This window comes from Sarcophilus harrisii, chromosome 4 (assembly GCF_902635505.1).
Source record: "Sarcophilus harrisii chromosome 4, mSarHar1.11, whole genome shotgun sequence".
NCBI lineage: Eukaryota > Metazoa > Chordata > Mammalia > Dasyuromorphia > Dasyuridae > Sarcophilus > Sarcophilus harrisii.
In genome coordinates this window covers 332741204-332883452 of record NC_045429.1, presented here as the reverse complement: position 1 = coordinate 332883452, position 142249 = coordinate 332741204, and the positions used below count along the sequence as shown (strand labels likewise).

The following is a 142249-nucleotide window of genomic DNA, read 5'->3' as shown; positions in this document are numbered from 1 at the left end:
GAAGAGTCATCAGAATCAGTTTTAGGTGGGTTTGTGGTCCTGGCAGTGGATCCTTCTGATGTAAGATACCTTGAAGAAAAAGAAGGAAAGGAAATTTGAATCTGCAAAATAAGAATACATTCTTTCAGAATTCCCATCCCATCATCCAAATTTCAGACCTGCTTTCTATTTGAGCAGTTTTAGTCCTCTCTGCCCACAGTCTCACAATAGATTACTGGGAAAAAACAAACATGGAGCTGAGCCCCTTTACTACTTACTGATTCACACTTTTTCCAAAGTAGTACTTTTCTCTAAAGGCTTTAACAAAAGGATTGTGCTTAATTTTGAGTTGGGAGACCTAGAAAGAAGAGAAAAAGTCAGTGAGTAAGAACCATTTTCCCTTTTGGAAACTGAGCTATCTGCTGGAAAAGACAAGGACATAATCTTTATCTCAGCTCCAATTCACTAGGTGACCTTAGGGAGAACACACAGTCTTCATTTGTGAAATGAAGAGAGAACTCTGACCATTTGAAGTACTCAACATCGGCAAACCAGCTGGGTCCTCTTGCACTTAGCTCTAACTCTGCCCACCTTTGTGTCAGTGACTACCTAGATGAGAGTTTCTTTACCTAGATTTTAGAGGGCTTTTAGAGTTGGAAGGAAACAAAATTTCAACTTTATTTTCTATCTTCATGATGAAGTTGAGCCTCTCCTTATGTTAGGAATTTGGAAAGTCATTCCTCTGAGGAGATGTCACCTGTCTTCATAAATTGTTGATAACACAAACAGGTTAAGAGCACGTCATTTAGAAAGAAACACCCCCTAGCCAGCCCTTCTTTGTATATTGTGGCTTGCTCCTAGAGGAATGTAAACTTCTTGGAAGAGACAGGTGGATGAGTATTCTTTTATTTTTCTCTATGTATCCCTAGAGGCCTGTATGTGTTTGATGACTGATCACTTCTCAACAACACATGACTGTTGAGTGATCAATCATCTCCCCTCATGCTATCCCTCTACCCAGCCCAAATCAGATGTTCCACTAAGAATGATTCTCACCTTAATATTTTGATATGCAGTTACAGTAATGAACTCTGTTTCTGGAAATGTGAAGTTATGGGTGAAGGAAGGAGCTGATGTTTCATGTTCTCCATCATTCACTTCTTCAATACAAAGCCTCAGTTGATATTTGTGGAGAGAGATCATCTGTAAAGAAGTCAGAAGTATGAGGTGAGATAGGTTTCTCTTCTTTGTCTACCTACCTGGTCTCTATTAGTAATACCTGGGAAGGTGGAAACTGACCAAGTGTTATCTAAGATCTTCTCTTAGGATCCACAGAACCTATAGATCCTATAGAATAGGGAGGATGCTCTCCTAATTCCTGGAAGTATGAGCGATGGAAATCCCATGCTTCCTTGGTGACCTGCTCTAAGCTCTTACTCCTACCCTCCTGACACTGGAAAGGTCTTCTTTAAATCTACTTTCAGCATGCTTTTCTCCTTTTTGTGCCGAGGGACTTGGCAAGGCTGGAAAGGGGAGCACAATGGAGACCTTACCTTTTTCCCTTTATTGATAGTTTCTTTGCTGTTAGTCACTTTGAGGTAGTTAAAATTGATCTTTCTTCATCCAATGAGCCCCAGTGTTGGGGGAGTCTGGGTGGATATACAGATGATTTCCTGTGGAAACAGGAACTCTCTAAATATTTTTGTGCAATTAAAAAAGTTTTGCAATTTTGTTGACTTCTTTTGGGAATGATCCAAGCAGACACAGATATCCCAGGTCAAAGGGCTGCACAGGTCACATAATTTGTTATATATAATGTCAATACTTTACAAAATAATTGTACTCATTCACAACTTCACTAATAGTGATGTACGACAATGTAACTATTTTCTGAATCCTTTTTTTCTCATCTCTGCCTCTTTGATAACTGTGAGGTAGAATCCAGAATTGCTGAAATTTGCACTTCTATAATTCATAGTGAATCAGAGCAGTTTTCCCACATGCTTCTAGTTTTGCTGGAGAACTGCCTTATTCGTGTACTTAGAATATTTGTCAATATGCAGTGCATAAAAATGTTTATAGGAACTCTATGGGAACAAAAAGATTGAAAAGTGAAGAATTCATTGGACTATTTCAATGTGGTGGAATTTTGTAGTCAGAAGTGAGACAATGAATGATTTTTAAAATGCTGGAAACACTATACTACTTGTTACAATCAAACTAGCAGAAGCAGAGAACTGATTCACAAGTTAACTGTAAATTTTCTATTTTAAAAATCTTCAATTCTTTAGTAAATTGATGGAAAAGGAAATGTTCAGTAGCAGGAGAAAATTGATTCAATAACTACATTCAAAAAAGTCAAACAATATTAAAAGCATTCATCTATACCATGACTACCAATGATTCCAGAAGAAGGACCAAGCCCTCTGCTGACAAAGAGATAGTAGATATAGGGTGGAAAATGAGTCATGTAATTGAGTCTAGCCAATGAAAAGATTGGTTTTGCTTAGAATGTATGTTGGTTATGAGAAATTGTCTTTTTTTTTTTTTTTAACTCAGTGTGGTGGCAGTGGGAGGGAAAGAAAATACTTTTCTGCTCATTAAGAAAATGATGGAAAATGGAGAGGCAGCAGGCTAAAAAATGTGAAAAACTGAATGCATTTTCAGACAAGCTTACTGTATTGCTGTTAGTTTTGCTCCATTGTTTTCTTTTGTTACCTCTCATAGAATAGGGAGAAATAAAAAGGATTGTAATATCAAAAACAAAATAGACCAATAAATGTTTTTTAAAAGTATAAAAAAGGTAGATGTGGTTTTCTAGAGCTAGGACCTGAAGACTCCTGACACTGGACAAACTCATCAAGTGACTCAGGTGAGGAAGTGTAGCTGCTTTTGTGGGGCTTACAAAATGATAAGGAAAGAAGGAAACAAGCCTATCCTAGGCACTTTGTTAAAAGCTTTACAAAGGGACCTAATCTAATTTTCCCACACACCTGCTTGATAAATAGTATTGTTCTGAAATTAATTGACTTGTTTGATAATAAGAAAGTATGGATAAGTCTAGGAAGAGAAAATCCTGGGACTTGGGGGGAAAAACAGAAAGGAAGAAAAAAGTCAGGTGGTGTGGGAAGAAGGACCAATGTGGGAAGAAAGGACAATTTGATTTTCTTAGGGGACTCACAAAAGGGCACCTCGATATCAGAAAGACTGACTAACTCCATCCTCAGCACACTATACACAGGCCAGGAAATCTTTCCTTACCTAGCATGTTCTTCTCTGTTTTTTCACACTGAGACCACTTGCCATTCTGAAAACTCCAGTGGTGTGGATCAACCGGCAATATTTCCAGAAATACCCGGTAACGAGCAACGGGATTCATCCCATGAATTCTGTAAACCAGTAAAGGGAACATTCGCCTGCAAAGAAAAGGAGAAACAGTGAAAAAAAACTTAATTGCTTCTAGGGCAGAAAAAGCCAGGCAGTTCTCTGTGTTAGGTATAGACTTTTTATTTTTATTTAATATTTTATTTTAGGGGCAACTAGACGGCACACTGTTTAGAGCACTAAATGGAGCATTAACTCCTTAGATTCAGGAGGACCTGACCTCAAATCTGGTTTCAGACACTTAACAATTACTACTAGCTGTGTGACTCTGGGCAAAGTCACTTAATCCCAATTGCCTCTCAAAAGGGGAAAAAGAAAAAAAAAAAAAAGGAATGTTTTATTTGTTTTGGTTCCTGAAGTCGGAAACCTTAGAAGTGTGAACTCCGTGCCCCACCCTGCGTTCAAGCTTTTTTTTTTTTTTTTTTTCTGAGGCGATTGGGGTTAAGTGACTTGGTCCGGGTCACACAGCTAGGAACTGTTAAATGTCTGAGACTAGATTTGAACTCAGGTCCTCCGGACTTCAGGATTGGTGATCTACCACTGTGGCACCTAGCTGGCCCCGTTCAATCGTCTTTTTACTCTCTACCAAGCAAGAGTCTAGTAAATTCGAGTTTCCCAAAGGAAATGGCCCATAGAACTCCTGCACATATCGTCCTATAGCTTATGGCACCAAATTGTCAGAAACCATTGCTTGGAAAGCAATCATTGGTTGGTTTGGGGCAGCCATAGGTGCCAAAAGAAGGCAAGAGCTCCCAGCTTCTGGTGAATTTGAATGAAACTCAAGGAAAGGAGGCTCAGTCGCGGTTCTCCAGCTCCGGGGGACCCACGAGGCAAAGTGCACCCCCTCTCATAGAATAGGGAGAAATAAAAAGGATTGTAATATCAAAAACAAAATAGACCAATAAATGTTTTTTAAAAGTATAAAAAAGGTAGATGTGGTTTTCTAGAGCTAGGACCTGAAGACTCCTGACACTGGACAAACTTGTTAATAATCATTTCCGTCTGCTCTCGGTAAAACTGGAGCCACAGGGAATGGTTGTCGAGGACCACTCTCAGTGTTCCTGAGGTGCAAGTGTGGCTGGCGTCGTCGGAGGTATCTGGGGAGCTCTGAAGATGGTTGAGGTCCGCCGCCGTCGAGTCAGCACCCCCATAGTCCCAGGCTGCCTGCAGTCTGACGGGCACCATCGCGACCCTAGGGATGAACGGGTATTTCTGAGAGAAAGGTATTTCTCTCGGGGCCACTGGAACTGACTTTCACTCACTGACTTTCGAGCTCCAAGGCCTGCTTTTATATCAACCCCATAACTATTCGAGACCCCGCCTTTGAATTCACACCTCAGGACTTTCTTCTGAGATGGTGTTCTTTTGTTCTATTTCTTTTTCTGGCCTTCAGGCTATACCCAGCATAAACTGCTAATAAAAGACATATTGTCCTGAATTATTTATTTATCTGTTTATTGCTGAGGCAATTGGGGTTAAGTGACTTGCCCAGGGTCACACCTTTACGAGGTGTTAAGTGTCTGAGGCTACATTTGAACTGAGATCTTCTTGACTTCAGGGCTGGTGCTCTATCTACTGCTCCACCTAGTTGCCCTTTACCCTGATCTTAATGGAAAGAAATATAGTTTAAGTTTTCTTCAGGAAGAATAATATTTGCAGTAGTTTTTTTTTTTTTTAAACCTGCCTTCTATTGACACAACACATATCCTCAGTCCCTAAATCCAAAGAAATGTTTCTTCCATACTTTCCTAAACTTACACATCCTTTTTATTTTTATTTTTCACTTTACAGTGGTCCCCCCCTCCCCCATTACATGATAGTTTTCAACACTCATTTTTGTAAGATTTCGAGTTCCGAATTTTTTTCTTCCTCCTTCCCTTACCTGCTCCCTACCTAAGACAGTGGGCAATATGATGTAGGTTATACATGTACATTTATTTTAAGCATATTCCCATAGTAGTCATGCTGTGAAAGAAAAATCCGAACAAAGGGGGAAAATCAAGAGAAAGAAAAAACAACCAAAACAAAACCGTATGTTTCTATCTGCATTCAGTCTCCATAGTTCTTTCTCTGCAGATGGATGGTATTTTCCATTCCAAATCTATTGCAATTGTCTTGGATCTCTGAGAAGAGCCAAGTCTATCATAGTTGATAATCACACATTTTTGCTGTTCCTGTGTACAGTGTTCTCTTGGTTCCATTCACCTCACTCAACATCAGTTCACAGAAGTTCAGGTTTTTCTGAAACCAACCTGCTTATACTTTGTATAGCACAATAATATCCACTATATCTAATTACCACAACTTATTCAGCCATTGCCCAACTGATCACCTCCATTTCCAATTCCTTGAAACCACAAAAAAAAGAGCAGCTACAAACATTTTTGTACATGTGGGTCCTTTCACTTTTCTATGATCTCTGGGATACAGACTCAGTAGTGGCACTTCTGGATTCAAGGGCTCTATACAGTTTGGTAGCTCTTTGGGCATAGTTCCAAATTGCTCTTCAGAATGGTTACACGAGTTCACACCTCCACTAATAATGCATTAGTGTTCCAGTTTCCCCACATCCCCTCCAACATCTATCATAAACTTTTCCTGTCCTTTTAGTCAATATAAGTCAATATAAGCCTACCCTTCCCATGATATTTCTCTGTTATAGTTTGCAATATTTATTCTTGAGATTTTCAGCAGGTGGTGTCTCAATAGAACCATTGCCTTTGAACAAGACAGGATCTTAGGCATTATCAGTTACAAATCCTTCATTTCATTTTCTTTAGTTTTAATTTATATTCAGCTCACATTCTCTCCCTGACACTTATCCTCCCCCATTTCAAGAAAGCAAGAAACACAAAAGTCATTAACTCCTTATTTGCCACACACACACACACACACTGATGAACTCTCCATTAGTTCCCATTTCTTTGCCATCAGAAAAAGAACTGCTAGAAATATTTTCATTAATTTAATTAAATCTTGTTGATATATATATAGAGAGAGTAAGTAATGGTATGTTTGAGTTAAAGTTCATGCAGTGTTCCTGCATCTTTTCGATGTTGTCCTAATTTGTTTTCCTGAATACTTGGACTAGTTCAGAGATCTACTTAAAGCACTTGTTTTTCCACAGTGATTTTCCCTATTTTAAAATTTCAACAGATTGGAGACATACATTCCAGGTAGGGGTTTCTGAGTGAGTAAGAAATTATAGAAGCAGATCTTGTTGTTTAGTCTTTTCCACTGTGTTCGACTTTTGGTGAGCTCTTAGTCAAGATACTGGAGTAGTTTGTCATTTTTTTTATTTTTTTTAAAATTGAAATAATTATTCATAGAGCATTAGAACAAAGGACACAGCAACCTTCTGTACCACTGAGGAAACTGAAGCTCAAAAAAAGTAAAGATATTTGCATGCAATCAAAGAGTCACTGTGAACAGGTCCTCAACCATATGTTTTCTTTCTTTCTTTAATGTTGGAGGTGCTACATTTTTTTAATTATATCTTTTTATTTTCAAAATATATACATGGATAATTTTTCAACATTAACCCTTGCAAAACCCTGTGTTCTAATTTTTCTCTCCCTTCCTCCCCCCCACTCCACCAGTGAGCAAGTGATCCAATATATATTACATATGACAATTCCTCTATACACATTTCTTTTCTTTTTCATTAAAGCTTTTTATTTTTCAAAATATATGCAGGGGCAATTCTTCAACATTAGCCCTGGAAAAACCCTGTGTTCCAGTTTTCTGCCCTTTCCCCCATGCCCTCCCTTAGATGGCAATTAGTCCAATATATGTTAAACATGGTAGAAATATATGTTAAATCTAATATATGCATACATATTTATATAATTGTTGTGCTGCACAAGAAAAAAAGAGAAGCAAAATAACATGCAAGTAAACAACAACAAAAAGAGTGAAAATGCTATGTTGTGAACCTCACTCAATTCCCATAGTCCTCTCTCTGGGTATTTATACATATTTCCACAAATATACTGCACAAGAAAGATCAGATCAAAAAAGGGAGGAAAATGAGAAAGAAAACAACATGCAAGCAAAAAATAAAAAGAGTGAAAATACTATGTTGTAGTCCACATTCACTTCCCATGACATCTCTCTGGGTGCAGATGGATTTCTTCATCACAACTGGTCTGAATCACCTCATTGTTAACAAGAGCCATGTCAATCAGAATTGATCATCATATTATCTTGCTGTTGCATGTATAATGATCTCCTGATTCTGCTCACTTCACTCAGCATCAGTTCATGTAAGTCTCTCCAAGCCTCTCTGTATTCATCTTGCTGAAAATTTCTTATAGAACAATAATATTCCATAACATTCATATCCCATTACTTGTTCAGCCCTTCTCCAATTGATGGGCATCCACTCAGTTTCCGTTTCTTGCCGCTACAAAAAGGGCTGCCACAAACATTTTTGCACAAGTGAGTCCTTCCTTTATGATCTGTTTAGGTTACAAATCCGATAGAAACACAGCTGGATCCAAAAAGTTCTACGCACAGTTTGATAGCCCTTTGGGCATAGTTCCAAATTGCTCTCCAGAAGGTTGAATCAATTCGTTTGTCATTTTTTTTACTAGTTCATTTGACAGATGAGGGAACTGAAGCAGAGTCACACGATTAAAAAGAGTCAGAGGGTAAATTTGAATTTGGATCTTCCTGATTCCAGGCCGGAGCTCTCTCCACAGTTGCCCTGAGGAATGTATTAGAGAAGAAGAAATTTTAAAGAAAAGTAATCATTGAGACCCAAGACGTGGAATCCCAGTTAGTCTCAGCAGCGAAGATTTCGGCTTCGGGAAGCGACCTTTCTGATTTTGCCAACACTAAGGTAGAAGAACCCCGAATTCCCAGACGCCCCGAGTTGGGGCTCTATCCTTCAGGCAGCCCCGATGATTAAGCCACTGTCTCCGAGTTGGATCAGGAGAGATTGAGAGAAAGAGAGAGACAGACAGACAGACACAGACAGATAGAGACAGAAAGAGCACACACACACACACACACGCAGCCATTCTTCTCGTCTTAAAGACCAAAAGCAGAGTTATCTCCGCTACTACTGATCTACCATCTGAGCTACTGCCACGCAAGCAGGCCGGCGGCTCCTTGTCCGAGCAAAGGCGGAAAGCTTCCAGGGCTCGAGCTTTCTGCCTGCAGCTCAATAGCATCAGAAGACCCGCTCTGAAAGCAATACCAACGGACCTCTATCCTTCCGTGCTTGGTAACCAGGACCGCGTGGTTAAGGCGAGAGAGATTCAGGACCGCTCCTACTACCAATGCTAGCCTCGGACCTGGCTGCGCGGAGGAGTATTTGACAGCTACTGCGAAGCATTTGGGACCCAGTAAACGACTTCCATTCCAACTCCGAGAGCTGCAATGACGCTACGGGGCATCCAGTCAGCACCCAACCTGGACCGTTTCCACACTTCTTTACCTAGCCCTAGCTGCAGTCCAGGGAAGGAAGCAGAAAGCCCAGAGCCCGACGTACTCGCTCCGGGGCGGCTGTGCCTTCGGGAGAGCAGGGAGCAACTCGGGCTCTGCCAGAACAGTGGGTAGGAAGGATCCCTGGAACTCTCGGGTTGTTCCCCGCCTGGAGTCAAATATTGGAGAACATGCATTGTGAAAGTTTCCTCCAGAAAGCAGAAAATAGTCTTCTATAACCATTCCCCGGGTCTTAAATTTTATCGAGAACACACAGGAATGATCGTAAGCGATCAGGGCTGATAAAGGAGAGGTTGATCCTCCAAACACTGGAGATCTCCCGGAACTTCGTGACCGCTTTTCTTTTCCTTGTGTCGTTCAGGTTCCCTGGAAATTGGAGATGACGTGAATCGCTTGGCGGCTCTTTTAGGGCGCGTTGTTTTGGGCAGCTCTATGGGCTCTCAAGAATTTATTGATGATTAAAAAAAAACTAATCAACTGTTCGTGACAATTTTGTGCCTGAGTTTTTTGACCATTGCGAAAAATGATTGCTTGGCGCATTCCAGGAAACTGGAATTCCTTGGACAATTGACACACATGATTAAAATGAATCAGTGTTGGGTGGGGGTTAGTGTCCTCTCGTCTTAAATCCCAATTCTGCAGGGCGGGGGTGTCATAGGTCTAAGAAGGGCCGGAAACAATGTATTTTCACTTTCCCTGTAAAGAGAAGATGAAATGAGATGACTTCTCGGTTGCTCAGGTCCTGTCCTATAGGGATTCGAATTGAATTAATTTACGAAAATATCCAATTGGACTGGTCCCGCAGATTTTTTTTTTTTGGGGGGGGGGAGCCGGAGAAGGATCTCAATGGTAGCGTGAATTGAGGCTGCAACTTCAGCAGAGAGGATATGGGCAGAACAGGCACAGAAAATACACAGCTAAGCAGTAAAATAGGTGTAGAGAGACACATGGGATGAGAACAGGATTTGGGAAGGTGAAGGTAGGGAATAGGATGGGGAGGGGGAAAGGTATAGACAATCACTTTGTAACTATGGATTAGAATTGGGAGTACTTGAGCAGCGTGGATTGTAATGGGCTGAGGTTTGAGCTGATGCACTGAGGTCCCAAGTACGTGAGGCTAAATAGTAATTGGGCTATACTCTATTAATATACATGATTGGATAAAGAATGGTCCCTGCCCACTCTCCGTGCAAGTCCTGAGGTGTTGTATAGGAAATGACGATTTTAGGGGGTGGAGGCAGAGAGGGAGACAGGAAGAGAAGCTGGGGGAGATTGGGCCTGGGTTCGAGACTCCGAGCTGCTGGGTGTGTGGCTGCTGGTCGAGCTAGCTTCTTGACTCAGCTGCACACGTTACTCTCAAAGATCTCATATTCTAATGTGGGAGATAACATGCAACCATCTATGTACATTTAAACTATACATGGTGTTGCATTAAGCTTTTATTAGCTTAAAACTATTCAAGTGTTTGAAAGATAATGTATGAAAGGTAATCTGAGATGGGAGATGCTAGCATGGGGTGACTGTGAAGGATTCTTGCAGATGAGAGGATTTGAGCTAAATCTTGGGAAGCTAGAAGGCGGAGAGACCAGGAGAATGAGACTGCCAGGCATGGAGGACAGCTGGTAAAGAATCTTGAAGAAAGTGATATCTCCTAACCTGAATTCCTGTCTCCTGTCCATTTAAAAATACACGATCTTCACAGTGGACCAGATGGAGATGGATGGGTGCTGGGAGAGAAAATTTAAGATCTCATTTTAATACTTAGAGCGGGAGAATAGACTAAGTCTTACCTGTGTCACTTTAAGGTTAGCTTATTAACATGCCCAGATCATGTCAAAACTGTCCTCTCAAAGCTGTTTGTTAATCTGGTAGTCTGACTTCAGATATCTGGAAATTGTCTGAGGTTAGCCTACCTACCACAGGACCAAAAATGCTGACAGCAGAGTTTAGATGTTCTGTCTTGATTCTGAACATGTTACCAGGATGTAACTTTTTATTAGTGTGTGTGGGGGTGTTAATATATGATACAATGTGTAAATTATTCTACTTCAATCTTCAGGAGGTTTGTATGTAACTTCTAGATTCACCTTTGCAATCTTACTTTCTGCTATTGCAGTTTTATATAGGCTACTTATAAAGTTACTATCCTGACCAGAAAGGGGGTGGGGAGAGGGGGTCATTTGACCAGAACAAGATACAATTTTAACACAGGGGGTTAGTTTTCTCTGGAGAGTTAGGTGGTACAATGGATAGTGTGCTAGGGCTGCAATCAGGAAAACTCATTTTTGTGAGTACATATTTAGGATCTTAACTAGCTGTGTGACTGGGCAAATTGTATACCCTTGTTTGCCTCAGTTTCCTCTTTTGTAAAATGAGGTGAAGGAAATGGCAAACCACTCCAACCAAGAAAACTCCAAATGGGGTCACAAAGTCTGACATGATTCAACATAAAATTATTTTTTCTAGGTGAAGTATTTGTTAAATTAGATAAAGAGCGTTACTTAGTTGTTTGTGGGTAATTTTGTCTCCATGAAGGTCTGTAAGTGCATGTTTGTCTATTTGTATATGAGTTATTGATAAGTTTAAGGGAAAGAATAGAGATCTAAATTTGAACCCTACTTCTTTCTCATGATCTGTGTTACACTGGGAAACACTCATATCACAGATTCACTCTTCCTCTTCCCTTGCAAACTGAAGGGATTTACTTAAAGGATTTTGAAAGGCCTTTCAACTTTTCACATCCAACCCTCTTCTCACCACGCTAAGGAATTTACATAGAGAGAAGCCAGTGAATTGTGATTTCTGTGATTCTGAGGGAGGCAGAAATTAAAGAGAGTCCTTAACGCTCACTATTTTGAGAAGAAAAATTCTGTTTTGTGGAGAATGTTGGGATAGAATTCGGCACTGATAGCTCTAATCTGAAAAATAGTTACAATGAGCATAACTGAGGGGTAGCAATAGTAGAAACAATATGCTGAGGATGAGGGAGAAGACAGAGAGATTCTGTGTGTGTGTGTGTGTGTGAGAGAGAGAGAGAGAGAGAGAGAACTCAAAATTTAGTTCACACAATATGATAATCCTCGTTAACTCCCAATGCATTTACAGAAACTGAGCATATTCCATAGCCCCCTCCCTTGTATTTCCCCTGCAGCTCATTTTTAAATTTTTATTTATTTTTACTGAAGTTTTTTTATTTTCAACACATATGCAAGGATAATTTTTCAACACTGACCCTTGGAAAACCTTGTGTTCCAATTTCCCTTTCCCCCACCTCCTCCTCTAGATCCAATATATGTTAAACACGGTAAAATATATGTAAATCCATTATATACATCTTTATATAATTATCTTGTGCAGCTCATTGTTGTTCTTTATTAAAGCTTATTTTTCAAAACATATACATGGACAATTCTTCAATATTAGCCCTTGCAAAACTTTGTGTTCCAATTTCCCACCTCCTTCCCTTACCTCTTCCCTAGCTGGCAAGTAGTCCAATATATGTTGAAATATATGTTAAATCCAATATACGCATACATATTTATACAATTATCTTGCTGCACAACAAAAGTCAAATCAAACCAGAGGGAAAAAATGAGAAGCAAAATAAACTGCAATCAAACAACAACAAAAAGGGTGAAACTGCTATGTTGTTAACCACGCCCAGTTCCCACAATCCTCTCTCTGGGTGTAGATGGCTCTCTTCATCACTAAACAAATGGAACTGGTTTGAATCATCTCATTGTTGAAGAGAGCCATGTCCATCAGAATTGATCATCGTATAATCTAGTTGTTGCCATGTATGATGATCTCCTGGTTCTATTCATTTTACTTAGCATCAGTTCATGTAAATCAAGAGAACAATTTAAAAAATTAATTGAAACAATGAATAGCTTTATAAAGGTGTAGGATATAAAATAAACTAATATAAATTATTAAACATTGATATATATTAATAATAAAGCATAACAGCAGAAGATAGAGAAATTCCATTTAAATAACTGCAGACAATATAAAATTCTCTGGGTCTACCTACCAAATCACACACAGAAACTACACAAACACAACTACAAAACATTCTTTACACAAATAAAAGTAAACCTCAACAAATAGAAAAGTATTACTTGCTCATGGGTAGTCTGAACCAATATAGCAATAACACCTGAATTAATTTACTTTTTCAGGGCCATCCTAATTGAAATGCCAGAAAATTATTTTATAGAACTAGAAAACATAAGAAAATTCATCTGGAAGAACAAAATGTCAAGAATATCAAGGGAGTCAAAGAAAAGGTAAAGAAAGGTAGTTTATCAGTAACAGATATCAAACTACACTACAAAACAATAATTATCAAAACAGTCTGGTAGTTTCTTTTTCAAACTGTATTACAAAGCAGTAATCATAAAAGCAGCCTGGGGTTGGCTAAAATAGAGCATTGGATGAATGGAATAGCTTAGCTACACAATACACAGTAGAAAGTAGCCATGATAATCTGGTGTTTGGTATACTTAAAGTTTTAGAACAAGAACTCATTATTTGACAAACATTACTGGGGAAACTGGAAAGCAGTATGGCAGAAGCTAAGTACAGATCAACACTTCACATCATATATAAAGATAAGGTGCAAATAGATGCATGATTTAGACATAGAGTGTGCAATTAGGGAAAGATGGACATTTTTACCTATCAGATCTATAGAGAAGGGAAATTTTTATCACCAAATAGAATAGAGAGAGCATTACAGAATATAAAATGGGTAATTTGGATGATATTAATTATAAATGGTTTTGCACAAACAAAACCAAATGCAATCAAGTTTAGAAGGAAAGCTGAAAACTAAGAAGGGAAAATTTACAGTAAATTCCTCTAATAAAAGTTTCATTTCTCAGATATATAAAAAATTGAGTCAAATTTATAAGAGTAAAAGTCATTTCCCAATTGACACATGGTCAAAGGATAGGCGCAGCTTTCAAAAAAAATAAAAAAGGAAAGAAAGAAAGAAAAAGAAAAGAAAAAGGAAGAAAGAAATCAAAACTACCTATAGGCATGTTAAAAAAAAAATGCTCTTTGGGGAGCTAGATGGCACAATGGATAGAGCTTTAGCCCTGAATTCAGGAGGACCTCAGTTCAAATGTGATCTCAAACACTTAACACTTCCTAGCTGTGTGACCCTGGGCAAATCACTTAGCCTTTAACCATTAGCCTCAGCAAAAACAACAACAACAATAACAACTCTAAATCACTAATGATAAAGGAAATGCAAATTAAAGCAACACTAAGCTGTCACTTCACAACCATCAGATTGGCTAATAAAACAGAAAAGGAAAATGATAAATCCTGAAGGGGATTGCAAAAATAGGTGTACTAAAATGTACTCTTGGTGAAGCTGTAAATTGATTCAATTATGCTGGAGAATCATTTGGAATTAAACCCAAAGGGCTACAAAATTGTGACCCAATAATACATCTAGTAGACATGGACCTCCAAACAGATCAAAAAGGATACATAAGTATGAGAATATTTATAATAGTTCTTTTTGTGGTGGCAAGGAATGAGAAATTGAAGAAATGCCCATATATTAAGAAATGTCTGAACAAGTTGTGGTATATGATTGTGATGGGTTATTATTATTGTATAAAAAATGAGAAAAGGAGAGGTTTCAGAAAAACCTGGGAAGACTTGTACGAACTGTTGTAAAACAAAATACCCCAAACTAGGAAAAAGGTTCTACACGGTAAAAGCACTAGTGTTATGATAATAAACTGGGTAAGATTTAGCTTTGTTGAGCAACAAAATGATGCATAATAATTCCAAAGTACTTTTGGTGAAAAATTGTATCCACTTCCAAAGACAGAGCGAATTGATAAACTCTGAGTGAAAACCGAGCAATATTTTTCTTTATTTTTCTTACACTCCCCCAATATGGCTAATGTGAAAATCTTTTGCATGACTTGATCATCATAAATTCATACTGTATTTATAACTTGTATCCTGGGCCATTGCCAGTTATTTTGACTTTTGCCTTACCATTGGATTCAATAACTTTGAAGGAGAGTGTGAGCCTGATGACTTTGTGCAAATCTGCCTCACTTAAATCCAATTCACTTGAAAATCAAGATTTCAATGGCATGATGTCATTGGTCCTCTTTGAGAATGAAGGATGAACAACAGCATACTACTTTCTCAATGAGTGTGAGAGGTAATGGGTGGAGGGAAGATAATTAGGAACTGAAAATAAAAATTTTAAATTTAAAAAATTAATTGACATTTGTTAGCTTTGAGGGTTACAATAGCCAGTATTTTTCTGTGTTTCAACTGTACATGACACTCTGAAGTGGGATTTTTAAAAAAAAATTTATTTTTAAAAATTTATTATTTTTATTTATTATAATATTTTTTTTATTGACAGAACCCATGCCAGGGTAATTTTTTTTTTACAACATTATCCCTTGCACTCACTTCTGTTCCGATTTTTCCCCTCTCTCCCTCCACCCCCTCCCCTAGATGGCAAGCAGTCCTATATATGTTGAATATGTCCTAGTATACAATATATGTCCTAGTATGTCCTAGATACAATATATGTGTGCAGAACCAAACAGTTCTCTTGTTGCACAGGGAGAATTGGATTCAGAAGGTAAAAATAACCCGGGAAGAAAAACAAAAATGCAAACAGTTTATATTCATTTCCCAGTGTTCTTTCTTTGGGTGTAGCTGCTTCTGCCCATCATCGATCAACTGAAACTGAATTAGGTCTCTTTGTCAAAGAAATCCACTTTCATCAGAATACATCCTGATACAGTATCGTTGTTGAAGTATATAATGATCTCCCGGTTCTGCTCATTTCACTTAGCAGCAGTTCATGTAATTCTCTCCAAGCCTCTCTGTATTCATCCTGCTGGTCATTTCTTACAGAACAATAATATTCCATAACATTCATATACCACAATTTACCCAACCATTCTCCCATTGATGGGCATCCATTCATTTTCCAGGCTCTAGCCAATACAAACAGGGCTGCCACAAACATTTTGGCACAGACAGATCCCTTTCCCTTCTTTAGTATCTTTAGTAGTAGAATTAGTAAAATTCTTTAGTATACCCTTGGGGTATAAGCCCAGGAGTAACACTGCTGGGTCAAAGGGTATGCACAGTTTGATAACTTTTGGGGCATAATTCCAGATTGCTCTCCAGAATGGTTGGATTCGTTCACAGCTCCACCAACAATGCATCAGTGTCCCAGTTTTCCTGCATCCCCTCCAACATTCATCATTATTTTTTCCTGTCATCTTAGCCAATTTGACAGGTATGTAGTGGTATCTCAGAGTTGTCTTAATTTGCATTTCTCTGATCAATGGTGATTTGGAACACTCTTTCATATGAGTGGTAATAGTTTCAATTTCATCATTTGAAAATTGTTCATATCCTTTGACCATTTATCAATTGGAGAATGGCTTGGTTTCTTATAAATTAGAATCAATTCTCTATATATTTTGGAAATGAGGCCTTTATCAGAACCTTTAATTGTGAAGATGTTTTCCCAGTGAAATGGGATTTTAAAAAATTTCTAATGATTGATTTTTTATACCAGAATATATTTAAATTAGGAGAGGGGAAAGCAAAATGGTGACTGAATGCTTTTTAAATGTCTTTTATGTATTTAGTAAATACTAAAGGTAAATGTTTTTATTTATTATTATTTACTATTTAACTTATTTTTTTGTCAAAGCTTTTTATTTTCAAAACATATTCATGGATAATTTTTTAACATTGACTCCTACAAAATCTTGTGTTCCAAATTTCTCCCTCTTCCCCCTACCCACTCCCCTAAATAGGAAGTAATCCAATATATGTTAAACATGTCAAAATATATTTAACTTATTTCTACATGGAAAAAAAAAATTTGTATTTTGCTTTAAACTATAAGAAGCAGGGAAATTGCTATGTGGGAAAGAACTATGGTATGATTAGCCCTAAATCTGGAAATCAGGTATAGTTATTTTTTAGGTATAATGATTTGATTATTGTTAATGCAGTAATCCTCTGTTCATGAAAAATACCATGAGCTGTTCAAAGGGAGTCTGATCTGTAAAACACACTACAGAGGGATATGAATGACTAAAAGGTTGAGAAAAAACCTTATGTGATGGCAGGATCCTCTTTGCTTAGTTTTCTCACTGTGCTATTTTTTTTTCTAAACAGAAATGCTTCCTATGTATATGATTTAAACTTGTCTAAGAAGTGTAACTCTGTTATATGATTGGCTGTTCCAAAAGGTATCTATGACTTTTACCTAAAATCAAACAGAGACAAGGCAGATTTCATCTATTATACTTATCGTAGTTTTGATTGTGCCATTAAGGTTAGACCTGAGAGAAAAGACCTGATTTTTTTTTTTAACAAATGTCTTTCCTCATTTATGACAAATTTCTCTGACTGTGGCAAGAGAACTGCCAATATCTTATAATGAATTTTAAAATAAGCAATCAACTCTGATCTGTTATAATGCTTCTCTGAATTTGTGACCAGTAGTTGTCAATGTTTTAATTGGATGACTTGGGAAAATCAATTCTTAGACTTTCTATCTCCTTATTCCTTGGGTTAGTAATTATATATTCATGGATCAAATTAAGTCTGGACAGTATCACATCTTTCTGGACCACATAAAGATGATATATATCTCCTGGGGGACAAGGGATAGGTTATAAAGATGTAAATTTTTTCATTTTATTGATTAATAAACTTCATTTGGAGGAAAGCAGCCAAATTACAGCGCTTTCACCTGAGAAATAAAATATATGTAATGACTTTCATTTCATTGGGTCAAACTCGCAGGGGTCCTCAAACTACGGGCCGCAGGCCAGAGGGGCAGCTGAGGACGATTATCCCCTTCACCCAGGGGTATGAAGTTTTTTTATTTAAAGGTCCACAAAACAAAGTTTTTGCTTTTACTATAGTCCGGCCCTGCAACAGTCTGAGGGACAATGAACTGCCCCCCTATTTAAAAAGTTTGAGGACCCCTGGCAAAGGAATATACTTAAAAGGATTCATTACAACTGTAATCAGGATTGTAGGTTGGAGCTATGGAAGTGACACGTTATTTTGTATCCATAAATTTAAATATATGCAATCCAAAGACAGATTATCTTTATCAGAAAATTTACCTGGGAGAAAAAGCTTTATCTATCCCTTATGAAATTCAACGAATATTGAAGCTGACATTTATTGTCATTGGTTTAACTATTCTTTGTTTATTAGAGAAAGCTGGCATCCTGGATAAAGTCTAAATAAGTATTCACAGGGCTTAGCTGTTTTTCTTTATGTCTCCCACTTTTTATCCTCTGGGTTCTAAGAGCTCTGGTACTCATTTAGCTTCACCCAGATCTTACCTCTACCTGTTTTCCAGACTGTGGGCTCAGGCTGTAGGTAGAGAGAGTAGGTGAGGAGGAGTTGGGAAGTGTAAGAAAAGAAGCTTGCCTGAACATCTCAAGCTGATGGTAAGTGGATTATAATTTTGCAGACTGTGTTGCTTTTAATTACATCTATTTTTCCCCATCCTGCATCATCAAGGTGTCTTCTATCTGTAGAATCCAGACCTGCCACCAAAACCTTTCCAAAATAGATTGTGATGGCTATCCACTATGAACAGGAGTGATAACTGACCAAGGCAAGGATGGGATCATGATTCCTAGGTTGTTGACCCAACCCCTTTCCCTAGTCCAACCAAAATTTCTGTAAAAGACAAAAAGAAAGATTTAAAAAATTTTTAATAGTATTTTGTTTTCCAAATATATGTAAAGATAATTTTCAATATTTATTTTTGTAAGACTTTGTGTTCCAAATTTTTCTCTCTCGCTCATTTACTCTCCCTTTCCCAAGACAGCAAATAATCTGATATAGGTTAAATATATGCAATTCTTTTAAAAATGATATGGAAATATGAAAATATTTGTCATTTTGTGCAAGAAAAATCAGACCAAAGGGAAAAATTCTAAGAAAGAAAAAACAAACATAGTATTAGTCCCTCGGAGCCCATCCTGGTATTCCTCCTAGAGGAATCCTTTGTCTGGATTAAGGTTCTGAATGTCTCTCCCAAAAATCTCTCTTTCTACATCAGGGCATAGATGCTCTATTAGTTGTAAAACATGGCCTTGGTTCCAACTTCTGTGGTCATAGTCTCCACATTGTATATTAAAAAGGAAAGGAATGGGTAAAAAAGTTCAAGAACATGAACCCCAAGCATCCAGAATCAATTCTCGTTTCCACACTGCCACCTATTCAAATGTGACTTTTAAATTAAAATGTAACTGGGGAATATTTAAATAACATGTAATTATTTAACATGTAATATTTAATTAAAATGAGGGATATTTTACCAAATAAATAAAAATACAAATGAACATAAATAAATTAATATGTTGTTGTCTAAGTCAAATCATAGCCCACAAGGAGCCTTATGTAAGAATTAATGATGAACTTTCTATTAGAAGTTGACACCATTGCCATAGGATTTAGAAACACCAGTGGATATCGTGGTGCAGAGCCCAAGCTCAAATCTCTTTCTCATCCAAGAGGGTCCTCTGGTGTGGGCTCTGATATAAGCCAGATTATGAAGAAAGCATACATGTTTGTAAGAGCATTGATGGTTAATGCCACAGTGACCGATTTGATTGGCACCACATCATAATCTGATTTCTTTTATTTTTCAGGTTTTTTACTTTGTTTAAATTTTTCACAAGCCTCATCGTTTCTATTGGTTTATTCTACTTTTTAGACTTTGTTGCTTGAGCAAGGTTTTGTATATTTTATGTCAAACTATACAATCCTTTTCCATTTTTTCCTTCCATAACTCATTTCTTTTCCAATTTCCCCTTTAGTATTCTCATTTCACTTAAAAACCTATTTCAATGGTTTTAAAAAAACACATACACTTAATTTCTTCTCTTTTAGGAATTCTTGTTGAATTTTGGTCAAAGGTTTGTTTTTCATTGAGGCTTTATTTGTAGATGCTTTGGAATCAATCCCCAAGGTCCTCTACTTCATTAAGTGTCTATCATTTCCCCTTTTTTGATGATATTCATTAAAAGATGGCTATATTTTATGAGATGATATGGAGAACATATCATGTTTTATGATTATTAACATCCCTGTTGGCTTATCTCCTAAGAATATTCTTTTTGTGGAAATTTATGGTAATTCCAATCTTTTTTCCTTATTTCCTCTGATGAATATCTGTCTGAAAATTTTTCTATGCATGGAAACTAAAAGCTCGAGTCCTTGGTCTTAGTGGAGGAGTGAAAGAGACAGGACAGCCCACCACAAGGCTGGTCAAAGATGGAGTCTGGCTTCTGAAGTCTGGAGCCTGAAGTCTGAAGTCTTTTCTGTGTCTGTGGTTGAGAGCTGTGACTGAGAGGGTCTTCTGGGTCTGAGACTCCCTTAAATACCTCAGTATGATTACATCACTACCGCACACTGAACATAGGTATATATGTTTACATATATATGCATATATATGAAAAATAGAACTTTCCCATCTAACACAGTACTTTACATGTGGTTTAAATTCTAAAACCTGAATGAAACAATGAATGATATCAATTGAAGGGAAAAAATTGATAGTATAAATGTGCTGTAAAACAACAAAAAAAACCCTCATAAAATAAATTCTAGTTGAACATTCTATTATGAAATGAAAAAATCTTCCTACATACACTTTTATGCCTAAGGTATTTAATTTGTAATACTCTTCTGCATCTATTTTTAACATGTTGTCTTTAGCAAAAGATATGTTCTACCACAGTGTTTACTCAAACATATATAGATGAAAACATATCAAATAAATACACAGAATCATCATAATATTTGAATGCCAAGAGCATGAAAACTTGAAATGTCTGCAAAGATTACAGGAAAAAAACAGGACAACTTGTTCTGCCCCTCCCCCCTCCTAGAAGAATGAGATGCTGCTAAAGATCTAATAGCAACACCCTTGTAAGTAGGTGACTTCTATGCCTAAATTTAATGGACATACAGATGGAATCCTCTAAAAGATGCATATTTTAATAAAGGACTATGGTGGGGTTTCTGAATAGAGTAAGTAAATTTCACATTTTGTCAAATGAGTTATCTATAACTACAGTCAAATCGATTTCTTTTGACATAGTATAAGATATTTCATAAGTTATTCTCCTTTAAAATTAATCCTTTTCTTAAAAATAAAACTAAAAATGTTTTGGATATAATTACACATACATATTCTAGTCCCACAAACTCTTATCTCATTGTCTTATAACTTTATTTTGTTGTCTTATGATTTAAATATGAGTGGATTGAATAAACCAATAAAACAATATATATATATATATACCCTGGAGTTTATTTTGGAGTTTGTTTTAGGGAGTGACTAGTCAAAAAAAATTAGACATCTTTCAGTGTCTACTTTGTCTTCTGGTTCAAAGGGATCTCAGCAATTTTCTTTTATGATTTCTTAAAATGTGATGTCTAGGGTTTTTTTTTTTTTGTCATGGCTTTCATGTATTCCAATAATTCTTAAGTTAGGTTGCATGAGAAAATAAAAACCCACTATCTGTTGTTTATAAGAAATGCAATTGAAAACAGTCATACTCAAAATAAAAATGAGGAGCTGGGAAGGAAGTCACTGCGTGCTAGGTAAATTGTTTTTAAAAGCAGCAATTGTAATCATACTATCAAAGTGAAAATAAGCATTCAAACATAAAAAGAGGGGCAGCTAGATGATACAATGAATAGAGAACTAGCCCAGAAAGCAGGAGGGCCTAAGTTCAAATCCAGTCTTAGACACTTAACACTTCCTAGTTGTGTGAATCTTGGCAAGTCAAAACCAACAACAAACATAAAAAGAAATATAAAAAGAAACTAGGTTATGCTATAGGTAACAGACCAATCTCAGTATTACACTTACATGCTCTATGCCTTAGCATCTAAATTCATCAAAGAAAAATTAACTTTACTACAAGAAGATATATTCAGTAATACAGTATTGACATGAGACTATAATGCCTCTCTCTGGGTTTTAAGTAACTTTAACAGAAAGATAAACAAAAAGAAAAATAGAGAATTGGGCAATTGCTAGAGAAACTAGAGCTAAAACTAGAGCGAATCCTTATATATAATCTAGTTCTAGATTCATAATGATAATATATTTATACAGAACTAAGAGTTAAAATACCAGTAAGAATCATAGGCATTATGGGAGCTGGCACTGAAAAGAGGAAAACTTGGAATCTACTATTCCATAAGGCAATAGATAAAGGCTCACAACATGAACAACCTGTTATTTAATCCTATAAATAAAAAAAATTAATTAATATATAATGAAAGAGAGACTGAGGCTTTAGTCTTAGATCTGAAATACAGTGTCTTTGACTATCCCAAAGGGGTATTTCTCTATGGTGGCTAGAGTTCTAAAGGAGTGCCATTTAGCTTACTTTACTAAATTATTCTTCTTGCTATGAAGATGTACACACTGGATTTCTGTGTTAACAGGAGATAATTTGAGGATAGAAAATTTGTCAAGTCCTCCTAGTAGACTAAGCTACAGGCTGAATGACTGACTTGTGAGGGGACCTTAAGAGATAGGCAGATAATGTTTTTATCTGATTCCTGGACAGCAACTATGGACCTAGAAGACTGGTCTGTAACTTAAAATAAGAATAGGACAGGAACACCAAAGACTCTACCAGCAGGGACTGGTGAAGAAATTTTGCTGATTCTTCATTGTTTGCAAGGCTTAGAAGGGTATTATCAGAGATACCATATGTCCTCAACCAGACTAAATAATCATCTGTCTCTACAGAAAAGTTTAGAGAGTGGGTTCGTAGCTAATATGGACACCAAGGCCATAATGTCATGTTGCAGGGATCAAATGGTCCCACTAATAAAGGATGAGGCAGCTATTTCTACTCAGTCATACTTTTCATGCCTGGCATAATCCTATGTAATTTTCAACCTGCTTCTGCCTGATGAATTGATTACATTGTCATCTTTCTCTTCCTTTGGCTCCCAGTTCTTTTTTATTCTTTAATGTTTTTATAATATTCTATCAACACAACTTTTTGTCTGCACCTTCTGAATATGTACACTCCTTCTAACTGCCCTAATAGTAATACAGTTGTTGAGAGTTTCGAATATCATCTTCCCAGAGGGGATACAAACAGTTTAGCTTTATTGAATCCCTTATGATTTTTTTCTTTCCCAATTATCCTTTTATCTTTCTCTTGAGCCTTGTTTTTGAAAGCCACATTTTTTTATTCAGCTCTGATCTTTTCATCAGAATATGTTGAAAGTTCTCAATTTCACTAGAAAACCCAACCAAAAACTAATTTAAATAATTAAAAATTCAGCAAATTAATAAGTTACAAATCAATTTAAATCATCCTCATTCTTGAATTTCATCAGCAAAGGTCAGCCAAAAGAGCTAGAAAGAGAAATTCTATAACAACTAAATGTATAAGCTCCTTTGGAAGTTCACCTGCCAAGAGACAAGCAGATAACACTTGTATATGTAAAGATTATTTCACAGAATTGGAAAAATAATAACACAATTCAAATGGAAGAACAAGAGGTCAAAAATATCCAGTGTCATGATGAAAAAAAAACCTCATAATAAAGACTTACTAAATATAACAGATTTCAACATATTATGAAGTAGCAATTATGTTTAAAACTTTTAAAAAATTCCACCTATCAGTGGAATAGATTTTGATACGCAACACACAGAAGCAAAGGAACATAGTAATATAATGTTTTTCAATTCAGAGTTCCCAGTTCCTGGGATAAGGACTCCCTATTTGACAAATACTGCTGGCAAAAATTGGAAAGAAGTTTGGCAGAAATTAGGTATAGGTTAATATCTCACTATATATATTATAATAAACTAAAAAGGGATACATGACAAGTATAACAATTGATATCATAATCAAATTAGAAGAACCAAAAGAATTATCTTTCAGATCAATGGATGGGGGAAAATTCATGACTAAGCAAATGATAAAGATCACAGAAACAATATGAACAATTTTGATTAAATAAAATTGAAAAAAAAAGACAAGTGCACAAATTTATCTAATCAGTCAAAATAAGAAGTTAAATCAGGGACCCAGAGATTCTGAATCACAAGAGCAATAAGATGAAGGACTAAGCATTTTCTCTGATTCCCATGACCTTTCAAACCTCTTTAAAACAGTAATTATGTACCTAAGATAAAGCAACTTCACCTGCTTCCATGGTTTAGAGTATACAGAATCCAAAAGATTTTAAAAATAACCATGATATTTAATGTAAGGTCACTTTGTGCTATAAAACTGAATGGTCTTTAATGCAGCAATACCACTACTAGATATATATCCCAAAGAGATCAAAGAAAAAGGAAAAGTATCTATACATACAAAAATATTTATGGCAGTTCTTTTTCTGGTGGCAAAGAACTGGATGCCAATCGGCTGAAGAACAGCTGAATAAGTTGTGGTAAGTTATTGTTATAGAATAGATTGTTTAAGAACAACCTGAAAAATGAAGTGATGCAAAGTGAGGTGAGCAGAACCAGATCATAACACTAATATTGTAATGATGATCAATTGTTAAAGAGATTCTGATCAATACCATGATCTAAGATAATTCTGAAGGACTCATGTTGAAAAATCCTACCTCCAGAGCTCTAAGAGAACTGATGACCTCCAAATGCAAATTGAAGTATAATTTGCTCATTTTATTTTTCTTGCTTTAAAAATGGCTAATCTTCCTTTCTAAAGTATATAGAGAATTGATTCAAATTTATAAGAATTCAAGTCATCAAAGAATATGAACAGATAATTTTTGATGACAAAACTAAAACCATTTGTAGGCACATGAAAAGGTGCTCTAAATCACTGTAGATCAGAGAAATGCAAAACATATATCACAAGTGGGAAAAAGGAGGGGAGATGTATATTATAACACAATCATTTCCAGGACCTCAGTGGTTTCTCACAACAAGCCAACTAGTATAGAAAAATATAGGTACTCTCAAGTCCTTTGTGAAAGGTTCCTGAGTTGATTGTTTCAAGCCTTAGGAGTCTTTTCCTGGTAACCACAAGACCAGAGTTTTGTGACAGATCCTACAATCTTTGATTCATTTCATTTAACTTTGATAGGCACAGTACAAGCACAGGAAGGTCAGATTGATAATTGAGCAGTTCTAGAACTGTATTTCCATATAGGAACAAAGACTTAGAGAAAGGACACATCAGCTGAGTGAGTTAGTTGTACAAAACAAATTATTGATAGGGATGCTGAAATCACTCCCCAAAAGAAGTGGGTAAAATATAACTCATTGCAAGCACTGAGTGGCATGCTTAATGAGTCGATTAATATTAACTTCTCTTCTCCAAAGGAGGAGTTTTCTGCCATTTTTGAACATGGGTTATGAGAGAGGTAGAAGGGGAGGAACATGTCAAAGAGCAACATGCAATGGGAGGACCAAGAAGTCTGTTGACTTCCTCATCCCTAGCCAATTAAGGCAACAAGGGAGCGGCCTTGTATTTCTAGATAGGAAATAAAAGGCTCATTCACACATTTATAAGGAACTGCCCCTGAGTGGATCATCCTTTTCTTGTAAGGACCCTAAATAAACCAACTTAATACATTCCAGAGTATTTTTTATCTTTGTAGCTTATTTCTAACAATAATTTGAAGCTACATTGTGAGTTTCAGACTCCAAAGCCAGAATCTGCTGGTGAAATCATAGCTCTGTAAAAATCTAAATTATTAGTCTATTCTTTGCATATATCATATTGATTAATGTGAAAATCACAATTATCTTCACAATATGAACAGACTGGTTTGAAGGAAGAAATAAAAACTATATATAATCTTAACATCAAAATGCTTTAAAACATTAGAGAAATGCAAATTAAAAGAGCTTTGAGACATTATCTCACACCTATAGATTGGCTAAAATGATGGAAAGGGAAAATGCCAAATGGTGGAGGAGATGTGGAAAAAATGAGACACTAATTTTTTGGTGGAACTATGAACTGATCCAAGCATTTTGGAAAGCAATCTGGAATTATGCCCAAAGAGTTATAAATACTCACATATAAATTATAAATACTTAACTACAAAGAAACTATAAAGGAAGATGCTATATATCTCCAGAGAGAAAACTGATAAACAGAAGTATGTATGGCATAAATTTACATAGACACACATTTGTATCTAATGGTGGCCTTCCCTACTATGGAGTGATTAAGACAGAGAAAAAAAAAATTAAAAGTGTACAGGAGAGAACAAAAGAAAACCCAGGAGACCCAGAAAGCAGTGGTATTTATTATTACATCATTTCTCAAAACAAAAAGTAGACAATGTGAAATGGAAATTCATGGATTTATAGTGAATCTTCTATTTGTGTTGTGCTATATAAATGGAATTTTTATTGTCTTTTTAAATTTAACTTTAAAATATTTTTAAATAGCTAGTTATCTTATTGAATAAAGAATCTACTTACTTCCCTCCCCACAGAAAAAGAGAGATCAAAAAATGAGGGAAAAAATCATTGAAAAAGATCCAGCCAGGAGTCATTCTTTCTTCAATCACTGGGGTAGATTTCCCCACTTAGCAATTTCTTCAACTCATCTTGGGTCAAGAGATTGCAATGTAGAAAGATGGGCCAGTAGACACCTTTCACGATCCATCTCTTCTTGGGTCCCCATGAAAGGGGCCATGTCCATGGCTGGTATTGATTGTAGCCAGCTACCATAGTTCATGTTGGAGTTAGCTGAAGAGAAACTGAACCAGTGCACTGTAGGGTCCATAACATCCTGTCTGGAGTCAAAAGGTCTGGCTGGTGGACAATTGGAGGGATTCATGCCATCTGTAGCTAAGGGCTGGAGATTGTTGCTGCCATGAATGGCACCATAAGCAAAGTCCATGGGCTCTCTAGGGACTTGGGGAAGGACCCTAGAAGTCACAGGCATCTCATCTATAACTTGACAAGCACCTTCTCCTAGGCCTGCTATGGAAACACTAGATGCATTTTCAGTGGAGATCCCAGGAGTAGAGAATTCTAAAGATGTCAGACATCTGGAAGAAAGAGAAGAGGAGCAAGTCAGTGTAATTAGCAATAATACATTTTCCCAATATTCTATTTCTTATTTCCAGATCTGCTTCTTATCAGTTAAGTATACTCCTTTTACCCACAGCCTCAGGACACAAAGTCCTGGAGAAAACAGGAGAGAAACATCATCCAGAATACCAGAACCTGGTACACAAAGAATGGAAATCAGTCAAAAGGATCTCAGTTCCTTTAGTTCTTCTTTCAATAAACTTTCTCCAAGAAAAAGGAAAAAGGAATCCATGAGTGAATTTTTTTTGACATTTATAGCTATCTTCTGTGAGGATTAAAGATATGAACTCTGTCTTTGAGGTACTGAGTATTTTTTGGACAAGTCACCTCAGTTTGGGAACCATTTGGGAAATCTTGCCAAATCACTTCTCCCTACCTCACATCCACTATACTTCCTAGATTCTTCTGCACTAAAGACTCTATTAGCTTATGTCCTTAAATTTGGAGATATCCACCAGGGGAGCTGGGACAGATGTTTTAGCTTTCTCTAAGACTGAACTTCAAGTTCATTTGGCACTGGGATTAGAGGAAAAAATAGATAGACCCAGACAGAGAAATATCTAGGATTTGGGAGGGAAAAAAAGGCAGTGAGAAGGGAGTAGGAAAGATGGGAAATAGAGAGAGAAGGGGGGGAGGAAGGACAGGAAAGGAAAAGAGATAAAAGACTTTATGATTAAGGTAAAGAAAGTGGATGGTTGGACTAGGCACCCAAGAAAGGACACCCAAACCTCAACATCATTATGGCTTATGCCCTCAGCTTCCTTCCACATATTCTTACCCAGCATGTTGTTTTCTGCGTTTCCCTCTTGAGCACATTTCATCCTCTGAATCATCAGGAAAGAAACTTCTCTTATTTGAGCCTTCTTCACTTTGTCCAGAGTTATTAGAATATGAGGGCATGGCATGGACCCAGAATTCTTGTTCAAGTTGCTTCTCTTCTTCAGTCCTAGTGATAGTGTCCATGGGCCTTGTGGGTATAGAATGGAGCCAATTTCCACTGGTGCAGGTGGAATTAAATGAGGAAGATAGGGGCCAGTTTTCCTGAGGGACCACAAGGTCTTGTTGGAGGTTGTGTTGGATGGTGGGTAGAGAAGTGGAGGGTGGAAAGCCATTCTCCATGGCGTTCATGCCCAAAGGCATGACATAACTACTGCTGGGAGTGGAGTCATAAGCACAGCTTGGGAGTGGCTGAGCAGACTGAGCCAAAAACCGAGGATTCGGTGATGCCCTTTTGTTATCTTGAGAAGAACCCTCTCCTAGCTCTATTGAAGAGTCATCAGAATCAGTTTGAGGGGAGTTTGTGGATCCTTCTGATGCAAGATACCTTGAAGAAAAAGAAGGTGAAAGGAAAATTGAGTCCGCAAAATAAGAATACATTCTTTCAGAATTCCCATCCCATCATCCAAATTTCAGACCTACTTTCTATTTGAGCAGTTTTAGTCCTCTCTGCCCACAATCTCACAATAGAGTACTGGTAGAAATTAGAAGATAGGAGGGATTGATTGGGTCAGGCTAAATGTGCACTAAAAGCAATACTTGGAATCTAGGGGACAAAGAAGAGAAAAAACAAACATGGAGCTGAGCCCCTTTACTACTTACTGATTCACATTTTTTCCAAAATAGTCCTTTTCTCTAAAGCCCTTAGCAAAAGGATTGTGCTTAATTTTGAGTTGGGAGACCTAGAAAGAAGAAAAAAAGAAGTAAGAACCATTTTCCCCTTTGGAAATTGAGCTACCTACTGGAAAAGGCAAGGACTTGATGTTTATCTCAGCTCCAACTCAACAACAGGGAACTAGCTGGGTCCTCTTGCACTTAGCTCTAACTCTGTCCACCTTTGTGTCAGTGACTAGCTAGATGAGGGTTTCTTTTCCTGGATTTTAGAGGACTTTTAGAGTTGGAAGGAAACAAAATTTCAACTTTATTTTCTATCTTCATAATGAAGTTGAGCCTCTCCTTATGTTAGGAATTTGGAAATTCATTCCTCTGAGGAGATGTCACCTGTCTTCATAAGTGGTTGATAACACAAACAGGTTAAGAGCATGTCATTTAGAAAGAAACACCCCCTAGCCAGCCCTTCTTTGTATATTGTGGCTTGCTCTTAGAGGAATGTAAACTTCTTGGAAGAGACAGGTGGGTGAGTACTCTTTTATTTTTCTCTATGTATCCCTAGAGCCCTGCATGTGTTTGATGGCTGATCACCTCTCTCAACAACAAATGACTGTTGAGTGATCAATCATCTCCCCCCATGCTATCCCTCTACCCAGCCCAAATCAGATGTTCCACTAAGAATGATTCTCACCTTAATATTTTGATATGCAGTTACAGTGATGAACTCTGTTTCTGGAAACGTGAAGTTATGGGTGAAGGAAGGAGCTGATGTTTCATGTTCTCCATCATTCACTTCTTCAATACAAAGCCTCGGTTGATATTTGTGGAGGGAGTGCAATAAGATCATCTGTAAAGAAGTCAGAAGTATGGGGTGAGATGTTTCTCTTCTTTGTCTACCTACCTGGTCTCTATTAGTAATACCTGGGAAGGTGGAGACTGACCAAGTGTTATCTAAGATCTTCTCTTAGGATCCATAGAAACTATAGATCCTATAGAATAGGGAGGATGCTCTCCTAATTTCTGGAAGTATGAGCGATGGAAATCCCATGCTTCCTTGGTGACTTGCTCTAAGCTCTTACTCCTACCCTCCTGACACTGGAAAGGTCTTCTCTAAATCTAGTTTCAGCATGCTTTTCTCCTTTTTGTGCCGAGGGACTTGGCAAGGCTGGAAAGGGGAGCACAATGGAGACCTTACCTTTTTCCCTTTATTGATAGTTTCTTTGCTGTTAGTCACTTTGAGGTGGTTAAATTTGATCTCTTTCTTCATCCAATGAGCCCCAGTGTTGGGGGAGTCTGGGTGGATATACAGATGATTCCCTGTGGAAAGATGAACTCTCTAAATATTTTTGTGCAATTAAAAAAGTTTTGCAATTTTGTTGACTTCTTTTGGGAATGATCCAAGCAGACAGATATCCCAGGTCAAAGGGCTGCACAGGTCACATAATTTGTTATATATAATGTCAATACTTTACAAAATAATTGTACTCATTCACAACTTCACTAATAGTGATGTACGACAATGTAACTATTTTCTGAATCCTTTTTTTCTCATCTCTGCCTCTTTGATAACTGTGAGGTAGAATCCAGAATTGCTGAAATTTGCACTTCTATAATTCATAGTGAATCAGAGCAGTTTTCCCACATGCTTCTAGTTTTGCTGGAGAACTGCCTTATTCGTGTACTTAGAATATTTGTCAATATGCAGTGCATAAAAATGTTTATAGGAACTCTATGGGAACAAAAAGATTGAAAAGTGAAGAATTCATTGGACTATTTCAATGTGGTGGAATTTTGTAGTCAGAAGTGAGACAATGAATGATTTTTAAAATGCTGGAAACACTATACTACTTGTTACAATCAAACTAGCAGAAGCAGAGAATTGATTCACAAGTTAACTATAAATTTTCTATTTTAAAAATCTTCAATTCTTTAGTAAATTGATGGAAAAGGAAATGTTCAGTAGCAGGAGAAAATTGATTCAATAACTACATTCAAAAAAGTCAAACAATATTAAAAGCATTCATCTATACCATGACTACCAATGATTCCAGAAGAAGGACCAAGCCCTCTGCTGACAAAGAGATAGTAGATATAGGGTGGAAAATGAGTCATGTAATTGAGTCTAGCCAATGAAAAGATTGGTTTTGCTTAGAATGTATGTTGGTTATGAGAAATTGTCTTTTTTTTTTTTTAAACTCAGTGTGGTGGCAGTGGGAGGGAAAGAAAATACTTTTCTGCTCATTAAGAAAATGATGGAAAATGGAGAGGCAGCAGGCTAAAAAATGTGAAAAGCTGAATGCATTTTCAGACAAGCTTACTGTATTGCTGTTAGTTTTGCTCCATTGTTTTCTTTTGTTACCTCTCATAGAATAGGGAGAAATAAAAAGGATTTTAATATCAAAACCAAAATAGACCAATAAATGTTTTTTAAAAGTATAAAAAAGGTAGATGTGGTTTTCTAGAGCTAGGACCTGAAGACTCCTGACACTAGACAAACTCATCAAGTGACTCAGGTGAGGAAGTGTAGCTGGTTTCTGTGGGGCTTACAAAATGATGAGGAAAGAAGGAAACAAACCTATCCTAGGCACTTTGTTAAAAGCTTTACAAAGGGCACCTAATCTAATTTTCCCACACACCTGCTTGATAAATAGTATTGTTCTGAAATTAATTGACTTGTTTGATAATAAGAAAGTATGGATAAGTCTAGGAAGAGAAAATCCTGGGACTTGGGGGGAAAAACAGAAAGGAAGAAAAAAGTCAGGTGGTGTGGGAAGAAGGACCAATGTGGGAAGAAAGGACAATTTGATTTTCTTAGGGGACTCACAAAAGGGCACCTCGATATCAGAAAGACTGACTAACTCCATCCTCAGCACACTATACACAGGCCAGGAAATCTTTCCTTACCTAGCATGTTCTTCTCTGTTTTTTCACACTGAGACCACTTGCCATTCTGAAAACTCCAGTGGTGTGGATCAACCGGCAATATTTCCAGAAATACCCGGTAACGAGCAACGGGATTCATCCCATGAATTCTGTAAACCAGTAAAGGGAACATTCGCCTGCAAAGAAAAGAAGAAACAGTGAAAAAAAAACTTAATTGCTTCTAGGGCAGAAAAAGCCAGGCAGTTCTCTGTGTTAGGTATAGACTTTTTATTTTTATTTAATATTTTATTTTAGGGGCAACTAGACGGCACACTGTTTAGAGCACTAAATGGAGCATTAACTCCTTAGATTCAGGAGGACCTGACCTCACCTGGTTTCAGACACTTAACAATTACACTAGCTGTGTGACTTCTAGCAAAGTCACTTAATCCCAATTGCCTTCTCAAAGGGAAAAGAAAAAAAAAAAGGAATGTTTTATTTGTTTTGGTTCCTGAAGTCGGAAACTTAGAAGTGTGAACTCCTGCTACCCCACCCTGCTTCGTTTTTTTTTTTTTTTTTTCTGAGGCGATTGGGGTTAAGTGACTTGGTCCGGGTCACACAGCTAGGAACTGTTAAATGTCTGAGACTAGATTTGAACTCAGGTCCTCCGGACTTCAGGATTGGTGATCTACCACTGTGGCACCTAGCTGGCCCCGTTCAATCGTCTTTTTACTCTCTACCAAGCAAGAGTCTAGTAAATTCGAGTTTCCCAAAGGAAATGGCCCATAGAACTCCTGCACATATCGTCCTATAGCTTATGGCACCAAATTGTCAGAAACCATTGCTTGGAAAGCAATCATTGGTTGGTTTGGGGCAGCCATAGGTGCCAAAAGAAGGCAAGAGCTCCCAGCTTCTGGTGAATTTGAATGAAACTCAAGGAAAGGAGGCTCAGTCGCGGTTCTCCAGCTCCGGGGGACCCATGAGGCAAAGTGCACCCCCTCTCGCTTACCTGCCCGGCTTGTTAATAATCATTTCCGTCTGCTCTCGGTAAAACTGGAGCCACAGGGAATGGTTGTCGAGGACCACTCTCAGTGTTCCTGAGGTGCAAGTGTGGCTGGCGTCGTCGGAGGTATCTGGGGAGCTCTGAAGATGGTTGAGGTCCGCTCGCCGTCGAGTCAGCACCCCCATAGTCCCAGGCTGCCTGCAGTCTGACGGGCACCATCGCGACCCTAGGGATGAACGGGTATTTCTGAGAGAAAGGTATTTCTCTCGGGGCCACTGGAACTGACTTTCACTCACTGACTTTCGAGCTCCAAGGCCTGCTTTTATATCAACCCCATAACTATTCGAGACCCCGCCTTTGAATTCACACCTCAGGACTTTCTTCTGAGATGGTGTTCTTTTGTTCTATTTCTTTTTCTGGCCTTCAGGCTATACCCAGCATAAACTGCTAATAAAAGACATATTGTCCTGAATTATTTATTTATCTGTTTATTGCTGAGGCAATTGGGGTTAAGTGACTTGCCCAGAGTCACACCTTTAAGAGGTGTTAAGTATCTGAGGCTACATTTGAACTGAGATCTTCTTGACTTCAGGGCTGGTGCTCTATCTTTTTTTTTTTTTTTTTTTTTAATAGCCTTTTATTTACAGGATATATGCATGGGTAACTTTACAGCATTAACAATTGCCAAACCTCTTGTTCCAATTTTTCACCTCTTACCCCCCCCACCCCTCCCCTAGATGGCAGGATGACCAGTAGATGTTAAATACATTAAAATATAAATTAGATACACAATAAGTATACATGACCAAAACGTTATTTTGCTGTACAAAAAGAATCAGACTCTGAAATATTGTACAATTAGCTTGTGAAGGAAATCAAAAATGCAGGTGTGCATAAATATAGGGATTGGGAATTCAATGTAATGGTTTTTAGTCATCTCCCAGAGTTCTTTTTCTGGGCGTAGCTGGTTCAGTTCATTACTGCTCCATTGGAAATGATTTGGTTGATCTCGTTGCTGAGGATGGCCAGGTCCATCAGAACTGGTCATCATATAGTATTGTTGTTGAAGTATATAATGATCTCCTGGTCCTGCTCATTTCACTCAGCATCAGTTCGTGTAAGTCTCTCCAGGCCTTTCTGAAATCATCCTGTTGGTCATTTCTTACAGAACAGTAATATTCCATAATATTCATATACCACAATTTATTCAGCCATTCTCCAACTGATGCACATCCATTCAGTTTCCAGTTTTTAGCCACTACAAAAAGGGCTGCCACAAACATTCGTGCACATACAGGTCCCTTTCCCTTCTTTATAATCTCTTTGGGATATAATCCCAGTAGTAACACTGCTGGATCAAAGGGTATGCACAGTTTGATAACTTTTTGACCATAGTTCCAAACTACTCTCCAAAATGGTTGGATTCGTTCACAACTCCACGCTGGTGCTCTATCTACGGCTCCACCTAGTTACCCTTTACCCTGATCTTAATGAAAAGAAATATACTTTAAGTTTTCTTCAGGACGAATAATATTTGTAGTACTTTTTTTTTTAAAGTTGCCTTCTGTTGACACAACACATATCCTCAGTCCCTAAATCCAAAGAAATGTTTCTTCCATACTTTCCTAAACTCACACATCCTTTTTATTTTTATTTTTCACTTTACAGTGGTTCCCCTCCGCCCCCATTACATGATAGTTTTCAACACTCATTTTTGTAAGATTTCGAGTTCCGAATTTTTTTCTTCCTCCTTCCCTTACCTGCTCCCTACCTAAGACAGTGGGCAATATGATGTAGGTTATACATGTACATTTATTTTAAGCATATTCCCATAGTAGTCATGCTGTGAAAGAAAAATCCGAACAAAGGGGGAAAATCAAGAGAAAGAAAAAACAACCAAAACAAAACCGTATGTTTCTATCTGCATTCAGTCTCCATAGTTCTTTCTCTGCAGATGGATGGTATTTTCCATTCCAAATCTATTGCAATTGTCTTGGATCTCTGAGAAGAGCCAAGTCTATCATAGTTGATAATCACAATTTTGCTGTTCCTGTGTACGTGTTCTCTTTTCCATTCCTTAACATCAGTTCACAAAGTTCAGGTTTTCAAAACAACCTGCTTATCTTTTAAGCACAAAATATCCACTATTCAATTACCACAACTTATTCAGCCATTGCCCAAAGTCCCCCATTTCCAATTGAAACCACAAAAAGAGCAGCTAAAAATTTTTGTACATGTGTGTCCTTTTCACTTTTCTATGATCTGGGATACAGCCCAATAGTACTTCTGGATTCAAGGGTTCACAGTTTGGTGTTCTTTGGATAGTTCCAAATTCTCTTAGAATGGTTGCCGATTCACCCTCCACCAACAATGCATTGTGTTCCAATTTCCCCCATCCTCCAACCTATCTAAACTTTTCCTGTCCTTTTAGTCAATTAATTATAAGCCTACCCTTCCCAAATATTTTTTATGGTTTGCAATATTTATTCTTGAATTTTCCATGGGTTTCAAAGAACCATTGTTTGAACAAGACGGATCTGAACATTATCATTAAAATCCTTCATTTCATTTTCTCTAGTTTTTTATTCACTCATTCTCTCCCGACACTTATCCTCCCCATTTCAAAAAGCAAGAAATACAAAGTCATTAATCCTTATTTGCCACGCACATACCTGATAATTTATTAGTTCCCATTTCTTTCCCCAACTAACTGCTGAAATTTTTTCATTAATTTAATTAAATCGGATTTAATTATAAATATATATATATATATATATATATATACAGAGAGAGAGAGAGAGAGAGAGAGAGAGAGAGAGAGAGAGAGTGAGAGTGTAATGGTATGTTTGAGTTAAAGTTCATGCAGTGTTCCTGCATCTTTTCGATGTTGTCCTAATTTGTTTCCTGAATATGGATAGTTCGGTCTCTTAAAGCATTTTTTTCCACAGTGATTTTCCATTTAAAATTTCGGGAAATACATTCCAGGTGGGGTTTCTTGAGTAAGAAAGGAAGAGATCTTCTTGTTTAGTCTTTTCCACTGTGTTCGACTTTGGGTGAGTTCTTTTTTTTTTTTTTTTTTTTTTTTTTTTTGCCTTTTGTTAAGGTTATACTGGTAACTTTGATTAAAATTCCAAACCTCTTGTTCCAATTTTTTCACCTCTTACCCCCCACCCCCTCCCTAGATGGCGGATGACCAGATGTTAAATATTTTATAAATTAGATACACAATAAAGTATACATAAAAATTATTTTGCTGTACAAAAAAGAATCAGACTCTGAAATATTGTACAATTTTTGAAGGTCAAAAATGCAGGTGGCATAAATATGGGATTGGGAATTAATGTAATGGTTTTGTCATCTCCCAGGTTCTTTTTTCTGGGATGCTGGTTCGATTCTGCTCATTGAAAGTTTGGGATCCGTTGTGAGTGGCCAGGTCCATCAGAACTGGTCATCATCTATATTTTGTTGAAGTATTAATGATTCCGGTCTTCATTTACTCAGCATCAGTTCGTGTAAGTCTCTCAGGCCTTTCTGAAACATCCTGTTTCATTTCTTACGCAGTAAATTTCCATAATATTCATAACCAAAAAGGTTCCAACTGATGGACATCCATTAGTTTCAGTTTTAAATACAAACTCCAAACATTATACAGTTTTTCCTTCTTTTGATCTCTTTGGGAATTAATTATAGTAACACTGTGGCAAAAGCAAATTTGATAACTTTTTGAGCATAGTTCCAAACTACTCTTTTGGGTGAGTTCTTAACCAAGATACTGGAATAGTTTGTCATTTTCTTTCTTTTTTTTTTAAATTGAAATAATCATTCATAGAGCATTAGAACAAAGATCACAGCAACCTTCTGAGATAGACAAGGAAATCAATTTTTACCACTGAGGAAAATGAAACTCAAAAAAGTGAAGATATTTGCATGCAAAGAACCAGTGTGAACAGGTACTCAATCATATGTTTTCTTTCTTTCTTTTTTTTATGTTGGAGGTGCTACAATTTTTTTTAATTATAGCTTTTTATTTTCAAAATATATACATAGATAATTGTTCAATATTAACCCTTGCAAAACCTTGTTGAATTTTTCTCTCCTCCTATCCTTTCCTAGTCAAAAATGATCCAATATATTTTTTTTTTATTAAACTTTTTATTGACAGAAAATTTATCCTGTGTAATTTTTTTTTTAAACTTTATCCCTTGCATCACTTCCCCCTCCCCTCCTCCCTAAATTCAAGCAGTCTTTATTTAAATATAAGTATATCCTAGTACAAAATAGGTGGCAGTCTCTTATTGACAGGAGAATTGGATTCAAAAGGTAAAATAACCTGGGAAGAAAAGAAAAATGCAAAAGTTTACACTCATTTCCCAATTTCCTTCTGGGTGTACTCTTCTGTCCATCATTGGTCAAAATGTTTAAACATTGCAACCCTCTAAACCCTTCTTTTTCTTTCTTTTTTAATTTAAGTTTTTTTTTCTATATGTTGGACAATTCTTCAACATTGTTGAAAACCCTTCCAATTTCCCTCCCCTTCCTCCTTAGCAGCAAAAGGGTCCAAAATTTTAGAAATATATTTAAATCTAATATATAACATATTTAATAATTGTTTGCTGCACAAAAAAAAAAGAAACAAAAAACATGCAATAAACAACAACAAAAAGAGGAAAAAGCAGTTGAACTCAAATTCCCATATCCTTCTTGGGTATTTATATATTTCCACAAATATACTAAAAGATAGATCAAAAAGGGAGGAAAATGAGAAAGAAAACAACATGAAGCAAAAAAAAAAAGGGAAAAATACTATGTTGTAGTCCACATTCCTTCCCATGACATCTCTCTGGGTGCAGATGGATTTCTTCATCACAACTGGTCTGAATCACCTCATTGTTAACAAGAGCCATGTCAATCAGAATTGATCATCATATTATCTTGTTTGCGTATAATGATCTCCTGATTCCTTCACTTCACTCACTATTCGTAAGTCTCTCCAAATTCTGTACATCTTGCTGAAAATTTTTAAAACAATATTCCATAAATTCATTCCATTCTTTTCAGCCTTCTCCAATTATGGGCACCCCCAGTTTTCCTTTCCCCAAAAAGGGCTGCCACATTTTTGCACAAGTGAGTCCTTCCTTTATGATCTGTTTAGGTTACAAATCCGATAGAAACACAGCTGGATCCAAAAAGTTCTACGCACAGTTTGATAGCCCTTTGGGCATAGTTCCAAATTGCTCTCCAGAAGGTTGAATCAATTCGTTTGTCATTTTTTACTATTCATTTAGATGGGGAACTAAACAGGTCCCGATTAAAAAGAGTCAGAGGGTAATTTAATTTGGACTTCGATTCCAGGGGAGCCTTCCACAGTTGCCAGGAATGTATTAGAAAGAAGAAATTTTAAAAAAAGTAACTTGGACCCAAGACTGGAACCCTTAGCTCAGCAAAATTTCGGCTTGGGAAGCGACCTTTCGTTTCCATAGGTAGAAAACCCCGAATTCCCAGACCCCCGAGTTGGGGCTCTATCCTTCAGGCGCCGAGTTAAGCCACTGTCCCGAGTTGGACGGAGAATTGAGAGAAAGAGAGAGACAGACAGACAAACGACAGATAGAGACAAAAGGCAACACACACACACACGCAGCCATTCTTCTCGTCTTAAAGACCAAAAGCAGAGTTATCTCCGCTACTCTGATCTACCATCTGAGCTACTGCCACCAAGCAGGCCGGCCCTTTCCGAGCAAAGGCGGGCTTCAGGGCTCGGCTTTTGCCTGCACTCAATACTCAGAAGACCCGCTCTGGCAAATACCAAGGACCTCATCCTTCCGTGGGAACCGGGACCGCGTGGTTGGCAGGAGATTCAGGACCGTCCCCACCAATGCTGCCTCGGACCTTGCGCGGAGGGTTTGAAACTCTGCGAAGCATTTGGGACCCAAACGACTTTTTCCCAACTCCGAGGCGCAGCCCGGGGCTCATCCACCCAACCGGACCGTTTCCACACTTTTTACCTAGCCCTACTGCAGTCAGGGAAGAAAAAGCCCAACCCGACTCTCCCCCGGGCGGCTGGCCTTCGGGAGGCAGGGAAACTGGGCCTCCAGAAAGTGGGTAGGAAGGATCCCTGGAACTCTCGGGTTGTTCCCGGAGCAAATATTGGAGAACATCTTTGAAAGTTTCCCAGAAAGCAGAAAAATATCTTCTATAACCATTCCCGGTCAAATTTTATCGAGCAGGAATGATCAAAGGATCAGGGCTATAAAGGAGGTTGATCCTCCAAACACTGGAATCCCGGAACTTCGTGACCGCTTTTCTTTTCCTTGTGTCGTTCAGGTTCCTAAATTGGAGATGCGGAATCCGCCTTTTTAGGGCGCGTTGTTTTTGGGCGCTCTATGGGCTCCAAGAATTTATTGATGATTAAAAAACTAATCAACTGTTGTGAAATTTTGTGCCCGAGTTTTTGACCATTCGAAAAATGATTGCTTGGGCATTCCGGAAACTGTTCCTGGAAATTAAACATGATTAAAATGAATCAGTGTTGGGTGGGGTTAGTGTCCTCTTCAAATCCAATTCTGGGGCGGGGGTATAGGCTAAGGGGGAAACAATGTTTTTCCCCTGTAAAGAGAAATGAAATGAGATACTTTTGTTCTAGTCCTCCTTAGGGATTGAATTAATTAATTTGAAAATATCAAGGACTGGTCCGCAGATTTTTTTTTTTGGGGGGGGAAGGATCTCAATGGTGCGTGAATTGGGCTGCAACCAAGAAGGATATGGGCGAACAGGCACAGAAAATACAGCTAACATAAAATAGGTGTAGAAACAGGGATGAGAACAGGTTTGGGAAGGTGAAGGTGGAAAAGGATGGGGGGGGAAAGGTATAACAATCACTTTGAACTATGGATTGTTGGAGTACTTGAGCATGGACCAGATGGAGATGGATGGGTGCTGGGAGAAAAATTTAGATCTATTTTAATAGGCGGGAGAATACAAGTCTTACCTTTAAGGAGTTATTCTCCCAATCTTCAAAACTGTCCTCTCAAAGCTTTTGTTAATCTGGTATCACTTCAGATATCTGAAATTGTCTGAGGTTGCCTACCTACCACAGGAAAAATCTGAAGCAAGTTTGATTTCTGTCTTGATTCTGAAATGTTCCAGGATGTAACTTTTTATTGGGTTGGGGGTTTAAAATATACAATGTAAATTATTCTACTTCAATCTTGGGAGGTTTGTATTAACTTCTAGATTCACCTTTGCAATCTTCTTTCTGCTATTGCGTTTTATATGGCTACTTATAAAGTTACTATCCGACCAGAAAGGGGGGGGGAGGGGGTCATTTAAAAAAAGATAAATTTAACACAGGGGTTGTTTTCTCTGGAGAGTTAGGTGGTACAATGGATAGTGTCTGGGGCTGCAATCAAAAACTCATTTTGTAGTACATTTTGGATTAACTAGCGGTGATCAGGTGTATACCCTTTTTGCCTCAGTTTCCTCTTTTTAAAATGAGGTGAAGGAATTAAAACCACTCCAACCGAAAACCCAAATGGGGTCCAAAAGTCTAATGATTAACAAAAATTATTTTTCTAGGTGATATTTGTTAATTAATAAAGGCGTTATTATTGTTTGTGGGTAATTTTGTCTCCATGAAGGTCTGTAAGTGCATGTTTGTCTATTTGTATATGAGTTATTGATAAGTTTAAGGGAAAGAATAGAGATCTAAATTTGAACCCTACTTCTTTCTCATGATCTGTGTTACACTGGGAAACACTCATATCACAGATTCACTCTTCCTCTTCCCTTGCAAACTGAAGGGATTTAAAGGTTTGAAGTCCTTTCAACCTCTCAAACAACCCTTCTCTCCCCGTAAAGGTTTACAGAGAAGCGTAGTTGGATTCCTTGGATTTTGAGGGAAGCAGAAAAAAATTTTTTTTTATTTAATAGCCTTTTATTTACAGGTTATATTAAAGGGTAACTTTCACTTACAATAAAACCCCTTTTCCAATTTTCCCTCCCCCCAGGCCCTCCCCAATGGCAGGATGACCAGTAGTGTTAAAAATTAAAATATAAATTAATCCAATAAGACTCCAAACCATTTTTTTAAAAAAATCAGACTCTGAATATTTACAATTAGCCTGTGAGGAAATAAAAAAATGCAGGTGGGCAAAAAATAAGGTTAATTCAATGTAATTTTTATCATCTTCCAGAATTCTTTCATGGGCGTAGCTGGTTATTCATTTTATTGGAACTGATTTGGTTGATCTTATTGCGAGGATGGCCAGTCCATCAGTTATCTTGTTTGTTATTGAAGTATATTGATTCTTGGCCCTGCTATTTCCTCGCTCAGTTCGGTGTTCTCCAGGCCTTTCTGAAATCATCCTTTGGCCATTTTTAGAAAATAATATTCCAAATATTCATATAAAATTTTTAACATTTTCCAATTGATGGGCATCCCTAGTTTCCCTTTCTACCACCAAAGGGGCTGCCACAAACATTCTGCACAACAGGTCCCTTTTCCTCTTTAGATCTCTTTGGGATATAAGCCCAGTAAAACACTGCTGGATCAAAGGGTATCGTTTGATAACTTTTGATATTCCAAATTACTAAGAATGGTTGGATTATTCCGTTCCCCAACAATAATTAGTGTCCCTGTTTTCCCACATCCCCCAACATTCCAATTATCTTCCTTCATTCTAGCCAGTCTGACATTGAGTGGTTTCTCGAGTTGTCTTAATTTGCATTTTCTGATTAATAATGACTTGGAATCTTTTCTTTTTTTTTCTTTTAGTTTGTTTGTTTGTTTTTTTTTTTTGCCTTTTATTTCAGGAATATACATGGTAAACAGCATTAACAATTGCCAAACCTCTTGTTCCAATTTTCCCTCTTATCCCCCCCCCCCCTAAATGGCAGGATAATGATGTTAAATATATTAAATATAACTTAGATACAAATAAGTATACCCAAAAAATTTTATTTTGCTGTACAAAAGAATCAGACTTAATTTGTACAATTGCTTTAAGGAAATCAAAATGCGGTTTATAAATATAGGGATTGGGAATTCAATGTAATGGTTTTAGTCATCCCCAGGTTCTTTTCTGGGTATAGCTATTAGTTCATTACTGTCCATTAGAAAGTTTGGTTGATCCGTTGTGAGGATGGCCGTCCATCAAGAACTGGTCATCATATAGTTTGTTGAAGTATTAATGATTCCTGGTCCTCTCATTTCCCAGCATCAGTTCGTGAAGTCTCTCCAGGCCTTTTCTGGAAATTCCTGTTGGCCCAAACAGAACGTAATTTCCATAATTTTCTATCCACAATTTATTCAGCCATTCTCCAACGTGGACATTTCAGTTTCCAGTTTCTACCACTACAAAAGGGCTACAAACATTCTACATGGTCCCTTTCCTTCTTTATAATCTCTTTGGGATATAATCCCAGTAGTAAAAATTGGATCAAAGGGAGCGTTTATCTTTTTATAGTTCAAACTCCCAAAAATGGTTGGATTTTCCAAACCACCAAAATGCATCAATTCCCAGTTTTCCCATCCCCTCAAAATCATCATTATTTTTTCCTGTCATCTTACCAATCAATATGGTATTATCTTAGGTTGTCTTAATTTATTTTCTGATTAATAATGACGGAGCATCTTTTCATATGACTAGTAGTTTAATTTCTTCATCGAGAATTGTCTGTTCATATCCTTTGACCATTTTAATTGGAGAATGGGGATTTCTTATAAATTAAGCAATTCTATATATTTTGGAAATGAAGCCTTTATCAGAACCTTTGACTGTAAAAATATTTTCCCAGTTTATTGGGAAGCAAAAATTAAAGAGAGTCCTTAATTTCATATTTTGGAAAAAATTCTTTTGTGGAGAATTTGGGGTAAATTGCACTGTGCCTAATCTGAAAAATTTTAAATGAGATGGGAGGGTACGTAAAAACACAATATGCTGAGGATGAGGGAGAAGACAGAGAGATTGTGTGTGTGTGTGTGTGTGTGTGTGGGGGGGAGGGAGAGAGAGAGGGGGCCAAAACTTAGTTACAATATGGTAATCCATTAACTGACATTTACGAAACTAGGCATATATAGTCCCCTTCCCCATTTCTACTCATTTTTAAATTTTATTTATTTATTTATTTTTATTAAACTTTTTATTTTAAAATATTTAAAGATAATTTTTCAACAATCCTTCAAATCTTGTTAATTTCCCCCTTCCCTCCCCCTCCACTAGATGGCAAGTAATCCAATATATGTTAAACATGGCAAAATATATGTAAATCCAATATATACATTTTGATACAATTATCTTGTACAGTTCATTTTTTTCTTTATTAAATCTTATTTTTCAAAACATTGTGAACAAGTCTTTTCCAATATTCCTTCAAAAACCTTTTTAATTCCTCCCTTCCTTTACCCCTTTCTTAGATGGCATGTAGTTAATATATTTAAACATGGTAAATATATTTAAATCAATATATGCATACTATTTATCTTTCTTTGACAAAAAAGTCAAATCAAACCAGATGGAAAAATGAGCAAAAAATGAATCAAACATCAACAAAAAGTAAAATTGCTTTTTGAAACACACTCAGTTCCTTTTCCTCTCTGGTGCAGATAGCTCTTCATCCTTAACAAATGGAACTGGTAAATATCTCATTTTGAAAAAACCTTCCATCAGAACTGATCATTGTATAATCTTGTTGTTGCCATGTATGATGATCTCCTGGTTCTGCTCATTTCACTTAGCATCAGTTCATGTAAGTCAAGAGAACAATTTTAAAAAACCAATCGAAACAATGAACAACTTTATAAAGCTGTAGGATATAAAATAAACCAATATATAAATTATTAAACATTGATATATATTAAAAATAAAGCATAACAGAAGAAGATAGAAAGAGAAATTCCATTAAATAACTGCAGATGCTATAAAATTCTCTGGAGTCTACCTACCAAATCACACACAGAAACTACACAAACACTACTACAAACACCCTTTACACAAATAAAAGTAGACCTAAACAAATAGAAAAAGTATTTTTTCTGTAGTCTGAACCAATATGACAATAAACCTGAATTAATTTATTTTTCAGGGATCCTAATTAAATAACGAAAATTATTTTATAGAACTAGAAAACATAAGAAAATTCATCTGGAAGAACAAAATGTCAAGAATATCAAGGGAATCAAAGAAAAAAGTTAAGAAAGTTTATCAGTAACAGATATCAAACTACACTACAAAACAATAATTATCAAAATAGTCTGGTAGTGTCAAATTTCAAACTGTATTACCAAGCAGTAATCATAAAAGCAGCCTGGGGCTGGCTAAAACAGAGTAGTGGGTCAATGGAATAGCTTAGGACAATATACAGTAGAAAGTAGCCATGATAATCTGGTGTTTGGTAAATTTAAAGTTTTAGGACAAAAACTCATTATTTGACAAAAATTACTGGGGAAATTGGAAAGCAGTTTGGTAGAAACTAAGTATAGACCAACACTTCACATCATATATAAAGATAAGATCCAAACAGATACATGATTTAGACATAGAGGGTGCAATTAGGAGAAGATGAAAATTTTTACCTATCAAATCTATAGAGAAGGGAAAATTTGATCACCAAATAGGATAGAGAGAGCATTACAGAATATAAAATTGGTAATTTTGATTATATTAATTAAAATGGTTTTTCACAAACAAAACCAAATGCAGCCAAGTTTAGAAGGAAAACTGAAAATCAAGAAGAGAAAATTTACAGTAAATTTCTCTGATAAAAGTCTTACTTCTCAAATATGTAAAGAACTGAGTCAAATTTATAAAAGTCATTCTCCAGTTGATACATGTTCAAAAGATAGGCAGTTTAAAAAAAAAAAAAGAAATCACAGCTATCTATAGGCATGTAAAATATAAAAAAAAAAATCTCTAGGGGCAGCTGGATGGCACAGTAGATATCCTGAATTCAGGAGGATCTGAGTTCAAATCTTGTCTCAGACACTTAACAATGCCTAGCTGTGTGACCCTGGGCAAGTCACTTAACCCCACTTGTCTCAGGGGGGGAAAATCTAAATCACTAATAATAAAGGAAATGTAAATTAAAGTAACACTAAGCTGTCACCTCACAACCATCAGATTGGCTAACAAGACAGAAAAGGAAAATGACAAATCCTGAAGGGGATTGCAAAGATAGATGTACTAAAATGTACTATTGTTGAAGCTGTAAACTGATCCAATTATGCTAGAGAATCATTTGTAATTAAACCCAAATTGTGACCCAATAATACATCTAGTAGACATGGACCTCCAAACAGATCAAAAAGGATACATAAGTATGAGAATATTTATAATAGCTCTTTTTGTGGTGGCAAGGAATGAGAAATTGAAGAAATGCCCATATATTAAGAAATGTCTGAACAAGTTGTGGTATATGATTGTGATGGGTTATTATTGTTCTATAAGGAATAAGAAAAGGAAAAGTTTCAGAAAAACCTGGGAAGATTTGTATGAATTGTTGTAAACCAAAATAAGGCGAAGTAGGAAAAACGTTTTACACAGTAAAAGCAATAGTGTTATGATAATCAACTGGGTAAGACTTAGCTTTGTTGATCAACACAATGATCCATAATAATTCCAAAGTAGAATTCATCAACTCTTGAGTGAAAACCAATCAATTTTTTTTCTTTATTTTTCTTACTCTCCCCCAACATGGCTAATGTGAAAATCTTTTGCATGACTTGATCATCATAAATACATACCATATTTATGACTTGTATCCTGGGCCACTCCCAGTTATTTTGACTTTTGCCTTACCCTTGGACTTCAATAACTTTGAAAGAGTGTGAGCCTGATGACTTTGTGCAAATCTGCCTCACTTAAATCCAATTCACTTGAAAGTCAAGATTTCAACGGCGTGATGCCATTGGTCCTCTTTGAGAATGAAGGATGAACATCAGCATACTACTTTCTCAATGAGTGTGAGAGGTAGTGGGTTGAGGGAAGATAATTAGGAACTGAAAATAAAAATTTTAAATTTAAAAAATTGATTGACATTTGTTAGCTTTGAGGGTTACAATAGCAAGTATCTTTCTGTATTCCAACTGTATATGACACTCTGAAATGGGATTTTAAAAAATTTCTAATGATTGATTTTTATACCAGTATGTGTTTAAACTGGGGGTGTAGGAAGGAGGAGAAGAAGCAACATGGTGACTGAATACTTTTGAAATGTCTTTTATGTATTTAGTAAATACTGAAGGTTTATTTATTATTTACTATTTAAGTTATTTCTTTGTTATTAAAGTTTTTTTTATTTTCAAAACATATTTGTTGATAATTTTTCAACATCGACCCCTACAAAACCTTGTGTTTCAAATTTTCAAATTGGAAAATGGTACATCTTAGCAGAAAGTTTAAGGTAAAGTTAGAATTTTTGACAATGGTAAAAGAGCTCTCTCTGCACTTGCTATCCCCCACCCATCATTCACCCTCCTACTGATTCTTCCATGTGTAAACCCTGAGGAGGTAAATTTTCTGGGGTAGTAATATTTATCTGGCTTCCAATAAGCTTTGGCCATTTGATCCTAAGCCATCTCCATTTTGTTTTCCTATGGATTTCTTTCTCTGGCTCACCCTGGCTTCCATTTCTTCTAGGACGCAGACACTTGGATCAGAGCTCAGATCCTCTGACCTAGCACTTCAAATCTCCTTCACCCAGACAATAAGATCCTTCTTACTTGGGGAAAGATAATAGTAAAAAGTGTTTTGTCTGGAAGTAGCATCTTTGGCTCAAACTGTGTGAGTGAAGTGAAGGCAGAAATACTTAATAATTATTCATTTATTGATTGATCAGCATCCCATTCTAGAAAAGATTAATCAATTAACACATTTATCATATCCAATATGATCCTCTGCTAAATGCTGGAGAAACAAAAAATAATTTTAAATAGTTTATATCTAGGATAGAATCTATGTATTTGACCTGTGTCTCTCTTTTTTCTTTGTCTCTCTCCCTTGTTCCTGTGTCTCTCTCCCTTTTTCCTGTGTCTCTCTCCCTTTTTCCTGTGTCTTCTCCTTTCTTTACAATTTGAGGTTCCCATTTCTGGTTTACCAAATCCAAGGGATGGATCTTGTTGCTCATTACCACCTGTTTGTGGAAATGGTGCTGATTGATGAGTACGATTGGCTATACAAGAAAGACAAATGATTTCATCATAAGGAAGAGAACACTATTCCAGGTATGGATGAGTGGAGAGCTAGGGGAAGAGGAGGAGGGGCTGGGATTATACTTGGGTAGATCAGTTTCTCTGATGTTATGGTGCCCTCTGGTGGGGTCCCCAGTAAACCCAAACAACCCCTTTCCTTCACCTATGCAGTCCATCACTCCTCCATACTTGTCCCTTGCCTTTACTCCTCCTCTCTACTTTCCAACTTTCCCAGCCCACTGCTCTCATCCAGTCATGTTTTCCTTTCTCCCAGACTTTTCTTTTCTCAGCCTGTCCAGATTTTTCTTTTATCCCAATGCCAAATGATCTTATAGCAAGACCCATAGAAACCACACATACTCCTACTATCCCAAGGTTCTTTGAAAGACCTCTCCAGTGTCGGGAATCTCCAGGGTTCTCTCACTGAGAAAGATAGTCCCAACAGAGATACTCTTTCCACAGAGAACCAGTTGTATATCCATCAAGATTCACCCAACACTGGGGCCCACTGGATGAGGCAAGAGATATCTTTTAGAAAACTCAAGCTGACTAATAGTATGGGAACTTTCAAGACTGGGACCCAAGTAAAGTCTCCATTGTGTCCATCCCTCAAGTCCATCTGCACAACATAAGAGGAAAGAAAATTGAAACTAGAGTTAAAGAATTTTTTATTTGTTTAGTATTTTTCCCAGTTAAGTTTAAAAACTATTTCATCAGTGATTTTTAAAACTTTGAGTTTTAGATTCTCTACCTTCCTTTCTTCCCACTCTCCTCATTGAGAAGGCAAGCAATTTGATGTAGGTTACACATATATAGTCATGTAAAACATATTCCCATTTAGTCAAGAAAACATAGACCCCCCCAAAAACACTTCAAGAAAAATAAAAAACATTTTAAAAGCATGCTTCAATTCAGACACCCCCAGTTTTTTCTCTCAGGGTGGATAGTATTTTTCATCAGAAGTCCTTTGGAGTTCTCTTGGATTATTATAGCTGAGAATAGCTAAATCAATCATAGCTATTTATCTTATAATATTGCTGTTACTTTGGTCACAGTGCATTTCATGTTGTATCAGCTTATGGAAGTTAATGAAGAACTTTGCTTTAGTAGTAGACTAGAATAGGTGATCAAATAAGCATTGGAGTTTCCATTGCTTATACTTACAGGAATAGTAAAAGTAGAACATATTCTAAAAAAGGGGTCTTCTTATTTTCTATGAAGCCCCATATGATACAAGATCAGTTATATGACACAATAAATAGAACACTGGAGCTGGAATGAGGAAGACGAATTTAAATCCTACCAGCCACTTACTAGTTATTTAACCCTGAGCAAGTCACTTAATCTCTGCCTCAGTTTGGTCAATTGTAGAGATAAAAACAGGACCTACACTCCCCAGGGTTGTTGTAAGGATAAAATGAGATATGGGTAAGGTGTTTAGCACACAGCCTAGCAAATAGCAGGTGCTATATAATGTGCTTGATGCAGAATGTGGCACATAGTATGTGTTTTATAAATGTTAGCTATTAATTTTTCAGACCTCCTTAATATTCCCTGCCTCTAGGGAACTTCCTTCCCTCTGATTGGAGACATCAGAAAAACATCTGGGAATTCCTTTCTGATATTCCTTCATTTAAGGAAGCTACAAATGGAATTCTCCTCCTCATTGCCCATCTAATGAGTTTCCTGGATTTTATCATTTCCAAAAACTCATTCTACAAGATGAAATGGACTTATAAATTCAGATCCCCACTTCTGAACTGAACTGTACTGAACCAAATTCAGTTTCCCACACTTGGCTACATGATTTCATAATGACATCACACTAGGTTCCAATCTGTAGTGGAAAAGTCTATGGGCCCTGTCTGAGGTATCCTCCCTTCCTCACACTTTTAGTGTTTTTTTTTTTTCTTTGTTACATATGTTTTCTCCTGCTATAGAATGTGAGCTTTTTAAGGACAGGGATTTTATGTTTTCCTTTGTTTCCTCATCACTTAGGATAATGCCAGACACATAATAGGTGCTTAATAAATGTTTGAATCTGACTCTGCCTTCCCACTCACCACTAGTAGAGATCAGATAGGTGGAGAGAGAAGGGCTGCCTATATTACCTTATTCCTTATGGTTTCCTTTATAGATGATCCTTCTGAAGTCCTGCCATAAATACTAGCTAAAGTTTCATGTTGTAGAGGTGAAAAATGGAGAGCATGAGAACCTGGATCTCTCTTCTTCCCATATCTTCACCTTTCCAGAAACAAAGTTCATTGCTGTGACTGCACATCAGAACATGCATGTGAGTGGCAAATGATTGGAACATCAGGCTAAGCTTTGGGTAGGAGAGTAGATAGAGAGAGAAAATTAGTCAGCAGTCTTTTCTAAAGTACACACTGTGCCAGAGGTTAAAAAAAAGGGGGAAACTGCTGCTCCTGCCCCTTAAGAAGTTTATATTCTAATAGGGCAAGCATCAAATATTGAGGAAGAAGTATTGACCAGAGAATGTTTTATTCTAACTCAAGAGTTCTTGCCTATTATTTGTTATGGAAACTTTAGGAAAGCTAATGAAGTCTCTGGACCCTCTACAGAGCAATGATATTTTAAAATCAATAGTAGAAGGAAAGATTCTGTTAGATATTAGTGAAATTAGTGATTCATGTTAGAGATTAGTGAAAATAAAGTTGGAATCTTGTTTTCATCCAAATGTGTAGATCCTCTGAAATTCAGATTAAAAACATCTGATCTACGAAGTTAAAGCAGAGAAAAGGAATGAGGCAGAGATAGAATGAGGTAGAAGGGAGAGTCATACAGTAACCAAAGGCAAGATGTCCCAGCTGACTAGGTTCTGATAGATGACTTGGAATTGTTATTCCTCCCCTTATTTTATAGATAAATAATATGAGGTTATTTCCTTCGAGATCACTCAGTACATCAAGGCAAAATCTGAAATCAGATCTTTGCTCTTCTCAAATCATAACTCTAGGTTTCCAAGGAGAAGCCCTGCATTCACCAACTTCCATTTTCTCTCTCTAGGTCATAAAACTAAAAATCGACCACAATTGCTTTGCCAAGGGCTTTAGAAAGGGTAATTCAGAGGAAATACAAGAGAAATAAGTAATTATTTGTGGGGCTCAGCTCCTCTTTGTCTACCAATGTTCTAGATGATATCCACTCAACCTGACAGATAAGAAGCAGGCTCAGAACTTTGCTACTGGGAGTATGTTATGAGCCAGAACTTAAAACAAGTTGTTAACTCACTGGAATTGATAGAAACAATGCTTATCTTTACACCTTTGAGAGTTCACACATTAACTCACACATTAGAGTTCACAAGTCCGGGAAATTCCCAAGTTACACCTCCCACAATCCCACTCTCAGAGGAGGAGTCAACCTTTGGGTTCACACCATTAAGACATCATATATTAGAAGCTCTTAGAGCCTCAGTCAGGTGTAAGTCACTGGAGGAGAGAATTCAGGAGATTGGCAGAGCCAGAATTCAGTCGGGAGATTCAGAACTGGAGATTCAGAGGGAGCTGGAGGTGACAAAAGACAAAAGACAAAAGACAAGCTACAAGAGCTCTTGGAACCAAGGAGAGAGATAGGTTTCTAAGAAAACTAACCGGGCTATTTTGAAGGAAACAATAAAGGATCTGGATTTTAATTCCTGGCTGTATTTGGGGTGATTATTGATTTGAACTGAAACGAAGGCTGCTCCCAGAAGCCCCCAGAGAAATCTGCTTCCAGAGAACCATCAATTTTAGAAAAGAAGAGCACTACAGGAGTGGAATTCTGAAAGACTATATTGCCTTAATTACCTCCTCTTCTCCCCACACCTTTCTTTTAGTCCCTTCAAGGTGCCTTCCATCTTGGAGAATCCAGGAACACCATTAAGATCTCTCTGAAAGCAATTCTGGTGGTGTCTATTCAGTCCCTTCTTCTACCTCCTTCTAAGACTCTGTGTGCTGAGATTGTGGATAGAGAGGGAGTGAAATGCTTAGAAAAGAAGCAGGATTGGAATTCTGGACAAGCATATAACCTTTAGTTACATGTTTTATTTTATTCTTTCAGGTGACTTCCAGCTACAGAGTCTGATGCCACCAATATGTCTCCTTCCACTGACAATTCTAGGATGCTTACCAAGCCAGGAATGAAACACTTCTGACTCTTGCCTCTTGACCAGACCCCTCTAGTTCCTTCATTTAATGTTTGTGACCCTCATTCACCTCTGCAGTAGCACCCTTCTCTTAGACATGAATGCCATGAAGCTAGAACTTCTCTTTTCTACCTGCTGTGGCTAATCACCCCAGACAAGATGCTGTTGTTTCTCCCAACAATTGGCTTACTTCTCTCTCTCTTATAATTCAAAGTAGACAGTGAAGACTGACACCAATCCTTACCCCTGATGTCTATAGATCTGCCACTGGGGTTTAGAAGACAAGAGACATGAAAAGATACTCTGGATCTATCTCTGAAGAGTGACTGAAGGAGACTCTAAGAGGAGATGTCATGAGCCAATGTAGGGATGACTTTAACCCAGTGTGCCACTGGATGAAGTTTGCTTGTTTTTTAAATTTGTGGCTTTGTGTGTAGGTTTTGAGAGGGGAAAGGAGCCAGAGACATGTCCAACTCTTTGGGACCCCATTTTAGAGATAAAGAAATTGAGCCAAACAGGTTTAAGTGACTTGTTCAAGGTCACCCAGATAGAAAGTGTCTGAGCTCAAATTTGAACTCATGAAAAGGATTCCAAGCCTAGTGCTCACAGCACCACCTAGCTGTAGCCTTTTCCCTTTGCTACATTGCTACTAGCAGAGAAAATGGGGCTCAGCTAGTTATAAGCAGCTAGTGATAGATCAACAGGAGGGTCCAGCAGCCAAAAACAAATATGAGACTGAACTCTAACTCCAAAGGCCATAGACCCAAATAGGAAGCTGGGGCGGGGGGGGGGGGGAGAAGAAAACAGAAGCTTGAGACCAGCTTAATTAGAGCCTAGAAAGTCAGAGATTTTCAGAGATGTGAAATGAAAAAAGGGCCTGGGAGACGGGGGAAGGAGGGGCATCATGAGTTGGTTTGCCTAGATGCAAACCTGCTTCCTTAACTGCCTTCCCCAACCCGTATTCCTTCAAACACATACAGCCCAGGAGATCCTGATTCAGTGGAAAGAAAGAAGTGGCCTGAAAGAAGTCTGTCTCTTGCCTCCACTTGGTTTCACTTAGTTTCTAGATGCACTAGTTGCCAGGTGAAGGGCCCTGATACAGTCACTCCTTCCTTTTGGCAAACAACCAGTAGCCCTTACTATTCATGGATGCTCTAGGTCCCGTACTTGACCTGGAGTGGCAAGGAAGTGGGAGTTAATAGAAAAAGAAAGAGGAAGGCAATCAGTCTAGTGGATAGACCCTGCTCTTCCAACTCGAACTTGGAGGCAAAAGAAGGAAGGAAAGGAGGAAGGAAGCAAGCAAGGAAGGAAAGAAGAGAGGGAGGAAGAGAGAGAAGGAGAAAAGAAAGGAGGGAGGGAAGGAGGGAGGGAGGGAGGGAGGGACTCCCAAGAGTACGAACGGGGCTTCCTGCGTGGGTAGGGACGGGGCTGAAAAAAGCAGGTTTAAAACGGGACGATGAAGCTCATTCAAAATGCCTAGGAAAGAAGTCCGTTCAGGAAGCACTCTACCACTGCCACACCGTGGGAGAAAAACCCTAACGTCTCGGCCGCCGGTCTTTTGGGACTCATTTTTCTACACTAAGCCCAAAGGACTCTGCCACTTTCAGCCAATAAGAGGCGTGGCTAGAGACCAAGTCATCTATCCTGCTCTTTATTCTCCACCAACCTAGGGCAGTAAGTAGATCCACTTCAGCTGTCGATCCGTTATTTAAGTCTACTGTCGCTGGAAGGGCAAGTATCTTGACAGTCCGAGGGGCTATGGCAAGTTTACAAGATTCATCCATCATTTCAGTTGCCCACCCCTCGCCTGTTTGGGTGTCCAAAGACCCTCTCTAAAACTGGTAGCAACCCTCGGGTACCTAAGGACTAGAAACCCCGAGTTGAGTCGAGCTGCTGCTTCTCGGCTGCTACTTCTGCCAGCCGGAGACTCGGTCCTTGCTGGACCCTAAAGGAGCTGATAAGCAACTGCCGCGGCAGCTACTACGGAGCACAGGGCTTCGCTTACGCAAGAGCGTGATGGTACTCCCGGACGCCCTTATCGGAGCCACTTCCAACCTAACTCTGCGGAAGAGGTAGATGAGATCGATACTCGGAGCTCCCAGGTCTTCACTAGCTCGGAAGAGAATCTAACTTTCGGATTTAAATACACCATCTTCTTTTTCCAGAAAACCGGGATCGCTTTCTCCGGGAAACTGAAAATGGTCCTCTGCAACCATCCGCCGTGGCTCAAGTTTTAAAATAGGCAGCAGATTGCCAACTAAGGTCGGTAAGTGATGGATGGCTGTGGGGTCTGACGTCCGAATCTTCCAGGGGTTCGGGAATTACGTCCAAATTTCCCTTTCATCAGAATCGCTCAAGTTTTTCTAAGAAATGGGGTAGGGTACGAAGTGCTTGACTTCTCTTTTTAGAGGCCATTGTTTGCTAAAAATGTCGCAGGTCCAAGATCCCCGCTTTAAGATCGTATTTCTGTATGGGGGTGAAGAAAGAGTGGCAAGGAGAAGAGAGGGAGAAAGGGGTAGAGGGATAGATGTAAAGGAGGGTGGAAAGGAAGGGGGAAGGAGAAAGAGGAAGGGGAAGGAAGAGGAGGAGAGAGAAGCATCGAGAGAAGGAGAGAGAGGGGATAGAGAGAGACAGGGAGAGAGAGTGCAACTTTGAGTGATCCATACAACCTTGGATAATATTCTCCTACAACCCACACCCAAACATACAAAGGCTAAGCACCCTCATAAATCCCCATTATCTCCTGGAGTTCATTTGTGGCCCCCTTTCAGTACTTTGACTGACTGAAAAAATCCACTATTGTTTGTCCAAGTATAGTACAAGAGGTGGAGGGAAGGAGAAAAGCTTCCCAAGTTCAAAGCCTCTGAATTTTGGTTGAGATTATTTATATAGAATTATAAAGAAGCTTCTCAAAATCCAAGTAGCCAACTCAATCTGAAACATGAGAAAACCTTGGCTTAGAGAATTTAGATGGTTTGCTCATTGTCCTACAGACAGGTAATTAGTGGCAAAACCAGAAACAAATGGCATGGATCCAGTAAAATGGACAAAATGGGGTTTTGTCTTGTCTTTCTCCCAACCCCAAAGCATGAGGGATGGTCTCACGGGCCATTAGAAGGAGATAGAAAGATGTTGTGAACTGATACAACCATTCTGGAGAGCAATTTGGAACTATGCTCAAAGGATTAGAGTACATACCCTTTGATCCAGCAATGCCTTTATTAGGCATGTATCCCCAAGAGATCATAAAGGAGAGAAAGGTACATGTGCAAAAATTTTTGTGGAAGCCCTTTTTGTAGTGGCAAGGAACTGGAAAATGAGTGGATGCCCATCAGTTGGAGAATGGCTGAATAAGTTACAGGATATGAATGTTATGGAATATTATTGTTCTATAAGAAACAACCAGCAAGATGATTTCAGAGAGATCTGGAGAGACCTACATGAACTGATGCTGAGTGAAATGAGCAGAACCAGGAAATCATTGTACATGGCAACAATATTATGATGATCAATTCTAATGAACGTGACTCTTTTTAATAATGAGATGATTGAGATCAATTCCAATGGTCTTGTGATGGAGAGAGCGATCTGCACCCAGAGAGAGAACCATGGGAAGTGACTGTGGATCACAATATGGTATTTTCATTTTCTTTGTTGTTTGCTTACTTTTTGTTTTCTTTTTCATTTTTCCCCCTTTTGACTTGATTTTTCCTGAGCAGCACAATAAATGTGGAAATATGTATAGAAGAATTGTACATATTTAACATATATTGGATGGGTGTGGGGTAGAGTGAGGGAAGGAAGGGAAAAAATTTGCAACACAAGGTTTTGCAAGGGTGAATGCATATGTTTTAAAAAGAAAAAGTTTTAATAATAAAAAGTTAAAAAAAAATAAAAGGAGTAAGAAAATGCAACAAAGTATGAAAGGAAAAACCAGGACTAATTGTCTAGACCATTGAATCTGCAAAAGGGAATTACATATTATATAATTATATGTAATTATATAATTACATAATAAAAATAATAGTTATTATATAATTATATAATATATATTATATAATAAAAATAATAACGAAAACAAACAAAAAAGGAGATAGAAGTTATACAGTGGAATTTCATCCTCACTGGAGAGCAGGGCCTGCAGTCCTCCTCTCCCAATCCAGTTGCCTGTTCCTTGACCAACAAATATTCAGAAGCAGTCAAAGTAGCAAATAGGAACCCTCTGTTGGTCCCAAATAGTGGTAACTCAGAGGCATCCAGGGAAAACTGACTTCTATTATTATCAATCCTACTCTCAACTTTCCTCAAGGTCATTTTTGTGAATGTGTCTCTTGCTAATGGAGAAATACTGACCAGTTCTCTCCTGGTAGAAGTGAGGTTCATTTGAAAACCTGTTAACTAAAGCATAAAAGGCTGAAAAAATGGTACATCCTCAGAAAGAGGTTTAAAATAAAGTTGGAATTTTTGGCAAAGTTGAAAGAGTCCTGCATTTGCAATCCTCTTCTCACCCATCTGCCCTCCCACTGATTCTCCCAGGTACAATCCCTGAGGAGTTGAATTTTCTAGGACTTTAATATCTGAGCTTCACTAAGCTTTTGGCCATTTGTCTCTTTCCCATTACCATTTTGGATTTCCATTGATTCCTTTCTCTGGCTCACCCTGGCTTCTATGTCTAGTAGGAGGGACAACTGGATCAGTCCTTCATAGATCAGAGCTCAGATCCTCTGACCCAGGACAATAGATCTGCTTCACCCAGACAATGAGATCCTTAAGTTAATGCTCTGTTACTTGGGGAAAGATGATTAGTGAAAGCTGTTTTAAGTATGGCAGTAGTGTCTGGCTCAACCTGAGTGTGAAGATATATGCTTAATAATTATTCTATTAAATAATGAGAAACTTAGCCCATTTAAAAATAGAAAATCAACACCTTTTTTTCCCTGAAGCAAATGGAGTTAAGTGACTTGCCCAGTGTCACATAGCTAGGACATGTGAAATGTCTGAGACCAAAATTGAATTCAAGTCCTCTTGACTTCAGGGCTGGTGCTCTAACCACTGTGCTACCTAGCTACCTTTATCAACACCTATTTCAAGAGAAAATTAATCAATTAACAAGTATTTTAAAGTTCTTTGTGGCCCATATTAAACATTGGAGAATCAAAGAGTTATGTGAAAGAGTCTATATCTATGGCAAAGCCTTGCCCAGACTGAACTGAAAGTAGTACAAATTGATAACATCACTGGCATTTTCAAAAGGGCAAATTAGCTCAATATCAAAAGGAAGAGGACAACATGTCAAGTAGAAAGATACAGAGAACCAGGAGATAGTCTTACACCAATATTATTTGGTGGACCTCTCCAATGTCAAGAATCTGCAGGTTCTTTCCTTAAAAAACATCCCTGACGAAGATGTTCTATCTACAGGGAATCCTTTATATATCCTTCGAGATTCACATAACACGGGGGTCCACTGGATGGGGCAAGAGATAACATCTAGAAAACTCAAGCTTGACTAACAATATGAGAACTTCCAAGGATGGGATCCAGGTAAGCTCTCCATTGTGCCCACCCCTGAAGCTTTCCCAAGTCCGACAGCACAAAATAAGAGGAGCTAAGGGAAGGAGATCTCAAGTGACCTAGATTCTCCCATCTTTTCCAAGCTACAAGTAATAGGGACCAAGTAGGTGGGGAGGGGGAGAAGTTATGCCCATCTCATTTCATATTTTCTGACTTCCATCTCTGTAGAAGTGAGAAATGGAAAGCCTGAGACACTGGCTCCCTCCTCCTTCATCTACAATTTTACCTTCCAGAAATACAGTTTCTTGCCCTGGCTGTGTATCACAATGCTGAGGTGAAAGGTATCCTATTAGACCATCCAGTTTGGGCTGAGGATAGGGGATGAGGATTAAAGAGAGGAAATCAGTAAACAATCATTTCTAAAATGCACTTTTTGTATTAGGTGCTAGGAATATAAAGAAAAAGTGAGACAGTTCCTGCCCCTACCCTTAAAAAACTTACATTCTAATAGTTTAAAGCAACAAGACATAAAAGAGCACATGGTCCAAGTGAGAAGAACTTACCTGTTTTGTGTCATGGACATTTTCGGAAAGGTAGTGAAATCTATAGACTCCTTTGCAGAGAAATACTTTTTTAAAATTCATATTTGAAGAGAAGGCTCAATTTAAGTTAGAATTTGGTTATAACTTGGTATCTTAGAATACAGAATCTGAAAAGTAATGAAAACTTATGCATGCTTGGTATAGGTAATCATGGAGAAAAGCTATAGAGACTTGGACTGTTTAAAATATGCTCCCTTTACCATTTTACAGATAAAGAAAACTAAAGCGGCTAAATCAAGGTCACCCTGAAAGCCAAAAACTAAGGTCAGAACAAAGATCAAGATTAGATTCCCAGAGGGAAACTAGATTTCCAAAGAGGAGAATGTCCTGCCATACACTTATTGGCTTTTCTTTTTCTTTTCACTTTAGCTCAGAAGCCTAAAAATTAACAACAATCCTTTTGCAATGGCCTTTAGAGAAAACTCCCATCTTGAAGAAAAACTTGAATAAGTAAGTACTTATGAGACTTGGCTCCTATTTTGTGTTTCCCTTTCTTTGTCCACCAGACTCTAAGTGCTCTGGGTGGTACCCACTCAGCTTTACCAGTACGTTCCTTTACCTTCTCCAGGACTCTGTGTTAAGGCTGTGAACAGAGGGAAAAAACTGATTTTTTAGAAAAAGATCTCCGTAACTCTGAAGCTGGTGAGAAAGGAGAGGAATCCTGGAAGACTATATTTTCTTTAGTTATATTTTTTCTCCTTCTCTTCTCTCCTTAAGGAATCCTCCAGAAGTAGAATCCAATGTTAATACCTTCTCTGAACTAGTCCCTGATGACCATAGCTGTCCCCAAGAGGTCAAGCTAAGGATAAGGTATTCCAGACTTCCTGGTATTTTATCTAGGTCCCCCAGCCACCCTTGGAAGATACTTATAACTCTACATCCTTTGACAAGAATGGCATGAACCCTGAACTTCTGCCCTCCACTTCTCCATCTGCCTTGTCTTATGATACCAGCTAGGATGCTGTGGTCCCATTATGGCAACAATCAACTTCCCTCTCATGGAACTTCAAGGGCAATGACATGGAATGTCCTCAAAGCTCACAGACTTATTAGTGGAATCCAGGAAGGGAAAAGCCCTTGAGAGGAATTCAATGCCTATCTCTAAGTCAGATTATGATGACCAAACCAGGGTGGAGTAATTTCTAAGAAGAAATGTTTGTCTACTGATATCTGATATTCAGGAAGAGATGCCATGTGTTCAGTGTGGAAAACCAGGAAACAACAGAACACATAAGGATTCACTGAATCATCTTGGTTGATTAGCCATAGGAATGTTTTTTTCTTGATTTTGAGCTTAAGGTGCCCTCTTTTGTGTACCCAGTAAATGTAAATAATCTTTTTCTCTCACACATATAGTCCTGCTTTGGGAGAGCATTTTGTTTGGAGTTGGAGTAGGGACACTTACATAGAATTCTCTTTAAGTCAAAGTTTTATTTCACCAAAGCAAGTGGGTCAAATAGCATGGATAAGTAATTGGCAATTAGGATCAAGGAGGAAAGCTGGTGTACCATAATTTTGACTCTAAGCCATGGTTAGAAATACTATGGCTACCAAAAAAAAAAAAACCAGGATCTTTTTCAGACAGTAGCTTAGCCACAGGGTTTGTTAACAGTTAGTCAAAATCTAGATTGGTTGCCTGGACTCAAAGAATAGTTTACGAAGTAAGTGTTTCTTCTGTGGGCCCATCAAATCTAAACATACTAATATTAATGATTTTAGAAAATGTTCATGTTAGTTATTTTCATAAACTAGCTAAGGGTCCCCCGAGGGTTAGGGTCAGCATTTCTTCTACAATCCTTCATCTCATTTTTTCCTTTCCTGTCTCCTTTTCCCACTCTGTCTCCTCCCCAACTTCCCAACATTTTCCTCAATCTACTCCTCCCTTCCTATCTTTTTTTTTTCTTATTTTAAGTATCAGATCTTTCTCTGCTTGGGCCTATCCATCTATTCCACTTACTCCAGCTCTGAATGATCCTATGGCCTATTTTATGGAAACCAGAGACACCTGTTCTACCCTTAGCTCCCAAGATGGTCCCCTTCACTACTAAGAATCCAAATTTATGGAACCCTGAAATCTGGTTAAGGATTCCTGATGTAGATAGTCATTTCTCTTGATCCTCATGTCTGCTCCCCCAAAAATCAATAGAAGGAATGGTGTCTGTGCCCTTCATACTCCTCCTTGACCAAATTCATCTTTCCCTGGTACTGCATCTAAGACATCCATTATTTTGGATGTCTTTGTGGGATCGCTGAGGGAAGCTTGGAAAGGGAGGAAGGAAACTCTCATCTAGGTCACTTAATTCATTTTTTACTAGTCACCTTTAGGGAAATATTCTAGATGTCTTTTAATAGCATGTGAGTGCTTTTCTTCCTAGGAGAATGGGCATCCTAGAGTAGTTGAAATGGTAGATGGGGGGGGGCAGTAAAGGTAGAAGTGAGGGTTGACTCACCTCTAGTTTTAGAACAATGTTATGTTCTTGTGCAATTATCAACTATGAGTAATTTAGCTCTTCTCAGCAATACAAGTTATCCAAGAGAGTTCCAAAACACTCACAATGGAAAATGCTGTCTACATCCAGAGAAAGAATTGATAGAGTCTGAATGCAAATTTAAGGACACTGTTTTAACTTTTTTGGTGTTTTTTTTTTTTTTTGAGATTTTTTCCTTTTGTTCTATTTCTTCTTTTACAACATGACTAATTGTGGAAGTATGTTATACATAATAGCACATGTATAACATATCAGATTATTGTCTTGGAGAAGGAAAAAGTAGGAAGGGAAGGTGAAAAATTTGGAACTCAAAATCTCTCAAATATTGAATGTTGGAAATTGTTTTTACATGTAATTGGAAAATATGACATACTATTACAATTTTTTAAATGAGGGGGAAAAAGAAAAAATGTGTTTTTTAAAGAAGCCATTTGTTGTTCAGGATATAAAATGTTAATATTTTTGTTTTCTTTTTTCTTTTAATAAACTTGGAAAATACTGCTTGTCTCAGTATGAAGGGAATTGAGGGTCAGTTGGGTACAGGGAATCGATGGTACAATTTGAGCTAGAGTCAGGGGAAAAACCAACTCCCAAAGAGAAGGTGTGACTCCCCTTGGGAAGTGTAATACATATGAACAATATCAGGCTCTGATTTCCCCGTCCCTAGGCTTTCTTTCTCTGGTTCTAGGTGCAGCCTTCTAAACTGTCTCACCTCTGATAGGCCACAGAGAGCTAAACTAGGCCAACTGTGTCCTCCCTTCCCCTCCTCCCCTCTTTAGCATTATTGCTTGAATAACTGGGAGCCAAGGCTATTATAAAGCAGAGCCCTAATATCTGTCTGGGAACCAGTGTAAGTGCTAAAAGGAAAGATTGTTCTTTGTTCTTATCCTGCATATGGCCCTGAGGTCTAAGAGGTAGTAGACTCATGGTGTATACTCATTGGTTCGAAAATTGGAGAGTATCTTTAGAGATCCTAGAGTCACAATCTTAAAATAATAACTGAGATTTACATCGAGCTCTGAGATGGGCAAAGCCAGGTGGCAGAGTGAATAGAACTCTGTGCTTGGAGTAGGAAAGACTACTCCAAAGTGGGAAGTTCAAATCTGATCTCAGACCCTTACTAATTGTGTGACCTTGAATAAGTCATTTCACCTCTGCTTGCCTATAGTTTCTCAACAACAAGATGGGGAGAAATAATGCAACCTACCTCCCAAGATTAAATAAAGCACCAATTATAAAGCTCTCAGCATAGGACCTGCATATAATAGTAGCTTATTAAGTGTTCATTTCCTTCCTTTTACAACAATCTTTGGAGGCAAATCCTATAATGGATATTATTTTCTCCATTTCACAGATCTAGTAACAGAGATTTGAACCTAGGTATTCTGGGGTGTCCCACTATGTCACAAGCAAGGATATGGGACTCCCCATCTATTAAGAATCCCTACGTATAAGGTATATGGACATGGGACTGGACTCTAAATCCAAAGTCCATGAGTCTTAATTATGGAATTGGAGAGGGGTAAAAAAAAAAAAAAAAGACAACAGAAATCTGGGACTGCCTTTATTGGAGTTCAGAAAGTCATGGTAATTCACCTTAAAACAGAGAGGGCCTGAAAAGAAATAGTTCCCATGGAGGAGGGACTCAAGATCCCCAGACCGTTTATGAGGAAGCCTGCTTGCCTGCAAGCAGCTTCTCTCACTCTTTCCCAACCATGTGCACACACACACACACACACACACACACGCACACACAACTCTCCTGTCCTAACCCCACCTCTGACTCAGACGCTTCCAAGTTCATGTTGGCAGCAACGCTCACTTCTCATAGCTAACACAAAAGTGTCGGTGGTGGAGTCCAGGGACAGCAGAAGCACATCAGCACTGCAGATTTGGGAGAATAGCCAGTGAAATGGTTGAGGACAAGGGGTCAAAGTAGAAATGGTGGAGGGATGTTGGCAACAAAGGGAGATGCAGCAATGCAGAGGCTGAAAACAAGAACTGTCCCCATCACAACCAAATCTGGAAGGATTTTTTGGAGGGGAGTTGGTGGAGAGGGTCACGGGGAAAAGGTCACAGTCACAGAGTCCTTCATGTCCAAGGCACTGGATGAAACAACAGCAGGTGGAAAGTTTGAAGTCTCCCATCCATAAGCCAGTGTGGGAAAGCAAATGGTATGTGAGAAGACAAAGATACATCTTACATGCCTGTTGCTGGTACAAGACCAGGGTAGAGGAGACACCACAGACTTGTGATACACCCCCCTCAAAAAAAAAAAACCCACATGATGGGATCCAGTTCCTCTGGCCTGCAGAGGAAATGAGCAACAGGCTAGCCCATTTGTCTCCAGGGAAAGGAGATGAATGTTCTGCCCCATTCCATGCATCCAAAGTGCTGCAAGGCAATAGGAGGGAGAAGTAGCACACTGGCCTTGAGGAGCTTAAAGGTCTCTGCATCCCCCTCCAGGGGCCATGGTTACCAGAGCACAGCCCCATCCAGGTTCCCATAGCCAGGCTCAGCCCTTAGTCTCCAGTAGGTATTATTGGTGACCCACCATTCCTTTCCATTGCCATCTGTCTGCCTCCTGCAGGAAAAAGAGGGAGACATGAGAGACAACCAATAAATTCTTCCCAAATCTTCCCTCCCCATTCTGAGGTTTTGGAAAGTTTTCTGCAGGTCAAGCTCCTGTTGTTCTCTGGTCTAGGTGGCCCAGAGAATCTGGAATAGAAGTGGGGGAGGGCAAAGGCAACAGGCCAGGAGATGGGAGGAGGTCCAGGGACCCAGGGACTCCTTTGGGCACCTGAAGAATCGAGCTTGATGGGTAATATTGTTCTCTTCCATCACTTTGCGGCGATCTCGCTGAAGCTGTTCAATCCTCCGTTTTTGGGATTCAGCAGCCTGAATATTTCCTTCCTCTAGATACCTGAATGACCAGAATTTGATTTAGCAACACCTCTCCAACCCCAGACTGAAGTGACCTCCCTCCCACCTACTCAGGCCCCATCATTCCCTTCCGAGAGATCCTGGCAGTTTCACTACCCAAGGGAAAGTTCTCTTCTCTGGACATGTATAAAGAGAAGTTTATAAGGTCTTTGCCTTCCGAATCACTGAAGGGAGCAGCAGGGACCCCAAACCAGCAGAGACTTTGCTCAGCCAGATGCCCTATGGCAGGGAAAGCAGACAGTCCAGAGATGTCTGACCTCTGATCTGGCCGAAGCCGTGTATCAGTGGAGGGCAGAGAGCGCTTCAGCTCAGCTGTCAACTCATTCAGCTCCAGGGCAAACTGTGTAAAGCCAAAGTTCCTCTCGTGGTCTTGAGGCATCAGGTCTGGGAGTGGAAGGGAGTTAATTAGATTAGAATTGGAGGAAGGATGGCAGGCTGAACAAAGACCTCAGCATACATTTCTCCTCACTAGTGGCTCTGAGTATTGTTCCACTATCCCACTTTACCCTTCCAGCTGTTTGGGGGAGTGAGTATCATTGAACAATGCCATAGCTAAAGAAAACTGAGGAGAAAAAGCCACCCTCCTTTTCTTGAACCAAATGAATCTGACCCAGAAGGCATAAAAAAGTGAACAGAGCCATGCCCCCCACATTTCCCCTCTGCGCTATCCTCCACAGCCCCTTCTCTTACTTGGTTTCCAAATGCATTGGCCACCAGGTGGGGGCCCTCGGTATAGCCCCTCATGCCATTTGCCAAAGAGCCGGTGGATGACACGTCCACTTCTGCTGAACACAGCCCCTTGTACCTCATGTACACTGGAGCTCCAATATTTCCCCTGGGAATGGGAGTGTTAAAAAGGGAAGGAGATGGTAAGCCCAATGAGTAGACTCCATTGTTGCATCATGACTTTATAAAAGCAGGAGCAGGGTAGAAAATCATCCTACCTTACAGAAGGTGATCTTGCAGTGGCAGGAGCTGTCCTGAGTGTTTCGAATGAGCACCTCCCCATAATGTTCAATCCAGCGCTGGCCACTTAGGATATTGTGGATACAGGATGTTACCTTGTTCCACTCAAAGTGGTCCCCAAACCTGGAGGAAACAGTGCACAGACAGTTGGGATGGATCGGTGGATGAGGTCACAGAGAACAGCCAGTCTCCTAGCCCAGCTGCTAGGTTTGGCCAAAGCTATTGACACAGAAACTTCCATATGTCCGGGATTCATCAGTGTGGGTTGTCCTGTCAATCTCCCATCCACTGACCTGAAATGTAGCTCTTCTATGACTTATTAAATATTCCTCAACAGCTGCTATAGTTGCAAAATTCATACCCCTGTGGCCAATCTACTGATGAGAACCTCTGAATCTTACTAAGCTGATCATTGGACAATAAAGATACAGTTCATTTAAAGGCCTGGACTTGAAACTTTGCCAGAGACAATGTTCTACTTGCTTATATTTAGAGAGCCCACTCAGGATGAAACACGAGTACAGGGGTTTCATACCCTTTCACATATCAAATCACCTTTATTTAGCTATTTTGTACAGGGTGCTTTCCTTACAATATCCCTGGAAGGCAGGTATTGAAAGTAGTATGAAGCCATTTTACAGATGAGGAAAATTTAACTCAGAGACCTTAAAAAAAAAAAAAACTGGCCCAAGGGGAAGGAGCTAGTAAGCTGGGTACTTGAAGCTCAGAATTTCTGACAACTGGGTCTAGATCTCACTGCACTGAACTGTTTCTCAGAGCAAGTCAGGCATCCTCATCTGGATTTTCACTGTTCCCTCATTTTCCACCCCTATCTGTGCCTTGTCCTTCTCCTTCATGTTCCCATGATACCTAGCCTATAAAAATTTGTAGTCTCAACCTGGTTAACAAACTTGAGCAAGGACCACTCACCGGGGAAGTCTGACATTCACAGTCCCCACAGGCACGATCTCCAGGGATTTTCCCCAAAATTTGTTTTTCCACTTCATATCTAGATTAGAGAAGGAGAAAGCTGAAGGGAGAGAAATTCCTTCTGGATTTCAACTCTGCCATGTCATTCTCATTTCATTCCTAAGGGTTCTCATCCCACCCTTGCTCTCCTGTCCCTTGCCTTTCCTGCCCATCCACATGTCCTCCTACTCTCACCTTGCCAGAAGATGAAGTTATCTGACTCTGCATGACAAGCAGATATGGGTGGATGATGGGAAACCTGGAACAGAAGACAGTGAGATTATTTCTGGGTTGCCCTTAAGGCTCTTCTAGCACTCCTTTTCCTCACCTACTCACATAACCCGATTTCTACTTCTTTCCATATATGATCTTCCTTATTTTATCATATTTATTTTGAAACATCCTCTTAATGTCTATTTACACACACACACACACATACACCAATGAATATTAAGGAAAAGGAATGAATGAAATGAAGATAATGAAAAAGATAAAATAAAATTATGTCTCTATATTTATACAGGTACATTGGTAGAATTTCCTCAGTGAAAGTTCCCCACACCAGTGAATTTATCCATATATGCATACACAGTATCCTCAAATTTTTAATATCAGTTTAAGATTTTTGATAAACACAGTACAAATGTATGAATGAATGGCTACATGTATGCGTGTATGTGTGTATCTATGCAAATTGAATACTATGCATGTATGTATGTAATTTTCCTACGTCGCTCCAAATTCTCCAGCTCTGGTCCAGGTCCTCTCTCCCTGCCCAAGCCACACACCTGCTCACTTATGAATCGGAAGCCTCGGTCTGGCCGCTCACATTCATAGGTTTCCCCCAGAACAGGGTTGAAAGGTTTGCATCCGGCCCGATGATAGGTAGAGGAATAAGCAGAGACAGCAAAGGCTGCAATGTATAACTGGAAAGGGTGTCAGAGTTGAAAGACCCGTTAATCAGATTGGGGGGGGGGTGGGAGTTGGGGGGGCAGAGAAAGGGAATCCCTGCCTACGACCACTCAGCCTCCTTTTCTCCCGTCCCCGCCCTCTCTCCGCAGACTGGGATACCCAAGGAGGGTTTGGGCAGGTTGTGAATGGGACGAAGGCACCTTAGTCTCTAGGCTTGGAGGCTTGAAGTAGCCCTAAGCTAGCGTGAGACTCGGAACAAATCTTTCCCACCCGCTCAGCTTCCTCTTCGGGAAAAGGAGGGGGCTGCACTCGGAGCGCTAATTCAGTCGCTCTAGGATTCTTTGTGGGGGAGTAAACTGGGGCGCGGGAGCGGGAGCTGATCCCCAGCGCGCCACGGGGCGGCGGGGGAGGCGAAGCGAGGCGAAGCGAGGCGAAGCTCGTACCATGCGTTCGCAGGGGTCCGGCGTCCGGCTCGCCTGGTCCAGCAGGTTACTATACTCGAGCTCCTCACAGAGCCGCTGAAGCGTGTTGAGGGGCTCGTTGAGCTGCACGGGCATGGATACCTTGGACAGGTCTTTGCCAATGTTGTTACGCAGGATATTCCACAGGCTCACGTCGCTCCCGGGACCGCTGGCTGCCGGCAGGCAGCGTCGCCGAGCCGGGAGCCCGGCTCCCCCTGGAACACAGCTACCTGGCTCCCCCCGCCACACCCCCGGCCGCATCAGCACCGCGTTCCCCACCCGGCCACACACACACTGCATGCGGGGAGGCGCTATCCTACTGCGGCGCTGCGTGCGGGCCCGGGCGGATGGCACCTATAGGTATCATGCATCCCCAGCATTCCGTTCCTGGAGCAGTTCAGTCTCCTGGAAAATCTGCTCATATTTAAGGGGACTATCCTGATTATGGTCCTTGGCTCATGCCCTCTTCACCCTTCCTGCCCCCGCCCCAGTCCCCTCTGTCTTTGTGAGTGTCATAGTCCTTCCCCAAGGCCTCTGAGCTCCTAGATACAGGAGGCAAAAAGGACAGGAAGATCGGCAGAGATTGGAACTACCCATCATCTTCCCTAAAAGAGGACAGCCAACCTCCTTCAGCCCCTGGACTAAATGTCTTCCCCATCGGTCCTCCAGCTTTCTCTGTCCCATACCCCGGGGCTGGCACCTTTCTGGCAGTGCTCAGAACTCCCGATGTCCAGCACCTCCTCTGACAGGCTAGTGGTGACTTCACTGGTGCAAGACTCTTCCTCTGAGCCCTAGGTGAGAGCAAGATGGTACTTCTCTGGGGGCTCTGCAGTGTATACTCAGGCCTCTGGTGGAAGGGGAACTAGAAGATTTGCCTTTGGGGTGGGAATGGGGGAAAGATGTCCCTGAGCCTTGGACATCTATCTGTTCAATGGCTTGGCTGAAGAGGAAAGGGTGCCCCACTGACTAATGGGAAGAAGATCTAGGCAGGCCTTAAAGGAATCCATAGACTCAAAATCCCTGAAACCCACTCTAATTCTGTGAGATCCCATTCCCTGCCACCCTAGGGTCTCCTTCCCCTCTCACCTCATTCTCTGAAGAGCTGGCAGAGAGAAAAACTTCACAGGCATCAAAGAATTCTGTGTGAGAGTCGGCCAGGGACAGGACACTACGCTGGGAGAGCTGGGGGGTTAGCTCTCGACCTTTCATGTACAGAGCCTCCTGCTGCAGAAGTCAGAGATGAGTGTTAGGGCTGAGTACTACTGTATACTAAATTCAGCTGGACTGCTTGGAAGTCCCAAATGAAATATTTAATCGATTGCTTGCTTTCTTCAGCAGAGGGGAGGTAAGGGAGGGAGAGAAAAAACTTTGGAACATAAAATTTTACAAAAGTGATTATTGGAAACTATCTTTACATAAATTTGGAAAAATAAAATACTATTAAAAAAAATAAAGAGAAAAAAAAAGTTCCAAGTGAAGAGAAGAGGGAGAAGGATGGAAAAGACTGGTTTGAAGTCCCCTGACATTTCCCTTTAGAAAAGAAATAAGAAGTCTCTTTCCCTTCTCATTCTATGATATATTCTATAAGAAATCTTCCAAATAAAAGATAAATTGAGGGGCAGGGTGTGAGAAATGGGGGAAGGGACTAAGAACTAGGATTGCTGGGTTACACATATCCTGGGTTTTAGTTTCTCTTTGGACATGAAAGGTTAAAGGGGGCAGAAGAAAGATGAAAAAAAAAAAAAGATTTCCAGGGACCTCACCCTGATTCTTCTTACCTCTTCAGGATTGAGGGAACTAAAGGAGTCAGCTGTGGTGTCTGAGGAGATGGACAGGGTGTGGGGGCGTCTCTGGCCATCTGGAACCTCAGAGACCTGTAGGTAGAGGCATGGGAAAACCTCAAGGCTAATGGTAAGGTCTAGTGCTTGGACTATATAGGTCCACTCCCATCAGTCTCTCATACCACCCCTTCCTGCTAGCACAAGTCTAGGCATCCCTTGATTCACATAGTTTATAGCCATCTATGATTACAATATTAACACTATACACAGATATGTACACCTGGTATTCTAGTCACCCAGCCCTACTAGCCTATCTCAGCTTCCCAGGTCTTTAAATTCTAACCTTTTGGTCACCCAGCCTCAGCAATCCCTCTTCTTTCACCTCCCTCTGAACCTCCCAACTCCTTGTGTTCAGGAACACAATTTCACATCTCACCCCTAGTCTCTGCATCTCTGAACCCTGGTGACTGGCCCGGAGTCGATCCCATTCAGCAGTGAGGGCAGCCAGGACACTGCTGAGAGAGCCATGCACTGCAGAGGGACGGTGAGAGTCAGAGTCCCCTCTCCTTCCTGAAACCCTTTCCTCTTTCTTCCTCTTCTTCCTCCCTGGGAGCCCTGAGCACTTACCCTTTTGTGCCAGGACCCAGAAATTTCGCTGCAGGTGGGCATAGTCCGTTGGGGGCAACCCTCGAGGGGTAGAGGGCTCCCGGGATTCCAGGTATCGAGACAGGTTAGGAACTGAGCCATGGAGGCGGCCCACCTGGGGTCAGAGAGGAAGAGGAGGATCAAAAGAAGGAAAACCCCTTCAGGTTTTTCCCCTGCCCAGATCCCATCCAATTTCCAGGGGCCCCATTCCTACCCCGCACTCACTCTTCCGATGTTGTCATCCTTCGCGTAGCTCTGAGTGCACCACATCCTACTGGTTCTTTTCCCCTTCTTGGGTCTCTCAGTGGTCACTGAGGCCTGGCGGGGTGTGTGGAGGGGTGGGAAGTCAGTTGGGAAGGGAGCTGGACCTGGGGAGTGGGGTGGTAAGAGAACAGCAACATACAAACCCCAGGGAGAGGAGCAGAGAAAAATACACACATGGGAAAACATAGTAGATGAGCAAATGGGCAGACAGATCAATGGATGCTTCCAAAGGAAATAGACTGATGCACAATGCTAAGGAAGAACAGGAAGAAGAAGAGAGGGAAATGGAGCTAAGCTTGAAGTCCCCTATGGACTATTCGGAGTCCCAGAGGCTTCCAGGGACAGGGATGGAATGGGTGAGTAGCCTTCCCAGAAGTGATGCTCCCAATGCCCCAGTGCCCTCCCCTTCCTTTGCTTCACCTGGTGTGTGGAAATGACCGGAGCAGATGGGATTCGGTGCAAAGATTCCAAGCTCTGGAGTAGTTTATGCAGCTCCTGAAGTTTTCCCTGGCATTCAGAGAGCTCTGGGAAGGAGAGGGGGAACTAATGAAGAAGGTTCTCTCTCCCCATCCACATGCTCTTCAGGTCTGAGCCTTTTGATACAATTTTAGGGATAAGCTTTCTAAAGTTTACTTGCCCCTGGGGTGTGGATTTGGGCACCCAAATTGAATTCCTCTGTTTAGCCTTCAATCACACTTTTACCAACTCATTTTCTGATCCCTAAGGCTTCTGACTCAGGCTTTATCTTCCATCGCTATTCTTTATATCACTCCCTCCTTGAAACCCGTTATTTTCATAACCTGTAATATTCTTCCCTACCTTCCTCTCTAATAATAATAAAAATAATAATTGCTAACATTTATAGAACGCTTACTATGTGCCAGGCACTATGCTAAATGCTTTACAATTATTAACTCATTTGATCCTCATAACAGCGTTGGGAGGCAAGGGTTATTATTATACCCCTTTTACAATAAAATCTTAGGTCAAGTGTGTTGCCCGGAGTAGCACAATTAGGCTCAATATGAGCACGGTTCTTCCCCACTTCAAACCCAGGCATTCTATTCAATGTGCCATCTTACTTCTAACCCTCCTCCTCCCTTCCTAATCCATATTGTCCTCCTCCAAGAAACCAGATCCCTCCTCTCTACTGCCTTCCATTTCCCAAAATTAAAGTTTAGGCTTCCCATATCCACCTGACCTTGTTTCTCTCGTTGTAAGTCCTTTTTCCCCAAACATCATGACTACAACTGTCAACCACTTAACTGTGTGCTTCCTAGATGTAGGGAAGGAAACATTACTGCTGAGGTATGGCCATCAGACTTAATCAATCAACCAATCCACAACCATCTGGATAGTGCTTCCTATGTACCATGCACTGTGCTGGACTGGGGAGGGGATCTTCCCTTTAAAGAGCTTACATACTAATACCACACAAATGGAGAGAGGGGGCTGGAGAAGGGTTTCCCTAAAGCATACCCTATGATTTCCCCATCAAAAGCGGGGATTCTGTGAGAATAGAAACTTATAAAGGGAAGGAGACTTTGATTCTGGAAGCAACCCTCACCGTGGGAACATCGATCTAGTCCCTCACTATCTTTCAGCCAAAATGACACCTTGTCCTGAGAACCCAAGCCAGGCAGGGCAGAGACACAGTCTGTAGATGCCAGGCGTGTACTGGATCCCTGCAGGAATGAGTCAAGAGTCAAAATGGATGGATATAGTCTGAGTCTCAGCCATCTCTTCCTATCTTAACAATATTCCTGCTCTAGGATTTACCTTCCGGTTGGTGCTACTAGTTGGTAGCTTTGGGCATCTGGCCATATCTGGGCGCTGTGCCATTCGGTGGGCACAGAGTTGGGCCACCCAGCTTTGGAACAGCTCCTGGGATTTAATCTACAGGAGAAGAAAGTGAGAGATATAAAGACAACAGAACTCCAGATCTGCAAAATGAGGTGACATGAGGCTCAGATCCTGGATAAACAAATCCATTTTGATGTCTCAGTTTTAGAGTAGCTGAGCAGTCCTGTTTATCTCCCCAAAGTACTGCTTATTCATAAGTGAGAGGGGAACATTAGTGTCTTTTTGATTTCTATGGAGACTGCCCTCTTCCTTAGTCCCTGCCTCTTCCCCTCCGCTACTCCAGTCTTGTTAGGCTGGGTTCTATCTCACCTTGAGGTGATAAATGTTATCTTCAGTGTCAAGGTCAATCCGTTGAGCCTTCTTGTTAATTGACATGACAGACAACCGGACATCAATGGAGCCATGGAGTTTCCCCTTGGCAATCTGGAGTAATTAGGAACAAGGAGAGCTGGGAAGCCGGGGTATTGAGGAACTAGGGATCTACCCTCAAACTCATAGAACCACACTTACCCTGCCATTCATTCTAGCCTCCTCTAAGTCTTTATAAGGAAGGATTTTAAAATCTGATTTACTCACAACTCACATCTCTTGAGAAATTAAAACTTTCCAAAGTGTTTTCCCTATAAAACCTCTGGAGTAAACCGTATATTTATTGTTATTCCCATATTACGGATGGGAAAATTGAAGCCAAAATCAGTTCTATGACTTGCCCAAAGTTATACTAATAATATATCCAAGCAGGGATTCTAATTCTTAGCTCCTAATTCAAAAAACATCATTCTTTCTACCATACTACACTCCCTCTCCCACCCCCATGAGAATGAAGAATTCCCCTCTTTCTTCTATTATCTTCCCAAACTCCCCCCAGCAATGTGGAATCAGAGATGCCATGCCAGCCCCAACCCTGATTCCTTGACATGGGCCCCAACTCACATCCTGCCTAGTGTTTGCATAGCGAAGAATTCCATCCTCGAGAACAAAGTATCTCTGTGGAACAATCCAGAGACCCATAGAGAGAGGGAGAGGAAGGAAAGAAAGTAAGCACAGGTTCATCTTTGTAAATTCTTCATTCTCTCTCCTTGATCCTGTCCTCTCCCTTTTCCTCTCCCTTCCTCTCTCTCTCTTCCTCTCTCTCCCTTTCCTTCTCCCTCTCCTCCCTTTCTCTCTCCCATTTCCTCTCTCCTTCCTTCCCTCCCTCCCTTCTTTTTTCTCTCTCTGTCTCTGTCTCTCTGTCTCTCCCCCTCCTTCCCTCCTTGTCTCTTCTCCTATTTCTCCCTTTTCTCTCTCTCTCTCTCTCTCTCTCTCTCTCTCTCTCTCTCTCTCTTTCTTTCTTCCTCCTTCCCTCCTTGTTTCTTCTCCTATTTCTCCCTCTTCTCTCTCTGTCTCTGTCTCTCTTTGAATCCTCTTTGTCTCTGTGTCTGTCTCTGCATAAAACCTTTTTGCTGGGGAGTGAGGAGCTCCTCCCCTTACCTTGTGCCAACCCTTCAGCGGCCACTTCCTCTTCTTGAGCAAATGACCTTCTTGCCTCTCTGGTTGAGTTCCTTCCGTCCCCAATCTTCCCTGTGGTTCTTCCACTACTTCCCATAGTTCCAACCCCTGGGGGCAAAGGAAAGCTTCCTGGGGAGACTTCTCAGAACATGTTTCTTACCCCAGCCAGGACCCCCTCAGGGGCCTGCTCCCCAGTTTCTGCTTCTTTTGTGTCTCCCTTCCTCCCTCCCTTTGACATTATCCCCAAACCCTCATTGACACGACTGAGTTGAATGTTCTCCATCTTCCCCTTCCCAATGCTAACAGCAGACGCTCAGACCTGCTGGGTGATGTACTTAGAAGGTTGGGTGCTGTCTGAGAGGGAAGGAGCAGCAGCCCGACGAGGAGAGCCAAGGTCCCTTTCCTGGCTATACATTCGGGGGGATGAGGAATTGTCCGGTCGGAGTAGGGGGTAGAGGGAAATGTCACCTAATGGTCCTGAGACTGTCCTGGAGTAAGAGAAAGACCATCTTGGATAAGTCACCTTCTTTATTCACCTCAAGCCAGCCCCAAACCCTCTAGGGAAATAGAATACTGACCCTCACCTTCAACCTCGCTATCACCTCTGCCCCATTTTCCCAGCTCCCTGCCAACTCCTGATCCCAAGCTAGAGAAGGGGAATTAAGAACTTGTGAACAAGCTGATTCTAAGAAAACCACAAGGGGTGTGCCCAGCCACACCCTGGGCACACACAACTAGACTCTGGAAAACACTCTACTTTGGCAGACCTGGGGATATGGGAGGAAAAGGAAATAGTATGGAGGGGGGTTGGAGAAAGAGACAGACAGGGTCTAAACAGGCAAGATCAATCAATCCACTACCATTTATTAATATGTGCCAAGCATCTTATCAACTCTTCCCTAAGGAGTTCCCTTCTCCCCTTCCATTGACAGGTGACTGCCATGATTACCTGTGCAAAATCCTTCCCATCTTCCCTTCCCTCCTTCCTTGCCCACTATGCATAATGCCTAGTGGAGAAACTAAGGCCTGGGACAGAGCAGATGACTTTTTCTCCCTCAGCCCACCTGTTTCCATAAACCATTCCTAAGTTCTGGAGCCTCTATAGCCTCCCCCTCCCTTCCTCCTTCTTAACACTCCTGGACCCAACTCTCCAGGACACAAAAATAGAGGTGCTATCCATCTGTTAAAAGAATAAGGATGGAAAGGAAAGAGAACAGAGCTGGTGGGGAAGCTGTAGGTAGGGACAATTGGTGGGCAAGAACAGTTCAAGGTCTTCCAAGGTCCTGCAGCAGTGCCCACTGGTGCCCTTGGCACTAATACTGGCCGTCCTGGCACCATAGCTTGATCAATAATGCATGAGTGGAGTGTGTGTGTGTGTGTGTGTGTGTGTGTGTGTGTGTATGTGCTAGGCTGAGTGGAAGGGAAAGGTGTGAGCTTGAACTAGAGCTGTCGCTCAGGTGATCTTGAAGTGACTGAGGCACCTGAGGAACGAAGACCAGCTAGGCATTAGCCATATGGAATTGGAGTGCTGGAGCGAGGGCTTCCCGGAGACACAAGGTTGGCCAAAAGACTCAGCCGTGGGGAAAAGCTCCCCAAAGTTCCCCAAACTCTGCCCCTGGGTTGGGGGGCATTTGGCCTTCACAGGAGTCCTGGCTTCTCACGGGGCACCTCTGCCTACACTGAGCCAAGGGGGAGGGGAAGGTGGGATAAGGTACAAGGTGGACAGCTCCCTCCCTCCCTGCCTCCTCACCCATCTCGCTAGGTAGGCAGAGACCTCCCACTTCGGGAAGAGCTGGACCCCTTCCTGCCGGGGATGCCGGGGGTTGTCGGCGTGGCCCCCTTACCGTAGTGCCCATGGACTGCCGGGTCTGCCCGCCTGCCTGCTTGCCCGCACTGCCTCTGAGTCACCGTCTCCCTTTTTGAGCTGAGCAGCGGCGGCAGCTACTGCAGGAACCAGGAAGGAAGGAGACGTCGTAGCCTCCACTCGAGCCGGATCTCCCCACCTCCTCGCCCCCCCTCGATCCCCCCTCCCGCCAGGCCTGGGCATCCGGGGCTCAGTTCTGCCCCCCCGCTCCTGGGAGGACTCAGGGCCGAGCTGGCATCCCCAGAGTGAGGTGGGGGGAGCAGGGAGCGGACATCACCGGCTCCTCTGGGAACTATTCCAGAAATGTCAGGAGAGGCGGGAGCCGTTAAAGGAGGGGCCTCCAGGCAGCAGCTTACTCAGACTGCTGCTGCTTTGACCCAACGTGACATCTGCCATTACCCTGACCCAAGCTGGTACCCAGTGCTATTTCAACATCAATATTCACCAATACTTCACTTAAGATCTGAAAACGAACTACAGAATTTGGTGTCAAACTGACAACTGAAGAGACTGGTGCCCTGCTCCGTGGGGCCCCATGGCAGTGCCAACTTCCCCGGGGCACTCTGCCACTCCCAGGGCAATAGTGCATGCAGTCTAATGGTGGGAGCCAAGAGCCAGGAAGCAGGGCTCCGATATGAAACTGAAACCCCTCCGAAAGGGGGGTATACAGGGACAGCTAGGGGGGACAGTGGATAGAGTAGCAGTCCTGGAATCAGGAGGATCTGGGTTCAAATACATCCTCAGAGACACTCTAGGTACATCCTTTAACGCTGGTTGCCTCAAAATAATAATAATAAAGTAGAATCAATAAAACAAAAGGGGGTGATACTGCCTATGTCATGAGGAGAGGGATAAGATGAATAAGACTCTGGGAGAGCATTCTCCAGAGACACACAAGCCCTCCCACTAGTATAACTGACATGGAGACAGGACAACAGAGTCAACTCTTAGGGAATAGTGCCCAGAACAAATGCCATTCAGCCCCAATATTTTCCCTTAATGGTGGGAATGGGATCCAATGTCCTTCATTTCGATCTCTCAATCATCACCAACTTTTAAGATTGTATTCGCATTAAAATAGAATTCACTGATAACCAGCAGTTCAAAGTGACATTCTTCACAGATTTGTATTTCAAATAACCTAAAGCTGAGACTTTTCTGGAGTATAAATGGAGGTGTCCTTCAGCAATGTTTTAGCAGGGGAGAAGTGGGGAGCGAGCCTCAAATCTGTAAAAAGTAACACAAATTAGACAGTCTCAATGTACCCCTTCAACACATAGGCCATAAATTATTTTAATATTTTGATAATGATTTCTACATGGTTTTCCTTTTGTAATTCCCTACATTTTATTTTATACATCGGTAAATATTCTGAGAAGGGGTCCACAAGCTTTATCAGACTGCCAAGGGGCCCATGACCACAAAAATGATTGAGAACTCCTACCTTGGAGGTTAGCCCTCCTCAGATGCTTGGAGACTGAATGAGGAGGCCATAAGTGCCAGCACCAGCTGACACTCTGAGCACCTGCTATGTCACCAGGGTGGAGCATAAGTGCAAGGACAGGTCAAAGAATCCTTGAGGGACCAAGTTCAGATTTTAATATTTCATTCTGGGACAGTACTACTCAGAATTTTTCTGGCGTGAGAAGTCTGGGGGGCATTATGCTAAATCCACGTGGCCCAGGGTGCAAAGTCCTTCACTGGACACTACAGAAAGTTGGTTGTAAGCCAGCAGCTACAGAATCTCGTTGACAAGGACTCGCTTGTCCTGGGCTATGGGGAACTGGGTATTTATTTGAGCCTAGAATCAAGTGCTGCTTTGTATTCTCCCTTGCCCAACCCCACTTCCATTTTGCCTAGCCCAGGGATTACCTTCATGATTTCTATTTGTGGCCTACCTCTTTTCCTTACATTAGGAACTCTAAAAAGGATAAGAACTCTTATGGCACTCAATTTTCCACAGGCAGAGAATTAAGTTTCCTTCTTCCTCTCACTCCCAAAAGCACACAAGGCACTCCATCCAATATTTCCTCCCCAGCTCCACCCCTCCATTCCTTGGTCCCTTAATTTTTTGTCCCCTCTCCTATTTCCAGGAGTTCAGCTATTATAGGAGTGGGAGACAATATTTTATCTAGCACTGATGGAAGGAGCAAACAAGACTTCTGAATACCCACTGTTCTCTACATAGGTCAGGTTTCTTTGGGATCAAGGAACCCAGTTGATTGGGCACAGTGAGGAGTGTGCTAGACATGGAGTTAGAACAACTTGGGTTTCAATGCTGGCTGCAACAATTACTAGCTCTGTGTGACCCTTATGTGATCTCTTAATTTTGCAGAGCCCAATTCTATATTTGTAAATGAGGGAGTACTTGTAGGTATATTTTCACACTGAGTAAAGTGATCGGTAATTACTTCTGAGTAGTATTAATTTCAAGACAGGAAGGCTAGAAGCAGGAGTCGGGTCTCAGTTTCCCAGCCTTGTTTTGTACCAGGGTACTGGAGCTTAGGTCAAGGAGCCCCTACCCTGTCCCTTTCATTTTCATCTCCAACCCCAAATTCGTTCCCATCCCATATAGACGACATTCACGGCTCAAAGTACATTTCAAAGTACATCAAAGTACAAAGTACACGAGTCAAAGTACATTTATGGAAGCTGAGACCAGTCCAGCTAAGTGTCTGTTACAAGGTCGGGGGAAGCTGGCTCTGCAGGGCTGGACACTGTGCTGCCTTCTCCTTGCTGCTGTCGGAGGTACTGCTCCAATAAGGCGGACAGCTGAAGGGGCTGACGCTGCAGAAGAGAGTGAGTCTGAGCCGTCAGGAAGCTCAGGCCGCCCACCAGCTCGCCCTGCATCAAAGACTGAGAGGGCAATTTGGAGTAGTTCAGGAAACCCTGATAGCTGAGGATGGTGTCATCGATGCAGCCACCTGGAAGAAAGGGGGTATGTCAAAACTAAGGTACTTAGCTGCCCAAGCACCAAGCTGTACTCTGGAGACTAAATAACAGTCCATGCCCTTAAGGACCATGCGCTCTAATAAAGGAGAAAGCGTGTAGATAACCAGCTAGCTACAAGGTACAGCAGAGGCATTAGCAACTAGAGGACCAGGAAAGGCCTCCTGCAGAAAGTGGGCTTTGGGCAGAGTCACAAAGGAACGCCAGGAAACTAAAAGGTGCAAGTGAGGAGGTAGGGCATTTCAGGCCTGGGAGATGGCCACTGCAAAGGCACAGCAGTGGGAAATGAAATGTGGCATTTGAGGAAGTGCACAAAAGCTAGCCCAGGGAGCTAGATGGTGGAATACATGGAAAGAGAGGAAAGTGAAGGAAGTCTGGGACACAAGAAAGGGCCACATAATGAAATGCTTTAGATGTCAGACAGAGGACTTTATAGGTATTTCAAAAGTTTTAAGCTTGGGAAGCTGAAAGAGACTCAGGACTCCCGGGAAAGGACCTGATCAAACCTATATGTTAGAAAAACCACCTTGGCAACTGAGTGCAGGGAGGATTGGAGCTGAGGCATGGAGAAGAGCTAAAAGGCTATGGCAGTAGTTCAGGGGAGAAAGAAGGGCTGAATTATGGCAGAGGTCTATGTGAGTGGACATAAGGAGATATACAAGAGATCCCATAAAGGTAGGAAAACCAAGACTTGGCTATAGATAGGATATAAGGATAAATGAGAGGGAGGATGGCACTGAGCTTCAAGGCCTGAACCTAGTTATCTTTATTTGCATAGTGCTTTAAGGTCAAACACTCTTATTTGACTCAAGAACATTCTCCAGGTCTAGCAATATATTCCCTAAAGCTGTTTCCACCTCCCAGCCTTTGATTAGACATTTTAATGATCTGAGAAGACCATGTCTCCTCATTCCTCCTTCTTCTCCAACTAGTCCAGGAAGTCTTGCTTTATTGATTCTACCTGGTCCTGATCAACCCATCACTAAGCAAGAACTTTTATGATTTGTCCTATATCACTTAGCATTTGTGTATATACACATAAAGGTATAATTTCAAATTTTTATTTATATGTGTCCCAATGCTCCCATTACCTTGATGGCTAGAGAGTATGTCCCTCCAATACTCAGTATAGGGTTATAGTGAGAAAGACAGCAGATCCAGCGTCCCGATGAACACTGAGGTGACCTGGATAATTTGACTAAAACATTCCCTACCATTCTCCCATGGACGTAATGGACTTTCTCTAGGTGTCCATTCCCTTCGGTCACTGGTGCATTACCTGGAGATGATGCCCCCAACTCCATCCCCCCTTCCCTCAGCTAGGGCTCTCACCCAGTAGTGGCAGGACAGGCATGCTCCTCAGGACCCGAAGCATTTCCTTTGCCTTGGGTTCTGAGCTCACCAGCAGCATGTTATGGCCAACAAAGAGAGGAAGCAGGTTTTGGTACTTGGATTCTGTCAGGAATGGCCTCAGGATCTGGAGTAGGGAAAGGATAATTGATAGAATGAAATACCCCATCACCCACTCCTAGCATTCAGTACCTTTCAGCGTGTGGATGGGAAACGAAAAGGGAACATGGAACCACCACAGTCAACCTAAGTCTTTTTCTCGCTTCCCCAGGACATGAAGAAAGGGAAAAGATGCTGCTGCTCTAGTCCAAGAAGGAGAAATTAGGGCAACATGTGATCCCCGCCTCTTCCTTACCGAATTGGGAAAGACTTTCACAAAGATGTTGTGTTTCCGAAGCTGGTGCTTGACAAGAAGCTTATCCTCAGCACTCAGGGCCACATTCTGACAAACAGCAATCATTCGGTTTTTTCTGAAAACTTCTGTCACCTCCCTCTTGAGCAGTTGAGTCAAGCCTGACTCCTAAAGATTTGGAAGAAAGACAATATGAACAGGCATTGGGTATTTGCTAGCTCTTACCCCCTAAGAAACACACACACACACACACACACACACACACACACACAGGCATAACATGGCTGACACATGGAACAAAATGACTTCTGAAAAATCTGCCTTTCAGAATCAATAAAACCCTGAGTACATGTTTTCGTTTTAAAGTGCTGGAGGCTCTCCCATAGTAGAAAAAACTGAAGCAATAATTTAAGTTAGCACTTTTAAAACTTTTTTTCTATTTGTGACCCCTTTTTGGCTGAGAAATTTTTATGCTACTCCAGGTATACAGGTATATAAAACAGGTATACAAATCAAACATTTACTGACAATAAGTCTTAATTTCACAACCCCATATTTCAGTTATGTGATCCCATATAGAGTTGCCACCTAGTTTAAAAAGCAATGATCTAAGTGAATGGAGTCCTGGCCTTAATCCTCTGCTTTGGTCAAGGACATAAAGGCAACTTGATCTCACACATTCTTCCAACAGTCTCATACTGCTTCTTACCTCTGAGACTGGCTTGGGAGGGGGGGGCAGACAACAAGTGGGAATAGCAGGTTTTGGGGGGATATACTGAGTCAGTGCCATCAGCTTCTGTCTCTCAAAGTGCATAACGCGAAAATGTCGGGTGACAGCCTTGGAAGCATGGCGAACAGTCTGGATGGTGGGCAGCTGACCTGACAAGATAGAAGATAAAACAGTTTACCATGAGTAAAAGGCATAGAGTTAAAATATGTCTTCCATCCCTTCTTCCCAACAGAGACAATCACAACTCTCAGTTACAAAGTTCTGAAGATGGCCAAAGCCTATCTCTTATTATTCTTCTGTGACCTTGAAGGACTTATTGTCTGGAGCTTTGGTTTTGAACAAGAACAGGGGATAAAGTATTTTTAACTTTTTTGGGAAAATGTCACAGTCATTATTACTATTCCAGAGCTTGAGGCAAAAGTAAGAAGAAACATAATGGTACAAGGAGAACTAGAAGGGAAATCAGGAATGGATAATGTCAGGGAAACCTGGGAAGACAAATTGTGCAAGAATTAGGAAAATAATTTATACAATACATTGAGGAGAAAAACAACTGTGAAAAACTTTAAACATTAATCACTGTGATGAAAAACAATGAATTCAAAAGAATGAAGATGAAACGTACCACTTATCTTTTGACAGAAAGGTGATGAATGTAAAGCAAAGAAACATACATACTTGTATATAGGTAACGTAGGAATTTTTTTGGGGGGGCTAGATTATGCACATATGTATTGAGAGATTTATTTATCCATTTGTTTTATTTACTCAATTAGAAGGGAGAATAATGGGATCAATTTTTTAAATGCTTAATTGAAAAGCAATAAATTTTAATAAAAACTGTTAGGATGAACCTGAAGACTGGAAACTAGAGTTCAAATCCACTATGTAGATCCTGGGCAATTAATTGACTTCCTTTCTGAGTCTACTTCATCTATAAATGGATCAACTACCTTAAAGTCTTGTTGTGAGGCTCAAACAAGATAATATACTTAGGAAGGATCATAACCTTAAGGTCTTGGAAATTATGTAAATAACACCGATTGTTTCTTTATTTACAAAATGAGAAGACTCAATTGGATCACAGGGCCAACAAATTTCAAGTTCAGAATGGGATTAAGGAAAACCATCTAAGAGGAAACTGGAGCCCAAGGCCATTATCAAGTAAAAGGGTTATATTTGAATACAGGTCCACTAATGTCAAATTGTATGCTTTTTCTGCCACATAAGTTTCTAAGTTCCCTCAGCACTCTAAAATACTATAGGAAAGTCAGAATTAACCTCATTCTCCTCAAATCTATTAACAACTGCTGGTGACCTCAGAGGATAGGCACTAAACATCCGTCCTTTTAAGGACACGGTAAAGCCTCCATAATCTATCCATTCAACATTTACTATGTATCAAGAAAAGTGCTGGGCAATGAGAATGTAAAAGATCAAAAGAAAAAAATTAGTCCCTGGCCGCAAAAAGCTTACAATTTGCTAAAAAGTAACAACACAGACCAGGAAAGACAGACTACACACAAAGTATCATATATGGTAGCAGGAAGACTCTACATAAGGCGGGATCAGGAAAAGTCCTGCTTAAGCAGGGGACCTGAGGTCAGTCTTGAAAGAAGCTGGAGATACTAAGCGACCGACCTGAGTGGGAATGCATCACAGGCAGGGGGAACAGCTAGCGCAGAAATTCTGGGAAAGACAGGAGGGGCCACGTTGTGAAGGGCTTTAAATCTGATACGAGGATGTTGTATTGGGCAGCTCCCCTCGCCCCTAGGCCTGCGGAGGTCAGCCCAGCTGGGAGTGCAGAGAAGTAATTCTCGGAGGAAGAGGCTGTCCTGGGAAAGCGGGGGACACGACGGGAGATGGTCTCCCGAGGTCAGGGGTCACTGAAGCCAGCTAGGGGAAATCTGGGTCCAGAAGTCACCGAGAAGGGTCAGAGGTAGGCAAGGAAGCCCGGCGCCCGAGGTCTTTGGTAAGAGGGCGTCTCCCAGACTGCTCCCTGGGGATGCTTCCCACTTCTTACCGGCTCGGGGCTGGAGCCGGCGGCCCAGGATTCCAACCACGGCCAGCGCCATCTTCACCGGCCGCTGTACGGGTCCCGGTAGGAGACAGAAAGAACAGGGGATTATGGGGCTCCGAGCTCAAAACCGGAAGCTGTAGCGCCGCACAGGGGCGGAGTCTGCGGCAAGCTTCCCAACTCCTTTCGTCTCCTTTCCTTCGTCCCGCCCCGCTTGCTAGAGCTCACGGGGCGCAGGCGCAGGCGCAGATCAAAGCATCTCGTTTCCTAGCAACGGGAGCCAGTGCGGAGAACAGCCCCAACTCTCACTGCAGCGCCTCCCGGTGGCAGTCTGCTGTATCGGGGCTTCCTGATCTCCCCTTTACATCCCCTTTAAACCTCTTTGGTCATTGCTTCTCAACTCCTGGCTCCCTGCTTCCTCCCCATTGCAAAAAGGGTGGCTCCACTTCCCTCCTCTGTTATCCCTCCTCCCCGCGACCTTCACCCCACTCTTGGTTCCAGTATCCTCAAGGGCTCCAGAGGTGCTTTTTCTTCCTTCTCTCCTTCTACCCCGGTTTTCAGTCTCCACTCCGCTAAAGGAAACCATGCACGGAGGTAACAAGACAGGTGTGCTGTTGGTTTTCCCTCCACAACTCGACCACTGAGCGTCATCACCTAATTCACTTCGAGAAAAGGTGTGACTGAGCTCTCTTTTCTTTTTAGCTGTTCCTGCTCAGACCCCTGTGGGTATCTGCATCTCTGATACCCTCATTGCCAAGCGGAACTTGGCTTTCACAAAAGAGGAGGATCCTTCGGAGGTGACGTGAGTATTTAATAGGTTAGAAGGTGAATCCAAGGGCTCCTTGACCTGTCCCAGCCAGAACTCCCAAACTTTATTCTTTACCAATCCCTTTCTTCACCATTCCCTTCTCTGTTCCTCTCCATTAAAAAAAAAAAAACAAAAACCTGCTGAGATTGGGCATTTGAAAAAGTTGTAAAAAAAAATAGGGTATGGGAGTTTCCCTGCAGAAATCATGTCAACAAGACTTAAGGTCTTGTTTATTTCTTTGAAAAAAAAAAGAGAAAGAAAAGAAAACTTCCATTGCTTTTTTTTTCTTGTTGAAGCAATTGGAGTTAAGTGACTTGCCCAGGGTCACAGAGATAGGAAGTGTTACGTGTGTGAGGTCAGATTTGAACTCAGGTCCTCCTGGCTTCAAGGCTGGTGCTCTACCCACTACACCAATGGGGCACCTTGTGCTTCTTGTCATTTTCACAATCCTTGTTGAGGATTCACTGAACTCCCTCTCACACTGCTATTACTCTGGAAACTCTTGAGTCGAGCCTGGGCCAGGGTCTGACAACCCTTAATACAAACATAAGGAGAGCTGAGAGCTAATTGAAATCCTTCAGCACTGCTTCCTTCTTTGGAAATACCCTGAGAAACTGAAGGTGTGGGTCTATTACTCCTCCATGACTGCCTCTCTTATTAGGCCTCAGGCTCTTGCTATGCTGCAGACTGTTCGGCTAGATCGAGAGGGCATTGGCTATATTGGAAACCTGGAGTCCCTCCAAGCCCTTCACAGCCTCTACCTCCAAGAGGTGAGTTTTCTCAACCTCCCTGGGGGACTGTGGAACTTCTGTTAAGAAGGGCCCCCCAAAAGCTCCAACTTCTACAGGAGCCTGGTCAGACCACATTTAAAATTTTGTGTTCAGTTCTTGGAGTTGTATCTGAAGAAATTACGAAACAAATACCCAGAGGGGGATGACCAAGAGAGTGAGAAGACAAGAAAACTTGATATCCAATAATTATTTAAAGAACTGGGTATGTATTCCAGTTCCAGTATTGGGCAGAGAAGATGTAGGAGTACCATGGTATTCATCCTCAGTGAGAACAAAGAAGGGTGCCACAGCAGAAAGTGTGCTAGATTAGGAACCTGGGTTCAAAATCTGCCTCTGCCATTACTACATTTATTAACCTACACAAGTCACTTTCCTATCTGAGCCTGAATTCCTCCATCTGAAAAACGAAGTTGTAGTTGGATAACCTGTATAGTAACATTAGGAGGAAAAATTTTCTGATACTCTATCTTGATAGAGAAACAGCCAAAAAATGAGCTGACTCATGATATCATGAGTGAATTCCCTATAACTTGAAAGTCTTTCAGTAGAGGCCATTTGTCCAAATTGTTGTTTTATGATTCAAGTATAAATTTCACTAAGTAATTAAAGTCCCTACCTAGTTCTGAGAGTCTATGATTTTGTAAATCCATTCTGTCAAATCTTCTGCCTTGAGAAAGAACTTTATTCAAATAATCTCAGCTAAGACCCAAAAAGGAGAACTGCACTCCATACTAGGCCAAATCAGTGACATGCCCTCCTCATCAGGCAGTTCTTTCGGATATCTAGCCCAAATTTCTTATGTTATAGTCTAAGCCTCTTATGGAAAACAATAGTTTAGCCTCTTAGAGACTTAGAGACTGCTTCCCTGTGGCCCCCTCTATCTTCTCTCCTATATATTGATTTCATTCCTTGAACTTTTCTTTATTGGTCTTAACAAATCGAATCAAAAAATAATTGAGTGCTTACTATGCAATAACAGTGCTATTCCAATTTCCCTGTCTCTCCTTGGTCTGGCCTGTCTCCTACGTTCTGATTGTGGTACCAGAACAGATGTTTGTAGGGTTTGCCCTATGTACCAGATCCAACCAGCCCTGAATATGACAGTTGTAGTAGATAGGATAGCTGTGGGAGATCTCAATAGGAAGGTCCCAGAACTAAGTGTTGAAAGGTCTTTCCAAGCAGGTAATCTTTACTTCAGAGGTATATTGTTAAAAACAATAACAACAACAACAACGACAACAGTTTTTCTAACTCATAATATTATATAAATGTGAGTTGTTATTGTTATTTCTCCATTTCTCTAGAGTTGCAAGATTTCCTCCAGGTATTTGAATTAGAAAAGAGGAGAAAATGATTCTAGGTTCTGTTTTTGTTTTTTACTTCTCACCTTCATTTTTCTTATTACAGAATGAGATCCAACGAATTGAGAACTTAGACTGCCTGCCTTGCTTGCGGTAGGTGATACAGTCCAACCCTCTGGGTTGCGCGGGCCTTAGAATACCTACAAGAAATCAATGAACCTGTTTTCAGAACAGATAGCCTGACTTCCCCTTCTTTTCCAACATCTACTTCTCTGCATTCCACTGTTTCCCAAACCACGTCCTGTGCCTTTCATAAGCTATCTGATTAGCTCCTTGTGTCTCTATTTCCCTTTCCCCCCAGCTTTCTAACTCTGGCAGGAAACAAGATCCAACATGTAGAAAACCTTCATGGTCTCCAGCAGCTGCAGCTCTTGGACTTGTCCCACAACAAAATTGCAACATTGCAACTAGGTAAGAGGCCTTTTGTCCTGGCTCAGGGTACCAAGCCCCCATCCCTGTTCATTGTTCCTCCAAACCTTGAAGAGCTTTCAAGAAAGCAGGGTGAAGTTGAGGGGCATGTCATAGATAATTGCAAAAAACTTGGTACTTGGCAAAGGTAAGAATGAGAAGGGAAGTGTCTTAATTGATTGCATTTTTTTCCTTCTGTCCATGTAGCTGAGCTTCCCCAGAAACTCCTAGTCCTTAATCTTTCTGGGAACGATTGTACCAAGCAGGATGGCTACAGGTAAGTAAATGGGAGAGAGCCAGACTTAAAGAAGAAAAAAAACAAGCTGTTTATAGAGAGTAGAGGGAACATTCCCTTTTCTTCCACCATTTCCCAATGATCCCCAAACCCTCTCCTTTCTTGCATAGACTATCTCAGAATAACTGCTTTGTTTCTGTATCCTAGTCCTGGTCCTATGTGATGATGAATGGACAAATGCAGCATCCTATGAGCTCACTTACTCACATCCAACTAGATTGTTTGCCTTGAGGTGCAGAGCAAAGGACTATTTCTTCTCTATTTTCCTGTACCTCCTTGATACCTTGGATAAAGGCCCTTGCACACACAGAATGCACCTTTCCAACACAATGTTATCTTTTCCTCCCTGTAGGGAAATGGTGATAGAGTTCTTACCCCAGCTTCTGGATCTAGATGGTGAGACAGTGCCCGGTTGGGAGGACCAGGAGGAGGAGGAGCACAAAGGGACAGACACCCAGGATGAGTTCCCAGAGTTAAGTGGCCCCTTCTGTGCAGAACGAGGTGACTGTTCTTCCCCAAACCCATATCTCTCCTAATCTATACAGACAACAGGCATAGGGGTATGACAGAATAGGGATGTCAAGATGATGTCACCTCAACAGCATAACCACAAGCAAGAGAGAGAAGGGGCAGAGCAAATCTGAGCTGGCTCAAGAATAGAATCTATAACTATATTTGGGCTTTAGTTGTAAACGGACTGAGTGACTTACTTTGCCACCAAACCTCCATGTTATCTGTCTCTTATCCCCATCAGTCTCATAAAAAAAAGTTTATAAAGGAAACGTAAATGTTCTTCCAGCATACTACCTCCCCAGTGTCCACTGTAAAACAATGGAGTTTTAACAACCAGACTTCAAGTCTAATTAATTTTAAAAGGATGTAAATCCAACAAATGGCTGCCTGTTTTTTAAGTTTCCATCTATTGGAGGAAAGCCTCATGGTAGTTTCTTCTTGTTTACATCAGTGTGTGCTTCTGAGGACCAAGTGGGACTCATCTTTTTTGTGTGTGGAAAAGGTAAAAAAATAAAATAAAATAGGCTAGAATGCAAATAGTCTAGGTGAGCTCCTCCTTGGCCTTGCCTTTACCCTAAGATAAGTCCTCTGGATGCATCTAAGTCTATTTACCTGGAGATTGATTTGTCCCATATACAACAGTAAGTTACAGCTCTGGATCCAGCCTTGTTTTTCTGAATTCAGGAATCTGGATCTGTGCTTCCTTCTGCCACAGGCTTTTTCCAGGAACTAGAACAGGAATTGGCCAGAAACAGGGACAGAAGAATAAGAAAGGCCCTGATGGAGCATGACATGAGGATGGCATTGAAGCCTGTGATCACTGATCTCTCACTGCTGCCAGGGGCCCCTTCACCTAAGAGCCACAGTCCATCCTCAGTGGCCAAGCAAAACACAGCAGAGACCAAGCCCACTACCACTTCCCCTGGGAAACCTTCTGCCATCAAGAAACCCCATGGACTAGACAGCCAGCAGCCAAGCCACACTGTCCAGATGGACAAAAAAGGGAGACTGACCACCAGCACCCAAGCCAAAGCTCAAGGCACTACCAGAACAGCAACCATCAAGGCCAAGAAGTGAAAGGCCACAGCCTCGTTATACCCTACGGGAAGAATAAAAGATGGGGAATAAGAGAAATAGAGTCTTTAAATTCTCATTCCTTGACTGAAGTTCATTCTAATAAAGAATATCTGGTTCCTAATGTTCCTTTCACATAACTGAGTGGAGAAATTAAAATTGGGAACCTCAGTGACCTGCCTGGCCACTCCTCCCATATCAGACCAAGGGTTAAAATTCGATGCACAGGGAAAAGAAAAACAAGTTTATTGAGTCAGAACTGTTAGGTCAGGTCAAGGTCCAGAGTGATTGTAGAAAACATAACCTCCCGCAGATGAACAAGGAAGTCTGGGTTCCAGGAAGAGGCTCCATTGGAGTGGCTATAGTTGGTCATAAGCTTGGCTCTCCTTTTCTACAAAGGCCTGGAAAAGGCTGGCCAGTTGCTGGAAAGACTGGGAAGACAGAGTCCTTTCCCCAGCCAATATCTTCTTCAGAACCTCCTGTCCTTCCTGCTCCAGATCCTGCTGTTTCTTTTGGAGCTGCAATCCAAATTCCTAACAGAAAGAGACAAGAGATTGAGCCCCAAGATGGAACATACATAGAATGCAAGAAGAGACCTGCACCTGCCCTTCAGGGTAGTGCAGGATATAGTAGGAGTAGAATGAAGAGGGAGAGAGGGAAAAGAAACAAGAAATGCTGAGATACAATAGAGCAGGGCTTTTTAACTCCATTTGTCACTCTTTTTTCACCCAATAAATTTTATGCAATTGCAGATATATAGGTATAAAATAGGTATATAAATCAAACATTTGTTGACAATAAATCATAAATTTTAAAACAATCTTTTGGTATACATATAATTTTACCATTTATTAAAGACAAAAGCAAATTTGCATATGAGTGAAATGGATGTGCTTATTTTTACATTAAAAATATTGATGGAATATTTGATACCTTTTACTGTTGCAAATTTTTTCAGGATTCCCCACATTGTTACACAACTGACCCACAGTTTAAGAAGCTTTGCTATAGAGCATCAATCATCACAAGAGCAAACCCAGCCAGTTTTGGATGCCTAGTCAACCTTTCAGGGGCCCACCTAACCACAGCAATGAGGAAAAGGGCATCCTTCCCTTTCAAGAGTTCTTACTAATTCATCAGATTAATTCCCTTTGCTCACCTGGTCAATCTCCATCCGCCCCAGGGCTGCCTGATGCCCCTGGTAGAGTGGGTGTCGGCGATCCACCTGGGTCTGGAAACGTGGATGAGTCCGGACAGGATCTTTGTCCCCAAAAATAGGAGATAACACCTGGGGGACCTGAGCCACGCCAGCCTCAAACACAAAGGGTTTGAATACTGATCTAGGGGGATGAGGAAGACATGAGTAAGCTGATGGGCTTCATTCTGGCCCCTTCTCCCAAATTCTATGAGCATTCCCATTCCTATCTATTCTCTCTTTCAAATTTCCTGGGTCTGCCTGCCTCCCTCTTCCTGGCACCTGGAGGGGTCTGGTGTGGCAGTGAGGAAATGGACACAAGGTTGGGTGGGGTCCTGGGGCAGGACAGACACCATGCTGGCTGTGGTTCGGAAGCCTCCAGAATCCATACAGATGCCACTCTCCTTATTCCGTAGGATGCCCATCATTGTCATAGCCGTGATGCCACCTGCCAAGGCCAAGAGTAAGGTCAGTCAAACCCCCAGTGCCATGGAGAGAACCCAGGACATATGTCTCCGCTGGGGACTTCCCCCCCCCCAATCCTGCCCAGAGCGTAGAGAAAAGAAGCTTGGATCTCAAGGTGTGACCCTGTGCCTTCCTCATAACCCTGAGCTGCCCCCTCACCCCCTCTGACTCCATCAGTTCACCTTGATTCTGTTTCAGAAGTTCCTGGCCAGCCCGGAATCGGGCTTTGGCAGCCTCCATGCGCACAGGTTGATGCACCAGTGAGAAAACCTGGGCAAAGTCAAAAGGAGTTTGCCCATCCCACCAGCCCTGTTTCTGGGCATGGGCCCGAAGCTCCGGGTGTTCCATGGTGATGTCTGTGCCGATGCTCAGTTGATTGGAGATATTCCGGGCACCCTCTGTTGGATTGGAGAAAGGGAGAGAAGGCTAGAGTTAGAGTCCCCGTCTGGGGAAAGCCTTGGTCATCCCACACTCTGTATCATCTCTTGCTTGGGCTCACACAATGATTTCTCCTTCTGGCTCCCTAACCCCACCCCAGATGTTCACATTTTCTGTTTGATTCATCTGGGGGAACCTGAAGCTAGGAAAGCTAGGAGGGATCACTCACCTTGGATCCTCTGTGCAGCCCAAAGCTTCCCAGCTGTTTCCAGCACCCAGGCTTCTTTTCTGTCAGCCAGCAGAAAGGTGTTGTGGTAGCAGAAGGGGGTGGGGTCCTCCCGACAGCTGCCCCCCTGCCCATATTGCTCCAGCAAGCTAGTGATGACCTTCAAGGCCTCCTGGGAAGAGCTGCCCCGTTCTAATCCTAGCCTAATAAAGAAAGCAGCCCAAGAGGTGGTTATTAGGGGTACCCCACAGGCAGAATGGAAACTGTCAGGACCAAAAGACCTGAGTTTACACAGCCTAACAACTGGAATTAATCACTGTAAAGGAAATGGCTACAATGTATAAGCTAAATATCAGACTAACCAGAGACCAGCTAATCCATTGGGAAATATACAAGCCCTACTCCTCCAAGTGTCCCTAGTCTTCTGCGATGGAAACTAGGTAACTAGAGATGTGTAGATTCTTCTCAGCTGGATGGGGAAGAAACATGTAGAAAGTCAAAGCATACTTCTTATATTTATGTCAAAACCCATTACATGGCAAGAACCAAAATGTTGGTGGGGATAAGAGAACTGCTTTATTCATATCTCTATTCATTCCTGAGAGAGAGCAGCTGACATCTATTTTGTACTTTTTGATTTCAAAACGTTCTAGATACATTTTCTTATAGCAATCCTATGAGGTAGCTAATGGTATAATTTTATTTTGTTTAGATATGAATTCAAATCCTGTCTCAGACATTAGCTATGTGATGGTGAGCAAGTCACTTAACCTATTTGCCTCAGTGTCCCCGATGAAAAATAGGGATAATTCTCCAATATGATTGTAAGAATCAAGTGAGATAATATTCATAAAAGCAGTTTGCAAACTCTTTAAGACATTGGTTAAGTGCTAGCTTTTGTTTTTATTCATATTTGGAAGCTGAGGATCAGTAACTTGTCCATGACTGATCACCCATTTAGAATCAAAGGCAGAATTTGAACAGTGTCCTGGATCCCTCACCTGAGCAGGTCCATACCGAGAAGGGCCTCTTCTTGACCCACTGGCTCTTGTGTCCATACAGCTTCATTGCCAATGCAGACGCCATGTTCATTGGCACCCATCTCAGCTCCCCACAGCCAGGCTGGTCGGCTCAGGATCACTGAGTAAGTTCTCTCCACTTGATCCACCTCTATGTATGTGCACTGGGTAGTGAGCAGGTCTAGTCAGTGGGTTTGGATATATTCAGGTTTCCTCCCTTTCTCTCAGGATCTGAACTGAAAAGCATCTTAGGAGACCAATTAGTCTTTATTTTACAGATATGGAAACTGAGGCTGGAGATGTATTATTACTTGCCCAAAGTTCCACAGGTACCACAGGTTGTATCAGAGATGTGTTCTGCATCCGTGTCCTGACTGTCTATAATACTACTGGCATGGTCCCCCTCCTAACCCCATACTCACCTGGAGCCGGCTCCCTGGGGCATGAGTCCCAGAAGGGACCAACACCACCTCCTGTACCTCATCCCGGGGCCGGTCTGAGTTCTTAGCAAAGATGACAGCAGGAAGGGCGGAGGCCGGGGGGAGGGAGACAAAGCAGTCGCAGGAGCAGGGGGCATTGGACTGGGATGAAGATGCCATCATCTGTGGGGCAGGAAGGGTGAGCCATGAGCCCCCGTGGGGATCCGCCACTGACACTGATGACTTCCCTTGATCCGGCCTCCACTGCTGACCTAGGTGCTCCTTCCCCCACGCTCAGGTTCCCCGAGTAGCCGTTCTGTCCACCTGCACAGCTCGCACTGGCTGCACCCACGCTCGGGGGCAGAACTTCTCTGTCTCCGCCACGTGCCTACCGTCTCTTTCTGGATGCAAACAAGTTGCACAGCGGAGCCCGATTCTCCTCCGATCGCACGAGCGCACGGAAACTCCTGCTCACGCCTGGCCACATCTCTGCAACCCTCTTGGAAACCTCTGCGCGGCTCCCTTCCCCCCACTTCAACTATACACCCTGGAGATACGACTCACTCACCACTTTCCCATTCCTAAAAGAAACCCCCACACATAACGCACTGAAGTTTGCCTTTTGCCTCTCCAGTGCATGCTCAAGGACGCCCTTTCAGCCGTCTCTTCCCCCCAGTACCTTCAAGACTCCCAACCTCGGACAGGTCTTGGTCACCAATACATTCGGCCTGTGGCCTCAGGAAGGCCTGGACAAGGGGGAGGAGCCATCGATCGGACTCTTAAACTGTAGTTCCGGCCTTGTCCACCAGGATGTGCACCAGCATCACCTTGGCTGGAGGAGCCTTCCACCCCGCCCCGCCCCGCCCCGCCCCGCCCCGCCCCGCCCCGTCCATCCCATCTCCAACTTGACTTGACACCCGGCTCCGCCCTATTTAATGCCAAAAGAGGAAGGATGCTTCCTTATCCAGCGCACTTCCATGCCTTCTCCTAGAGGATCCTGAGACTGGAAGAAAGAGCTGAATTCAGGAAAGCAGGGAATTCAAGATTCCTGATACACAGGGTGCTCCAAGAGTTAGTTCAGTTTTTAGCTATTAAAAATTTATTGAAGGAAACCAGTATTGTAGGTGCAATGCTTGTGAGCCAAGCATTTACAAAATATTTCATTTGATCCTCACAGCAACTCTGAGAAATGGGTGCTATTATCATCCTATTTCACAATATAAGGAACTTAGTCAAGCAGAAATTAAATGATTTGGCCAGGATCATTCAACTAGTGTCCAAGACAGGATTTAAACTTGTCTAACTCCCGACCCCGTACTCTAGCATTATGGCACATATCTGCCTGCAATTCCTCCTTTTTGTTTTTGTTGGTGTATATACAGTGTCTCTAGCACAATACCTGGTAGATATTTAATAAATAGAAGAAAGCTAAATAGAAAGCTAAGTAGGAAAGGAAAGAAGAAAGGAAGAAAGGAAAGAAGGAAGGAAGGAAAGAAAGAAGGGAGGAAGGAAGGAAGGAAGGAAGGAAGGAAGGAAGGAAGGAAGGAAGGAAGGAAGGAAGGAAGGAAGGAAGGAAGGAAGGAAGGAAGGAAAGAAGGAGAAAGAAAAATTAAGGAAAATGTATAATTATAATGATTAAGATTAGTTCTGACAAAGAGATGATAAATTGCTCCTTCCTCCCTTCTTTACATTGATGGGGGACTATGGTGTATGGGACAATGATATGATTTAATTGAATGAATTGAATGATTAAGGAAATATGATTAATTTTGCTAAATTGCTTTGTTTTTATTCTTTATTACAATGGATGGCTATATAGGTAAGGAAGGGAAGAAAGGATATATAGAAATGGTGAAGTGAATTTAAAAGATGGCCAAAATATTTTTAAGTGTTTGTTGAATTACATCCTCAAACCAATTGGGGTCATTCATTTTAATAATAATGAAAATGACAATAGTTCACATTTGTAGAAGTCTTAAGGTTTACAAAGTACTTTCCTCACCAAGCTGTGAGGTGGATTTTTTTTATCATCCCCTTTTTTCAAATGAGGAAGCCAAGGCTCAGAAAGATAAATTAACTTGCCCAGAGTCACACAAGCTAGGATTTTTAATCTCCTCCCCTGGCATAAATTCATATACTCTGAGACCTTTAAGGAACCTTGGCACTGACCCAACCCAACCCCATTTTTTACGATAGAAGTTCAGGGAGAGGAAGTAATTTGTCCCAAGTCATACAGTTAATAGAAAAGCCCAAATTAAGTTTCTGCCTCCCCCCCTTTCTGAGGCTGTTTTTGTTACAGTATATTGCTTCTTCAGGATGGAGATGAAAGTCATCCCAACTACACCTGCAGCTATGCCAACTGAGTCTTCTTATGTCTACTCTTTCTTTGATTCAGCACTGACTGGTGGAGGAATGTTCATTCATGCATCTGGAGAAAAGATTCTTAGAGGAATATAAGTGCACAGAACACTCAATCTCTTCTGATCTTCATGACTTTTTATTGGCTTTTCCCAGTCTTGTAATGTTCTTCCTCTTTACCTCCACTTTGTGGAATTCTTCTCTTCCTGCAAAAACAGCTCAAACACCACTACCATGACCACCTGCTAATGATCTCCCTCCCTAACTAACTTGGATTTATCTATTTGGTATGCTGCATTTTATTTATACTGTAGCTATTTTTATATGTCCTTTTCTCTCCTCCTTCATGAGAATCTAATTTTAAAAAGGAATTATTTCATTCTTTAAATGTGTATCCATAACACTCTGCCTAGCACATAGTAGATGCTTAATAATGTTTGTTGATTGATTGAAGCAACTGGTCTCTGTCTTCTCCGATTAAGGAACTTCAAAAAGTGTGTTTCACTGTATCCAAGGAGGCTATGAATTAGGTATGAGAAAGAATTTCCAGATAAAGAGCGTTGGAAGTCTACATTAGGTAATGTAGAGTTAAAGAAAGAGCCCTGAATGAATAAAAAGATATTAACAAAAAACAAGATTTTCTGTGGCTGAAGATAATACACGTTTTAAAAATTATATTGACAAGACTACTTATGTATAATGAGTATCATTTTTCCCCTGCTCAGTGAGTGCAGGAGGCTCAAAAGGAAGGAGAGAATTTTGAAGTGAAAAAATTTTTTTACAATAATGTTAAAAATTGCCAATAGTTTGAAGATGTAATGGTTAGCATTTATATAATGCTTTAAAATGTATAAAGCACTTTACATGCTCTAATGATTTCGCCTTTTTGAGTGCTTATTTTTGTAGAAAGTTAATACATTTATAATTTTAGAAAAATTGCTGTCTTACAAACATGCAGCAGAATACTGAGTCTGGAAGTCAAGAAATCAGATTTCTAATCCTAAATCTAATAAAAATTTATTATGCCACCGTGGGAATTCACACAATCTCTATTGGTCTCTGTCTGTCTTTGATTTTGTCTCTGTCTTTTAAAATCTATAAAATCAAAGGTTAGAAGAGGTGATTTCTAAGGTCTTTCTCAGCTCTAGCATTCAATTATTCTAATGAAAAAGATATTCTAACCAACCTTGATTAATTGAAAAATGATATCCATGGAAAATATAAAATTACAAATGAGTTAATATGAGTCGTTTCAGAGGCACTGTTTGAACCTAGGTTGTCTGATGAAAGAACAAGTGTTTGTTTTTTAAATCAGAATTAATGAGAAAACTGTTTTAGATGAAACATCAATGAAGCTTTGTCTGATTTTTATAAGCTGCCACAAATAAGTTGCTAGCCTTTATCATAAACATTATACATGCTAATATCAGGAGAGACACCTCTCACCAGCCACTTTACCTCTCCACCGAGGTCTTCAGCACCACACTTTTATAAGCACTGTTTGGAATATACCTAAAAACTGCTGGTTCTCTTCCTGTACTTCCCTGCCTGCCCTCTTGGAGGCAGTAAAAAGCAAAAAAATTTTTTTCAAAGGAGGAAGAGGCAGAATCTCCAAATGACAGATGAATGTTCTGAGCTTTCATTCACTTTCTCATGTTTAAGGTTTCCTTAACCCTCCTCTCTGGAAGGGATTCCTCCTCTGTATCCTAGTGGGGCAATGAAAGCTTTTAGTGTCTGCAGGCTAACACAAAAATGTGATAGGGACCCAGGTGCCATTATCCTTCCCCTTCCCCCACCCAAATCCAGGAATGTGGAGCAGGGTCTGTGAGGTCAGAGGTGGCCCAAGGCTTTGGTAGGGGGTGCTGAGCCAGCTGAGCCACATTGCTGCGGTCCCAGTGTCACCAGCCCCGCCAAAGGCCCCCACTAAGAATGAAGGTCAGAGGGAGGAGCCAGAAAAGGCCAGCCTCAGCCCTGCCCCAACAGGCCCAGCCAGCCCCACAGCTGCCCTCCTGCCTGTGGGGAAGGGGAACAACAGGGAGGGGCCAGTTTCCTAGGCCCTCTTCCCCTCTCCCCCTGTTTTCAAATGAGGGTGGTCACCTAAAAATTGGTGGGAATGGGTAACCTTGTGGCGTTCCTGCCCTTTGCTTCCATTAATATTCCTCTTAGAAAGATGCACACTTGGGCTGAGTAAAGGGAGTTAGGGTCAATTTCCCAACTCCCTCTGAAGGCCCTTCCCTTAGGCCCCATATAACCTCCCCATTCCCAAGATAGCGATAAAACCTGGCAAACTCAGATCACACACAGATGCCTGAGGAGGAACGGTAGGTCTGGGGACCAGGATCTAGACTTAGAGGAAAGTGGTAAATGGGGGAAAACCTGGGGTCCCATAGGAAACACTTCTTCATTATGAAAAAAAGAAGCAAATTAAAAGGGAATATTTCCCCACAGGGACTACAGGGGATGAGCCTCATCCCAATTCAAAAATCCTCAAAACAGATGGATGCTTTGGCAGGATATGAAGAGAAGAAAAGGATCTTCAGGGAATCCTAGGGACTGGGATACTAAGGAAGGAACAAGTATGTTCCATACACATGGATCTGTGTTACCCGTTTCTGTGAATGTGCCTATGCATTTATTGTGAAACTGTGTCTCCCTTGTTTTCCAGCTGGGTGGGGGCCCATCAGATACTTCTGCCTGCCTTTCATCAGGCTTGTCCATGATATGGATCAGCCAGGGTGCAGCTAGGGTGAGGAAATCACTGTCAGTCACTCCCACCTCACACACAGATAGGCACACACACTCCTGGCCAGAAGGGAGGGGTGGGGCCAAATAGCATTGAGGGAGTCAGTCTTCTCTAGAGTATGGGGACTGGGGGCCATTTGCTTCCCTACAATCAGGACCCCAAAACCTAAGGCTTAAGAGAAAAGCCCCAGCTCTGCCCCAGTTCCACCCCATATCCTCAAGCCAGAGGCAGAATCAGAGTTCGAGGGAGCTGAGAATTCCTATACCAGGTCTGTTCATAGGTGGATAGAATTAATCTGCCCAGGGAACCTAGAATCAAGAAAGATCCCCATTAGAAGGATCTCCCTCTAATGAGGGCTTCCTCCAATGAACAGCTTCTGGAAGGCCCAGAGATCTCATTAGGCATGCTGAGTCAAAACATAAAAACAGACACACAACCAAAAAACAAAAACAACAACAATGATCTGGAGAACAAGAGAGGACCAAGGGGTCAATGACTTTATTGTAGCATAAACACACACAGAGGCCATTTCCTCTCTTTCCTCCTCTCCTCTTCATTTGGGGAAAATGTGGGTTCACAGCAGTTAAAGAAAAAAATCCTACATATTTCCTCTAGGGGTGGGGGTGCTGCTTGGGGGAAAAAAGTCAGGCAGCCAAGCAACTTAGGTCTATGGAGGAGAGGGACCTGAGGAACCCCTCCCAAAGGATCTCTCACCCTATCCACCATGGACACCCTTTGGAGGAAGGAGGACTATGTCTTCCAACTTGGAGTACCCTTCAGGTTTCACCATACCTATCCTACACAAAGCAGCCATTCTGGTGGCAGAGAGATGAAGTGGTTGGTTTTAACAGGTAGAGGAAGGGGAGCCTACACAGCTGGTATCTTCTCTTTCTCCCTCATACTCCACTTGGCTGGCCAGATTAGCTCTCTTGATCATGTCCTCTCTCAACAAGATAGAGGACTCTCAGAATGGGGATAGGATTAGGGAAGAGAAGGAAGAAAGCATTAAATCTCAAAACTACCCCGTGCCCCAGAAACAATCCCCCTAAGAAGGGGGTATCTTGTCCTTCTCAGGGGGGGGACTCCCCCCTTTCTACCCAAAACCATATACACATACAACCCTCATCTACATCCCAGTTTCTCTTGCCCAGGAGTTATCAGTTCAAGAACTGGATTCAACTCTTGGGAGGAGGGGACAGAGGGAGATGCTACTGGAGACCCTAGGCCCTTGAAGAACATGAGGGAGATGGAATTCTCCCTATATGGAGACTCCAGGCTCAGCAGAGGACTACATACACACATACATAAACACACACATGCACTCTCTTATGCACATATATCCACACACCCATGCACACACACAAACACATACACCCCTAATATTAAATAAAATACCCTTTACTTATAACTTAAAAATCAAAACACAGCTAAGTCTCACAGAGGGAGGCAAGAGGGGAGGGGGAATCTTTGAGGAAGAAGCCTTTTTCAGACTTTCCTTTGTCCCTTTCCCAAAAGACTCTATTCAGATGGGAATTCAGGTTCCTAGGCATATTTGGGCCCTCTCTTCTGGCATCACATATTCTTTCCCAATTCCCAGTGTTTGTCTTAACTCTTGTCCCTTCCCAAGATCACAATTCATATTTATTTTTAAACATCTAAAGGGGAAGGGAAAAGGGACAGCTTTTTTGATGTCTCCCTTAAAGGAGACATTATACATTATACATTATACATTATCTTATACATTAGAGCACAACTACTTCATCGGGAGGGAAAGAAAAAACTACCAACTAGAGTTTCTTTCTCCTTTAAAAAGAGAAAAGAGGCCCAGGCATCATCTTGGAGTCTCCATTTCTCTTTAAGGGAGAACCCTTCGCAGGGGGAGAGGGGAGGGATTCAGGCTGAAAAGAAAGAGGAGGGGAATAAGTTTCCTACAAATAAAAGGAAAGAGATGGAGATCAGGTTAGATGAAGGGGTTGACCCAGCCTCTCCTCTCTCCAGACTACTTAATCCCTAAAAATAGAAGCAAGTATGAGAGGCCATCATCCTCCTGTCCCATCTAATATGTAGCCATACCTCCTACATCCCCACAAAACGGGAAGGGGTTGTGTGAGGAAATGGCTGGAGAGAAAAATGAGAGGAGTGGGACAGATAATTTAAGGTCAACACAAAACCTTGAAATCAGGCCCTAGATTTAGAGAATTTGGAATACTATAGTTTTCTTTCTCAAAAATCCTACTTTCTAGTATTCATTTGGAGTTTAGGGTCCCCGACGCCCTTTCTCATACCCCGAATCTGCTCTGATAACTTTTACTAGGAAAGTTTTTCTCCTCCCAAGGACCCCTTCCCCTATTGGAGAAGTATAAGGGCATCTTACAGCTTAGCCCACTCCTCCCAGCCCCCATCTCACAGTCTCTAGCAGGGTGGTTCCGGAATGGCTAAGGAGATCAAAGGAGAGTTATTTCTCCCGCAACAATCCTGCTTTCCCTTCCTCCAACGCCCAGCCAAATGCAGACCCCGCCCCATTGGGACCTCCAGCCTCCCCCTCCGGAAACCCCAAGGACAGGAGGAGCCCTGTAAGGGGGATGAAAGGGGCCCGGGCCGTGGGGAGGCTCCGGAGGCACTTTCATGTCCCGGTTCCCAGGCACTAGGGACGTGTTCAGGCAGCTTCCCCCGCGCCCTGGGGTTCTGCCCCGCTCCTCTCCGCTCCCGGACGCGACGTCTCTCCCTCCCTCTCTCTCCAGTAGGTACTCAGGCTGTGGGATGGAGTTTGGGGGGTGGGGGAGTGCCGAGACGCCCAAGGCCTGAATTTGTATTAGGGTTGGGGTTATGCTCACAGGTGCTCACTTGCTACTGCGGTGTCCTACTAGGCCCCGGAGCTCCGCCCGGCTCTCCAGGCTCGCCAGTTCCCACTCCCTGCGGCTAAACAATCCAAGCGCCCCGTCTCCCAGCCCCTCCTCGCCCCCACCACTTCACTCTGACTTCGCTTCCAAATAAATAAACACCCATCCCCCTCCCTCCAAAAAGCCTGCCAATCCCGGAGGGAAAGGAGTCACACGTCTGAGACCCCAGAGTGGGAGACGGGGGTGCACACTGGAGCTGGTGGGGGCGTCCAACGAGGATGGCTCAGTTGGACTGTGCGGCGCCGCCCCCGCCGCCCTCCGCTTCCCGCTTGCCTTTACCCCCGGGGGGTTCGGCAGCAGCTCCGGATTTCCCTTCACATTGTGCTCCGGTCCCGGCCGCCTCCTCTTTGGAGCCTTCGTGGGTTTTCATGTGCTTAGCCAGGTGGTCGCTGCGCATGAAGACGCGGCTGCAGACGGCGCAAGGGAATTTCTTGGTGCCGGTGTGGGTCTGGAGATGGCGCTGGAGCTCGTCGGAGCGAGTGAAACGTTTCCCGCAGAAGAGCCAGTTGCACACGAAGGGGCGGTCTCCGCTGTGCCAGCGCAGGTGCGCTTTGAGATGCGACGTCTTGGCGTATGCTTTCCCGCAGCCCGGGATGTGGCAGTTGTGAAGATGTTTCTTCTTGGCCCCGTCCGGCCCACAAGGAGACCCCAACCTCTCTGCCTCCAGACAGTTGGGGCAGCGGCACACAGCCTGGCCTGAACTGCGGGGCACCGAGCGCCGGGAGCCCTTGGGTCGTGCCGCCCCGTCCAGACTGGCATCCAGCCCGTGGGTCTCGGGAGCTGCAGCTTCCAGAGGTTTAGCGCCGTCTGGCGGCCCTAACAGGTGCTGTCCGCCCGTGGCGGGGAGGAGATGGTGTGGGTGAGTGTGAGGTTGTGGTGCGCAAAGCTGGTGATCGCCGACATAACCCCCTAGGCCGGCTTGAAGCGCTCCTGGGTGACCAGAAGAGGCTAGAGTGCCCTGGGCATGAGGGAGGTCCATCCAGCTGGTACCCGGGTGGATGTCCCACCACGAACCATCCTCCGTGCCTGGGTGGGACGGCCGGAACCACGACTCATAGTGGTGAGACATATCTGGCTGCAGGAGTTTAGAAAAAGGGCCCGGGGCCAAAGGACTGTCGCTTTCCAGGTCCTCACAGGTCACCCGTGAGGAGCCCCCCGGCAGCTCATAGCTTTGTGAGAAGTCCACCTCAGGCCCCAGCGGGAGGTTCTGTAGCTCTCCGGCCTGGAGTGGGGAGGGGTAGTCCCCTGCCTCCGGGCTCGTATGGCCCTGGTATGTCTGGAGTGGCTGCAGATCGAGGCGCGGCGGGGAGGCACGAGGCGCTTCCGTGTGCTGGCTGCCCAGAGAGCCGCACACAGCGGTTAGCATTGCCGGGTTCCGGGGTGAGGGACAAGGCCTGTCAGGGTCGGCTCAGGTAGGACCTGGAGAAGAAAAGAGATGAGAGATGGAGAAAGTTAGATAGCGGCATAAAGGTCCCCTTGCTCCGAAATCCTCTGTTTATTTTACCCCTCTGAGATAAATGGCCTCATTGAGAAAGACTGAGGAAAGATTAAGAAGATTCAGGGTGTTTCTCCTTGTAAGTCTTTCTTTTCTCCAACCGCAGAAATGGAAGCTAAATGGACTGGGGGCACCTGAAGACCTAGGGTAATGGTACCAAGGCGTCCAAACCCAGAGTATTTCCCTCTACAAAAAATTTCTCCCACGAGACCCAGCACAACACTAGGAGTGGGTAATTACAGGCTCCGGGACCAGGCTATACAGCCCCAAAGGCGGGAGAAAAGTCCGGTGGCAAAACTCACAGCCCCGGGCTCCCCCAACCACCCTCGACCGGTCCAAGTTGCTGTTTCTGCCCAAATTAGGGAGGGGGGCGGTGCTTGACGCCATCTCTGGATTGCTCTATCTCGCCAACCTAACTAGGAAGCCTGCAAAAGCACCCCAGAGATCAAGGTAATCCACTCTCTTCCAAAGCAGAGCAGGTTCTGAGATTTAAGAAGACAGAGTAAACACTGCCTTCCTTCAGTGAGTAGAGGGTATTCCGGCTGCTTAATTACCCCGCTTTCCATCTCCTAGTTTGCCCCACCACACTCCTCTCCCACACCTTGGCCCCCACCTTTTCCCCTGGGGCAGGGACTTCACCCTTCCTGGGGTGCAGATACAGTGTAAAATAGGGAGGGGCAGAGTTTCTCTCCCCCCCTTCCCGCCCCCCCCCCCCCCGCCACCCCACATACAAACACCAGGAGAGTCCTGGAGCTTTGGAATCCCAGGTACATTTCTTACCCTGGCACCTAGAGTTGCCCCAGCTGGCCCCCTGCCCCAATATTATGAAAACCCAGATTAGAGCGAGGGATGACTGAAACACTTTACTCCCCAAGGAAAAGCAATCGATAGAGAAAAGCCTGTATAATCTGAAAAAATACAATTGAGGTGAAGGTGGTATTGCGTCCCTGTGTCAGAGCAGGCAGCTTGGGAATATCGCTCAGTGGCCGGACTATGACCTAAAATGCCTTTTTCCTTTCTCCCCCACCTCCTCCTATTTTAGCCTTCTAGCCCTCACTAAATGCTGAAAAGTTTGGTGCCCTAGATAGCACATATGTAACTTGAAAGGGAGATAAATGGGGCAGAGGGAGAGGGAACCTTCCTCCCATAAGTATGGGTCTCCTAATCCGTTTTTGCAGACTTTGGAAAAAGAAGGATCCAGGACAGTGGAGGAGGCGGCGGAGTCGAATGGGGAGGGTCCGGGATGGGGTGGGTCAGTCCGCTGTCTCTTACGCCTTGACCACAATAAAGGAGAAAGACTAAGAAGCAGGAACCAAGTCGGGGCTAGGGCGGGGCATTCTGGAACTGGTGGTGGGCAGAGAAAGCTTAAGAGGCCGGGCAGGTCAAAGACCCCAACCACATCCAGGAGCCTGGAAACGCCCCGGGGGACCCAGGAGTCCTAAGCTTAGTTTCGGGTCTTGGACCTCACTAAGTGCGGGGAAAAAGATATCCTTCGGACCAAGTCCCCAGCCCCCCTATTTAGGAGCAGAAATGAGGCGCCACCGCTCAGTTCTGATACGCAAAGTCACTCCAGTCACCCCAGAAGGAGAATACCCTGAGCTTCCTAGACCGACGCTTCCAAACCTGCGCCGCTGAAGTTGGGGAGAGTGATTTTCTCTCCTGAGTAATCCACGGTCTTTGCTCCGGAGCAAGCCCACCTAATCCCCAAGACAGAGTGCTTTTTTCCTGGGGCCCTCCGGGACTTCCGAGACTGAAATCCAAAAATCGCTGGTTTTTAAAATGTTTGAGTATCTCAGCCTTTCGGCTTGTGTACCTTTCCATTTCCTAGGTTCCCCGTCCTCCAGTCGCCCCAGTCCCTCCAGTTTCCCGACTTTTCAATCTTCTCAGTTTCTCCAGTCTCGCCAGTTTCCCCAGTTTCTCCAGTCCACTCCCACCCCATTCTCTACAGTGCCTGACCCTGCCCATCCTGTCCCCATCTCCATAGCTCCCCAGCGCTCAGATTCCTGCATTGCCTCTCCCTCCGAGGTGACATTCTCCTTTGCCCTTCAACAATCGATCTCCTCCCACCCTTTCCTCCCCTACCTCGGGACTGGACTCGGCGAGCAGCGGCAAGCATACACCTAATAGATGGGCGCTCAGTGACTCCCAGGTCCAATGGTCTTTCCAGCCGCGAGAAGACAAATTCGAAGAACAAAACTAGAAACCCGACGGGATCCGGCGCAGGCGAAAGAGAAGAAGGAGGCAGATGGAACGAGAGAAGGCGAGGGGAAGCGAGCGGGGCCAGCTTCGCCTGTGACTCACGCTCTCTGCCTTCATCCTCTTCCCCTTCACTCCTTTTTCCCCCGGCTTCGGGCCACGCCCAGCTTTACCTGCGGCCGCCTTTAACCCTTCCAAGATCGGCCCCAAGGAAACCACAGGCCTCTGAGGAGGGGGCGGGGATGAGAATGGCTAATAAGGCCCCACCTCCTTTCCTCCTTTCTTCCTCACTCCTACCCAAATCCCCTCCCCCCCGCCCCAGTTTTTTGGACTAGGCAGTGGGTTTGTCAGATTTCTGCGTCACGCCCCCTCCGGGCTGAGCTGGTGGAAACTTTCCCTGAGCCGTAGAGAGTTCGCTGCGGATCTCCAAGCTGTGGTCCCCGAGGGGAGAAGGGTGGAGTCGGGGCTTGAACCACACCTCCCAGGGGGGGTCACATCTCCGGAACCCCCAAGGCGACAGGATACCTAAACTCGCAGACCCGCAGTATTCGTGGGACTAGGGGTGGGATGGGATAGGGGGAGCAGAGCCCCCTTCCCCCCTAGGACTTGGAGGAGAGAAGGAAACAGTTAATGTTAAGTATGTCTTAGGTTCTGGGCCAGAAGGCCTAGTCCGCGCTGCAAGTTTCTGGACTTTTTCCTCCCTTATAGTCCCTGGTTTTCTCTCGTCTATTTTCCCCTTCTTTTCCTTTCTCTCCCACGGTTGTCTTTTCTTCAGGCTGATTTCCTTCTCACTTTCCCACTCTTTTTCGTCTCTTCCCTTTTCTTTCTCACTCCATTATTCTTTTTTTTTTTTTTTGCACTACACTTTTTTCTTTCTCATTTTCTTTCATTCTTTTTCTTCCTTTTTCATCTTTTTGTTTATTTGCATTGTTCTTTCCCCCATTCTTTTCTTTCCTTTATTTTTCATTACATCTCTTACTTTCCCTTTCCTCCCTAAAGGTGTGCACTCCTCCCTAAGTGTGATTAACCTCCCTCTTCTTTCTCCGCACTTGACTGTCTCTACTCCCCCTCTCTTTCGCCTTCCCCCCGCCCCCATCCTTTCCCTTCTATTTCTTGATCGTTTCTCCAGCTAGAACTCAGTCATCGGCTTCCGATGCCTGGAAGCACAGTGATGCTTCCATCTCCCCAGTATATCCAGTCCGACAAGAGGTGGTCGATAAGTGACCCGGTCTGGACTGACTGGAATTTGGAGTGGCATTCCAATCGGGGGCCGGGAGACCGTGTGCTTTTTACGGGTATTGGTTTCTCTCCCGGTCCATTCAATGAAGGCTGAACCCGAATGCAGAATAATACATACTTGTCCAGTCATCTCAAGGCAGCCAGCTCTAACCTGCCATCATAAACCTGATTTTTTTCCTTTAATATTCAAACATTCGCCAGTCTTTGCTCCTAACAATTCAGGAACTCCGACTATGGGATCCACTCCCAGGATCCGCTAAACTCAATTCTTGGGGGCCTGAGTTTCTTAAGAGGCTGCCAAGGGCAAATTGCCAACCATACGTATTATACGCTACACGCCTCTCCTGAATACGAGTGTTATCTTTCTCACTATCTATAGTGAGATATAGCTTAAGTTCTAACAGATCTACCGGAGAAACTGACCAAGAGCCGGGGCTTGGTCCGGCTCTAGATTCCTGTATTTCCAGTCGCTGTTTCTTCACAACAACGCGTTAGATTTTGATATTGACCCCCCGCTAGATATTGACCTTAAAGTAGAATTTCCGTGATATTTGAAATCTCGTGATTAGTCTGTTGGTGACCGCAGCAGTATTTATCTATCATTCTGCATTAGAATTCAAGAAATCTTCATACGCGTGAAATTTGGTGAAAAGAAGGTATTGTGTTAGGCACTCATGTTTACGTGCATAGTGAGTGAGTGGTGCTCCAGAACTAACGAGCCTGACCTCCACCAACTCCACAGGAAAATCAGTCCTCTAGTTTTCCAGGAGGCTTATATTCATCATTCAAGACCGAGCACTGGCTAGAGCCGGGAGATGAAGTTGAGATTTCTCGTCTTTGACCCTTTTGCTCAATACTTTGAGCAAGTCAGTGAAATTTTCTGAACCTCAATTTCGTCATTCCCGAAAAAGCAATAATAACCCCTGCATGGGAAAACATCTCGGAAATGCAAAACTTTGATTAGAATTGTAGTTATTTTACCGGTTGAAATTGTTCTTGACGGCAAAGGCTATCTTGATTTTTTCTCTGCATCCCCCAGTGCCTACAATAGAGCCTTGATCATTGTAGGGTGAACGCACTTTGAGCCGTTAATTGCTACAGCTGTTTACGGCTTTGTGGATTTCAGAGCACTTAAATTTTTTTTTTTTTTTTTTTTTAGGTATCACTAATGTCACATTCGTAGTGACGTTGCATCCCTGCCTCTATCAATTTTGGATCCTTTGAATTCTTAACCCTGTGAGGCTTTTCCAAGTGAAGGCTATTCTATTTCCACCCACAGCTACATGTTCTTTGCCATCTACACCTGTGTTCATATCCTGAGTATTTCTGTGTCCAATTCAAAGTCACAAAGCATCTCCTCAGTGACAGGTGCGTGGTCCAATTCCCCCGGATTTCAGGTCTTTGTCCCCCCGGCAGCCCGCTCCGTATGAGGGGTAGCAGCAGAGTGTTGCCGCTCTGCTGCGTCTCCTGCCTCCATACTCCGCACGGGAATTATCCCGCAGAGACACCCGGAGCCAGGGAGGCAGCATCAGAATTGCTCAAATTGATATTCTAGCGCTCGCTCGCAGCTCGCGGCCGCGGCCAGCTCCCGGCGAGACTTGCTATCAGACCCACAGTCAGAGTCCTTCCCATTCCCGTCAGCTCAACTTCCTCTCGCCCCGAACTCCACAAAAGGTCCTGGGACCCAGCAAGAGTGGATGTCTAAAGGAAGTGGATGCGGAAGCCCGAGGCCTCAGTACAGCTATTCTGCGCCTGGTTCCCCCACTGAGAGACCTGTGCTCCTGGATGCCGAGTCTCATCAGCCTCCTCCTGGAGCAGATTCCCCCCTGTCCTTTATCCTCCGGCCCCGTTTTTAATATTTTCGAAGTTCGAATCTCTGACAAGTTCAGGCTGTGAGATCGTGGGCAAGTTACCTAAACTTTCTCTAAGCGACTCTAATGGAGAGAAGGAGCATTGGCAGAAGTTAACCCTACATTAATGAAATCACAAATCTGGTCTCTACCCAGGAGCCCTTATCATTATGGTCCTAAGAAAAACCATCATTCCCTCAGATTCTATGACCTCATCGTAGGGAGCTTGTGGTTCTTAATATTCTCCTCAGGTCCCAACACCATAAATATCTCCGAACTTGATAGTGATTTTCATCTCTATATATTGTAAGATGCCCGAGAGTTTTTATAAATGACAGGTAACTTCCTGTGAAGAAATTCCTTCCATTGATGTAGACCTGCAACCATTCTGTAATTTATAGTCTTAGTGATTTGTGAGGGGCTTTGGAATGAAAGTAGCGAGAGGTTAAATTAGTTCCCCGGGATAACACAAGCAGAATCGCATTTAGGGGGAGAGTTGGGTCTTTCTGACTCACAGACTCAGGGACTGCTGTGACTATGCTACCTAGCTACAAATCGATAGCTGCTTTAATCTGTAAAATTCTTAATTCTTTTTCGAATGTGTTACCACAGGAATTTATGCCCCCAAGTTTAGCTCAACACTCAGATTGAATTCCTAGGCGTTTGTATTAGAGGAGGGGACCCAGCTCAAGAAGATGGAAAGATAAAGAGGAAACAGTCCTCTCCCCTCCCGGAGCTTCCAACTTATTCACTGGAGATGAGAGACTGATACAAAAAGCTATATGCTGATCGAAATGCGAGGACACCATGAGGAGGGCAAAATGCTACGGGAAATGTTTCTGGGTCTCTGTCACTTTCTGAATTGTTGACTAGAATTACCCTGAAACTATCCCCTCCTGTAGTCTCCTTTAAGGCAAAACTAAGGATTTTCGTTCTGGTGAAATAACATTATTCTCTACCTGTCACAATAGTGGCTCATGTCACCTGTTCTCACCATGCTAAGATATTAGGCAAAAAACGTCCAGGAGTTTGCGCTCTCTGGCTCTCTCTCTCTCTCTCTCTCTCTCTCTCTCTCTCTCTCTCTCTCTCTCTCTCTCTCACACACACACACACACACACACACACACACACACACACATTTCAGAAAAGGGCAATTCTCTAGCAGATTTCCCAACATAGTTCAGGATACTTCCTTAGTGTAGTAAAAAGGAGCTGTCTATACGTATTCCCTCTTCTTTTCCTCACTCCCCCTCCAGACAATCGACAATTGTGGCATTCATTACCAAGGACCAACTTAAAAATAATTTTCCACTCCCCAAAGATAAAGCAAAGAGGAGGTCACAACCACATTTATCTATTCTCCATATTTCAGTACCCTGGATTGCTCTCTCTTGGGAAATACAGTCTGGCTATACATCACTCCCAAATATGTCAGTTCCCATCACCACTACCACCACCAAACAAAACAAAATAAATACAAACAAAACCCTAAACTGGTCAGCATTATGGAAACACTTTGTGAAGTTCCCCCCCCTCCCCATTTCCTCCAATAATCAATCATAAAGTATTTATTAAGTACCTACTGTGTTCTAGGCAGTAGGTTTGGGTACTGGGGATACAAGTAAAAAAAATCATTAAACAAGGGCTACTCTCAATGAGCTTACATTCTGATTCTTGAGGGAGACATAATCAGAGCTCGAGAAATAAAGAAGATTGATCACTAATGTCCACTTTCTTTCTGTCCCTTCTAGCTTACCCTGGGGTTGTTGGCCCATCCAGTTGACTTTTTAAGACTATCTCAACTTAAAGCTCTTTTCATTATATTCTCTGCCTCCCTGAAATAGTTGAGTATAAAAGGTCTGCATGTTTATGTGAATGTGTGAAGGTATCTGAATATGTATATACAAAAAGCTTCATATATATGTAAGCTGTATATAAGTCTTCTCTTCTCTTTCAGGCCGGGACCTCCCTAAATACTGAGAACTGTATTAACATCATAATATCATATATTTAGAAATGAAGGGGGCATATAGTCAAAGGTTTCTCAATCTGGGTTCGTGGATAGATTTCAGAGGAGAAAAATTATCTTTTTATCTTCACCAAACTCTAGCTAAAATTTAGCACTTTCTTCAATTATGAATATAGACAACAAAGTAGTATTCTGAAAACACATCCATAGGCTGCCAAAAGACACTTTTGTGCCTTTAAGGGGATTGGACAACCCCTTTATTTTAGAGATGAGGAAACAGACCAGAAAGTTGAACCGATTTCTCCAATTCCAAATCCTGACTCATTCTCAATTTATGCTTGTATGTGTTGTTGTAGTTGTTGTTTTTAATCTCAATGTTTCCTTCACTCTCCCATTTCTGCCTACCAATCCTTGGCACCAAGTCCAAGGTTTCACACCAAAGTTGAATTTACTCAACATGTTGTTGCCTGATTTCTTATTGTATGGGTGCATGCATGTGTCCTTGTTGTATAAATGTATCGATATGTTTCTGTGTCCCATAAAAATAGATCTATTTTTATTGATATCAGCAAATGATCATACATACTGAAGCCTCCCTAGAAATAAACTCTTCAGAGCTACTCATTAACTACAACCTACTTTTCCAGCTTTATCATTTACCTTTAAACATATTTTATTAATCCCCAAAAGGATGTTTTACAAGCAATCTGGAAATCTCTGTCTTTTGAACAAGTCCTGTACTTTTCTTCTCTCCTTATTCTCTTGTTTATTTCATTTTTGTCTCATCTTCTTTGATATCTTTTGTTTTTATAGATATTTGAATGTTCAGACAGAGACCTCCCTACCTTCCCTACTCATAGAATCATCCATCCCTGATCTCAAAAGTTAATAATAAGAAAAAAAAAAAGGCAGTGCATTAAAACCAATCAACTATATTCCATGTCCATAGTCTCTGCAAAAGAGGACAGAAAGCATATATTTCCATGGGGGGGTGTGTGTGTCAAACTTGTCTATTCATCCTTTAAAGTCACATTAAGATGGCAGTTCTTCCCTCCAAAAAGCCTTCTTTGATGCCTCTTGTCAGGAATGATCATTTTCCCTTGGACCTCCCAGAGACTTTCTTTCTTATCTCTCCGATGTAGTTATTAAGTATTATTGTATCTGTGAGGTTTTTTTTTCTTATAAAAATGTTAGATTGTAAGCTCCCCAAGAGCTGAAACCTTTGTTTTAGCTAAATCTTGCATGTCCCCCAGTGCCTAAGACCATTCTCTGCACACAGCAGGAGCTTAATAATTGTCTAGTCAATTGAATTAACTTCTTGTCCCCTGCAGTCAGCACCCCTCCCCCCTGACCCACACAAATAAAAACACCTCTATTACTTAGGTCGACTCCAGGGACTCCTGAAATCTTCCCATACACCCTGCTTAACCAAGAAAATCCTCTTTTGGAAACAGCCCCTTCTAATTAGAGGGGAGTCCAGCCCTTCCAGACCCCTCTTCATATTTAAAGCAAGGAGCCTCTTCCCCTCCCCCCACCTTCTCCTCTACACCCTCATCCACCTTGGATAAAGCATAGCCTTCTCCTTACCCATCCATGGACTTCCAAGCTGAAACTTGGCAGTTCAGTGGCAGTGGCAATGGCAGTAGGGGGATGAACAGTGCCAGGGGGGGAACCTGGCTTTATATGGGGAGGTGACAGACAGATAGAAGGGGGAGGTAGGAGATGCAGGTACTCTGCCAAGTCCCCACGGCCTCGGAAGCTTTTAGGATAATCCAGGAAACAGTGGCCCCCTGGCTCCTCTAGAGAAATAGTGGGGGTGAGATCAGAGTCTCTAAAGTCTGGCAGGAAAGAAGGATTTCAGCTGGAAGAAACAGCTGGTAAGGGGGGCACTTCCTCTAAAGGAGATGGATATGGGAGGGGGACTGAGGCTGGGTGGCAGGCTATGAGGAAAGAAATAATAAATGGCTTTGTGGGGTTAGGGGGAATGGAAAGGAGGTGCTACTCTGCATTAATTCCCTGTTAGAAAAAAGAGTTTGAATTGGCTAGAAATCATTGGTTTTCCAGATCCTATTTTTTTTCTACTTTGGGTATTATTAATCAAGAATAAAAGAGAAGCAAAACAAAAAAAATCATTTAAGGATCTGGAATTATTCAAGTCCAGTATATTCACTATCCAGTCACATTCTCCTCCTTCACCTTAGAACTTCTGGCTAATCTGTGATGGAAAATTGAATTTCTTTTAGGGAGAGGGATTCTCCCAAATTCTATTCTGACCTTCCTCTTTTTTCCTTCTTTTCCCAGTCAAGCAGTTTCCAGTCTTTGGGCCCCAGATCTTGAGAGAGCTACAGAATTATTACAAGAAATCCTTGAATCCAAATTTGAAGACAAACATCACCATTTTATTGTTAAATACCTTCTCTGTCTCTAACCTCTATATCTTTGGACAGTTAATTCCCCATATCTATAACACACTTCTTTCTCTTCTCTGTCTTGTAGAATTTCTTCAAAGCATAGATCAAGTGTCACATAAGGGCTTTTTTGATCCTTTGCCCACCCACTCACATCTCTTGTTATTATCATTCTCTCCCTCATATTTGTACAGAATGTTTCAAAAGCCTTAGTTTACTTTTAAGCTTTAAGAATTTATAACTGACCAAGATGGCAGAGAAAAAGCAGAGACTTGCCTGAGCTGAGTTTGAGCCTCAAACCCCTCCAAAGACCTTTAACAAATTCTAGAGTAACAGAACCTACAAAAGGACAGGGCAAAATAAATTTCCATCTCAAGACAACTTAGAAGGTTGGCAAGAAAAGTCTGTTGCACCAGAATGGGTGCTGTGCCAATATAACCCCAGCCTTAGCAAATCAGGAGCAGGCTTTGGGGGCAACTGAATAAGTTGCAACAGCATCTGCTGCTGGTTCTGAAGTTCTCAGCCCACAGATAGTAAGCCTGTCAAACAACTGGTCAGGAGATTACAGAGGTCTCTTTGTTGGCACTGAAGTCAAGATGGTGTTGCTCTGCCCAAACTTGATCTGAGTCGAAGTCCTGGGAGGCCATAATGTAGCAGGGACCCTCCTCAAAGTTTCAGGGTAGAAAAAAGTGCTCGTGATCACTTACAGACCAGAACACAGGCCAGGAGAATAGTAAACATCTCTCCTTTACTCATATCACCTTAGAAGAACTAAAAACTTACAGGTCCTTAGAAGTATCTCTGAAATAGCTGCACAAAACCTCTGAAGCTAGGACAGTATACCTTGTACCCTGGAAAGAGATCTCCACTTTAGCAAAGAATCAAAAATCAAGAAGTAGGTTGGAAGAAAAATGAGCCAATAAAAAAAAAAAATCTAACTATAGAAAATTACTAAAAAAAAAAAATTACTATAGTGGCAAGGAAGATCAAAACACATTAAGAAGAAGACAGCAAAGTCAAAACTCCTACTTCTAAAGCCTCAAAGAAAAATATGAATTAGTCTCAGGCTATGAAAGAGCTCAAAAAGGATTTTGAAAATGAGATAAGAGTTGTAGATGAAAAAAAAAAAAGAAGAGAAATGGGTATGATACAAGGAAAACATGAAAAAAGAATCAACAACTTGGTAAAGGAGGCACAAAACATGACAAAAGAAAATAACCCTTTTCAAATGGAAACAGAGGTACAAAAATTCAATAAGGAAAAGAATGCTTTGAAAAAGCAGAATTGGCCAAGTGGAAAATAGGCACAAAAATTCAGTGAAGATAATAATTCCTTAAAAATTAGAATTGAGCAAGTGGAAGCTACTGCTTTGTGAGATATCAAGAAATAAAATGCAAAACTAAAAGAAAAAATAGAAAACAACATGAAATATCTCATTAGAAAAATATCTGACCTGATCTAGGTGAGATAATTTTTAAAATATTGGACTTCCTAAAAGCATGATTAAAAAACAAAACAAACAAAAAACCTAAACATCATCATTTTTAAAATATTGGACTTCCTGAAAGCCATGATCAAAAAACAAAACAAACAAAAAACCTAGACATCATCTTTCAAGAAAATATTGAGAATTGCCCCAAAACTTCAGAACCAGAGGGTAAAATAGTATCTACTGATTACTTCATGAAAAAGATCCCAAAATGAAAACTTCCAAGAATATTTTAGCCAAACTCCTGAGCTCCCCAGAACAAAGAGAAAACATTGCAAGCAGCCAGAAAGAAACAATTCAAGTATCATGGAGCCACAATCAAGGTAATATATGATTTAGCAACTTCTATGTTAAAGGATCAGAGGGCATCTGATCATCGATAATGATATTCCAGAGGACAAAGAAGCTAGGATAACAAACAAGAATCATCTATCCAGAAAAACTTAATATAATCCATCAGGGCGGAAATAAGACATTTAGGGAAACAGAAGACTTTCAAACATTACTGATGAAAAGACTAGAACTGAGAAGAAAATTTGATTTTCAATTATAATACTCAAGAAAAGCATAAACATGTAAATAGGAAAACTTAATAAGGTTTATTTGTTTACATTTCTACATGAGAAGATGACACTTGTAACTCGTAAGAATTTTCTCATTATTAGGGCAGTTAGAAGGAGTGTATATATAGACAGAAGGTACAGGTGTGAATTAAATATGATGGGATGACATCTAAAAAAATAAAATTATGGGGTGACAAAGAGGAATGTACCGGAAGAAAGGGAAAGGGAGAGGTAGAAAGAGCTTTTGCAGTGGAGGGGAAAACTTGAATCTTACTCTCATTGTAATTAACACAAAGAAAGATAACATACACACTCAACTGGGTATAGAAATCTATCTCTTATTCTACAAGGAAGTAGGAGGGAAAGGAAATAAGTAAAAGGAGGGGGATGCTCATAGAAGGGAGGGCAGATGGGGGAGGAAGTAGTCAGAAGCAAAACACTTTTGAGGAGGAACAAAGTGAAAGGAGAGAGACAGAGAGAGAGAGAGAGAGAGAGAGAGAGAGAGAGAGAGAGAGAAGAGAAGAGAAATTGGATGAAGGAAAATATAGTTAACAATCATGACTATGAAAAAAAATTGAAACAAGTTTCACTGAAAAGGACTTTGTCTCCCAAATATATAAGGAAATGAGTCAATTTATAAAAATAAGAGCCACTCCCCAATTGACAGTGATCAAAAAATATGAATAGTCACAAAGCTATAGCCATATGAAAAAAAAATTCTAAATCACTACTGGTTGTAGAAATGCAAATTAAAATAATTCTGAGGTACTACCTCACACCTATTAGGTTGGCTAATAAGATAGAAAAGAAAAATGATAAATATTGGAGGGGGTATGGGAAAATTGGCCTGGAGGCAGAAAAAGCTGAGTTCAAATCTAGCTGTGACTTTGGGCAAATCAATTAACCTTTATTTATCTCAGTTTTTCCAAACCTAAAATAGGAATTATAATAACACCTATTTCTCAAGATTATTGTGATGATTAATGCAATAAAATTTGTAAAGTCCTTAGTATAGTGCCTCACAAATTTCTTATTGTTTTTGAACCCTATCAGTCACATCCAACTTTTCCTGACTCCCTTTGGGGTTTTCTTGACAAAGATACTGAAATGGTTTCCCTAGCAAATAGTATAATCTTAATAAATGATTGTTCCCTCTTTTCCCCTATACTTTTTTTTTTTATTTAATAGCCTTTTATTTACAGGATATATACATGGGTAACTTTACAGCATTAACAATTGCCAAACCTCTTGTTCCAATTTTTCACCCCTTACCCCCCCCCCACGCCCTCCCCTAAATGGCAGGATGACCAGTAGATGTTAAATATATTAAAATATAACTTAGATACACAATAAGTATACATGACCAAAACATTATTTTGCTGTACAAAAAGAATCAGACTCTGAATTATTGTACAATTAGCTTGCGAAGGAATCCCCTATACTTTTTATTCATTGACTTGGTACATGATGAACCCTCTCAGTAGAATAAAAGCCTCCTGAAGGTTTTTATCTTTATTCCTGTAACTGCAATACTTAGCTTAGGAAGTGGAGACACCTGAGAATAAACAAAATGATGTGCTGGTCTTGAAATGGGGCAGACAGGGCATTGTTCTTTGAATCATGAAGCCCTAGCTTCAAATTCTACCTCAGACACTTAGCTGAATGATCTTGAACAAATAAACTTCTTCTCTGACTCCAAGTTCCTTCATCTGTATAATGAAAGAGATTGGATTCTATGATCTCTATGATCCATAACAGCTCTAACTCCATGCCTGTATGATACATAGATGCTCAATAATGTGTGCTGAATTCTCAATCAAAGGACACTAATACTAATACTAATAGCAGAAATTATATCTCCATAACTACAACAGTGGGCTATGGACAAAAACAAAATTATCTCAGAGACCTGAAGCAGTCAGCCAGGACACAGCTTTTTAGTACCCCTTTGCCACCCTCTTTAATGGTCATCATCATTTGGATCCCTTAGACCTTCATCCTTGATGTGCACTCCATCCCTGGGTCAAGCTATTGCAGAGGGCTCTGGGTACTTTCAATCACTTCTGGAGGGGAGCTATGAGCTTATTAACAGTGAAAACAAGGGAATCCCATTGTTGATGTCCCTAATACTATCTGGAATGAATCCAGGTATAAGCCCTCTCATACTTGGAAAAACAATGAAATTAATAGGATGCTAAGTAGGAAACCCAACTGACCATTTCTAGGATCAGGGCCCACCTTGTAATCATAAATAACAGTATGACTAGGAGAAGGCTGAAGATATGAATAAGTGGAAAGTAGATTTCCACCCCCCAAAAAAAATCCACAAGATATTTCAATGAATCATCAGCTTTGGCACTGTGGTGTAGACAGAGAAAGAAGAAAAAACATTCTAGGCCAAGAGAAGAGGAGAAGGTGATAGAAGAAAAGAGAAAGAAATGGATTGACTTAAGAACCCAAAGCATCCTCTTTTACCTTCCCTTTCAGATGTTCCTTGATGTTAATAATTTGGACACAGAATCTGGTTTCTAATAAATTTAGAGCTAAGATGGAGAGCCTTCCCTCCTCCCTATGTTGATATGATCCTCAACCTTGGCATCCTTCCTGATCCCCACTAGAAACACTCTCCTTTGAAAGAGTTTCCCCTTCCCAGGATCTATTCCTCAATGGACCTCAACAACATAGACTCATAGCTTCCTTCCTTAAGAGATATTCAGCTGAATGAGTCAGGGAGACTTCATTCATTCTCCCTTCCCCCACATCTTCCCTCTATCCTGGGGATTCCCCTTCCCTTCATTAATGTTTCACTAATTAGCCCAAAAAGGCCCTAACAAGTCCCTCCTTTCCCCATTTCAGAGATGGGAACATTAAGGCCTCTGAGAGGGCAAACGGCTCTATTCTACTGAAAGCCACCCAGTGAGTAGACAGTGGTGGGAGGGGGAAGCAGAGGACTAGGGGTCCAGCAGTAGAAGCTGAGTTTTAAGCTCCCTTTTTATTCTCCACAACACCCCCCCCCCATCTACTCCTTGCCAAGGTGGGAGGAGAGAAGGAGTAGAGCTGCCAGGACCTCTTCCCTGGGGAACCCGGGCATCCAGAGTAAAGGCAGGCTCTGGCAAGGGGGCTTCCCCATCCCTCCCCCATCTGAAAGCCAGAAAGCCCAAGAGAGAGGGGGGAAAATTCCGGGGGGAGACCACACAGGTGGAGTAAATAATGTTAATACAGAAGCATTATCACCAGGGCATTTCCTCATGGATAAATGTCTCAAATACCAAAGGATGCCTTCAAATTACAGTTAATTACAGAGTTGATTTGCATAAATTATAAGGTGAGCGTACAAATTCTTTCAATGTGTTCCATATGTTTAGGTAGCAGGTCCGGTCCCAGAGTTGAGGGGAATGGTGCTTAGTGGGGCAGTACTCTGTATTCCTTTTAGAGAAGGGAGGAGATGGAAAATACTCTCCAGTTTTGACCTGTCCACATATAGCCTTCCTCCCTGTGACTTTACTTCACCTCTCCACTAGCAAAGAAGACTCTTCCTCGGACTCAAAATGGACTTTTTGCCTCATTTCTACTGGGTACCAATTTGGCACCATCCCTTAATGGGGTGCTGACGATCTTCCCCCTACTTCTATCTTGGGTTCCTTCACAGTTTAAAAAAAAGGAACAAAGCAAAGAAGGGGTTTGAGGCTGGGAGGTGGCAAGTTAGGGTCAGTCAAACAGTCAACAAGCATTTACTAAATAAATGCTTACTGTGTGCCAGTAGCTGGGGAGTGTCTGGGAAGCCAGGATCTCTGGCTCCCCCTCGCCCCTTCTCAAAGCTCAAAGTAGGTAAGAAGAGAGACTAGGTGGGGCAAGAGAGTTGGTGGGGTGATGGGTCAATCCCACCTTGCCTTATCCCTTTGGTTCCCTTGTGCCCTGGTATAGTCCCCATCCACTTCCTTCCCCAGCCCCCTCTCTCAGAGCTGGCCCTGCCCTCCCAAGTTTGATGTTGCCGCTGCTGCCTGCCTGCTCCTTCCAGGTGTCTCCTCAGAGGCTCAGACGCCCAGACTTTTGTCTCCATTGCTTGGGCTGCTTTCCCTTTCCCTTCCTCTCCAATCCCCCTTTTCCCTCCTCCCTTCTCTCTGACTGCTAAGACTCCATTTCCTCCTCCAGCTCTCTAATTTGTTTCTCTCCCCCACCCTCAGCCCCCTACCTCCATGCTGCCTGATTTTAGAGGAATATAGCTCTCCTTTTCACCATCCACTGCTGGCCAGGGACTGTATTTGTTGTTCCTCACTTTTATTCAATTCTGCCCTTTCTTTCCAAACTCCCCTCTCACTTGAGCTTTACTCCTGCTTTTTTTTTTTTTTTTTTTGAGCTTTCTGTAACCTCTCCCTTTCCTAATAGACTGACCTCATGCCAAAACAGCCATCCCTAACCTCAGCCCTATTCAACTCTCCCCTCATTTCAATTTGTTCTTGCTATAAGTAGTGACTGAGCATAAGCCTGAAGGTCACAGAGCTAGACATCATGTCTTATTATTGTTCCCTCTGTATTTCCCTCTATGCCTAATGATGCACAAATGATGCACACAAATATGTGTGTGTGTTTGAGGATGGGGGCAGATATAGAGAGAAAGAGGCAGAGAGGGAAACAGATAAAGGAGACATCTGAGAGACAAGGGGTCATGAACCCATTGAGTCATTCAATCTGGGAGGCCAGTGAGCCTGAAAACAGCTGGATGAGAGGAGGACGGCTTTAAATTCGAGATACAAACAAGTGATTCCATTCTCTCAAACCTTTCATTAACTCTGGGATCAGGAGGGACTCGAGGTCAAGCAGGCAGGGCTTGGGCCAGGAATGGTAGAAAGGGAGAGAGGCTGATGTAGGTGTATGAGCCATCGAACAGCAGCTCAGCTGGGAGAGGTTCCTGATCTGGTTGGTTGGATCCCTTCAAAGCAGGGAATAGAAAGAATGGGAGGTCTGGGTGTTTGAGGAGAAAATGAATGAAATAGGAATAAGCATCTGTTCCATTGGATTTGTAAGACTACGGTTTGGTGGCAGAAATTAACTCACTGGAAAACTGCGTTATATTTCTAGCTTATTGCCTGCCCTCATTTTCATCTGTGTTCAAGCTTAAAGCCAGATTAATCTTCCTAATGCACAGCTCGGGTTAGATCACTCTCCTTCCCCAAAACCTTCAGTACCTTCCCATCTACTGATTAAAGTCCAAACTACTAAGCAGGCCTTTATGGCTTCTACAATCTGGCCTCACAGAGTAATTAATTTTAATTTTTAAAAATTTATTAAGACAATACTTTTTTAAGACACCTATTATAAATTTAGTAACCATCAACTTGTTCCCAAATGCAAAATGAGAATTTGTAAACCTCTATCATCTTTCTTTCCATTAGGAAAAAAATAAAACCCTGTATAATATATTAAACATAGTAGTATCAAAATTGTCCTAGCTGTGTGACCCTGGGCAAGTCATTTAACCCCAATTGCCTCAGCAAAATATACATACATATATATATATATATATATATATATATATATATATATATATATATATAAACTACTGTCACTTCTAGGTTGGGGAAGGCTTCAAAGAGGAGGTGACATTTGAATAATATTTTATTTTTCCATATATACATAAAATAGTTTTCAACATTCATTTTTGTAAGACTCTTGTGTTCCAATTTTTTCTCCCTCCCTCCCTTACCTTCCCCCTCCCCAAAACAGCAAGCAATCCAATATAAGTTAAATATGCATATTCCTTTTGAAGATATTTCCAGGTTATGTTTTGCAAGAAAAAAATCAGACCAAAAGGGGAGGGGAGTAATGAGAAAGAAAAAGCAAGCAAATAAACAAAGGAAAAGATGAAAACACTATGCTTTGATCCACATTCAGTTTCTATAGTTCTCTCTCTGGAGGTGAATGACATGAGGAGGTGGCATTTAAGCTGAACCTTGAAGGATGAAGTAAGGATTTTTTTTTCTTTTTTTCAAGGAGTCACTGCATTTTCTTTTTTCATCTTTTTAAAATAACGCTTTTTAATTTTAAAAAGACATGGAAAGATAGTTTTCAATATTCACCCCTGCAAAACCTTGTGTTCCAAATTTTTCTACTTCTCTTCCTTCCCTAGCAAGCAATCTAATACAGGTTAACCATATATAATTTTTCCATCTGTCATGTTGTATAAGAAAAATCAGATCAAAAAGGAAAAAAACTGAGAAAAAAAACAAGCACACAAACAACAAGAACAACAAAACATAAAAACACTATGCTTTGATCCACATTCAGTCTCAATTGTAGTTTCTCTGGATGTGGATAGCACTTTCCATTACAAGCCTATTGGAATTCCCTTGAATAACCTTACTGTTGAAAAAAACCAAGTCCATCACAGTTGATCATCACATAAGCTTGTTGCTGTGTGTACAATGTTCTCTTGATTCTACTGGGGTAAGGTTTTTAAAAGTAAAATTGGATGGACAATAGAAAAGTGGAAATGAAGGGACTTGGAGTATATGTCTTTGTATGTGTTTGTGTGTGTGTGTGTGTGTGTGTAAAGCAAAGGAGGGAAGAAAATCATAATTTGAATAGGTTAATGTTGCAGAGGAATGAGAGATAAGGAAAGGAGGGTGTCCCAGGGGGAAATTATAATAATAGGTGATATATATTTTTATATTATTTTTAATAAAACATCTTATATGATCTTATTTGCTAATAAATAATGGCTATCATTTATATAGTGCTTAGTATAAGACAGGAGTTCACTATTATTAACTCTTTTGGTCATCCCAACCTGGGAGGTAAGTGTCATTATTGTTCCCATCTTTCATTTGAGGAAGCTGAGGCAAACCCTAGGTTGAGTGACTTGCACAGGATCACACAGCTAGTATCTGAGGCTGGATTTGAACTCAGGTTTTCCTGATTCTAAGCCCAACATTGTAAATGCGTTGTTACCACTTAGCTGCCCCCCAACTAAGCATAGCTAACTGTAACAATTCTGTGAGAACTTGAGTGGGTAAATCTTGAATCTTGAAGCATATAGAAGTTATATAAGGAATCATAAATAGAATTCAAACTCACATCTTCCAAGGAATCCATAAATTTATATCTTTTATTTTTTTCTTAAAGATTTTGGCAATAGTATTTCATTTCAGTTGGATCCCAGACTTTTAGGTGTTGAATTGGATAGAGCACCAGATCTAGAGTTAGGAGAAACTGGGTTCAAATCCATTCCTATATACTTACTAGCTGTTGAGACCCTGAACAAGTCACTTAACCCTGATTGTCTCATTTAAAAAAAAAAGGCTAGCAAAATAATAAGACAATGGTCTTAGAGAGAAATGGAAAGAAGGAAGCTTCTCACATTCTTTTAGCTGGCTTGGAGGAGCCACAAGAAGAAGGAAATCATATAGTGAGGAAAGCAGAGAGGGCAGCAATCATTGGACCCTAACCCAGTCAATACTCTTCACTCCATCATTCTTTGATCTAGCCAAACTGGTCTTTCTATTCTTCACTTTTGATGCTGCATTTTCTAATTTCTTGCTTTTGCAGTGGGCATACCACTGCAATGGGCAATTGCAAGGGCAATCCCTTTTTACTTCATTCTCATCAAATCCCCCTCATCCTAGAGCATTGTTTTCTCCATGAAGCTTTTCTTGAGCCCAACTGCTTGGGTCCTCTCCCACCTCTCACCCCCCCAAACAAGAGGCTATCCACATTTGTTTAATATATATTTATCCTGTGAATACTTACATGGAATAGTTAGTGGGTTCAGGTGATAGATTGCTGAGTTTGAAATAAAGAAATCCCAAGTCTAAATTCAGACTTGGACATCTCCAGTGGGTTAAAGCAAACAGCTGGAGAAGGAAATGGCAAACTGTTCTAGATCTTTGCTAAGAAAATCCCAAAAGAGATCACAGAGTTGGACATGATTGAAACAGACCAAACATGAACATGAAGCTCCAGAGATAAGCACAGTGCCTGACACAAAGAAGATGGTCAATAAATATTTGCTGAAAGATTGGTTAAATGAAAAGGGTTGGTGGAGGAGAGGAGTCACCCTTTCTGCATTCCCATCCTAGGCTCCCCTTTCATCTAGGTTCTTAAAGCATAGGGTATGGATAACCAATGCTGTCCTGTATGGAGATTACCTAAGAGGAAGAAGGATATAGAGATAGATATACATATAACATACTATATATTTTGTACATATAAAATATGTGTGTGCATGTATGCATGAATATAATATACCTACATATATATTGTAAAGCAATATGACAGAGTAAATATATGTATATATATATAAAGACAAATACAAAATGAAGATATATGCAAATAAATAAAGATGTATAGAGATACAAAACAAAGAAAGCAGAATCAGAACAATATAAAATATTAGGTGAGAATTGTTGTTCATCCTTCATTCTCAAAGAGAACAATGACATCAAGAGATTGATGCCTTGACTTGCAAGGGAATTGGATTCAAGTGAGGCAGGCCTGTGTAAAGTCACCAACCTCACTCTTTCCTCCAGTCATCAGAGTGTAAGACATAAGCCAAGATGACTGCTGATGACACTGGGTGCAGTGGGAGATCTTGACTTTTTAAGCTAAGATCTTTCTCAGGACTCAGATCAGATGAGGAAGATAGGACCCAGAGGATTTTAAATGACTTGTCCAAGATTGTATAACTAGTAAACAGCAAATCAGATATTTAAAATCCTAATTCTCTGATTCTAAATGCGGTGGTCTGTCTCTATTACAATATCTGGAATAGATTTGGATAAAAAGGCATCTTTAGGATGCCCTCTTCTTCTAGAGCCTTCTGCATAAGGATTAGGTTCATTTCTTATCCCTTGACGTCTCACCCATTTTGTTCATACCCTCTTCATTTTAGTATCCCCAGAGTCCAGAGAGTGAAGGAAGTAGGGGTTGGCTATATCCGTCATATTGGCATCCTGAAATCCTGTCAGCTAGATTCTATCAGAGTTCTACAGACCAGGAGAGCAAAAGATCCCAGGTCACCCAACAGTAAAAGAGAGAGGGAATCTTGTTCCTCCCCTTCCCCCACACCAAGCTGGGCACTCATTTTACGGGCACCTGGAAAGAGGTCTGGGAGAAGAGATTGGGGACTGGGGGGAATGGAGTGAGTTAGGAAAAGGAGCAGGGCTCATGGTTGTGGTGTGTCTGGAAGCTTCCTCCCTTTTTAATTTGCTTCCTGATTGAGGGGTTGACTCTGCCTGCCCAGCTCCCCCATCATTATCTGCTGCCGGGGGCTCAGGTGCTGGTAAGTCTGGCAGAGCCCCTGGGTTATTACCTGGGCCTTTGGGGGCGGCAGAGGCTGTCCCTTAGATTGAACTGTGGCAGAGTGAGAAGCACCAAGGTGGGGAGGAAGTTGGGGGGGGTTGTCTGGGACTTGCCCAGTTTGTACCACCCACAGGTAGATGCCACCTTGATGCTAGGTAAAAAGGAGAGCTGATTTACAGGAGATGTAGCTGCTTGTTGAAACGGATCCCAGAGGGACTTGGAGATCATGAAAGGATGGTCGGGAATGAATCTGCAGCAGATGTGAAAGGTCTACCGTAGCCTTGACAGCAAACTTCAAGTTCTTGAGGAGGACAGAGTTAGTGTAAAGGAGAACAGCTAAGAGCTGCCCACCTAAAAGCCTTCCAAAATGCAAGGTACTGTGTTGGTAGAAGGAACTGAAGTTGGACCTCTAAGAGGACTTCCTGACCAAGTAATACAGAGTGAAAGCTTCCACCCTTGGATCCTCCCTGTTTGTTGTTGTTGTTGTTGGAGAGTACCAGAGGGGAGGGAGTGACTGTGACCAAGCCTAAAAGTAACTTAATATAACTCAGCTTTTTCTGATGACGGGTAGTCCTTGATATTTTAGAAAGGGGAGAGTCATAAGACTTTTTGATTGGGTCCTTTCAAGGGAATAGTTTTGAAAGCCAGTGACAACACAAGCATCCATTTCTTTGGGCCTTGGTTTCCCAATCTGTAAAGTGAAGGAATTGAACTAAATGAATCCCACGTCCCTTCTCACTCTGTCTATAGTTTTACAGCTCTGATTTCTCAAATCCACAGTGGCTCCTCTGAATTCCAAAGAAGGCAGTATTCCCAAGGGAGGGCACTCTGTGACCTTCTTTTTCCCCCATCCACCCCCACCTCTTGCCTTGCTCTGCCCCTTTGCCCCCTCCCTGCCTGGGCTCTGATTGCTTAGAGGGAAATGCGATAATATCAAGACAAACAGGAAGTGCAGAATTAGAGGCATGAGAGTTGTTGTTTTAGAGGATGCCCATCGCCAAGCAGCGGTGCCAGGCTGGCAGCCCTAGAGCATGGTGCCCGCCTGCCCTCCCTAGAGCAGGCATTGCACAGACAGCTGCACCCCTTCATTCCCTCCTTCCCCTGGCCTTCTAGCATGGCAAGCATGGGGAGGTTTCAAGGAAGGCAGCAGGATATGGCAGGTGTTTTCTCTATATCTCAAGAGAGAATGTGGAAGGTCTCCCTCCTCATCCACAAAAAACACAGAACCCCAATGGCATTCCTCACTCAGCTCCTGGGGGTAACCTATTTAACTCCTTTATGAGAGCATTGGTAGGTAGCAGGCACCAGTGTCCTGGCATTCTGGTCTCTCAGTCTTGGTACATTGACGTGCTGAGCCAGGAGCTGAGAATTAGAACTGAGTTTGAAAGGAATAGAGATAGGATGATCTCTGAAAGTAGGACTTTCTATATGTTCATGGATTTGGAGCTGAAAGGAAATTTAGAAGCCAGCAAATGGAGACCCAGAAAATTAGGAAAATCTGCCTAAAAAAGTCCATAGATCACACCCTCACCTTGGTTAAGCACCACGGAATACTAACTGCTTTGCAGGGTCAGAGGTTAATCCCCATCTCCACAATATATCCCCTCTCAACTGCCTTTCATTCTGACTGGCAGTGCCAGGAGAGGTGGTGAGCAGATCAGAGGATGCAAGAAGACACTCCATCTCCCTCCTGCAGCTCCGCCTTTCCATCCACACCCAAGAGGTGAGCTCCCCAGGCAGTTGGCATCTGACAGACTGGCATAGCCTCTGCCAATGGCTTGGAAGCTACTGTAATTAGAAGGAAAGGAGAGAGGGAGAGAGAAGACAAGGGCCAGAGAGAAACCTTCTCTTCCTGCCTCAGGGCGAACTACTTCAAACGAATTCGTTTCGCTCTTGTGAAACTGAAGACAATTTCCTTTTCTGTCATAAAACAAATTATCACTCATCAAGAGCACCAGGCTGTTCTGTTCTCGTTCTCTCTCTCTCTCTCTCTCTCTCTCTCTCTCTCTCTCTCTCTCTCTCTCTCTCTCTCTCTTTCTCTCTTTTCTCTGTCTCTCTGACTTTCTTTCCTTTTCTGTTTCTCAAGCTTTGCTTTTGTCTTTCTCTGGTTGTGGCTCATTCTCTGTCTCTGTCTATTTCTTTTTTCACCCTTCTGTCTCTCTCTTCATCTGTCTCTCTTTATCTCTCTGTGTCTCTCGCTGGCTTGCTCTTTGTCTCTCTGTCTCTGTCTCCATCTCTGTCTCTATCTTTGTCTCTGTGTGTGTGTGTGTGTGTGTGTGTGTGTGTCTCCCTCTCTCCTCCCCTCACTCTTCCTTCACAGGCTCACTCTTGCTCCCCTTGGCCCGATTGGGTGAAGGGGAATGAGGGTTGGAAGTGAAAAGGAATGCCAAGATGCCAGGCTTATAGTGTCAGAGTGATGAAATGAGAGAAAAAAAATCAATTCAATTCAACCCAAATATTGATTGAATATTTACTGCAAATGAAGTCCCAGCTTAAGTGCCAAGAATACAATGACAAAATGTGAAAGCCTTTGCCCTCAAAGAACTTAAGTTCTACTAGGTGCTAAATCTATCATCATGGTTTGGTCAAGACCAGAAATTGTAAAGTGAAAAAGACTGGGAAGGAAAAGAAGGTAGATAGTTGAAAGTCCTACTAAGGAGGAAATGAAACTTAGAACTTCTCCTGTTCTCTTCCCACTATACATGCTCCTTGGTAGATAATAAGAAAAACATGTCTAAGACATTCTATTCCTATTATAATGGAAAGAGCTGCCTAGGATTTATCTCATTTTAGCCTTTTGGTTCAGATCCAGCCTCCAAAAGGAGTAGCTACTTTCTCCCTCTAGCCCCTCTTTCAGAATAGGGAAGGGCAGTGGTATCACATTGGCACAAAGTAAAGGAGATGAGAGGGAGAGAGCAGGAGGCTCAGAGGTCCATATAGCAGAACACTGGAAGAGCTCGGTTAGAATTGAGGTACCATTTTTTTTTTTTGTTTACTTGTTAAGGTTTTTGTTGTGGATGTCCTGACTTCCACTACCTGGCTTCTGTGTCCCTTCAGATCAATCCAGATACTTTTAAACCAGTTGCTAAGTTGGTTAAGTGTGAGTAAAGAGAATATGCAGAGATCTGTGCCTATCCTAAGTCATACGCCTCTCCAGTTCTTTCCATGATGTTTCTACTTCCCTATGTTTCTCCCCTCCTCTTTCCCCCCCTCCCTTCCCCTCCCTCTCAGGTCTTTCTCTGTCTCTCTCTGTTTCTCTGTCTCTGTTACACACATACACACTACATACTTCTGGGATCTTCCCTTTTCCAAGAAGCCTCCCAGATTAATCAGAACAGTAATAATGAGTTGTTCTTAGCTCATCTCACCCTACCTAAACTCCCATGATTCTCTGTTCCCTCTCCATCCAGCTTAACATCTTGAACTTTGGCCTAGAATACACAATAGAAACATTTTTCTTTCAATTTTTTTTAAACTCTTAATTTTTTTTTCAAATAATAATTTCAAATAATACATTCTCTGTCCCTTCCCCTTGCCCCCTTAAGAAAAGTCTGCACAATCAAGAAAAAACAAGTTTCCACTTTGTCTATCCAAAAACGTATATTTCATTGTGCACCCTAAGTCCATCGCCTTTCTGTCAGGAGATGTTTGGCATGCTTTATTATAAGTTATCTGAAATTGTGTTTGGTCAACACATTGACCAATCTTGTTAAATCTTTAGAATTTGTTTATTTTTACTATGTTGTTTTTACTATATAAATCATTCTCCTAGTTATATTCACTTCATTCCATTCCACAAGTGTTCTGGATTTCTTTAAGAATATCCCTTCAAACATTTCTTAAGGTACTATAGTATTCTATTACATTTATATACCATAATTTGTTTAGCCAATCCCCAATTAATGGGCATCCACTTAGTTTCCAGTTATTGGCTAACACACACAAACACAGCTGCTATAAAATTTTCTGTCCATATATGTCCTTTTTCTCTTTCTTTGAGCTCTATGAGGTAAAGACCAAGGAGTGTTGCTAAGTGAGGGGTATATACAGGTTAGTAAATTTGGGGGCCTAGTTCCAAAATGCTTTTCACAAGGGTAGGACTAGTTTATAACTATCAATAGAACATTATGGTACTCATTTTTCTGACCTTTCTACCATTTGTTATTTTCCTTTTTTGTCAACTTTGCCAATTTGATGGGTATGAAGTTAAAAAAAAAGTTGCTCTAATTCGCATTTCTTTTATTATCAGTGATTTGGAGAATCTTTTTCATTTGGTTGGTGATAGTTTGGATTTCTTTGAAAGCTAACTTCATATTCATTTACCAAATGGCTGGAAATTCAGGAAACAGCTGGATCTTAGTATTATAAACTTCAATCTTTTACCTTTTACTTTCTCTCCTATTTCTCTTCTCTACTACATTTCTGGATATTGAGGGAGATAAAAAAGGAAAAAAGATGCTGTCCTTTGCACAAGCAGCTTTTGTTCTGTTGAGGAAATGTGCCATCAAGGAGCTTCTAGTCTTATGGGAAAGACTTAAGAACAAAAGCAGAGACAGACATGGGAAGTAGTCTCTCTAGCTAAACAGAGCTATAGATATTAGTCTAAGGAAGGAAAGAAATGGAAATGGAAGGAAGGGGAAAGGAAGGCAGGAAATAGAAGGGAATGGAAGGGGATGGCAAAGGAGAGAAAGGGAGGAAACGGGAGAGGAAGGAAAGGGAATAGGGAAGGGAAGAGAATTGGGAAGGAAAGAAAAGGGAAGGAAGGGAAGAAGAGGGAATAGGGAAGGGAAGAAGAGGGAATAGGGAAGGGAAGGGGGAAGGGAAAGGAAAGGAAGGGAAGGGAGCTGAATAAATTGAGTCAGAATGAGCTTCCTGAAGGAGGGTAGTATGGAGTAAGGTTGGGAAACAAGGGAGGGACAAAACTGGGTGGAGAGAATGAAAAGCTTGAAAGTATCAGTGTCTTAAACCTCAAACTGGAGAATAGGGGGACTCCTAGACCATTTAGTCCACCCCTCTTTTTTCCATTTTCAAACTCTTGGGATATTCCCCCTTTATAATCTATAAAACTACAGATGAGGAAATTGAAGCACAGAGAAAAGTGTTGGGATTGAAGTAAGAAAGGGCATGTGGTAAGAAAGGACAAACAAGTGCCTTAGAGAAATGGAAGAAAGAAGCAAAGTGGGGGCCCCAAAAAATATAGCATTAAAATATAAACCCATTGCTTAACACAGTGCTAAAAATTGTAAATGCTTAATAAATGTTGATTGACTAACTGACTGGAGTAGAGAATTTAAGATTGGAAATGTCTAAAACAAGAGCACTGTCTTTTGCAAGAGGAGGAGAAAAATGCTCTGCTAGAGTTTTGAGAAACCAGACTTGAGAAATGAGAGTAATTACATTGCAGAAGCCTTGAAGGCTGGGTTGACAAGCTGATCAGTGGATTCCTGAACAAATGTAAAAAGGTGGGACTGGGAGACTCAGGCCCTTAAGCTCTTAAGAAAAGGGGAGGAAAAGAGAGAAGGAAAGGGAGAGGGGCAGAGGAAAGAAGGAGAAGAGGGAAAAAAAGAGGATGAGGGCAAGAGGGAAAGGGAGTTTGGGTACATGGACTGAATCCAATTCATAGCTATGAATGAGACAGAAGGCACGGGGGGGGGGGGGGGGGGGGGGGGGGGGGGGGGGGGGGGAAATGCAAAAAGCTATCTTCAATTGTGTGGAAACAAGCCATTTCAGTCTAGGCTAAAAAGGAAAATTTATTGGGAACCAGCCACTTAACTAGCACTATCATATGTAATAACAATGGCTAGGAGTTCAACATCAGATGACCCTAAAAAGTCTTCTTGTCCATTCCTCTGCCTTGAGACACATCTGCTCCTCCCACTATGAGTCTACTTGCCAACTCCCTTTTTAACCTCAAACCTCAAAAGGAAGTCCCTACTTGTGTCTAGCTTTAATTTCTCCTGCTTTTATTAGAGAAGGGAAACAAGGAAAAGACTGAAAACAACCCTCAGAAAGCTCAGAGAAGGGGAGGAGATGTTGAAAAATTGTCTGGGTTCATGTCCAGGCAAAGCCTTTGCCTCATTGGACATGCCACGATGAGAATCCAGATGATGGTCGAGGGAACAGGCTTCTCGAAACAAAGGATGAAAGTGAGGGAGTGTAGCCAGGATTCACACACCCCAACTCTGATGTCTGGAGGCCCAGTGACTTCAGCAGGGCTGTCTCAGGCTCCCTCCTTGACTTGTTCCACAAACAGATCCAGAAACCAGCTCACAAAAGATGAAAAGCTAGACTCAGAATTATAGGTCAAAGATAGACAGGACCTTAGCAAGCATATAGTCCAACATCTCCTCCCTCCCCTTATTGAAAAGATGAGAAAACTGGAGCTGAGTAAAGGAAATCACTTGTCCAAGGTCACACATCTAGTAAAATACCACCATCCATCACCTCTCAAGGACTTTCCTACTGCCAGAGACCCAAAGTCACATAATAGAACCCATCAGGGTAATAAGAGAGGAGAAAGAGGGAAGACTCAGAAGAAAGCTGGGGAAGCCCAGAAGAAGAAGGAAGGATAAGATGTCCTAAGCAAACTGTTTCTTAGGGTTACTTTGTGTCAGTGATAATCAGTGACACTATCTCAAATCCTCAGGCAGAGGGAGGGACCACTGTGTGGCAAAGGACTCACAAAACTTTAGAAGGTCAGAGCTGGTAGGAATTTTAGAAATCTCTCAGTTCATCCTGCTCATTTTGCTAAAAAGGAACTGGGAGTAGGCAAGGATCAAGTGACTCAAATCTCAGGAGTGGGTCTGGGTTCTTGTGAGTTTGAAATTGAAGGATTGGGTCTAGCTGGACATATGGCAAAAAAGTTCACAAGATCCTGATAAAAAGTAAGAGACTCAGGGGACAGCTAGTTGGTGCAGTGAATAGAGAACCAACCCTGAATTCAGGGAGACCCGAGTTCAAATGTGCCCTCAGACACTTAATACTGCCTATCTGTGTGATCCTGGATAAGTCACTTAACCCAAATTGCCTCAGCCAAAAAAAAAAAAAAAAAAAAAAGGAATATAGACTCAGGAGGAAAAAGAAGTTAAATATTCTGTGACTTTGTGGGAATTTGTTTTGCTTTACTATGAACATTTATTACAATATGCTTTTCTTTTTTTTTTTTTCAAGGGGAGTGAAGTGGGAGGGAGAAAAAAATCTTATTCGTTGGGAAAAAAAAATATGAAATGTGCAAAAATGTTTGGAGCAACCCTTTTTGTGGTGGCAAGAAAGTGGAAATTGAGCGGATGCCTATCAGTTAGGGAATGATTAAATAAGTTATGGCATATGAATGTATCAAAATGTTATTGTTCCACAAGAAATAATGAGCAGGCTGATTTCAGAGAGGCCTGGAGAGAGTCACATGAACTGATTTTAAGTGAGGTGAGTAGAACCAAGAGAACATTGTTATCATGATCAACTCTGATGGATTTGGCTCTTTTCAATAATGAGGTGATTCAGAGTAATTCCAATAGACTAGTGATGGAAAGAGCCATCCGGGTCCAGAGAGAGGACTGTGGGGACTAAATATGGATCACAAGATAGTATTTCCACTTTTGTTGTTGTTGCTGTTTGCTTGATATTTTTTCTTTCTTATCTTTTTCCTTTTTGATCTGATTTTTCTTGGACAGCATGATAAACTTGGAAATATATTTAGAATTGTACATATTTAATCTGTATTGGATTACTTGCTGTCTAGGAGATGGGGGAAGAGTGAAGGTAGGGAGAAAAAATTGAAACAAAGTTTTGCAAGGGTGAATGTTGAAAACTATCTTTGCATATATTTTGAAAAATAAAAAGTTATTATCATTTTTAAAAAAGAAAAGAAAAAAATGCATGAAAAATGTTAAATCTCAAGGAAAAAAAGACAAGAGCTGAAACATTGGAATTTTTCTTTTCCATTGGCTTCCTTTGATTTACCTTAATTCTTCCTCTTGAATCTTCCAGATTCTAAATTGGGTGGGGCCAGTGGGGCCCAGTCGAAATTTCCATTCTCCTCCTGGGAAGAGGTGGTCAAGAGTTGTGACTATGAGCAAAGTGGCCAAGCTAGAGAGCTGTTGGGAGGGGGCCAAAGCAGGTTGGACAGGTTTCTCTGGAAGGCTCTGGTCCCTAGGAGTCCATGGTTTCTTGAAAGGGCAGAGAGGAGGAGGGGAAGGAAGGGTCGGGGCTCACAAAACCAGCTTTGAAGTGTTCAGTGGGAAGAGTTTAAGGGATGGGAAGCAGGTTGATTACCTTCACCTTAGGATAATCATAGAATTTAGAGGCAGAAGGAACTTAACCCATTTTCTTCTTTCATTCAACAAGCATCTACTTATTAAATATCCAAGATATGCCTCACTCTGTACTTCATCTTGGAGATATGAAGACAAAAAGAAACAATCCTTGACCACAAAGAGCATGTATTCTACTGAGAGGAAACAAAATATACACAGAGAAGTAAATGCAATATAGATACAAGATAACATGAGGCCTTAATCACTGGGAATATCAAAGCAGGTCTCATAAGGGAGGCACACAAATGAATCTCAAAAGGATTCTAAAAGGAAGAGCTTCAAGATTCATAGTTTTGGAGCCAAAAACGGACTTTGAAAGCCATATAGTACAATCTCTTTGTTTTACAGGTAAGTAAACTGAGGCTTAGCAAGGTTAAGTAACTTACTAAGGTCAAACTGAAAAATCAAAACCAGGTTTTCTGACTTCAAATCCAGTGCTCTTTTCAATATGTCCCATCCTGTCTCCAGACTTGGGGGGCATAGTTGATTCATGAAAATTGCAATGTCATTGAGAAAACTGAGGAAATTATTTATCCAAAATCTCAAAGATAGAGAATAACATAGTCTGGGTAATGCAGTAAATAGAACCTATCCCTAGAGTTAGGAAAGCCTGATATAGCTTCAGACCCTGGGCAAGTCAGTTAAGCTTAATTACCTTACAAAAATCTGAGGTTTCTGATTCCAAATTCTTTGCCTTTCTTGCTATAACTTGTAGTATCTCAATTTTAGCATGGGCACTCAGGTCAAGGATTTTGACCTATATAAACCAATGCTTCCACAATTTGGAAGTACTCATATAACTCCTCTCATTGATTCCCAGAAAGCTAATCACCTTGGTCATAGATTTGGACATGCTACAATCTGAACAGTCAAGTTCTTCTTGGTGTCTGACTTAAATCCTTCTTGCTATAGTTTCAGCTAAAGACTCTCATCCTGAAGTATGATGTAATAAAAAAAGAACTTTGGAATAGAGATAGTAGGATCGGGAAACCTGAGGATGTTACATTATATTACAAATGTACTGTAATACTCCATTATAGATTCGCTGTGATTTTTCAGAGACACACAGCCTTCTATACTCACACAGTCCTAGAACCACACAAACTCTCATACACATACTGCTTTTCCCCTTTGTTATTTCCATTTATTCGGTTTTTTTTATTTGAATCTAACAAATACCAAATAAAATAGGCATTTCCACATACTGGAATGGGAAAAAAAGGATGGATGGTACATGAAACTGAGAATTTCTATCAGTATAGATTGCTTTTAAAAAATATTATAATACATAACTTACCATGCATATCATATATATATATATATACATATGTTGTTCCAATAGTACAGTTTAAAGTTTTAATAACTCAAAATATTTTGTATCAATTATACCAAATACTAATATTTTTAATACTGTGGACATACAAATATATCATAAATCGATTATGTTGCTTTCAAAGCTGTTTTGCTTGTCTATCTCCTTTCTGGACTTCCTTTTTTTGTGTGCTTTTTTTTAATGTTTTAATAAACCTCTTCCCTCCCCCTCATTTTTTGGAGAGAAGAGGTACGTACTCTATCCCTAGTTCTTCCTCTCCCTCACACTGATATTCCAAGTTGGAAAAAAAAAACTGAGCCCTTTACTGTAGATGTAGAAGGGATGCATGCACACATACATACACATATACACAAAGACCAAGGCACATAGCTACTATCAAAACCTTAAAGGGCAAATGATAATTTTCCTTCCAGTTCTAAAATACCATGATTCTATTCTCTCACAAACATTTCTTCACTTTTTTAGGTTCATTTCAACAAACCCTTAGGGGGAATCTATTGTGTGATTCACATTAAATGATCACAGCATACTTAGAGTCTCCCTCAAATGCTCACATACATTGTTCACTCTCAAGTCTAGAATACAGAGCCTTGTACATTCACAGAAGTTTTGTGTATTCACACACTCATGTAGACTTTCTCTCTGTATTCACACAGTTGTAAGGATCAAATAAGATAATATAAGTGTTATGGAAAATGGGAAACACTACAGTACCATCAGTTTTTATTATTATAGACACAGACTTTCAAATACTTATTTCTTCCCAGAGATCCTCTACTATTTGCCCCATGCTCAGCCTTACACAGAGAATCTAAGTGTCATGGTGATAGAACACTGGACCTGAGTTAGAAATACTCATCTTTCTTAGTTCAAATCTGATCTCAGACATTTACTATCTATATGACCCTAGGCAAGCGTCGCTTGACCCTATTTGCCTCAGTGTCCATCATCTGTAAAATGAGAAGGAAATGGCAAAGCATTCCAGTATTTCTGCCAAGAAAACCCTAAAGGAGGCCAGGAAAAGTAAAAAACAACTGAACATCAAGAATGATAGCCTTAGATGATTTCAGAAAGGCCTGGAGAGACTTACACGAACTGATGCTGAGTGAAATGAGCAGGACCAGGAGATCATTATATACTTCAACAACAATACTGTATGATGACCAGTTCTGATGGACCTGGCCATCCTCAGCAACGAGATCAACCAAATCATTTCTAATGGAGCAGTAATGAACTGAACCAGCTACGCCCAGAGAAAGAAAGAACTCTGGGAAATGACTAAAAACCATTACATTGAATTCCCAATCCCTATATTTATGCCCACCTGCATTTTTGATTTCCTTCACAAGCTAATTGTACAATATTTCAGAGTCTGATTCTTTTTATACAGCAAAATAACGTTTTGGTCATGTATACTTATTGTGTATCTAATTTATATTTTAATGTATTTAACATCTACTGGTCATCCTGCCATCTAGGGGAGGGGGTGGGGGGTAAGAGGTGAAAAATTGGAACAAGAGGTTTGGCAATTGTTAACGCTGTAAAGTTACCCATGCATATAACCTGTAAATAAAAGGCTATTAAAAAAAAAAAAAAAGAATGATAGCCTTATATGAAGCTCTGCACATGCTTACAGATAATAGTAATAACTGTCATTCATATAGCCCTTTATTTGTCTGCAATGGCTTTGAATATGTTTTCTCATTTGAACTTCATGATAGCCCCATTTTGCAGAGGGGGAAACAGGATCAAAAAGTATAAGTGACTTGCCCTTGGTCAATACAAATACAAATTTAGTAGAATTCAAATTCACATCTATTTGATTACTGCTCCACTGGGGTTCCTGCTATATCATACTGTCTCTCAGAGTTATTACTTTCAATCTCTGTATACTTCCCCACACCTTTCTAATCTATTACATTTCCAAGTGCCAAATTACAATTGCTAAAATACAGGTGCAGCCACATCAGTCATATCCCTCCTCAGTGAACTGCAGTGGCTTTCTATTGCCTCTAGGATAAACCAAAAGCTCCTCTGTTTGGCATTTAAAGTCCTTCACGATCTGATTCCAACCTATCTTTCAAGATTGTTTTCATCATACTTCATTTCACAAACTTCGTTTTCCTGACAAACTGCTCCACATCTGTGACTGTTTATCTCTTGCCTCAATGCCTTTGGCTGTCCTCTACTAGCCCTCTTCACCCCTAGAATGTCACCTTCATATCTACCTCTTAGAATCCTTTGCTCCCTTCAAGACTCAGGAGAAAAGCTACTTCCTCCTATGACCTTTCCTTATCCTCCAATTTAATAATGTCTCCCTTACTGCTCCTGAAATAATTTTGCATGTATTTAACTATATTTTTATGTATTTCTTTGTATATATATTGTGCCTCCCCAACAGAATTTAAGTCTTTTGAGGCAGTGATCATTTCCATTTTTGTCTACAGAAATGAGTATACAACATGGCAACTTCTTATTGATGTTGATCAGTTGTTTTCATTGTGTCTAACTAACTCTTTATGACTCCATTTGGTGTTTTCTTGGCAGAGATACTGGAAATTCCTGCCATTTCCTTCTCCAGCTCACTTTACAGATGAAGAAACTGAGGCAAATCAGATTAATTGACTTGCTCCAGGTCACAACTAAGTAAGTAAGTCAAACCTGCCTTGACACCACACCAAACTTGGCACTCTATCTACTGTGCTACCTAGCTGCTCACATGGCAAATAGTAGACATTTAATAAAATTCAATTCTATTTAATAAAAATTTATATTAAATAGATTTGAACTCACTCACACTCCTGGGAAGCCTTGCATTCATAAAGATCTGTGTGCTCATAACGCTCTCACAAAGAGTCTCTCACATTCAACAGGATGCTGGTGCCCTTGTATACTTTTCTGTACTTCTGGGCCCCATGTTCTGCTCACACAGCCCCTTTCACACCCCCACAGCCTCTGACACCCACACAGCTAGATCCTCAGAGTCCCGGCTGTTCTTCACAGATTGTTTCTCTGCCTCCCCTCCCCCCACAAGAGTCACATCTCACTCCTCGCTCTGGCAGCTGTCAGGAGAAATCATAGTTGGCAGCAGTAAGACTGGTCTCGGGGACTCCAGGACTGGGCTTGAGGTAAGGGAGGGGTGTCTTCTGGGGCTGGGGGCTTGGGAGCAAGGACTAAAGGAGGCAAGGAGGGGGCTGGCTCCAGTGCCCTCTCCTGCTATCCGCAGGTGTAATTAGCCCTGGCAGATGAAAGGGCGTCTTTGAAAGTCGGTGAGATCCTTGTCTGTCAGCAGGTCTCTCTGGGTGGCATCGGAGCTTATCCTGAAACCACACACGGCTTCCAGAGACGGGCTGTCTGGGTGCTGCCCAGGCAGAGGGAGGGGCAGACCCCAGGGGGCATCAGACCTTAGTGCCCCCCCATCCCCAGCCCCAGGCTTCCCATCTCTCTGGGGTACCAGGATCTCCAAGTCAGGGAAAATATTATGATGCTGGCACTGCCTACCCTGTCACTGCCAACTCCAGCATGTTGGTGCCTGTCCCCCAGGGGACTAAGGGGACAAGACAACTCCTTCCTCTCCTCCCTCCCCACCTTCACAGGAGGCCAAGGACAATGGCCCTAGGCTGTCCTTTCATCCGGTGATCTCAAAGCTCTATCTAATTTACCCCACCCTGGCCAAGACTTCCTCAAGAGGCCAGTTGAGGGGTGCGGTCTGGGATCCAGGAGTTCCCAGATCCCAGTTTGGATTGTGAACTACAGGAAGCTAGGATGTCCTCTCCTCTGCCCCCAGCTCTTATGAGAGGATGCCATGAGATTAGAGTTGAAACTGTGGGAAATGGGTTTATTTAGGGAATAGGGAAGAGAGAGGGAGGAGGGAAAAAGGACTAAACCAGATTAAAATAGATAATCAATTGTCTAAACATTTATTAAGCATCTGCTATATGTCAGGCATTGTATTGGACATTAGTATAAATGCCCAATATTCTTCAAATACCTAATATTCTGATCAAAGGAATATTTGTTCTGTGGTGGATGATTCTTCCAGGTTTTCTTGGCAAAGACATTAGAGTAATTTGTCATTTCTTTCTCCAACTCATTTTGTAGATAAGTAAACTGAGGCAGACAAAGTAAAGTGACTTATCCAGGGTCATACAACTAGTAAGAGTCTGAGGCTGAATTTGAATTCACAAAGATGAGTCTTCTTATCTCCAGGCCTAACACTTTATCTACTGGATCTCACAGATAGTCCCATTGGAACATAGGACCCTACAGTTAGATCTGCAAGGCTCCTTTGAGGGGATTTAGCACAACGTCCTCATTTGCACAGGAGAAAACTGAGGCATGAAGAAGTCACCTGACTTACCCACATATACAGAGGGTATCCTAAAAGTTTTAGTGCAGTTTTAACCTGTTAAAGTTTTAAAATACATATACATACCTATATATGCACACATACATACAAGTATCCTAGAAGCCTTAGTACAGTTTTAAATTATTATTAAAATGCATTAAAGTTGGGGCAGCTAGATGGTGCAGTGGATAGAGCACCAGCCCTGAAGTCAGGAGGACCTAAGTTCAAATATGATCTCAGAAACAACACATTCTTGCTGTGTGACCCTGAGCAAGTCACTTAGCCCCAATTGCCTCAGCAAGAAAACAAACAAAACAAAACAAAACAAAAAACCCCGTAAGCAAAATGCATGAAAGTTTTAAAACTATCAAAACATACACATATACTATATAGTATCTTCTACACTTATAAATGTATACACTATATAGTATCTTAAAGTCTTAAAACTTAAAATATACAAATATGTGTGTATGATAGCCTAAAAGTTTTAGTGCAGTTTTAATTATCTAGTTATATCTGTGTATGTATACACACATAGGTGCATCAAACACACATACATCCACAAACATAAACAAGATGTCCCAAAAGTTTCATTACGGTTTTAGACTTTAATAGCTTAAATCTGCATTGTGACTTTGGGGACACTTTCTATGTTTAACATGTTTAACAAGGAAGTAATACATTGACCTATTTGTGTCCCCTTCTGCATGCTTCTCTTAGTGTACTTTTTAATATGCTTTGTCACTGTTCTGTTGCTCATGTTTATCACAACCTACCAAACTACCTCTCCCTTCTACCACACAGGAGAAAGCTTCCCTTTCCCAGGATACATATAGTCTATCAATCAATATATATTAATTGAGCACCTACTATGTACCACACACTATGCTAAAAGCTGGGGATACAAAAAGAATTGAGACAATCCCTGCCCTGAAAGAGCTTGCAATCTAGCAAAACATAGACACATTAGCCACATTTGAGAATATGTATCTGGCTCTGAAATTTCTAACTATTTTCTGCTAAGTAATGGAGGCCACATTCCATCATCAACATTTTGAAGTCTTGAGAGTTCTGAGATCTTTCAAAGTTTCTTTTCTAGGACATTATTTTGTATGGTCCTCAGCTAAATTTTGCTGATTCTTCTCATTTCACTAGCAGGTTTCTCTATTTCTCTGAATCTTTCATATTCCTCATTTCTTATGTCTAAATAAAATTCCATTCTATTTTAATATCACAATTTGCTCAGGCAAATTGTTTTGTTTTGTTTTGTTTTACCACAAAAAAGTACTGCTATAAATATTTTTGCATAGATAGATCCTTTTCTCTATGTTTGACCTCTTTTGGGGTATATGATTGATGGTATCACTGAATCAAAGGGTATATACAATTTAGTGACTTTTTAGATCCAGTATTTCCAAATTGTTTTCTAGAGTAGTTGCATCAATGTGCAGCTCCACCAACAGTATGTAAATTTACTTGTTTTCCCTCAGTCCCATCAACAATCTCTATTTTCCTCTTATCATCTTTGCTAATCTAAAGGGATTGAGACAGGACCTCCAAGCTGTTTGTTGATAATTTTCATTTGTTCATTTGATTATTTAGCTATTAGGGAATATCTTTGATTCTTATAATCTATAACTTGGATATCACTCCTTTATCATAGATATTTGTTAGAAAGATTTTTTTTTTTTAAATTCGTTGTTTTGAAACTTCCTCATTCTAATTACATTTATTTAGCTTCTGTGGAAGCTTTTTGATTTTATGTAATTTGTTTATTTTGTCTTTTATAATCATGTCTATCCTTTGCTTAGGTAAGAACTCTCCTCCTATCTATAGCAGTGAAAGGTATTTCCTTTTTATGTCCTCTAATTTTTTTTTATATGCCCTTTTATATTTAGGTCGTGTAATCATTTGGAATTTATTGTGGTGTAAGCATGACCCAGTTTTTCTATAGGAGTCTCACTCTTCAGCTGGGCCACCAGAGTATTTAACTTCAGTTTGAGGGCTTAAAGATCCTAGATAAAGTACTTCAAAATCTTTTCTGATAAGTACTTGAACAGATCATGGGATTTAGAACTGGAAGAGTCCTTAGAAATCATATAGTCCAACTTCCTCATTTTACAGATGAGGAATTTGAGAATGTGTACAGTGTGTATTGAGAGAGGATGAGGAAAAGGTGGGGGCATATAGTATCAAGACAGAAACTTCTTCCAGGGATGCTTCCACCTACTTCTCACCCTCTCCTCTCCTCCCTCCCCACCTCCCCACTTCTCTCCCAGATTTGCCAAGTGGAGTGATTCTCTACTTAGGAGTTTCAAAGCAAACTATAGAGCCAATAAGCCCTTTGATGCCAAGTCATCCAATGGGATTGCTAGGAGCCAGTTTTGGCCCTGCCCCGCCCCCACCCCGCCCACCCTATCTGCTAAAGTGATCCTTTTCCCTTCAGGCCTCCCTCCCTCTTCTTTCCCTATGGTCAGCTCTCTTTCATCTCCCTTCTTTTTGCTTTGGGGCATAAAAGGGGCGGTGTTGATGAAGGAGCAGTCTGACCCCACCCTACCAAATGATACCCCAGTCTTCTCCACCTGTCTACCCTTCTTCCCAAAGATGACTTCCTTTTGATAGAGCTGAGGGGGGGAAGGTTCTTGAATTAAAGGGAAAACATTACAGCTAGAATTCAGGTAGAACTTCCTGAAAGCCAAGTCACAGGAGTCCTTACCAAATTGGGGGCAGGGATAGTCCTTGAAGGATAACTGAGAAAAAGAGAACTGGATTTCTGGGGTCATTTAGGTGCACATATAGTTATATCTTAAATCACAGATTCTGGATTGGAAACTTTGTGGGCAATCCTGCCTAGAGAGAGGAATAAATGGAATGAGACAAATTCTAACATTCTGAATGGAAAGAAATTCTCATCCACCTCCCTCTCCAGGGAAAGCAAGAAGTATATATGGTAATATGGAATTATTCCTTCATTCAGACTGCCTTCCCAGATGGGAAAAGGACTAGGGCTTCATGGTTAATACTTTCTGTTTCAGCTTTCAGAGAGAGTCCTACCAGAGTCCCCACAGAGGTATGAGAAAACATTAATCTTGTGCAGTGGTTCTCAGTTTTTACCCTATTGTTAGAAAACTTCCATTTAAATAAAATGGTATCAGATCTCTTGTAATAAAATTCTTTGAAGCCATTATTTTCAATATGTTTTAAAAAACCATAAAGTTCATTTTTTAAAAAACCTAATAAATAACATTGTTGTGTTTCAGGTTTTCTTGAAGCCCAGATTGAGAAATATTGGTGTAGGGGCAGCTAGGTGGCGCAATGGATAGTGCACCAGCCCTGAATTCAGGAGGACCTGAGTTCAAATGTGATCTCAGATACTTAACACTTCCTAGCTGTGTGATCCTGGGCATGTCAATTAACCCCAATTGCCTCAGGAAAAAGAAAGAGAGAGAGAGAGAGAGAGAGAGAGAGAGAGAGAGAGAGAGAGAGAGAGAGAGAAATATTGATGTAAGTACTTTCTCCCACTTGGAACACAAGACCCCATTGTTGGCTCTCAGTCTCTCTGCCAATTCTCAATCTGGAGCTCATCTTTTTGTCACATCCCTCCCTGTACCTATTTTGGGCCTTAGGATGACAGAAAAGACTTGAGAAGATATATAGTCCATCTCCTTTCATTTTAAGATGAAGGGACTTAAGATCAGAAAAGTTAGTTCATTTGCCCAGGATCATACAGGAAGTAAGTGACAGAAAGTACCAACATCATTAGAAAACAAGTATACTTGCTTTTCTGAGCCACCTCCTCCCCAATCAAGGGAAGTTCAAAACTCACCCTGAATTTTCACAGATCTTCCTCATAGTTGGCAAGTCTTTCTGGTTAGCCAAGCTGAATTGCCCCCTCTTCTCCCTACTTTCATGTCAATCTCCTTTTGTTCTGGGATCAGAATAGATGGTAAGCTCTTCATTACCAGCACTCACAAATCAATCTATCAATCAGCAACTATTCACTATTCACATTTCTCAAGGATAGGTATTGCTATGTCATCCTTTCAGAGTTTGGAAATTTTCTTTAGTCCCAACCTCCCTCTTAACCCCCAACGTTCAGTTTTTTCCCTTCATTTCTCATGTCACTGCTTCCAGTTTCTTCCAAAAAATTTGGTCTAAGTGCCTTCCTTCTGTAGATTATCTCCAACCGATGCTGTCTATTGCTTGTTTATACTTAGTTTTCATATTGTTTCCTCCATTAGACTTCCTTGAGAAAAGGTATTGTCCACCTTTGTTTGTGTGCTCATTAGCTCCTAGCAGACACTTAATATTAAATGCTTTGGCTTGACTTTAGCCAAAACCCAGCAAGGGATGAATAGTTTATTTACTTTTATTATTTTGGTCTCTGTCTCAAGCTCTATGACTTAGCTTGCTTCTGTATGTTTCTCTTTTGGTTTTTATGTGTCCCTTCTACACCTTTCTCTTTTTGGTACAATGAAAAGAATCCTGGAGACAAAAGTTTAAACCCAACCTCTGTTGCTTTCTAGTTACGTGATCTTGGACAAGTCATTTAATTAAGCTGCAGTTTCCCTCCCCCCCCCATCTTTTAGCAGAAATAATATTTTTACTATTCCAGGTTCTAGTGAAGACAGAGTCTTATACATGTGAACCATTGTTCTTTCTCTTCTTATCTTCCTCTTCATTGTCCTTCTCATCCTTTTTCTCCTTCTTCTTTGCACTCTATTCCTCTTCTTTTTCCTCTATTTCCCCTTTTATTATACAAGAGTATGTTTTATACAGTGGGGAGAAGAAAGGAAATATTGAGAAAGAAGAGAAAGAAGGGCTAGAAGCTGAACGAAATACTTCATTCCCTAACCCCTCCCTTCTTCCCCAGACATCAGAGACACAGATGATTCAATAGCTAAATATGGAATGGAGAGGATGGACAGGTGCATTCAGCTGTTGTCAGTGAACATGCCCAGAGTTAATGTGGACTAGCCCGGTCCAGATCTGGCCCCTTACCCCAAGAGAGGGATATGTGTGTACGTATGCACCAAATGGAATTCATTTTATCTATTTCCAGGGTTCTTAATATTTTTGGTGTCATGGTATCTTTGGTAGTCTGAGGAAGCCTCTGGATCTCTTCTCATCGTAAAATTGTTGGGGATTTTTAAAAATTTGCAACTATGAAAATTTGAAACCTATGCTGAATTTCAGTTAACATTAGTGAAAACAAAGATTTAAAGATCGTTAAAGGTTAAGAATCTCTGGTTGAGAGGGAGTCAGAAGTCCGTCCCCACTCCCTCATCCCCACCCTATTCTTGGGGTCTGGGTATGGAATGAGCATTTGAGGGGGAAGGGCAGTTAGGAGAGCAAGAGTGGGGAGTTCCCTATGTCTGGGGCCACGGGGCAGGGGAGGGGGGGGAGTATGAGGGGAGAGGTGGGAGCCGCAGCCAGGGGGGTGAGTAAGCGCCTGAGCGGACGCGGGAGGCTCAGCGGCGGCGGCGGAGGAGATGGGGAGGAGGGTAATTACTCAGGGAGGCTCTCGCCACAGCACGTCCCCACAAATGAGAGGCCCGGGGCCCCAGACACCACACAACAAAGGAGTAGGCAATTATTTGGCTCCAGTGGGAGGGGACAGCCCCTCACCAGCCCACTGCAGCTGAACACTGTGGGCTCCTTGGAGGATGGGATGGTGGTGGCTGGGGACCACTCTCCCCACCCACCCGGGAAGCCTCGGGGTTCTGCGCCCACTCAGCCTCGGGCATACCCTCTGGCTTTCCTTCTTAGACAGCTGAGGGGAGGGGCAGAGTACTCATCGAGTTTCAGACTTTAGAGACAGTGGGGAGGAGCCCTAGGAAAATGGCGGGAGACAGTTTGGGGACTTAAGTGATCTTTCTGCTCATTTTCTCTCCACTGACCATTGACTCCCAAAGACCATCTGAGGCTTGGTATATGATGCCCCCACTCAGTGAAGATAAGGTTGCTTTGTTAGCCTTAGAGGAACCAGTGACCATCATCTGAGTTGCTTCTCTCCAGCTGTGGCCACACAGCTGGCAACTAGGCTACTCTCAGGCAGGTGGTGAAACCGCACAAGAAGGGGCCGGGGAGATTCCAGGGCATTTGGCCATGCCATGGAATTCATGCAAGTGATATGCAAATGACTTGCAAATATGTGTCTTTTCTCTCTCTCTCTCTCTCTCTCTCTCTCTCTCTTTTTTTTTTTTTTTTTTTTTTTTTTTTTTTTTTGAGTCAACAACTCAGATTCTTTTAGGGAAAACTGTGGCTCTTCTAGCTGGTTCTGACATGGATACTTTCTGGATTCCCCTCCCCAAGAATCAAAGAACTTGATCCAAAACCTGCTTCTGATGCTAGCAGGATGATCATGGGCAAATCACTAAAAAATCCTGAGACTCAATTTTCTTATCTGTAAATTTATGTTAATAATTCTTATATTATTATATTGGATTACTTGCTGTCAAGGAGAGGGTGGAGGGAGAAGAGAGGAAGAAAAATGTGAACACAAGGTTTTTTGAGAGTAAATATTAAAAAAATGTATTTTGAAAAATAAAAAGCTATTATAAAAAATAATTCTTACATTAACTCATACAGTCCTTGAGAGCCTCCAGTGATATAATGTACCCAAAGCAATTGTCAAATCTTAAATCAAAAGTGTAATTATTAACTAATAATTACTACTATTGTCCTGGGGGAGAAGGATCCTTTTATACTTATACCTCCATCCCAGAGGGAAAGGGAGCTCACCTCAACTAAGTCATTATTGATCCACTAATCTTCTGAAGGCACTCAGTTAATTAGCAAAACTCTCCTTCCCTTTCACATTAGTTATATCTTTCTCTGTTTCTGTATCTATCTGTCTGCCTGTCTGTCTTTCTCTCCTCTCCCCACTTCTCTCCTTAAAGTCAGAAAGGCTGGGTTCAAATCCTACCTCTATAAGCCTTAGCTACTTTTTTGACCTTGAACAAATCATTTAATTTCTCAGAACTCTGGGCAGTTCTTCAAGGCTTAAAGTTATAGAGATGTTGCAATCTGTCTTAGTAGAAGGAGCTCCCACACAGAGGACTTATTGATAACTCCCTCAGAACTTTCTATTGAAGTGTGGTTAACCAGTGTCCACAACTTGGTCATTCATTTAAAGTAAAACTTATTAAGTCCATATTTTGTGATTACAGTAAAAATCTTTTTTGGATGTCTCATCATAGCACAAAGAAGCAGCAACTTTGAGTTCTCAAAGATTATTTCAACAGAAAACAACCTCTGGCAGTGTCTACAAAGTTTGAAGGACTTGGCAAGGAACTCTTTCTACTGTTAAGGACCAGTGATGCTTCATCACCAGAAGGTTGTCCAGTTGATGAAGTATTTTGACCATAGTAGCTCATGGAGTTTGGCCACTGAAGCATAGAGGGCTGCAATCTTCACTAATGGATGGAATGCCCACTCTAATGAAATCTATGTTGCTGTCAAAAGTATTGAAGCTTCCTAGAAGTAAGATTTTGGTCTGGACTGATATTCTTAGGCAATTTTTTTCTCCCCTTCCTTCAATCTATTTCATACAATCACTGTGTTACATCATCTAATCCCAATGCCCACATTTTAAACTTTATCGAGGAAGAAAGTCACATTCCAATAGATTGTTAGCTCCTTGAAGAGAGGAATTCTTCTATTTCTGTTCTGATAGCCTCAGTGCCCAGCACTATCCAAATAATAACTGACTTTATACAATTCTTTAAAGTTTGTATTTCATCTTACATACATTATTTCCTTTGATCCTAAGACAACTGTGGAGGTAGAAACTATTATTATTCCTGTTTTTACAGATGAAGAAACTGAGGTTTAGATTAAATGACTTTCCCAGGATCTCACACCCTGTCTAAGGGAGGATTCAATTC

The 142249-nt window shown here is 41.3% G+C and overlaps 7 protein-coding genes across 11 annotated transcripts in view; 1 reads left to right on the top strand and 6 right to left on the bottom strand.

Moving 5' to 3' along the window:
* LOC116423623 (eomesodermin-like) overlaps positions 1-4548 on the bottom strand; it is a 6523-nt gene extending 1975 nt beyond the window's left edge. The window contains exons 1-5 of the mRNA XM_031968656.1: positions 4346-4548; positions 3335-3395; positions 1036-1182; positions 258-337; positions 1-69 (exon numbers count right to left, since the gene is read on the bottom strand). The exon at positions 1-69 is cut by the window's left edge and continues 483 nt beyond it. Coding sequence (XP_031824516.1) covers positions 1-69; positions 258-337; positions 1036-1182; positions 3335-3395; positions 4346-4548 — 560 coding nt within the window. The remainder of the gene's footprint in view (positions 70-257; positions 338-1035; positions 1183-3334; positions 3396-4345) is intronic.
* Positions 4549-27025: 22477 nt separating this feature from the next.
* LOC116423622 (T-box transcription factor TBX21-like) lies at positions 27026-32605 on the bottom strand. The gene is made up of 4 exons (XM_031968655.1): positions 32427-32605; positions 31460-31614; positions 29751-29872; positions 27026-27040 (listed from the first exon to the last, which is right to left on the bottom strand). Exons 1-4 carry the CDS (start codon positions 32603-32605, stop codon positions 27026-27028), a joined length of 471 nt encoding a protein of 156 aa, XP_031824515.1.
* A 28300-nt stretch (positions 32606-60905) lies between these two features.
* Positions 60906-73642, bottom strand: OSBPL7 (oxysterol binding protein like 7). 2 transcript variants are annotated; one of them, XM_031966125.1, is made up of 23 exons: positions 73491-73642; positions 71966-72134; positions 71629-71754; positions 71092-71145; positions 70468-70581; positions 70075-70191; positions 69863-69980; positions 68716-68819; positions 68257-68349; positions 68014-68146; positions 67823-67917; positions 67384-67479; positions 66692-66829; positions 66306-66396; positions 65588-65835; positions 65021-65158; positions 64428-64491; positions 64194-64272; positions 63242-63386; positions 62988-63132; positions 62555-62681; positions 62155-62277; positions 60906-61938 (listed from the first exon to the last, which is right to left on the bottom strand). In XM_031966125.1, exons 2-23 carry the CDS (start codon positions 72059-72061, stop codon positions 61830-61832), a joined length of 2553 nt encoding a protein of 850 aa, XP_031821985.1. In that variant the 5' UTR covers positions 72062-72134; positions 73491-73642; the 3' UTR covers positions 60906-61829. The 2 variants fall into 2 exon arrangements, with proteins under 2 accessions (XP_031821985.1, XP_031821986.1); XM_031966126.1 differs by lacking the exon at positions 71966-72134.
* Positions 73643-76105: 2463 nt separating this feature from the next.
* MRPL10 (mitochondrial ribosomal protein L10) lies at positions 76106-81026 on the bottom strand. 2 transcript variants are annotated; one of them, XM_003768329.4, is made up of 5 exons: positions 80915-81026; positions 78871-79040; positions 78165-78329; positions 77792-77936; positions 76106-76434 (listed from the first exon to the last, which is right to left on the bottom strand). In XM_003768329.4, exons 1-5 carry the CDS (start codon positions 80964-80966, stop codon positions 76178-76180), a joined length of 789 nt encoding a protein of 262 aa, XP_003768377.1. In that variant the 5' UTR covers positions 80967-81026; the 3' UTR covers positions 76106-76177. The 2 variants fall into 2 exon arrangements, with proteins under 2 accessions (XP_003768377.1, XP_012403850.1); XM_012548396.3 differs by lacking the exon at positions 80915-81026 and adding an exon at positions 80533-80877.
* An 80-nt stretch (positions 81027-81106) lies between these two features.
* LRRC46 (leucine rich repeat containing 46) lies at positions 81107-86282 on the top strand. Of its 2 annotated transcripts, none has more exons than XM_003768346.3 (8): positions 81107-81502; positions 81611-81710; positions 82378-82486; positions 83915-83961; positions 84170-84279; positions 84484-84553; positions 84924-85072; positions 85800-86282. In XM_003768346.3, exons 1-8 carry the CDS (start codon positions 81493-81495, stop codon positions 86159-86161), a joined length of 957 nt encoding a protein of 318 aa, XP_003768394.1. In that variant the 5' UTR covers positions 81107-81492; the 3' UTR covers positions 86162-86282. The 2 variants fall into 2 exon arrangements, with proteins under 2 accessions (XP_003768394.1, XP_031821984.1); XM_031966124.1 differs by having other exon boundaries at positions 81107-81514.
* A 92-nt stretch (positions 86283-86374) lies between these two features.
* Positions 86375-90650, bottom strand: SCRN2 (secernin 2). Its single transcript, XM_003768347.4, has 8 exons — positions 90540-90650; positions 89864-90043; positions 89424-89605; positions 88426-88625; positions 88001-88216; positions 87636-87801; positions 87318-87498; positions 86375-86691 (listed from the first exon to the last, which is right to left on the bottom strand). Exons 2-8 carry the CDS (start codon positions 90041-90043, stop codon positions 86518-86520), a joined length of 1299 nt encoding a protein of 432 aa, XP_003768395.2. The 5' UTR covers positions 90540-90650; the 3' UTR covers positions 86375-86517.
* A 4773-nt stretch (positions 90651-95423) lies between these two features.
* SP6 (Sp6 transcription factor) lies at positions 95424-101812 on the bottom strand. Of its 2 annotated transcripts, none has more exons than XM_031966122.1 (2): positions 101439-101812; positions 95424-99280 (listed from the first exon to the last, which is right to left on the bottom strand). In XM_031966122.1, exon 2 carries the CDS (start codon positions 99225-99227, stop codon positions 98085-98087), a length of 1143 nt encoding a protein of 380 aa, XP_031821982.1. In that variant the 5' UTR covers positions 99228-99280; positions 101439-101812; the 3' UTR covers positions 95424-98084. The 2 variants fall into 2 exon arrangements, with proteins under 2 accessions (XP_031821982.1, XP_031821983.1); XM_031966123.1 differs by lacking the exon at positions 101439-101812 and adding an exon at positions 101170-101283.
* Between the last annotated feature and the right edge of the window lie 40437 nt (positions 101813-142249).

Excerpts from the sequence above, each read along its gene's own strand:
- OSBPL7 (XM_031966125.1), bottom strand. The coding sequence starts at position 72,061 with ATGTATAGCCAGGAAAGGGACCTTGGCTCTCCTCGTCGGGCTGCTGCT. Across the intron at positions 71,146-71,628 it reads CGCTGAAGGGTTGGCACAAG|AGATACTTTGTTCTCGAGGA; the intron begins GTAAGGGGAGGA and ends ATTGTTCCACAG. Across the intron at positions 65,836-66,305 it reads TTCTGAGCACTGCCAGAAAG|GTAGCTGTGTTCCAGGGGGA; the intron begins GTGCCAGCCCCG and ends GGGGGGAGCCAG.
- SP6 (XM_031966122.1), bottom strand. The coding sequence starts at position 99,227 with ATGCTAACCGCTGTGTGCGGCTCTCTGGGCAGCCAGCACACGGAAGCG.
- LRRC46 (XM_031966124.1), top strand. The coding sequence starts at position 81,493 with ATGCACGGAGGTAACAAGACAG. Across the intron at positions 81,515-81,610 it reads GCACGGAGGTAACAAGACAG|CTGTTCCTGCTCAGACCCCT; the intron begins GTGTGCTGTTGG and ends TTTTCTTTTTAG. Across the intron at positions 81,711-82,377 it reads GAGGATCCTTCGGAGGTGAC|GCCTCAGGCTCTTGCTATGC; the intron begins GTGAGTATTTAA and ends CTCTCTTATTAG.
- LOC116423622 (XM_031968655.1), bottom strand. The coding sequence starts at position 32,605 with ATGGGGGTGCTGACTCGACGGCGAGCGGACCTCAACCATCTTCAGAGC. Across the intron at positions 31,615-32,426 it reads ATTATTAACAAGCCGGGCAG|GCGAATGTTCCCTTTACTGG; the intron begins GTAAGCGAGAGG and ends TTTTCTTTGCAG. Across the intron at positions 29,873-31,459 it reads AACAGAGAAGAACATGCTAG|GGAATCATCTGTATATCCAC; the intron begins GTAAGGAAAGAT and ends ATCTTTCCACAG.
- MRPL10 (XM_003768329.4), bottom strand. The coding sequence starts at position 80,966 with ATGGCGCTGGCCGTGGTTGGAATCCTGGGCCGCCGGCTCCAGCCCCGA. Across the intron at positions 77,937-78,164 it reads TGAAAGTCTTTCCCAATTCG|ATCCTGAGGCCATTCCTGAC; the intron begins GTAAGGAAGAGG and ends TCCCTACTCCAG. Across the intron at positions 76,435-77,791 it reads GCCTGTCCTGCCACTACTGG|GTGGCTGCATCGATGACACC; the intron begins GTGAGAGCCCTA and ends CCTTTCTTCCAG.
- SCRN2 (XM_003768347.4), bottom strand. The coding sequence starts at position 90,043 with ATGATGGCATCTTCATCCCAGTCCAATGCCCCCTGCTCCTGCGACTGC. Across the intron at positions 88,626-89,423 it reads CTCGGTATGGACCTGCTCAG|GCTAGGATTAGAACGGGGCA; the intron begins GTGAGGGATCCA and ends TTTCTTTATTAG. Across the intron at positions 88,217-88,425 it reads GGCTGCACAGAGGATCCAAG|AGGGTGCCCGGAATATCTCC; the intron begins GTGAGTGATCCC and ends CCAATCCAACAG.